The sequence below is a fragment of the Pseudorca crassidens genome, chromosome 1 (assembly GCF_039906515.1).
Source record: "Pseudorca crassidens isolate mPseCra1 chromosome 1, mPseCra1.hap1, whole genome shotgun sequence".
NCBI lineage: Eukaryota > Metazoa > Chordata > Mammalia > Artiodactyla > Delphinidae > Pseudorca > Pseudorca crassidens.
Window position 1 is genome coordinate 136,179,876 of NC_090296.1, and position 144,179 is coordinate 136,324,054.

The 144,179-nt window shown below is 37.1% G+C and overlaps 1 protein-coding gene, 1 long non-coding RNA gene and 1 pseudogene across 2 annotated transcripts; 1 reads left to right on the forward strand and 2 right to left on the reverse strand.

Annotated features, from left to right (window-relative positions):
* The first annotated feature begins 50,584 nt into the window (after positions 1-50,584).
* LOC137219886 (tigger transposable element-derived protein 1-like) lies at positions 50,585-51,163 on the forward strand. Its single transcript, XM_067729155.1, has one exon. It carries the CDS (start codon positions 50,585-50,587, stop codon positions 51,161-51,163), a length of 579 nt encoding a protein of 192 aa, XP_067585256.1.
* A 656-nt stretch (positions 51,164-51,819) lies between these two features.
* LOC137201729 (uncharacterized) lies at positions 51,820-81,740 on the reverse strand. The gene is made up of 3 exons (XR_010932302.1): positions 81,699-81,740; positions 77,343-77,429; positions 51,820-51,841 (listed from the first exon to the last, which is right to left on the reverse strand). It is a non-coding gene; the product is annotated as an uncharacterized lncRNA (long non-coding RNA).
* Positions 69,900-69,997, reverse strand: LOC137207325 (U6 spliceosomal RNA; annotated as a pseudogene).
* Positions 81,741-144,179: the final 62,439 nt, after the last annotated feature.

Below are 144,179 nucleotides of genomic sequence, written 5' to 3' on the forward strand. Positions count from 1 at the left end.
AAATGTACATTGTCCCAACCCACTTTGCCAACTCTTCTTCAGTATTTCTCCACTTACTCCACTTCTGTAATTTTCCACTAAATCTCTCACTTATTTCCTCCTTTTCACCTCCCCATAACCTTTTTAAGTTCTCTCTCTGTTGTCCCTTTAAAAATGTCAGTCACCTTTGTGTTAGTTGAACTAGTGCTCAGTTTATGCTGGATTCTCTCTCCCCTATTGCAGCAGTCTAAATAAAATCTGTCTTGCCACCTTTGGCAAGTGTCCAGGGCTGATTCTTTTTAACAAGTGTTAGACTCCCAGGTCTGCTACTTAGCAGTAAAGTGATCCTTAGAAAATCAGCTTCCCTAAGCCTTCATTTTGTCCACCCATAAAATGAGAATAATTGTGCTTACATCACAAGGATAAATACATTTAGAACAGGCTCTAGCACTTAGTAAGACCATAATAAATAAGCCCATAATAAATACTACCAATTATTACTATTCTATTTCCATGTTTAAGAAACTTCCAAGTCTGAAGGTCAGGGCTATGTTTTCACCTAGCTTCTCTCTTCGCTGCTGAGCTCCTGATCTGCCAAGATACCTAGAGTGTCTTCATGGTTTTCTGTAAATTGTATGTGTCCAAACCACACCCAAAAGTTTCTCCAAAATGTCCTCAAGGCTTTATTTCTTTGCTTGCTTATCTGTTGCTCTCCCAGACCTTTCTCTTTCAATGTTATGGCTGCTTCTTGGTGACTTTTGAATTTCACTGAAGAAGCCACAACTCTGATACAATCTTTGCCCTGAGGTTCTTTAATGCACTGAAAGGGTTCCAATAAAGATTTCATGCCCTTAATCTGACCTTTGCCTTGGCAGTCTTTAATCAGCTGAAAGGTTTACTTGGCATTTGTCCCTTGAAGTCTTGTTAATTCTATCTCCAGAAGCCATCCTATTTTCCAACCTCACAAGTTTTGGAATATCTGCAAACAACCTGTTTCTTTTCATTGCTGCCTGCAAACTGGAAATTTCTTTCTAGAGCTCATCTAATTCTTTTAATATCTTGCCAAATTCTGTTAACAGCAGCTAAGCATTCTGTTTTCCAACTTCTTCTCTTAGTGCAATACATGGAGTCCATCTTTCAAATAAACCAAAGTGGCAGTTTTCCCATATATTTTCCCTTTGCATAATGAATATCTTCCTATTTCTAACCTATGATATTCGTTTCCTCACCTCACTGCCCCGTTGCTAAACTAATGTCACCTACGCTTAGTTTATGTGATGATAGAACCTCATTTTCAGTACCAATTCCTATATTGATCAGAATAAGAAAGGCTGCCCATGGTAATCAACTCCAAATTTCCATAGCTTATCATATAGAAGATGATTTCTTGCTTTCTCAGAGTCCTTGACTCAGAGACTCATGCCGCTTACATTTGGTAGTCTACCTTCTAGAACACACATCTTTCTAGGTCTCTGTAGGAGGGAAGGAAAGATCATGAAGAACTCACACACTCACTTAAAAGCATCTAACTAGACGTGACACTGTTTATTTTTACTCAGCTTATTGACCAGATTCTAGTGGTCCCAACTGGACGTGAAGAGATTCTTGGGAACTGTAGGGAGCAAATGGAGTATCCATATGAGCAATTCTGCTTTGCCCCATCTCCCATTTTACCTCTTTCCCATTCTTCATGATTTGGAGTTGAGAGAGCATTCTTTTAACATACCTTTGTCTTTGGACTTCAAGAGAACAGGGTGGTATCAGAGATGAAAAACCCATGATTTATGAAAGAGGGAAAAATGGTGTCTTCACAATTCCAACCTGGCAGGGAAGAACAGCAGGAGAGATATTTTTCTAAGGGTAACATAAATATATTTAACTGGAGTGGGTTACTGTTCTTGAGTACTGAGTCGATGTCACCAGGGGAGGTTGTTTCAGGAGGGAGGGGGATTGTGTGTGGTTTCATTCATTTATTTGCTTTGTTTTTGCTTTTTATTTTTATTTATTTATTTTAACTAATACCTATCTGGGCCCGATCCTGGAAATCTAGCAATCTCAGGTGAGGCTCAAATTTCAATATTTCTCCAGGTAGTTTGGATGATCAGTATGAGTGAGGGACCACTGGACACAAGTCAACCGAGAATGTGTGAAGTTACCAATAGGGGACCCAGGATAAGGGATGAGGGTTTAAAAATGCTGTCAGGAAAGTAGCAAGATGTTTAAGGAGGCAGAGGATATAACACTTTGTCAGTGAGCAAGCCTAGTCATGAGAAGAAGGAAGATTTCCCTTCACCTGCAGTAGAAGAGAAGGTGGTAAAGAGAAGACATTGTGAAATTCACAGCCCCAGCAGCTTCAGATTCTCCATTTACTGTTCACTTACACAGTCAACATTTATCTATAGCTCCAGTCATCAACCAGGGACTCTGCTAAGGTGCCTCAGATACAGTGCTGGAGAAGGTAGCCATGGCCACTGCCCTCAGGACACTCCTATATGGTGGACATAGAGGTAAGAACACAGTGTGATGTGTGCAGTGATTTTGGAAGAACAGGGAAGGGGCCTGAGTGGATCAAAGGAAGCCTTCTGGGAGAAAGAAAATTCTTTCCAGAGCTTTACATGTGAAATAAGTATCACGGGCCACACTTTTGAATCTTTTCTGCGATAGGTGAGGTATGCAAAACAAACAAACAAACAAAAAAGCTGGACTTGGACCTCTTTGTGCACAAGGTGCTGGAAGGAACACACAGAGGGAAGCAGCACACCTGGAGGCAACACCCCAGTGTCAGATGTGGGACCTGAGCAGGTGACCCTCCTCGCCCCCCTTCCTCAGTTATACAATCACCCTTTTAACACCTGTTTACCTGGCTAGAGCAGCTGGACTCAGGTCTGGCTTAATGACCACTTCTTCCTTCCTCCTCCCACCATTCTTCACCTTCAAAATGAAAAGGAATACTAATACTGATAGAAATAGTAATAATGCTATCAATAGATAGCACTACTAATACTAATAGAGTAAGTTCCCTACATATGAACAAGTTCCATTCTGAGAGCAAGTTCATAAGTCCACTTTGTTTGCAAGACCAACAAAGTTAGCCTAGGTACCCAACTAATACCATTGGCTTATATGGTACCGTACTGTAATAGGTTTATAATACTTTTTGCACAAATAATACACAAAGAGCAAACAAACACAAAATAGGTTTATAATACTTTTCACACAAATAATACATAAAAAACAAACAAACACAAAAAATAAAACATTTTTAGTCTTACAGTACAGTACCTTGAAAAGTACAGTAGTACAGTACAAAAGCTGGCATACAGGGGCTGGCATCAAGTAAACAGGCAAGAAGAGTTACTGACTGGAGGAGGGAGAAGAGGTGGGAGATGGTAGAACTGAAGGGTCGTCAGCAATAGGAGACGGAGGGCAGGCTGCAATGTCACTCATGCCTGACGTTGATGGCACAGGTGCTGGTTCCTTGGTGGAACCAGATGCACCTTTGCATGTGTGAAAGTTCACAGCTTGAAGGTCTGTATGTAGGGGACTCACTGTAGTGTAAATTCATCATATTTATATAACAATCTACCATTTACCCTATACTCTCACAGTCATTATCATCTGAAGTTACCACTGCCTGTTCCCTCTTCTCCTTCGTTCCTCCTTTCCTCCCTCCTTCCTTCCATCCTTCTTTCCTGCTTTCCTTTCTTCCTTCCTTCCCTTAATGTCTTTTCCCACATAGCATTTTGACTGGAGTGAAGGGTACGTAAAATAATAGAGTAAATGAATTAAAATCAAAGAGATAAAATATACAGTGAAAAAGTGATACCAATAACAATATTGGCCATGATGCTCTTATTTATACTCTGGGCAGATTCAAGAGTTGGATTTTGGTTTTCTAGAAGCCAAAGTAAAAAGATACATATTTTCAGATCTATAGTTAATAGAATCCACGAAATTAATAATTACCAGTGCTTTGGAGATTTACAGCTAGTACTGGCACAAATTTCAGACCTGTATTTCCTCCTGGAGGGGGTCTCATAAATAAGACACTGTGCACTGGAGTGAAGAATGTTCAAGGCAACCTCCCAGCAACTTCCCCTGGCAAGAGCAATTCTGGGCTATTTCCTCCAAGATTCCTAGTGCAGGCTATGTTTAACAGAAATTCTTTTGGGGAGGAGAGAAAGATGGTGTGACTTGCCTACCAAGCCTTCCTTGATTTGGGTTGACCTATGGACAGATACAATTTAGAGCTTGGGGAGAGCTGGATAAGCCATGCATTCTGTAAGCATTCCTTGTGGGTTCTCCATAAGTGTCAAACAGCAATGAGCTCGAGATACTCCTGCCTAGTAGCTCACACAAAATTGTTTCTCAAATTTAGTGTCTCCACCTCAAAACCTTGGAATCTTTTCATTAGGAAACAAATTATGTTGAAGGGTCATGAGGTACTCCCTTTCTGTATCCTTACTCCCATTCTTCCCCATTGGCCTTGAGTCTTCCTGCAGGGAAAGCAACGAGTATCACCCTCCTCCCTTGCAACAAGGCTAAAGCTTTGCCTGGGAAATGAATCCAGGTTATTTTACACAGGATGGCGCCTCTGAACTCTGTCAACTCTTCTCTGTATATTGATTTGATGTCCTTGCAGTTTGGGTAGTTTAATGGTGTTTTTAAATAAACATTATTTTCTAATAGTATAAAGAAGAGGCCTCACTGAAATCAATTTGGGTTCAAGGAGGCCCTTTAGACCCCTACTGCTCAGTTAATCAGCTGATCATTGGCACGCAGATGGCAACTGTTCCTTTGCAGTGCAGCCTTTGGCATGGTTCTGGCTTATTGAACCAGTGCCACCTGGAAACATCCTCCATGCCTGAGGATGTTCTCAGAAGAGGAAGAAGCAACTTAAGCACAGATGTTTGGGTGGGAGGTGCTGCAAAGCACTCCTGGTGTCACAGTATCCATCATCACCCATAACCTTCCAGGTCTACAGATAACTTTCCCTGGCACAACCTATATTCAGTCCCTCAACCAGAAAATATATCCCCTGACAACCACTCCAGAGGGCTGTACAAGGAAGCTTTAGTCTTTGTCATCTTTGGGCAGTTCTAAAATAGCACCCTCTTGACCATCCTTTTTGTAACCATTATCTTCAGATGCTGTGGAAGCAGCAAATGCCAGACCACCATGGAACCCCATAGAGAATCCGACCCAGAGGAAGAACCCAGAGCTTGTGCCCTGAACCCAGACTGCCTAGGTTCTGTATAGTGAAGGACTCCACGAGCCAGTCACTTAGCCATTTTGTGCCTCAGCTTCCCAGTTTATCAAACAGAGGGTGGTAACTTTATAGGGCTGTTGAGAGGATTAAATGATTCCATACATATCACTGTTTAAAACAGTGCCTACCACAGTGTACACATGCTTTCTGTTTTTAAGAGCTGTGGTTTGAGCTGCTACAAAGGTTTATAGAGTATGCCAGAGACAACTTTGAGTAGCAGCTGGCTCTCCTTTCCCTTCCCTATGGATATCAAATTAGGGACAGTTCTAGGGAGGCTTAGACTTTCAAACTCAGTAAACAAATGGGAAATAATCATTTCCATTTTTTGTGCTAACCCCCTACCATATACTAAGTGCTTTACATATACAGTCACCTATAGCCTTCCTGGCTCCTTATGAAGTAGGTACTGTCCCATGTATTAATAAAGAGGAAGCTGCCTTTCTCTCGACGGAGTATGATTACCACCCAACACTTAATGACTTTAATATTCATCTCACCCAGGTAGGGTTACTAGTAAAATATTGGATGCCCAATTAAATTGGAATTTGGGATTAAAAAAAAGACATTTTAATACAAGTATATCCCAAGTATTGTGTGGGACATACTTATACTAACAAGGCATTCATTTGTTTACCTGAAATTCAATTTAATTGGATGTCCTGTACTACATCTGGGAACCTAACTACAGGGAACTAATTATCTTCTGGGTGCCAAGCACTGATATTAGCCCTTTATACAGTTTATAACATTGAAATCATTGGACATGAGGCAGATCATGGAAAAGGACAGCTATGGATCAACTTATATACCTCTTTGCCAGCTAGTCTGATCTTTCACCCAGTATTCTGATTGCCAGCATCACTTCTGGCATTAGAGAATTTTGTCATATCACAGCCCATCTTCCACATAATTAGCCTTCAACTGTGCTGGTAAGATTCTTCAATGATGAGCTATAGGCAGGGCTATTTTTTTAAAAATCACTAAAAATAATAACAAGCAGTTTGAAGGAAAGAGAAGAGCCTTGAATTTAGACAAACATAAGATTCAAGTTCAGAGTCTCCCACTGGTTGTCTCTGAGCATCAGTTTCATCATCTGTAAATTTCACATCCTCCCAAGGGTGCTGAGGGATTAAAGAGGAATGTCTGTATAAGCACCTGCCTCAGTGCAGCACAGGGTGAGTGCCCATCAAGGGTCTATTCCCTACTCTTTGTCTTTCCATTTTCTAGTAATAGGTAACAAGTGTGAAGATGTTAAATTCTTCACATAAGTCAATATCTCCAGAAAAAAAACTACTTAGATTATTTCCTATAGTGAGGGCCCCATCAATAAACAGAACTTGGGAAATTTTGTCAGGAACCATCCCAACTGGGCAGAAACTTCAACAGTGGGAGGAGAAAAGGGCAGTTCCCGGAGCAGGCTCACCTTTCATTTGGTGTGTTCATGGGAATTCTTCTCTGGAGTGGAGAAAGCAAGGGAAATTGGAAGAGGTTTTATTCTGGAGGTTTTATTCAGGTGTCTGAAGGAGAGTAGATATGAAAAATGCAACTTGAAGCCTCTTCCGAAGGAAATGCTGAAACTCAAACTACCTCCTTTTGAGATGGGAAAAGTGGGTATGCCAAGTTCTGGCCAAACGGGTTGCTCCAAGATTTCCCCTTTGTGTGTTATTTACAGAATTCATTGCTATACCAAAGGATGGCTTGGTGATGAAATTTGCATGAAAATAGCAAGTAATCCTAGTGGTCCTCCAACCAAACCCTCTGGTGGAGCCACGCTGCTAGGACAGCCATGCTGTGCAAGCAGGAAGAAAGCTCTGGTTAAGCCCAAGTTTGTTTATCCAGAGCCTGTCTGTATGATGTACCCCCTTCAGCAGAGCCAACCTCGCTTTCTAAGGCCAGATGCACTACTGCACACATATCAGCTGGTGCCCTCTTTTTTCGAGGGGCAGCATGAAGGAAATGAATATGAACTTCAGTTTAACTTCCCCCTACAACAGCTGCATAGGCTAAAATTCATTTCTCTACCTCAGCCAGGCTTTGCAGCATCTCCAGCATTATATGAAATTTGCTTGTGAAATAAAGACAAACACAGTCTTGACAGAAATGGTATAAATAATCAATCCTTCATATATTTATATAGAAGTCAGGTGCAGCTCATGGATGATTGCTTTGTACTTTATTTCTTTACTTTTCCAAGCAATTCAGATAGATGTAGTGGGGCAGTTTGGGAATGTCCCCTCACAGATACCTTGAAAAATAATCAACTCTCAATTAGGTCTGGTTAATGTGGAAGGAAAACAGAATGGAAATCTAAGAAGAATCGTTTTCAGAGTAAGTAACAATTGGCATTTTCTCATCCTCATTTGATCAATTTCCCAAGCATCATAATGTGTGTGTATCACATGACAGCTTCACCACTGAAAGTCTTGTAAGAGGAACTGGAAGCTGGAAACGTATTATGAGATAAGCTTCTTGGGGAGGTTTTCAGCCTCCGTGTGCAATCCCCAGACACCAAAATCACTTGGAACCCATTCAAAAAATTTTAACAACATGTGAGGAATGCCAAGTTCCAGAGAGAACGGTGTACATCCCATGCTTGTTGAATACACATCTTCACAGCAATATGGTATTCCACTTATTAATTCTGTTTGCCACAGATGGCTTCATTATGTGTATTTAATTTTAGTGCTTAAGTAAACATACATTAACGGTGTGTGAGGAATACTCAAGATATCCTTAAGCAAAAAACAGAGACTGTATAATGGTGTAGGAGATTTACTCCCTGCTGGGAGTAAATTTAAATTTAAACCGGTTTGCGGGGAATCTCTTCAAAGGCCTTGAGTGTGTGTGTCTCCTTATTTGTGATGAAGTGGAGAGTTTGAGGGGGAAGTAAGATACTAATCAATGAGGCCATAATTTACAACAGCAGTTACAGGGATCCTATTTTTTGCACAATAATTGCCACATGTTGACTGTACAGATGTCCGAACACATGGGAGCACTTCTCTTTCTGAAGACAAATGAAGATTTTCACTTTGTTTGGTAAATGTGTCAAGCTTTATCACTTAGTCATGTGCCATACATTAGGGTGTTTATAAAATTTGGCTTTCTGCACTCTGATTATGTCGTTTTATGATTTCAACAACATGGCAGTGATGAAATCAATATCTTATGGATTCAAGTGTGTCTCAAGTCTCAGGGTAGAGTTTGGGCAGTGCTTCAGAGGTTAAACACAGGAGAGCAAGAAATCCCATCTATGGACATGACGGCCAGAAGAACATGCCAGTGTTCTTGCCTTCTGTGTTCAGGAAAACAGGGACCAGGTAAAATAATCTTGTCCAATAAGCTTGGAATAAATGAGGCCCTGGCCCATCGGATGTCCCAGATTTTTATTGTAGATCGAGACAAAATGCAGCTTCCAAATGCGACAGAATTAAACAGAACATAACTTCCTCTTGTGAGATGCACAGATGAAGAGATCGGTTCTGAGGAGACAGTGAACACTAGCCAAAGATGAGCTCAGAAATAGGATAAAATCTAAGGACAAAATAAATCAAAGGGCAAAATAAAACATTTCAGAAACACACAAATCTTGCCCCTGTTTCAATGTCAAGCCAATGCTCATCCAGGTGGAATAGAACCCATTGTGTTTGAGATGACTTCCTTCTGAGCCAGAAACTAAACTTAATCTGAGTTTCAACGGCTTCTCCAAAATATGTTCAATTCACAAATACGGTGCTTTTAAAAAGAATTAAAATACCATCATTGGTTATGAAGATGTTGACTTATATTAATATTTAGGAAAACTCAAAATAGCCAGAGTAATAGCAGGCTTTCTGCTCTCTCAGCCACTCAAGGAAGGGCAGGGTTCATGGAAATGAGAATGTTCTGAAAATTGCTCTGGATCTTGGATACTTTCATTATCTGCCTTGTCCCAGAAGCATTTAGTTTCATAGAAATTGAATACAATTTTTGTTTAACTTATGGGAAGGAAGTAAAATTCTGTAGAATGGAGAAAAGAATGCTTTCCTGTATTTCATAAGTTTTCAGTATGAATATCTTTTTCTTCAACCAGATGAAAATCCACAAAGGCAGAGGAATCCTTTTGATTTTCTTATATCCCCTTATAATAGTGATAGGCATACAGTTGATACTCTTTGATTATCTATTGGTGGAATAAGTATATCGATTTTGTTAAGCACCGTAGGTGCATTATTTAAGACAGTACCTAGAACGATGTAGGAACACAATATGTTTTTTGAGTGGCTGAATAGCTGAGCTCAGTCCAGGGCAAAGAGTTGTGGCACATTGGAAACTCTGGTGATGGAGGCATATGAGCACTTGTGAGCATACCCCCAGAAACATCTAGGCTCTTGCCCAAAGGCACTTTATTACTAGACCAGAATTTTCTTTAGGTGGCAAAATATGTAGCATCTGATGGCTCCCCGGCTCTAGTTGTTCTCAGTTCAAGGTGATGGTTCAGTCCCTGACACTCAGTTTACCTTAAGTAATCAGTCTACTGAGCACTACTGTTAATGGCAAATAGAAAGTATTTGTGGGAGTTGCAGAAAGTTTGCACCATCCTCCAGAACCCATTCTTTTTTTTTTTTTTTTTTTGCGGTACGCGGGCCTCTCACTGTTATGGCCTCTTCCGTTGCGGAGCACAGGCTCCGGACGCGCAGGCCGGCAGGCCCAGCCACTCCGCGGCATGTGGGATCTTCGCGGACCGGGGCACGAACCCGTGTCCCCTGCAGCGGCAGTCGGACTCTCAACCACTGCGCCACCGGGGAAGCCGCGGATCCTGTTTTTGAAGAGCCGGTTTTACCCTATCAATGTCTCTCTCGCTCGGTAATAATTACCTGGAAAATGCTACCCAATAGCATGGGCACCTTGGTAAGCCTCTGCAAAACTTCAGAAACATTCTTATAAGTTTATGCTTACTGGAAGGTTGATAAGTGGTTCTGGCTTTAGAAAACAGCATTTCCCATTACCTTATAAAAAAGTCAATTTGGAGAAATGGAATTCAAAAACCAAACCAAAAGAATAAGATACAAAGAATGGCTGCATGCTGGAGCATTGTTTAATGCAATGAGGAAAGGATTTTAGGACAATTAACAGTAATGGATTATTCTTAAATATTTGAAAAATGTGTCATTACTGCTAAAGAGAAATTTAATTTTCTTATATATGCACCCCCATGATGTCAAATGAAATATCTTAAGGGTGGTGTAGGTAGCAATCAGTAATTTCCAGGGAAAGAGTCCCAAAAGAAAATAAAAACAATTTCACTAAAATACATTTCAAATAGTGTACGGTAGAAATGGCTGGAACTGAAATGAAAAGACTTTTTAAAATGTATATTCATTTTTTTACCCCCATCCTACATCTATTCTCTATATAGAGAATTTATTTTTTCAAAAGCCGCATACTCAAATACTCAAACAGATAGGCAAAGGCTGCCTTGAGGAGGGCTTGAAGAAAACACCTGCCCTTCTTTCCTGTGGTTCTTCCACAATTTATGGGTGTCTCAGATGATAACAGGGAATTCTTGTTTGGGAGACATAAGTACTCTTGTTCTAAGGTAGTTGCAGGAGTTTTCTGTAGACTCTACTACCACTGCAGAACCCTAGGGAGGATGATGAGACCCCCTGATGTTGGAGAAAAAACAATGATTTATTCTGTTGGATTTTTCTAATCAGAGGCATTCTTTATGAAAGTTTTGAGGAAGGAAGGTTGGTGGAGACAAAGAATTCAGAACTTCCTGTGAATATATATAAGAATAATAAATATTTCTTAGACAAGTATCATATGATATTACTTATACGTGAAATCTAAAAAAAATGACACAAACTTATTTACAAAACAGAAATAGACTATATAGACATAGAAAACAAACTTATGGTTACCAAAGTGGAAAGGGGGAGGAGGAATAAATTAGGGGTTTGGGATTAACAGATATACACACTACTATATATAAAATAGATAACCAACAAGGACCTACTGTATAGCACAGGGAACTATACTCAGTATCTTGTAATAATCTATAATGGAAAAAAATATATATATATGTAATATATAACTGAATCACTTTACTGTATACCTGAAACTAACACAACATTGTAAATCAAGTATACTTAAATTAAAAAAAAAAGAATAATAAATATTTCTTCTTTGTGAACTAAACAGACATCACAAACAAATGAATACATAAACTGTTAAACAACGAAAACCCACTGCCATCCTAACCTTGTCCGTCTAGATACTAGCAGTTTTTCCTGTTAGTGTCTATCATACCAATTCAAGAGATTTATGTGGATCTTATTATGAAACAGTTATATAAGTTGTCCTACCTAAGAGTTTTATCAACCGAGAGGTTCGACTTTTATACTTCAGCATATGCATGGTTCTCACACTGAGACTTTGCTGCAAAGAACTAAAACGCTTGCATTATATTTTTTGCACAATTTGCTTTTTGGTTTCTTAAATTCGGGATAGCCATATAAAATCTCCGTGGAAGCCATAAAGATGTCCCTTTTGGAAGTTGCACCTTTGTGCCTACAGTTGGGGGTGGAGTGTGTATGGTGCAAAGAGCCATCGCTATCTTTTATCAGACAAAGAATGTAAAAAGGTCCAGGAAACATCCCAACACAAAAGCCTGAACTCTCTGACCTCTGGGGCCTGAGGCCTAGACAATCATCCAAGGCTGGATTTTTTCCTGAGAACTGCTGCCAGGCAGATCTGAGAGAGGACAGATATTACATCTTTTAGAAGCAAAGTCTGAGGTCTGAGGATCTAACGGGTTCTAGCTGTACAAAGAGCAGGGTTCAGAGCTCATTGTCAAGGTAGCTGAATAAAGGAAGAGAATCAGCAGTCCAGATCTTAATTCTTTAAAATTTAAAAGCTAATTTTGTGTCTTTTAGTCAATTTCCTGCACAGGAAGGATTTATTAACTGCCTTCTGGTATTAAATGGAGTACTAATGGGTAAGTACAACAATTCAACAGGTGCCAAGGAGATCTATGGAGGCATTATATCAATTTTAATCGTAATGTCCTACAAATACATTTGTACACTGATAGCTGCTTCTCCCCAATCCTCTCCCTCCCACTGAATTTATTTTGGGAATCTATCTCACTCCAAACAAATGGCTGTTATATCATTCTAGAGAACAGAATGCTATAGGATCTTATTTATGAATTCCTTCTATGGAAATGTTATTGCACAGTTTAAGTAACTTGAAGTAGCTGAAGACAATTGTTCAGCATTTAAAAAAATAAGGGTGACCAATGCAATTGAGGGTTTGAATCAGGCTTAGGGAGAAATTCGCTGATCCAGAGCCCAAGATTACCATGCTACACCATGAGTATTTATATAAAATGCACTACAAAATCTTAAAAGAAATGACTTCTCTACAGCAAAAAGATGAATGTTCACTGTTTTACAGACTGCATTCTATTTTTGTTCTTCATCTTTTTGGGTAGAAATTTAGCTGGATTCAGGTGTCAATAAGAACCAAACACATAAAGCCACAAGTTTCATATAAGTTGATGAAAACACGAAGGCCAACAATTAGTGCCACGCTCAATAAACTTGTTTAGATTAAGGTGTTCTCTTACATGGATCAGATGGCACTTAGAAGAAAAAAAGAGAGATTTTCTTTAAGAGTGAATTATTTTTTATACCACACAGCAAGGCTATTTATTATTTCTGCAAAAGGTGTTGCTTTACTGCTGTCCCCACCCTGTACCCCACTCTTGGTCATTTTCCTGTACAAGCCATATAACCCCATCTCCTCCTTCCTAATGGAAAGAAGGATGATCTCAGATGGGAATCACTGGACCTTTGAGTAATCCTATTTTCTTAGAGATTTAGGATGGGAGGAAGTGGATAAGACTTTTATTTGTTTTGGTTGTTCTCCCCAAATTTCTTTAAATGTTAGGATTTACCTCAACTTCCCCTTTTGAACAGTGAACCTTTATTCTTTATTTTAATGAACAAGAAAAATAGCACTGATGATGGAGACTTCATCATTAGGTGAACCTGGAATCTTAAGAACGAGCAGAGAAGAACCTGGGGAAACAGAGGGTCATGGAATTTTTAAATTACGGAAATATTAGGAGTTTGAAAAATAAAGAAATAAAGGCCTATTTTGATTAATGGTCACACCTCCTCTACCAGACCACTATGTAGAGACAGAAATTCACGATGTGGGGAGGACAGAAATGTGGAACAGTTTTTAGGCCACACTGTGCATCCCTGAAGACTTAAAGACTCATTTAAAATTTTTCCTCAAACAAGCATGCTGTATGATCACAGACACTGAAGATGGAAAGCACTTAAAAACATCTTTCATGGCTATGCACACCAGCTCACCGGAAATTACACACAATTTTGCTTGGACCCATTTAGATAGAGTGCAATGATCTCAGTAAACATTCTATTACCTACATCCCTTTTCTCAAATATAGCATCCGCGGATCTTTAATGGTCTTATGTTTGGAGATACCAGTCTAAGCATGAGGTTTTAACTACTGAGAGAAAATTTCTCCTTGTTCTATAATATAGTAGACCAAAATTCTAGAGCTCAAGGTTCTGGAATTAATATTAGTATGAAGGGCTTCTAATTTGTACTAAAGATGTGAAGCACTAATCGGAATTATAAATCTGCCTTATTGACTCAAACTGTACTTTTTTTTTTTTTTTTTTTTTGTGGTATGCGGGCCTCTCACTGTTGTGGCCTCTCCTGTTGTGGAGCACAGGCTCCAGATGCGCAGGCTCAGCGGCCATGGCTCACGGACCTAGCCGCTCCGCGGCATGTGGGATCTTCCCGAACCGGGGCACGAACCTGTGTCAACTGCATTGGCAGGTGGACTCTCAACAACTGCGCCACCAGGGAAGCCCTAAAACTGTACTTTTTTAAAGGAATATTTTGCCTGTGATATCCTCCATAATAATATTTTTGGTGTAAATTTGTAAAATAATATTTAAGTAGATTCATTAAAACCATATCTAACATCAAAATACTGACTGTGGATTGTTCATTTCCCACCTAAGAAAAGCTAAGTTCCAAACCCTAAAATGCTAAAAACCAAACCAAACCAAACAAAAAATATGCCCCAAAACAAGCACACGCACACACAAAAAAGTTAGTCCTCAGTTAGAAAACTTTAAAACTTTTTTTCAAATTTCTAACTAACCAAAGTGAAGAATAGCAAGCTTACAATGGTAATAAATTCAACCAAGTGGGAGGAATTTGAGAAGTAATAGCAGTAGAGTATAAATTACATGCAAGCACACAGACATTGCCACACAGATGTAAATAATCTTGCTTCAAATGGACCATGAAGTTTAAATTACTTTCCACACCAACAATATAAGGCCAAGAAACAACAACAACAACAACAACAACCCCCCCACCACTAACCTTGGTAAAATAATACCATGACCCTCTAAAGAAAAACACAAAAGAAGTGTAGCTGATAATTTAATGGTTGCCCTGGGTTTTCATAAACATGTCACTTGCACCATTAAGAATATCATTTGCTTCTATTTTCCCAGTGCTCAGAAACAAGAGAAGAGTCGATTTTTGGCTGTTCACCTGCATATGTCTCAAATTGTCATCCGTAGGATATAAAATTGTTGTAAGACTTTTACAGTGAGGGCATTAAAATATCAGTGTGTAGCACCCAGTGAAGGCCTTACTATTTTTTTGAATTTTGATCAAAAGAGGTAATCAAAACTTTTTACACGTATTGAACTTTCACAGTATGTAGGTACTCATTTCCATAAAAGAGTAAAAAATTACATTAAAATATTTTTTTAGTTACAAAGGCAATATATAACGATATGAGGAAAATAGAAAATAAAAAAGCTAAAGAAAGAAGAGAGAAAAGCATTCAGCATATAACTTTGTTTCTCATATCAATTTGTGTGTGTGGGGTTGATCTCCTTATACACACATATACTCAAAAACATGTAATCAAGTTGTTCATATTGTTTTGCAACCAGATCTTTAAATTCACATTATAACACGGGTAACTTTTCATGCCATTTAAGATACTTTTTCAATAGTATTTTTTATGTTTGGAAATAGTTCATTATGTGAGTCTATATTGTCTTCAAATAATCTAATATTTCTATAAATCTAAGTTGTTTTCAAACTTTAGTATCATATATATTATTGCAGTTTTTGTCCTTGAATTTATTTTTTAGTGGATATCCCTAATTTTTCCCCATATAAGAAATTCCCCAAAGTGAAATATCTAGATTCAAGACTATTGTCCTCCAGAAGGTCTGTATCTCTTTCTATCACCACACACAACTTACCACTCACTACACTAGTTAATGCCAATCTCAAAAGTGAAAAGTGTAGCAAATTATTGTAATTCACATTTTTTTAACCTGCAAAATTGTATCTACACTGGTAAATGTACTGGCCAATTTTCTATCAAGGTGCTAGCCATCTTATTGATTGTAAGATCATTTCATTTATAAAGGATGTTTATCTTTTGTTGAGTCAAATATTTTGAATATTATACTCAGGTTTGTATTTGCTTTATGTTTGCTTATGGTGATCTTTTAATGCAAAACTTTTTTTTCTGATGTAATAATATCTATCAATCATTATTCCTTTGGTGTCCTGCTCAGAAAGCCCTTTCCCTTGCAGTAATCATAACTGAACCATTTATTGAAGGCTTACATTGTTAACTGAATGAAAATAATTATTCATTTGTTTCTTCTTTACTTTTTCTTCTCTTCATTTAAATTTTAATATATCTGGGATTTATTTTGGTAAATGATATAAAAGAGGAATCTAACTTTATTTTTTGCCCAATGATAGTCCCTCAGTCCAAAAGGATTTACTGAATAATTTAATCTTTCTCATTTGACTTGAAATTCCACCTTTTTCATGTGTATTTTAACAGCCACATGCAAAACAATCAAGTGTCATACATCAAATTCTTCTGTGACTGTAGAAGATATCACTATTAATTTCACCTTTTAAAAATGTAAGTGCATGCTTGTTACTTCTGTGAATTGTATGGTCCCTAGAGAAATTCCATGATATCAATTAGAAAGTTCAATTTTCTTTTATAAACTTAAAGTGGCATCCTCAACTCTCATATAAAATAATGCTGACTAGTATTTTTACTATAAAAATTATAAGTAGAATCAATGGCATAAACTTTCTTCTAGTCATTCCAGGGAGACTCTACCCAGTGAAAATATTGTATGTTTATGTTTCATATCAAGGTATTAAAAAAGCCATAGTACAAATACTACCAGCTTGAATGCAATTTAGAGACCTTATTTTATGTGTGTGAAAATACCGAAATACTTTATCTCAGATGAAGAATTAGCGTTCCTGTCAGGAAAAATTTAAATTAAGACTTCTTGGTTTACAACTTGGCAAAATCTCATCTGAAATCCATTTTTTGAAGCTCTATAAATCAAAGGAGCTTAGCAGAGCACAGTTTTGTTGTTGTAGTTGTATGTGAAAATATTTAGATCTGGACTGGCAGTGTTTCCCAATAGTGCCAAGTAAAAGCAATCATTTATATATTAAGTTCTGAAAAAAAATCAAGGAATATAAATGCAGGGGGAAAAAAAAGAACCTGACTTGCTATTTTTTCCATAAGGGTATGAATGCTAAAAATAAATGATGGGCAGAATCTCTAGAACATAATCGATTACTCTTTTTTAAAAATATAAATATTAAGACAGTGGAAAAAATTTGGTTGAAAACAAATTTAGCTGAGGAAAATATTTAGAATTTTCCTTTTACCACCTTTCTTTTCTAGACAGTAATCATCTATGTTTATTTGGGGGGAGAATAGGGGTTGGTTTTTTGTTTGTTTGTTTACTTAGATAAGAACTGTCTCTAGATATAAGCCTGGTTATATCTGATGTTTTCTGCCCAAGTGTCCTTTTGAAGAGGAGAACAAGAGTAGGCACACGCTTTGGGTGGATGATTACGAGATAACTTTCACATCTGTTTTATCACCAATGGAAAAGCAAAGCTTTCATTTTCCCATTCCCTATTGAATGCAAAGCGGGTTCTGTCATATCAAATTAGAACCACATTAATTTGTGCTATAGTCTAATAAAACCTCTTGGTAAAAGAATTCATGTAATATACTTTCTCAGAAGCCGCATAAGAGGTAAAAAGCAAAAACTGGACCTGCCCACTTGCATTCCTTACCCCAGCTTTTCCCCTTAGAATCTATGATGTGGGGAAGTTATTTAATCTCCCTGAGCCTCAGTTTCCACATCTATAAAAGGAGAATTTAAAATTTTTTTTAAAGATGCCTATTGATAAGGCTGTTGTGAGACTTGAATGTATAAAAGCCTTTGTAACTGAGCCTGGCACCCCCTAGGTGCTAGAAGAGGTAGAATCATTACATTTTAAAACTATACATTCTAATGGTTTTAAGGTTGGCTTTTTTAGTCCTTTGCAGTTTTGAAATTGTCAGCAACACTGTAACCAGATTTTGCTGTTTGATTGGAACAGAAAATAAAAGAGCTTTAAGAAAATGACAGAAGATAAGAAGCCAACCAAAGCCAGAGAGTCATCATGCTCTAGGGTAACTGAAATCAAGTCCTGAATGTGACTTTATGGGTAACAGAAAAATGGAAAATTTTTATATTTTTTTCTTTTCTTAAAATAATACTAAGGAAAAATAAAGCAACCAGGCCATACTTTATTCTTATTTAACCAAAAGATTAGCACAGTGGGTTGCTGGTTTTCTTCTACTTTTTTTTTTTTTTTTTTTAATTTTCCATTAAGCAAGTTCTTTTAAAACAAATTTGAACTTTTCCCATCCCAGTGATTCCCACGGACAGTTGGCAAAGAATCTTGGATTACTTGCAAAACTGGGATTTTTTCCAGACATGAGTAACTTGTTAAAAAGGCACTATTTCCTTAATACTAACAGTAAATAGAGTTCACATCCACATAAATCCTCAGTGGCCCATTGGGGAAAGTTTGTGTGTGTGTGTGTGTATGGAATCTTTTTTTATTCATAAAACTCTTGGCTCTCAGCATGTCTGTTTATATTCCACTTCTTAAAAATAAATACTCACGTTTATGCCAGTTGAGGTTAAAAGGTATCCTTTTTCCAGTTTCCTGCTGTGTGCCAATGATTTTATGATGGATACATTCAGGATACGGGGCTAGAATTCCTGAAGAGTGTTTCTCTTCTATTTATTCTAATTTACACACACACACAAAAATAGGATAAAACCTAATCACCATGTAATTAAAATACATGTTTCCATGAAATTTAATTTTATTGCAAAAGCTCAAATAAATATTTTCAAGACTTACAAGGAAAATTAAATGTTGAATTCTAAATTCAAATAGCAAAGTTGGTTTCCTTTTGTGCACCAGGATGGTGTAAGTTACTGTGGTAATCTTTAGCAGTTACTACTCTGGGTATAAATTATCTCTTATTTATCAGTGGGCAATAATTATAGTACTCTTCCCATTTACAAGATTTTTTGAAGGATATGTACCTTAAAGTTATCCTTTATTAAGATTTGTTTTGTAGATGTTTTTCATGAGACTGGCAGCCATTCAGTGAGATTCTACAAGGCCACACAGTGACACAGCAGTGGGCCAGGGACTAAAACATATGAAGGGCATTTCTCTCCTCCCTCCTTTCACAGTGATGTGTGCATACCAGAATTCTCTCTGATTCTCTTTATCTGGGTGACAAACTCCCCCTGTCTTTGCAATGCTGGACTGGGTATATTTTGATAATAGGCAGTCCCATGAGATATCTTGCATTTCCTGCTTCCGGTCAGATGTTCCACAAGAATAACTTCTCTACATATGTTTTTGCATTTTTGATCACAATCCCAGCTGGAATCAGGAAGTTTGGAGGCAGCATGGAAATGGAAAATAATTGAAAGTCACAGCAGCACTTTTTTGACTTTCAAAAATATTTAATTTTCTGGCATTCCTGAAGGGGGAAAAAAAAAACAAACCTGTATAATCTATTATCTACTTAAATGTATGCTACCATCTCAGTTCTTGATTGAAGATACATTTCTATTTAAAAGAATAAGCGAACAGTTATAAGGGGATAGGAGATTTCCCAAGGTCAGACAGTCGGTCACAGGGAGTTACAGGGCTGGAACTTTTAAAATTGTTAATTGAAGGCTTAATTGAAGCAATATTAGTCATTATCACTAGATACTTCTCATGCCGATAAAACACATACCATCATATAACTTCTCTAATGAATGTATTTAAATAAATTAAATAGAGAAATAGAACAGAAATAAATAGTCTTCTCAAAAGGCTTAAAGATGAATTCTAAACAAGGTTTTGCTATGTCATTCTATAAAACTGTCCTCTGAGCTTCATTTTACTTCTCTGCCAAATGGTATCATAACTTTGCACAGCATGTCTATTAGAATTAATTTAAAATGTGGATCAAGTGCTTAGATGGTGTGTGGCCTCTAAAATTGGCTAAAAAATATAAACCCCTTTGCTGATCCTCTTCCTTTTTTCTGTCCTCCTTTCAGAATGTAAACCCGACAGTCCTTAACAAGATGGGCTCTTCAGAGACACAACTGCATCCTTGGGTCATGCCCTTCACCTAGGCTAGAATCTATTCTATTGGCCAGTAAGATTCAGACTGAAACAGAAATAGGCAAAATGCCAGTTTTACTGTTAATTTGTACTACCACTATTTATATCACTAACATTTTATTAAATTTAAACAAACTGCTTAAGTAAAATAAACAGTAATCCATATATTTACTCCTAAAATTCTGAACAATTCTCCAGCTAGAGACCCTGCCCCATGGCTGTCATTGTGATTCAGGTGGCTGAGCAAACATAATGGAGATGTCCCAAGTCTTCTCTTTCTGGCTCTTTCCTGGGCTCCATTTGAAACTCCAGGAAGAGCTTATTTTTATTGTTTGTTGTGTTCTGCTTTGCTTTTGGTTTGGGGGTTTCTTGTAGAGATTTTTTTTCTATGAAAATTCCAAGGTGTTTTTTTTTTTTTCCTTCTTTCTTTTTTTCTTTGGTATGGAAGATGTAGAATGAAAACCAAAAGTTACTGGGGACCAAGTATAGTCCAGGCTCTTTGCATACCTTACCTTTTAAAAAGGGCCCAATGACATAGGTATTCTTATCTTCTTTTATAATGTGGAAAGGGGACTTAGTGGCAGTTTAGTTGGGTCAATTTCATGATTGCGAAAATGGCAGAGCTTAGTTTCAAATCCAAGCTGTGTGCCTCCAAAGACTGTTCTTTGTTCTTAACTTTCTGTCCTTCTGTGTCCATTAAGGGATGGGATTCTGAGCACCTATCATTAGAGTTTATAGAGAAGAGTTCACCAAGAGTAAAATCTCTCAAGTAGAGCACACTTAGAAATCTGGTTTTAAAATGCAGATCAAATGGTGCTTTAATCAATGCTGAGTTTCTTGAGTGAGATAACCATTTTTGTGATGATGTAGGAGAATGCCCTCTTGTTGGAGATGCCTGATCAAGTGTTAGGTACTCAGGATCTTGCTATATACAGCTTACTGTCAGATGATTCAGCAAAATAACTGATCAATCCAGCTGTAAGGGTACGTAAGTGTTCATTGTATTAGTCAACATTTCCTTGACTTGAATGTTTTCCAAAATAAAAAGTTGGAGAGTATTACTTTTGTGCATTTGGGATACTAGAGAATTCTTAATCCACCATGTGACCTAGGAAATAAACTTTCCTATCTCCAGATTTTCCTATATCTTCATTTGCAATCAATGTGACAATAATAGTTTGTTTTTGTTTTTTTAATTCTAATTTACAGAAGACAGACTAGGCAAGCAGATTTTCCTCTGTTGGTTTTATAAGTTTTAGTGGTTCTGTATATTGACAAAATGGTGTATATAAAAAAAAGTTGTGGCAGGTTTGGGGATTCCCTTGAGCAGTAGTGAAGTAAATGAATGGGGTCCATAGGTATCATTTAAAATGTAGTGACCTGAGCTTGGGGTTCTTGATTCATCATTGTGTTGCTACCCAGGTCTGTATCTGAGCTTAATACATGCTGAATGTTAATTAACTGGGGGACTTCACGGGCCTCTAGGGATTTGGGAGGGGGGTAATCATTCATACTTATGAATGAAAGAGCAGAAAGGAAAAACAGAGATAGCTTAACACAGAGAAGAGGCGTTGGAAAGATGTTGAAAATGTGAACCACACTTAGTTGAGCACCTATGTATCAACTACTATGGGAGATTTTCTTAATTATTCCTTCCAATGACCCCATGAGACAAGAGTTTGTAATACTCCTTTTATAGGATAAGCAGTTGAGATTTCGAGTTTTAGTAAAGACTAGCAGGTGGTGGATTAAAACTCAAGTTATTGGGGTTCATAACCATGGATTGTCTGCTATATACCAGGTAACTGATCCTTGCCAACAAGGAGCATGTTCACTAAGTGTGGGAGACTTTAGTTTCAGAACCCATGCTTTGGGAAGAAGGGAGGACGAGAGAAAGGAGGCAAATATTTATTTGGCACCAACTATCTGCAAAGCATTAGATAAGCATTTATTCTTTCGTTATGTTAGGTCAAGCTCATCAGGATATGATTCCAGAAGTAGAAGACTTGGTCACATGGAGTTCATCATCTGGTTGGGGAAAGATACCTACAATGTTATTCAGATAAAGAACAATGGCACTGGACTGGGAGTCTGGATACCCTAAATCTAGTAGCGTTGTATTCATAAATGACACCACACTTCTATGTTTTATAGTCCTTATTCAACCATTTTACAGACCTAAGGAGCTTAGCAATCATATAGTCATGCCAGGGACATTTTATCAATAAAGCATGCCCAATTAAATTGTATGGAGAATATAATTTTGTGCAGAGCTAATGTCCATCTTAAGCCTCTAGGCAGGTCAAAGAGTTCTTATCTTAAAAACAGGTTAGTGAAATATGGAGTCAAGGCAAGACTAGGCAGGGAAGTAGCAGATCATCTGGTCTTGGGAAGCTAGGATGCACATAGTGTGTCCTTGAGTTGTCTTTTGACCCAATCTCTTTGGATTGAGTGGACAAAACTGGACACTAAATGGGAGAGTTGTGGAATCATGGCCACTGTTTGGAAACCTCCAGGCAGCTCCTAGAAGGAGAATCATCCTCACCGATACTGAAGCCAGAGTAGACAACTGCTATCAGTTTGTACCAAACTGTACCTAGACATGTCACAAGTATATAACACCACATTTTTTGTTATTGAATTTCTTGGCTCCTACTTTCACTATGGCAGGACTTTGCCTTAATTGTTTTAAGAGTGTGTAGCTGAGGTCTATTCTATTTTTTGTAGAAAAAGGGTACTAGAACAGTGGTACCCTGTTTTCATGAAATGAAAAGCCATTTCATAAAAACTGACCCCATGCCAAAACTTCCTCCTCTATATCGGATTGAAAGAGAACTGGGTGGAATATTATGTGGCTAAATAAAAGAATAAGAAAACTCTTTATTACTGATATGAAATTATTTAAATTAGATATTGCTAAAAGTAAAACAATGAGTATAGCATATTTGTATCCATGTAAATATATGTAAGTTATATACACATATACACATATATATTTATTATATATATACACATATATTTATTTTATCTGAATAAAACATCTTTTGAAAGATACACAAGAAACTTACAGGATGACAGATGAATGGCTGGAACACAGGGGTGAAAGAGAGATTTTTCATAATATAAACTGCTGAATTCTGAAGCAAATAAATGTGCTACTTATTCAAAGGATAGATACAATATGTTTGGAGGTGAAATAATGGAAAATGAAATGACTTTATAACTACATGTTCTAAGATATCCGTTACCCTGTCTTGTGCCACTCAAAATTACCTTATGCTATGCTTTGGAAAGCACTTGAAATAATAAATACAAAATAGTTGACAGATTCTGGTACTTCGAAATACTCATTAAATTAATGGTACTTAGCATTACATATAGGTTTGTTTTTTTAAATCTTCCTTTTGAGATACTATGTCCCACACACTCACAAATATTGGGAAGAGGTTTGATAAAGGGGGAGACTGAATATAAACTTAAAAGGATACTTTAGCAAAACATGGCTGTATCTACTAGGTTTCAAGGGCTAGAGCTCAACTGTAATTAATGAAAGAACCATTTTTGTCAAATTAGTGCAGCCACTGTGCATTTTTATCCTCTTGTGCTATCATGATATCCTTTATGCCATCTCAAAACTATTTTTAAACCATGTATTATTAAAAAAAAGGGATCCAACTTGGGCATTCATTAGGTTAAGATGGATGAGAATAAAGCTTTATCCTCAACAGATGCCCCACTTTGGCATAACGGTCTAATTCTATTTAATTTAGTCACTGGCATCCTCGCCTCCTCCTGTCAAAGTGAATCAACCTGAGTGCTAATTTTTGAAGCAAAACCTCTGTGATCATTTCACTCGTGATTTAATCCAGCTCTAACCTCAGGCCTTTCGAGGTTCGAGGTCAATGACCCAGTTTATTCTGCCATCGGCCTCTGTATCAGTAACCATTGTTATTCCTCTCAAGGTTTTTACTACATGCATTATTCCCCGGGTGTGTATTCCCACAGGATTATGCAGGCAGTTAAAGGTGATTTCAGATTGCAACTTGGAGAAACTTGGCAAGAGGTTCTGAAGTCTTCGGTAAACAGAGGGAAAAGCATATTGAGTATAATCTTTGCCTCCATAAGCAGAAACCAACAACTAAGGAACTATTTGACTTTCTCGAATAAGAAGAAACTCAATCACTGGCATCCATGCCAGTCACCAAAGAGTTTTACAAAGAAATGCTGGGGCTTCTATACGCAATATAAAATCTATAAAGAAAATAAAGTTATGGGTAGTATGCTAAATGTTCTTAGAGATGAATGAACATACATGAGCTCAAATCTGGGGACCTTATTTCACTTTTTTTTTTTTTTTAACAACTAGTACATTTTAGTCTCCTTCATCCATAGCAGTTAATACATTTTGTGAATTTCCCTTTATGTTTTAAATAATTTTCCCTTCCCTGGTGTCCCACCAGCACGTCTGCAGGGAGCAGCATGCGCATTGGAGAAGCTCTCCTTAAGTAAAGGAGAAATCCCAGGGATGTGCAGCTCCACACAGGAATCGCTGCTCAAGGGCTTCACCTGTCCCAGGAGGAGTTAAACTGGGTTTCTGTGTCAAAGATGCTGAATGAAATCGGGGGTGGAATTGTTAAAATTGGAAATGACCTATTTAACGATATGCGCATTCCCATGATTGGTATAAATCGGTCCAACTTTCTAATTCTCTCATCAGAATTAATTTATCATACACTTTGATGCAGGCAGGCTTCTTAGCGATTTGTTAAAGGAAAAAGAATCTGTATCGTTACTCTTTATAATTCTTTATAATCTTTATGATTTCTCATTCTCACTCTTAATAATAAGAGCACAAAGATGGCTTAAATCCCCCTGAAGCTTGGGGGAAGAAAAAATAATGGAATGGGAGTTGCTAAGAGAAATCATAGAAAAGAGCTTGCACACTGTAACAATTTATTTTGGCTCTCCATCACAGATCAGAAATAGAATGCATAGTTACCTGATAATTACAATATTATGTCAGACTGTACTTTATTTCCCAAATTTCATTGCTGTGTGTGAATAATTTGATTTTTCATAAAATTAAATACTTGGAAAAATCACCTAACAACTTCTATTTCACCCTTCCTAAATCATTCAGTCATCAGCTATAAATCTAAGGAAAATCCCAGAAGTTATTACTAAGGAAGGTTAAACAGTATTCCCCACATGTAATGAATATGCTTTTATTAATGAGACATGAGTATATTTTGGTATCCACTTATTTATTCTCTAAAGAGAATATTTTGAAATGCCCTGAAAACAAAAATGTATAGTTTAGGCAGAGTTTAACTGGGCAAAATCAGATTGGAAGGACTGTAATGTATCCCAATCAGTTATGTTACCACGAGATGTAGATTTTTCAATTAGAGGCCCGTAACATCTATTCAGACAGATTTTGCATTTAGAACTTTAAAAAATATATCTTAAATTTTGCATTTGGCTATGGACAAATAAGTGTTTTAGGTAACATTTCATCACAGTTGACATGAACTTCACATAGTTCTGCTTTTCTTTTTTTAACCAAATAATATTTTGTTTTTAGAAAATTGCATTACTTTCTTTTTGTTTTTGTTTTTTTTTGGATATGTGACCTTTAAGAAAAGGTTGTGCTGTATATTTCAGCATTGAGAAAATTGCATTAACAGTAAAATAATATTCTTACTGCCAAATGTACAAGTATTCACTAACAGTAATCTTGGTCTCCAAGGCCCAGAGCAGTGCTTCATCATGTTAGCATGGCGGCCTTGACAGAAATCTTCCCTGAAATCCATCCTCCTCTCTGTCATTCACAGCTTTCTGATTCAAACCAGCTTGGCACCCACATAGTCTGGCTGACCCGTTGCCCCAAAGCCTGACGTCCCCAGAGTTGGCAAGCGATTTCTTCAGGGACCTTCTGTCCTGGGCTGACTGGCAGCTCTGACCACTGGGGCTGGTGTCCATGACATTTTTGGACAAAAAGTGGGGAACTTAAGAAATGTAATCCTGTGTCTTGGTGTATAAATAATACTAATATGCTTAATATACATTTACATTGTTTTACAAAGAGTTTATAGCTAATACATGAAATAAAAGTATATTTTTCTAAAAGATGTATTGTTTGGGAAAAATGTTATTGTTATTTTTTATGGATTTTTTTGTCAAGTTGCTGAGAAGCTCATGTAAATGTTGATGATCCCCATATGCCTAAAATTAGACTTGTTTTACAAAACTAATATTCAATGGCTTAAAGGAAGATATAAATAGATTATTTCTGAGTCCTAAATAGAATTATTCTATCTAAACCAATGAAGAAAAGAATGATGAACAATCATGCTATTTTGTATAATTTTCATTGGTAACCAAAGAATTCAAGTAAAAACATTTAAGGTGGCAACTTTGATATTTTTCTCAAAATTCAGACAGCTGCAATGCTCGTGTATGTGTGTGTGTGTATGTGTATGTGTGTCTGTGTGTGTGTCTGTGTGTCTGTGCATGTATGTTCTTATTTCCCTTCCCTGTACAGCCCCATCTATGACTGGGGTGTCAAATCCATGGCAAGTTCATTTCTGGGCAAGTTCTCCCAAATTATATGATGTGAATTGATGTCCACTAGGATTTAGAACAGACCCTGACTGAAGTTCTTAGACTGAATTTGTCTACAATTGTTAGGATAAAAGGCCAGTTCAAACCCATTAATTAGTCTAATTCATCTCAATCTACTTAATTTTATACCTTTTAGGGAATACAGCCATGTGGGATATATTTGGAAAAAGTAATGCTGTGGAAATACAGAAATACAACCATTCCCTGGAAAACAATTACTACGAAGCTATGTTCTATTTTTTTTTTTTTAAGATTTAGAATTTTAGACAGTTTTGTAAATGAATTCTTGGTGGTGACAGAATAACTTTATGTGAAACAGCATTGGGTAGATTATCCTGTGGGCGCTGAACAAAAATATTAAAATCAGTTGGAGGAGTCACATGATTTTGTTAAAACCTATGGCAGGCTGGGATTCTGGAAAATAATTTGTCTTCCATAAAGGCTTTCTTCCCAGTAGAGTAGTTCCATACAAGTATTAAATCTCAAAACAAATTAGTTCATGCCTATCACTTGAAATTTTTACAATTTAGACATTTAAATATCAGAGTTCGACTTAATGGTATGAACAGGTTGTAGAGATTTGTTAATTTGAAATTCCATTTGGTAACAGATGCAATAACTTGTCTGGCATTAAAACTGAGTTTAAGGTAATCACTGCACTTGCTCTTTTGTTCTAAGTGCTTTACAATCCTTAATTCACATAAAACATCTGTGAAATTTAGTTAGGAGTGTGGTGAGTAAAATTTAATCCCTGTTTTATACCAGCATGTTCTGAAACATGCTTACGTATGTTTCAATCTTCCTGTGTGAAAAATCCATGTGGGAATCAAAAGGAAATTGTTTTACTGATATTCTAAACCTTTGGGGCAATAGAAGATTAATGCACTAACAGAATTAAGACTACGCCAAGCTGAAGACTCTTTCCTTCTTTGATTTTGACACCAATTAGAGGAACAACTGTAGAAGCAAATGAAGATTCGAGGATCATTTTGGTGGCCAGATATGTCTTTGCTAAAGTGAAAGCAGTTGGTTTCTTTTTTATGTCATTGATTAAATAGAGGCAAAGTGGATTAAGTTATTTTGCTGAGGACATCACTGTTAGGTAGAAATGGTGCATATGTGCCACATATGCTACCACTGGCACCTCTTACATCCAATGCAGACAACACTGAACAACCTTGTTATTTTCTGAGAGCCTGGGAGCAGCCTCAGACCCCTTCTCAGAACTGTGTTTCTGGCACCCATTAGCAGATGAGCAGAGTTACATACCAGCAGGAACTTTTCTAAGTTACTAAGAGTAAGAGATAAAGTGTAAGCCTTGGAAATGGTTTCCAGTGTGGATATAACATAAAGAATACCACTAATAAAGCCACCAAAGAATTTAACATGGAAGATGTTTACTGTAAATCTCATCTCCCCAGGTAGTAATCTGGAAATATTTATCTAGCACCTTCTATGTGGAAAGTACCATGCTATATAGACACTATGACACACACACATGCACACACAAACACTGTATCTTTATTTCTGTGCCACCTCATTTCACAAAGGATTTGTGATTGTTCATAAGTATTTTACATATAGGTCTATATTTATGTATACATATATATATATGTGTGTGTGTAAATACAGGATATAAACAAATGATGGAGGGACTCCTGTTAAAGAAAAAAGTAGATAATGGAAAAAGTTAGAACAGGATAAAATTACCAAACAAGGTATACCTTCTACAAGGTGTTGTAAAGTTGACGGAAGTAAATCAAAATTTTGCCTTCCGGCTTACTTCTCAGTGATGAAAGCAAAGAAGGAAACATATTCAGTTATAAAGACTTACTGGATAATAGATCATATGTTAAAATCAAACAAGAGAGGTTTTCCAGATATTGAGATGACAGGAAAATTTTTCCCATGGATTTTCACTTAGAGAACCTTGTACTGTTTGATGAATGGGAAGCTTGCCAACATCCATCCAATAATTAAAATATTCAGATGGATGTGAAAATTCTTCTAACAGTCCTTGAAGTAGACCAGTGACCTAACACCCATGTAAAATACAGTAAAAGGAAGTCTATGAAGAGGTAAAATATTGCAGGAAAAAATGTAGCCCTCTTATGATCTTTCATTTACTAAGAGTAGAATTTAGAAAACTGATGTTCAGATCAAACTACATAGAGATGATCATTCTGGTGGGCAGGAGGAGATGGTGGTGAGTGAAATCCAGAGGGTGGGGAATACATGCTCCCATTCCCAATAGAGAGAACTGTCGTCTTTGATCTGTGTTACACATGAGCCTTGTGAGTATTGCAACTCACATTTACATATCTGATATGGATAAAAGAGCAGAGAGCCTGAAGGTAGTAATCTTTAGCAAGAATCTGGGGTGCAGATATATGTGGAGCTAATTAAAGGAGATTAATAATGCTTTGATAACTGATTCTGGGCAGCAAGATATGAAAGTCCTTTTGTCATATGGCAGATGTTTTTCCCCACCTCAACCCAGAGGAACCAGAGTCTTCCTTAGGAACTCTTCCGGGTCTGTTCTAGATGGGAAATTTGTGTGCAATGCCTCCAAGTTCTTCTCTGCATAATAGTGTTTTCCAGGAAGCATTAATTTTAAAGGATGATATAAAAACTTCATGATCAAATAAGTTTGGGAATCAATGGAAAAAACAAAGTTCAACAAGTTATCTTCTTGCAGGACTTCTCAAAGCCTTTACTAGGCTTGTGTAAACTGCAAATTTCCAAGAACAATAAGGTTTTCTGATGCTGGTTAAATTATGGGCCACTCTTTTCACAAAATGTTTCAGTGACATAACTTTCTAGAACAGTCATAGCACAACTCAATAAGTTTTTTTTTTTTTTTTTTCCCATACGCGGGCCTCTCACTGTTGTGGCCTCTCCCGTTGCGGAGCACAGGCTCCAGACGCGCAGGCTCAGCGGCCATGGCTCACAGGCCTAGCCGCTCTGTGACATGTGGGATCTTCCCGGACAGGGGCATGAACCCGTGTCCCCTGCATCGGCAGGCGGACTCTCAACCACTGCGCCACCAGGGAAGCCCCTCAATAAGTATTTTAATCTAGAACATTATTTTAGTCGACATTGCCAACTTTAGCACAACGTTTGCAAGGTTTATCTACATTGTAGCATGTATCAGTACTTCATTCCTTTTTTATGCTCAAATAATATTCCATTGTTTAAACATATCACATTCATTTGTCTAGTCATCAGCTGAAGGACTTCTGGGTTGTTTCTACCTTTTGGTTATTAGGAATAATTCTCCTATGGACATTCATGTACAAATGTTCATGTGAACATATGTTTTCATTGTTCTTGGGTACATACCTAGTTGTAGATTTCTGAGTCAAGGGTAACTCATGTTTAACCTTTTAAGAAACTGCCAGATTGTTTTCCAAATTGGGGACACCATTTTACATTCCCATCAGGAACATGCATGTGTGTTCTAATTTGTCCACATCCTGAACAACTCTTGTTACTCTCTGACTTTTCAATTATACCATCTTAGTGGGTGTGAAATAATATCTTAATTGTGTTTTGATTTGCATTGCCTTAATCACTAATGATGTTAAGCATCTTTTCATGTATTTATTGGCCATTTGTATAAATGACAATAGTATAAATTGGAGAGTGGGGCTACTTGCATTTTTGACAGTATCAATTTACATGTTCCTTCAAATTAAAATGTAGTTCTATTTTAAAAGGGAAAATCAAACTTATTGTTTCTAAATCAGAATATTTACATTTTACTTGAAAGGGGGAATGTATTCCATGGAAATAATCTAATAGAAAAATGACCACATAATAGGGTTTGAACTTGTTCCTAACATAAAGAAAACTAATAAGATTTTACTTAAGCCCTGCCTTATATTTTGGCTTTAAGCAAAACTTGACACCAAGTAAAGATTCACAGAGTGTTTGATTAGCTTTTCCTTCTCAAAGCAACATAATTAGTTTTAGGAAAAAATAATATAATAAAGACAAGTACTGTCTGACCAATCTTTCCATTTCATTTTTCTCTGCTTCTCATATTCTGCCAGCCCTAGGGATAGAGGTTGTTTTTTGGAATCTTGAGCAGGAAGAAACTAAGGAGATGATAAGAGGATAAATGAATGTTAGATTCAGTGTTTCATGCCTCAAAAATGTCTTATTTTATTTAAAAATGGTAGAAGAAGTGAAAAGATCTCAGTCAAGATATGTGATCCTCTGAAGAACTTTTCAATTCCTAGATCATATGCTTGACTCTAGATTATACAACTTACAACACAGGGTAGAACAATACACAAGATCAATAGGAAAATTTCATTTGAACCATAGTTTTGCTATCCCATTTTACATGGGAAATTATGTCTCATATTTCAGCCTGTTCACAGTATCAAAATAAACTTACTGTTCTAGAGGTCAGGACTGCTCATTAGTACAAGACAATCACATACAAAGAGATAGGGTAAGGGGAAGGTGGGCTTCAGAGATTCAGTCAATGAGCATGAAATCTACAAAATTGAATTCCCAAGATCATGGGAAGGAATCCTAGGGAAATTTAAAGACATCTTGTAAAGACTAAGTTTGCTCTCTTTACATCCTTAATTATAACCTTCATTAGGGCATTGTCAGCTTCTCAAATAGAGATGTACAGATAATAGTGATATTATAACTGTGAAATCGTGGCCTTTCTAATATCATATAGTAGAGAGAGAGAGTCAGAGCTACTAACTAACCAAGTACATGGGCAAGTGATCTAAATTTCATTCTCTGTTTCCTCATCTTTAAAGAGGGAGAAGAGCACACACTTTCTATCTCCACCACAGAGAGTTTATGAAAACCAAATGAGATGATGAATGTGAAAACACTTTGAAAACCATAAAGCCATATTATTAATATTAATACTATTATTACACAGTTCAGTCACATTTTAGACTTCTAGCTGCTCACTGGTAATCATTATGAAGAAGAGAAGGCTGAAACCACGGCCAAATTAAGATTCAAGATTAACCTGTGAATCCTTCTCTTCTACCAGATATCCCTGGTAATTGAAAGTTGATATATGATTCCATTTGTAAAAATGGAAGAGACACTCTGACACTGACTTACTGAGTTTTCAGTAAAATAAATGTACCTTTGACAGGTGTAAAATAATGAGACCTGGGAATGGGGGCTGAGTGAGGAAAGCTCCAACTTAGGTGGCTGAAGTTTACATACAGGCAAAGTGGTGATACTGTCGTGTGACAAATAAACACAGAGTGCAGTAAAATATTTCCTTCCCCAGACTTCTCGATTTCTCTAACCCTTTGTTTTTACCCACATATTCCTGAGACTTGCCAAATCCCACTGGTATAAAAGGAGGCTGCTGTAAAGAGTAGAGACTACTGACTCTGTATTTTCTCCTGGTGTCAAGGTCTCAACTAAAAGGGCAAAAGAGAAACTCCAAGAGAGGTCGAAGAAATGTCACTGCTGGTAAACAGTCTTAATGAATGCATGGATTTAAAACCTTATTTATGCTGAGATTTATTTAGTATGTGCACTGCACTTGGAGTCTAAACCCTGGAACAAACTGTTTCTTCATTGGTTTAATAACTTCAAGGCCCTTGCTACTTCTAAAAGGTAAAGAGTGGCTTCATTCACTTACAATTCAGAGTCACGCTCCTCAGGCTTGAATAAAGTGGTAATAATAAAACACCAACACAAACACAGGCAGATCATTGAGTAAGTGGCTTTTCGCTTTGCTTTAGCCCAGTGAGGTTGAAAAATCGTTCCCAGTGAAGCCTGGCCAAAACAAAATATCTCTCCCAGTGGCCCATTAGATGCCTTCTTTCTTAAAATAACATACCTTAGGTTATATACCTTCAGGGAATTTACACACCTGTCCACCCAGATTAAGATGTTTTACACTGGTATTCTATCTGCCAACAGATACTATTTTTTTCCCAAGGATGCCCTCAGAAGGACTCTTTTACCAAATCCAGGCCATGAGTATTTTCTGCATAGTAAACCACTGAACAGCCAAACGAAGTCCTTAGATTGCCAAATGGGAAGAGAGAGAGAGAAAAAATAAAACAAAAACTTTTCTTTAGATGACATACATGCTGAAGTAAACTATGTTGACCTTTAACCCAGAAAGTGGCAAAAGAGGCTCAGACATTGGGAATATGACTCTTCCCTTTTCGTTTGTCTTCAGTGTTTTCTATTGTTAGCAGCATTATGCTGAAGATGGTGGATTTCAGCAGTGGATTTGTGCTGTATGGGTTGGAGACCTCGATGTTCCTCTAGGTCATTGGAGACTGCCAGTCTTCAACAAAGTGCAGTCAAGTCTGTTCCCCATCACAGCAGTTCTGGTTTTATATGCTGTATGTAGTGCACCTCAATTTTAAGCTTTCCTTGAGAAAAATAAATCTCCATTGCTTGAAAATAAAGATTGAAATTCTTTTTTGTAGTCCAAAACACTGCTTTGTTAATTTTTCTGTGCCCAGCCCCTAGCCCAATGACAAGCATTTATTGAGCCCATAAATGGTGTTCCACCAGTTTGTTTAGAAATATTGGTTGTCTCCAAAGTCACCAGGTAAAGCAGATGGGAGTCCAGGTTCTATGTCATGTTCATGGTCTTCAAGGTCATTGTCTGGTCATGTCATTGGGTGGGATAGTGAGAAGGACTAGCAGCAGATACTGTCAGGTGGGAGGTGGCAAGGTTGCCAGAGTTAGCAAATATTTGGCATGTACTTATGCTAAAAAGGTATTTGTTGTTTTTCTGAAATTCAAATTCTACTGGATCTCATATATTTTATCTGGCAGCCCTCTATGGTGGGGAAGTTGTAAGGCAGTGGTTCCCAACATTTTTGGCATCAGTGTTTCGTGGAAGGCAATTTTTCCATGGACAGGGCGGGGGGATCGCTCAGGCAATAATGCGAGTGAGGGGGAGAGATGGGGGGTGACAGATGAAGCTTCCCTCACTCACCCGCCACTCACCTCCTGCTGTGTGGCCCAGTTCCTAACAGGCCGTAGACCAGTACTTGTCTGCAGCCCGAGGGTTGGGGACCCCTGTTGGAAGGGATGAAGTTTGTTTGAAAATAGTGAATTTGTGAATTTGCTTGAATATTTGGTGAAAAAATGGGTTTGTTTTGTATAGACTACATTTTAAAGAACATGCAAGGTAAAGAAGACTAAAATGGTAATTGGAAGGCATAACAAATTGTCAGGAAAACTTGTTTAAGGTTTTACTTGTGAAGACTGGAAACAATAATATGTTTGATGCAGAGCTGGCCAAAGCATATGCTTAGAGCACTAGCAAAACAGGGAAGAGATAAAGGTCAGCTTTACAAATCTTATCAAGAATTTTGCAGTCAGAAAATCTATCAAGGTAGGAGTTTTTTGAATTTTAGGAGATTATATGCATCTAATCATTATATATTAATATGTATAATCTCTTAAATGTAATATATAACTAATATAATTATATTAACTATAATAATAAAACTAGTATTATATGTAATACATTTTATTATATATTAATATATAATTTCCAAAATATAATTCATAACTAATATAATTATACTGATTATAATAATATATAAATAATAGTAGATTTATATATGTACATACATAAAATAATATTTTACTTTGAATTTCATTTGAAAATACAGGAAAGTTTAATTTGGACACACACTACCACCACCACTACCATCACCACTTCATTTTTGTTTCTTTTCCTGGGAAGACTGCAACTGCCGATTCCAAGGTGTAAACAGGCACCAGTGCCTGTTCTCAGACCTTCTTTGCTATTCTTATGCTTTAAAACTATTTGAAGCCTCTCACTGCAGCACACATTGGGTGGGACTCCTTACTTCTAAAGCGTCATGGCCTTCCGATCCCACTCCATCCAAAACTTCATTTTTCCCAGACCTCCCTATCTCATCTAAACTGGGCAGAAATACATCTTAGATTAAACTCATCAACTTTAAAGGATGAATGTATCAACACATAACTCTCTCGGGTAAATTTGCATTTTTAGTTTGAAGTTTGAACTAATCAAACCAAGAATTCTAGATCTAGTTATTTGAGTACTTGTGGATTGGAGAGCTTCTTCCTCTTCTCAATTTAAACAGGAAAAGAACTTTACACACCAAAGTGTACATAAAAGCAGTTTAAGAGTACCTACTTGCTACACAACTAAATGTTCTGGTTAAAATTGGCCCTTTTGTTATTATCTACATGTGTCAAGAATTGAAATATGGGTAATTTTGGTGGTATATTCCACTATTAAACTTGAAAATAGCCAATTTGATAGCTCTGTCTCTTGTTAATAAGGCCAAAGAAAAATCTTGAAACTTCCCAAGCTTCAATTTAAATTTTTTTGGCATTTTCTTTTTGTTCTAAGGAGAAAAAAAATAGAATGAGGTCAAGTTGAACATTTCAGTATCAACATTTCAGTGATCTAATCACTGATCTTACTATGCTTTTCACACAGAGAAGCATAATGAGTGTGTATTATACACACACAAACACAGGCCATTTAATCCATTTGTTGCATTTTAAAATTGTATCCTTTGTGGAGGCATCCAGGTTATAATTAAATCATTATTCATTATAATATACTCTTAAAATATAAAAGCAACAACATTTAACAAGTAAGAGCAAGCCCCCAAACCAATGCATTTTATTTTATGTTTTCATTTGGCAGGCTCTATCTTGTACAACTTCCCTACAGTTTAAGTTTTACCTCCTGACCTATGATATAATAAAGGGTGTCTATCTGAACCTTTTAGAAGAGTGAGAAGGGGGCAGTGTGGGAAGGGGTTATTTTCAAGACAATGCATCTGATTTGTTTATATACAAACTGCAGGAATATGTGACTTTGGTTAAAATATATGCAGATTAAAAAAAAAAGACTTATCAAAACTCTTTGGCTTGTTTTTTAAGCTGCTTTTAGGAAAAACAAACATGCACCTCAACCTTCAGAGTGTTTTACTAATATTTCACATTTTTCCTAAACTTGACCAAGCTTCATCTTCCTTGTTTAATACTACTAATATTTACAGATTTTAAGTTGTTTTAATTGAAACTTAACTTTGTCTATTTCTCTATTTTACCATAAACCTGTGGTTTTCAGCATCCATGGTGACTCATACCAGTTCAAGTTTCCTAATGAGAGCTTTCTGATAATCTGTAAACCTTTATTTCTCTATATAAATTATGGATAAATTCTAAAACTATTGAGTTCAAACTAATATATATATATATGTATATATATATATGTATATATATATATAGAGAGAGAGGAAGGTTTATATACAGATATGTAAAAGCTAAGCAATCTTAACACTAACTAGAATGGTATATTAGTTATCTATTATCATGTAACAAATTATCACAAACTTAATGATTTCAAGCAACCTTGATTGTGGTCATTCACTGGTGTATGCATAGTAAATATATTTGTATGATAACAACAACAAAGTGACTCACATAAAAATATATAAATAACACATATTTTTATCCCACAACTTCTGTGAGTCAGGTGCTTAGACATGGCTTATCTGCGTGGGTCCTCTATTTCAGTGTATCTTACTAAGTTGTAATCAAGGGTCAGCTGGGGCTGGCATCTCATCTGAAAGCCCTACTTCAGAGAAATGAGTACCTTCTTAGTTCACTCAGATTATTGGCAGATATATACACTAATGTGTATAAAATAGATACTCAATAAGAACCTGACATATAAAAAATAAATAAAATTAAATTTAAAAATTAAAAAAAGAAATATTGGCAGCATTCAGATTCTGGAGAGCTGTTTGACTGATGTCCTCACTTCCTTGCCACAGGGGATTAGGGGCTTCTACAATATGACTGCTTACTTTATTAAAGAACGCAAATCCAGAAGGCAACAGAGTCTGATAGCAAAAAGAATGTTCCATCTTTTGTAATCTAAGCACAGACATGAAATCATATCACATTTGCAGTATTGGATTCGTTAGGAACCATCACTAGCCCAGGCCACTCTTGAGGGGAGAGAATTATGCAAGGAGGAGGTGAATCTCGGAGGTAAGAATGAATTATTGGGGACCATCTTGCTGTCAGCCCACTACAAATGGGGATGCACAAAATGGTAGAGTGAAGTTGTGTCTCATCTCTGATCATGTCAGTAAATCTCATTTTAATGTAATTGTTTACCAAATATTAATTAAAATATTACTCATATATATTATCTTGAGATTTGCTTAGCTGGAATTTTTACTTTAGAATCAACACAGATCCTATGGCAAGGTTTGAATTACTAATCCCATTTCCTCACCCAGCACAAAACAATGATATTTTTCAGACTACCTTGCAGTTAGTTATATGACTGATTCCAGCCAATGGAATGTTGGCAGAAGTGATGTATGACTCTTATTCCTAAACATACAGCTCCTCTTTTCCTTCCATGAAAGCACAAGATGGAAGGACCCGGGGTTCCTGGGTTATTGCTCAAAGGAGAGCTCTCAAGAGGCCTGTAACTTGGCAGAAACAGAATATGACTTGAGGTACCAATTAATCTTTATTGTGTTAAGCCATCCTTGTTTACCCTGATTCATATAGGTCCCAGATGCAACAGTAGTGATTGTCATGCACCAATAGCAGACCAAACAGGGCACCCATATCTCTACATTAATGATACTGATATCCAATGTTTATTGAATGCTTAGATGTGATAGGTTCTGTCTGAATCATTTACATACATTGAACCATTACATACTCACAAAATGTGAGGTCAGTGATATTATCCCATCTTTATGATGGGAAGAACACACTAAATGAGAATCACTCTTGGTTGAGCAATACATATGTTTGGAAAATGCACTTTTATAAACTGTTTGAAGTTATGAGTGAACTTCCAAGTAAATTATGGTTACTAATACACTCTGCATAAAGAAGAAGACAAAGAATTTGAAACACAGAGTGAAAAGCTCAGAACAGAATAAATAAGAGGGCAGAGACACATGAGTTGACAGTGACAGAAATGAAAGTGGTAGGACATTTCCTTCACCTTCCCTAAGAAATATTCAATAATTTTTACATTTCTCATCAGTGTTGTATATGTATGTGTGTATGGGTAAGTGTGTTTGTGTAGAAGTAGATTTTATTAGGAGACCTCTTAGAACATGAAAAGGGTAACTGCTAAGGTCAGGCCCCAACTGTATATATGAATAAAGTGAAGCCCAGAAATCCTAACTGATTAGTCAAAGGGCATGTAGCCATTACTGGTCTGCAGAGCCATATTTCCAAATATAAATCCTGATCTGTTGAGCTCCAAGACCCCTCTCTTAACCAATATAGTACACTGTGTCTCTGTCTCTCTTTCCAGAAAAACTGTCCTTTATGACTAGGAGGAAAATTTTAAGAGAGAAGTACAAATAAAATAGAGAAGAAACCAAGAAATATGATTTAATTCTAGGATCAGTATAGAAGTTGGAATAATCAGAGATTAAAATGAGAAAGATAGGTAAGAGAGATAAGGACCACCACTGAAGTAGTGGTCCGGAAAAGAGAAGAGAGATTTTGGAGACAGAGTGAAAATGGCATGATAGGCCTTGGTAGTCATTTGGCTCTTTGTGTTGAGGAAGAGGGATAAATCGAAGATGACCTTGAGGCTTTTAATTCTTGTGTTAAGAAAGATATAGTGAAAATTAATTAAGGTTAAAAAAAAACAAATTACATTTTCATTCAATGAACGTCAAACATTTATTGAGCTCTAATACAAAGAAATGTGTTTGACATTGTGAAGGGTGTGATAAGGAATAAGGCAGGGCCCCTAGAAAGAGAGAGTGATGTTGTGATTTTGTGTTTGAATTTAAGATACTTCAAGAAATTTAGGGAAAATACTGAGAGGTGCTAGTTTCGTTGTCTTCTACATAAAAGTGCAGATTAAAGTAGTAGAAAAATAGGGGCTTCCCTGGTGGCGCAGTGGTTGAGAGTCCGTCTGCCGATGTAGGGGACGTGGGTTTGTGCCCCAGTCCGGGAAGATCCCACATGCCGCGGAGCGACTGGGCCCGTGAGCCATGGCCGCTGAGCCTGCGCGTCTGGAGCCTGTGTTCCGCAACGGGAAAGGCCACAACAGTGAGAGGCCCGCGTACTGCAAAAAAAAAAAAAAAGTAGTAGAAAAATAATATTTCCAAGGATAGAAATACCAGCTACTACTACTTCCTCTTAAAATACAGGCTATCTGCTATACAAAAAGCTTTGGCCTAGGAAAAAAATACCTGAGTTATTTTTTATTCTCTGTCCCTAGAAAGTTTTTATGACCTTGAAAAATTGGATTAACATGTATAAAAAGTGATACACCCTGATCACAGTAACTCAGAGATATAAACCCTAATCTATGCATTTAAAATATGTCCTCACGATTCGCCATGATAGAAGAAGAGGAAGCTGGTGGTTCAAACAGCTTAATTAAATCGTGTAGTTTGCAAGTGACAAACGGTTCTACTCAATTTTACTCACATTTCATTGGCTAGAACTAGCTATATGGCAGCTTCACTTCAAGGGGGCTGGAAAACGTTTACTTTCATGTAGCTGGCCTTAGGGGAAAACTGAATGGTTGTGAACATAAATAGAACAGGATGCCATACTTACTTAAGAGTTAAAAAGTAGAATAAGTCTTCCTTCCCTGTTTGAAAGTTTTCTTGGTTCTAAATGAAGTTTTATTGATATCTCTGAAACAATTCACTTTTATCTCCTAAAAGTCTCACCCTTTCCCCCATCTGATCCATTAGAACATATCTTGGAAAGCAAAGCCTGCATCAGAATATGGTATTACATGACATTGTAACCTTTTTCCCCTCCAGAAAACCACCCTTTATGAATAAAACATGGGTGACCTTTAAAAACTTAGCAGTTGTACTAGGTGATTGCATATTAACAAGCTTTTTGAAGAAATAGGACAGGCACTGTATGTTTCAGTTAAGGATAGGTAATAGAACATTCAAATAGTGTACTATTTTATTCAATACAAGGAAAGGCAACAACTATTTTACAAGGTCTGCTTACACTTCCCTGAGTGTAATTGTATGTGACTTCCCACTTAACTGTACTTTTACTTTTACATTGAAGATGCACATGGAAGTAACAAGTCTTCCTGTCTACTTGATTTTCTCCATTTTTGGCTAAATATCTTTGAAAATGTTGAGGTTTTTTAAGTAGAGAGCAAAGTAAGGCAGAATTCCTTACAATGGAATTGAATCTTCTGACTTCCAGACACAAATCCTCAGATTTCCCAGTACCTGGCATATAGAAGGTACTCAATACATAATTACTGAATGGGAAGGGTATTCTTAAAGGGTGAAGTAGATGAAGGTAAAAGGAGCTTGCTAGAGAATTCTATCTGTTATGAGGAAATATTTAATCAAATCATAAGAAAGAGTTTTAGGTTGGATTCACAGGGAGAAATATCTGGAAGGGAGTGAATGATACAAGGAAGATGGAATCAACTCACAATTAACATACAGTTAGGAAGAGGCCTCTGCTCAAGGATTTGTGTTCCTAATTCAGTTGTTTAGGAAAATTATATTCAAGCTAAGTTCTCCAGAGTTCTAGAGTTCTGAAGGAGTACCTCAACAGGCACTAAAATGGAACAAGAAGGAATTTTCATTCAGGGAAGCTCAGCATTTGTCTGTTAATAAAAGAGACACTCAATGTAAGATTTCAATTATGAAAAGTTCCATTGCTAAGAAAAAAATCTGACAACTGTCTTTCAGCATATGATGATTCAGGCACAACTGGGTGCACTGGTTTCAATCAACAGAATGAGATGGAGGTACAAAGATATGTGCCTTTTTCCCCATCAGTCATCTTCCCACCTTCCCTCAAAAACCTTCAAAGGTGGGTTTGGTTAACAGCAGTGACATCCTGGGAGCCAGAGGTTTAATGCCTTATTCTGGCACTAAGAGATATACCAGTGAGCTTGGAGGTTCCGTGTGACCCCCAACTTCCCATAAAGAGCAAAGCATGGAAGTTGAGAAATGTCCTGACACTGTCAGAATTACTTGAAAACAGCTCTGTGTAAGTTGTATTACACAGGTCACAGTTTTACTTGTTCTGCTACAGTGTCAGGTTGTAAAGCTCTCTAGGAGACACTGGTTGCACCACAGCCAAATTTCCCGCCTCTCCGTTCCTCACATTTCAGTCTAGTTGTACTTGGCCAGACACAGTTACCAGTCACTTTGGGCAAGTTGTTTGAGCTCTCGCCATTTCAGTGACTTTATATAAGGAATGTACCTACTAGTCTGTTTACCTTGAGAAGATCAACTGGGATCCTATTTGAAGAGCTAGTTTGAAAAGCAAAATATATAGAATTAACCACGTTTCTGTTGCTTTTGTTAAGCTAATCAAATATCTGATATATAATCTCTGACAATAATCAATACTTTTACATTTGGGGAGATTTTGTCAGTTTAATTGGGGCTTTTAAAACTTGTAGATCCCCTATATGAGATACATTAACAGTGTAGCTTTAAAAAATTACAAACTCAAGCAGTGATTTCTTTAAATGGTGAGGAATAAGGCTGGGAAAAGTTTTAAAACCACTTTAATTAATAAGAGACTACCCCTACTTTGCAACTCATGATTTTGCCAACACATAGTTCAAGATTTTCTTTGGGAAATGTACATATTTCTCAATCACTTGCTTATGTGGACATCAATAGGGTAAATACTGTACAACATTTGCAGTAGGAATAAGGGATGCTTCTGGTCCAGCTGGGCGAGAAGATGGTGTCATCAGGACACTGACCATTTCACCTAGTCTCACACTCAAGAATGTTCTGAGGACTGTTTCTCGCAGTAGGTGAGCAGGAAGTGACAGAACTAGTGCTAAGAAAATTTGGGGAAAATGCCAAGAGAGGAAAGGCCCTTTCTGAGAATGAGAGCTCTGAGTGCCTCCAGGAGAAAGACAGGTTCCTATTGGACAGAGTGTTCTCTTGGTAGCAGAGCATCCTTGATAGGGGCTTGAGGGCTTTTGTACTCCTTTGCAGAGTAAGGTATATGCTTTACCTGTATAAAAACAAACTGGTACCACTGCCTGCATCTACTGGTTATTATAGTGTTCTGTATTGACTAGTCCTTTTGTGGCAACTGCTCAATGTTTAAGAAATACCAAGTGAAAATGAGCTTTAGATTCTATAGAATCCTAAAAAAATAATTAATACAGATTCATAATTATTTAGTATATAGAATTATTCAATGTAGATACAGATTATTAAGCCAATAGAAAATGAAAAATGAATAACTCATAAAATATTTGTTCAATTTTTGCAGTGCTCCATAGATCTAGTTACATACTTAAACATTGACATCTGGGTCTCCTTTCAAAGCTGTAAGATCCTCAAATGATAAAACATTACTTTTCAATTTTATCCTGTACTTATAACAATTCTTATAGTAACTGGGAATTAATATTTATTGAAAACTCTGGAATATTTATATATATGTATTTCTGAATATTTTTGACATTTCTTAGATCATCAGCTATCCTCAACAACTGCAATGGAATAGAACTGATTACATTTCAGCAGTTATCAATATATCCCATGAGGAATTTTACCATAAAGAGATTTCTTAAATTATTTAAAACTGAAGAATTGATTGAAATGATTCCATCTGTGGAGTACTCCTTTAATTCAAGTATATTGGTAACTTGTTCCTTTTAATCTACGGGAGTAAACTAGGCAGTTTCATTTAACCTACAATTATGGCAATAAGGCTCATAACTTTGCTTTGCTTTGCTGGGCAGGCTTGGATAAGATTGCCTCTAGGTGGCTTGATGCTGTTTCATCTTTTTACTACTATATGTGCTGCCTCTCCAGAGAGCTGGGGTTAGATATATCCAAGCAACAAAAAGACAAAATCACTTACATTTGTCATTTTAGCATTTAGGCTCCTAGGATTGTCTAAAGGATTCCTGATATATAAAATAAAGACATCTCCTTGCAGGAGGGAGTCAAGGAATGTTTGCATGGCACTTCCCCTAATGTATGCAGCATTCACAGCAGTTCACTCCCAGAGCCAATGTGGGGAGGAAGGGAAAGAACACTGCACAAGGCCCACTTGAGGAGTTTTCTCCAATGTGTCATTAAGGTGTTTCAGAGCATCTGTGTGGCTGCCATATGAACTGGATGGGAACACAAAGTAATCAATTTCAGTTGAGAGCACTAATTTATCACCTTGCCATCTTTTATTGCAAGGTAGAGAATCTCAATCCCTTATTCTCTTGCTTTCTCTCTCTCTTTCACACACACACACACACACCTATCCCTCACACATACTGACAAACTCTTACACTCAACCCAACTTTTTTTTTTTTTTTTGGTTTCATATCAAGCTGCCAAATCAAAAGTTTATAATTCTTTTTGCCTTTAGTTAGCTTGGATTTGGGGTTGCGAGGATAGTTGCTTCATTGTCACTTTTATTTCATTTATTGGAGGTCTTTTACATTATCTTCTTCTGACTCCTAAATTAAGTTCAAGTATTTACAATATTAAGGTAACGTTGCTTACCAATATTCGTTCTCTGTCAATAAGTAAGCAAAATATTTAGCTTCTTAGAGCTAAAATCCCAATCTGAGGGAACAATTTAATACAGTGGCTCAAATCTTAATTCCCAGAGTCAATCTGGCTATAAAAGTCAAATTAGGGCTTCCCTGGTGGCGCAGTGGTTGAGAGTCCGCCTGCCGATGCAGAGGACGCGGACTTGTGCCCCAGTCTGTGAGGATCCCGCGTGCCATGGAGCTGCTAGGCCCGTGAGCCATGGCCGCTGAGCCTGCGCGTCTGGAGCCTGTGCTCCTCAACGGGAGAGGCCACAACAGTGAGAGACCCGCGTACCGCAAAAAAAAAAAAAAAAAGTCAAATTATCAAAATGGAAATTCAAGCCCTCCATGCACTTAAGAGGAAGCACAGCCTGAAAGGTGGCAAGACCATCGTCCTTTTGCTGTTACTAACCCAGCCAGAGTGTCTCACCATGGCCTCTACCTGCAAGTTCTGCAGGGTGTCTGGCATGGCAAGTCCAAGGCAAGATCCCTTAACGGACATAGAACAGAATAGCCCAGGGAAGAACACGAGGAGATGGCAATCATCCTCCAAAAATAGATTTTGCAGGTCTTAAAAGTCCTCAAAGCAATGTTGAATTATTTTTCTCAATATTGGAAGTTCAGATTTCTAAGGAGACTAGAAAAATACCTGGGATGTTTTATCCAGCCCTTATTTTAACATTTTTTTTAGTCAAATTTAGATTCAGCTTTGCTATTCTGGCCACCTAATTTTTTCATTAAACCATTAAATCTCATTATTTGCAATAAATATCTTCAGAGTGTATTTTTTTCTGGAAGTCTGGCATTTGTGTGTGTTATTTATATTACAATATGTGGTACCTCCCCCCACCAAAAAAAATAAATCTCGTTTGGCCACTGGGGCTAAAGTTCATCTGTCCACCACAGATGTGTTTTCCTTCAGAATCCTTACAAGTTCTCAGTGTTTATTTCATAAACTCTAAAATCCCACCACAAACATTTTTTTTTCCTCCTTTAACTCCTAATATATTTTTTCGACAAACCCTGATGTTCTCTCTGTTACTCCCAATATTTCTCCCCAGACCCCAATTTCCTAACCAAAGCACATTACTGATCTGATGCTTTCAACAGCCTGGTAGCACATCAATAAACTAAAGATTATTGTGCTTTGTCAGGTTTTATTTTGTAACATTATGGGAAATTCTCTGTTGTCTTGGATGAGTGCATAAACTCTGATTGCTTGACAATTAACAGAGCTAGTAATAGAAAAGGCAATGCAATTTACCTTCGTACAAGGGATCTCAGTTAACAAAAATTAAACTATTGAACTCTCCTCTCCAAGGAAAGGGATGTTGCCTCATTATATTAAAAAGAAAAACAGATTGCAGTGGCAAGTGGGCCTTCAGTCTGGCTGGGGGAATTTATTGTTAAGATTATGTGCTTTTCTGACATGCATACAAAATTATGGCTTTTAAACTGGACCAAACTCTCTCTTCATTAAATAAGTATTTCTCCCCTTTGGTACTATAACTCAAAGAGAGCCTTCTAGATAAATAATGTCGAGGGGGAGTATCTAAGTGTGCTCCGTGGTTTGGATGTTGAGGATGTGTCCCTTATCTACAGGGCTGGAGCACAGCTCTTCTTTCTCTATCTCTTCCTCTCTCTGCATCTCTGTCTTTCTGTATCACAGCACTAAAGAAGAAAATATACAGTGTAATTAAATACAGAGCCATCACGCTAAAAGGAAGGAACTCCCACAGAGCAGAGCGCTGGGTTTTACAGACTCCCACGGAGACCATATGAAGCTTGCATTCAAAATGGCATCTGCAGCTTTGAGCCTGCCTTCTGCCCTTTCTGAGATTCTGCTTAGTTCAAAGAAATACTGTGTTTGAACACAGACATCCAGATAACTCCATAAAGTCACAAGGGAAGTTGAGGCTTTGTTTCCTTCTTCCTTGGGAATTTCAACCTCTAAAATCTCTCCTTCTCTCTTTATGAGTTCTTACATGCCCTTCTAGTGTTCCCAAATTGGATGTCTAAAATTGTGAGAGAATGGTGAACAACTTAAGCTTTAAGCTATGTGAAAGATGAGCAACTGTTGGGCTCTAGAAGAGACTGTTACCGTTATTGTTACCATAGAAGACACACAAAATTACAAGACCTGTTTCTGCCTACAAGAAGTTTATGGTCCTGGTGTCAGCAAATGATAGCCTGTGGGCCAAATTCAGCCTGCCACCTGTTTTTGCATGGTCTGCGAGCTAAGAATAGTTTTATATTTTTACATGGTTGAAAAAAATTCAAAACAAGACTGTTTTACGTCATGTGAAAATTGCATAACGTTCGAACGTCAGTGTTAGTAAAGTTTTATTGGAACACACCCATTCCCATTCATTTACATAGGGTTACTTTCACCCTACAATAACAGTGTTCAGTAGTTGCAACAGAGACAACTGCCGCATCTAAAATATTTATGGAAAGTGTCTGCAACCTCTGTTATGAGCTCATTGGACAGCCACTTTGAATAACCAGCAAATAATGAGTGAGCCAAGAAATAGAGCCTATCAACAATTGGTAAATGGGAACCTTGTGGAAAATTGCATATTAACATAGGAAGACATATATTACTGATGATGGTTTTTCTTGAAGAAGCTCTCAAGAAGTAAAAACGGACAAGAGCAAACACTAAAAGGCAGTAAGCTTTGAAGGGATATAGGGTAGTGAGTAGGCTATTTCAGGTTGGGAAGTCACAGGGAGCAGAGGCAGGATCTGACTTGGCCAGAGGGAGGCTGCAAGAAGAGATGTTTGTGAAATACAATGAGGGTGATGAGTCTAGGTTGTTTAAAATATCACAGGTAAATGAATTGTCTTCTATTCTGATTTAGATATTTAGGAATCAAAGAAGAATCTCGAGAAGAGAAAATGTGAAATTTAAAAGTAAAATCAAGACCAAGGTAAGAAAGGCTAAGAAATGAAAGATCGGTACTCCATGTCATTGAAACAATTAATTCTGCTTCAAAAGGTGGGAAATGACTGACAAATAAAGAAGTATTATGAAACAACAATATGATTTATTGACAATATAAGGTAAGAAGATGATAATATTCTAAAGTAACAACCATAGAGTCATACCCACCATGTTTCATATTTCATTTGGGTCATTTTTTGTAACTGTTCTTTAATAGAATGAGATGCCTGCTGTAACCTTAATTACATGGTTAATTCCAAATGATTATCTGCTAAAATCACAGTGTGTGAGAAAAATTCAATGTGCGGTTTTACATATGGTCATTTCAACCTTAAATTAAAACACAGGATGCAAGGGGTTAAGAACATTATGAGCTGTTTGCTAGTGCCGGCCTCCATACTATGGAACATTGGTGGAAGATTATTTAAAATGTGATAGGCTTTGGGATTTAATTAGAAAGTAATGTAAAAGAAAATGCTTAATTATAAAATTATAATACAGTTACATTAAATTTGACTTGTCATGTAATTCGAATATTTTTGTCTTGTTTTCTTTCTGTATAGGGGTTTGGACAACTTCAGTGGCTACCTTGCTTTTTATTTACCATCCATTTACTCCACAGGATGCTGTTTGACCTTATTGATGATATTATTGCATTATTTTAAAATAGTTTCCTCTTTCCTTTATGGCTCTGGTATAAGGGGTGCAAAAAAGAATATAAAGATTTTTTTGCCAGGTGTTTAAGATGGCTTGCATAATTCAGGAGAAGTAACAGAAGTTATAAAAGCAGTGTCAGGCAGCACTCAACCATGACACAGTTGAAGGACTGGAGAGTTTTGTCTAAAAGACAGCACAACTAGTTAAATATGTGAAATTCAGTTGTATGGACACTGAATATTATATATTTGTAAGTGTGTGTATCATGGTGAAGAGTTCATCTTTCTACAACAGTAGAAATGTAAGTGTGACTTCAGTGCTCATTTTATTACTTGTTAAACATTTATTGAGCACATACTCTGTTCTCAAAACTGTGTCAAGCTTTAGGGACATAGAGGCGAATGAGACAGAAGTTGACTACAGCCTAGAAAGGAATACAGGCAAAGAAACAGATGATTAAATATAGAGTGATATGTGCACTGTTAAAAAAAATATGCAGTGGATATTGAGAAGAAGTCTCCTAACCAAGACATGGGTAGAGGTCAATGCAAAGGCTTGTGGATGAGGAAAGGGGATATCTCACCACCCTTTTCCCATCTCCAATTCCACTTTCTTCTCCTTCTTCTCCTTCTTCTTCTTCTTCTTCTTCTTCTTCTTCTTCTTCTTCTTCTTCTTCTTCTTCTTCTTCTTCTTCTTCTTCTTCTTCTTCTTCTTCTTCTTCTTCTTCTTCTTCTTCTTCTTCTTCTTCTTCTTCTTCTTCTTCTTCTTCTTCTTCTTCTTCTTCTTCTTCTTCTTCTTCTTCTTCTTCTTCTTCTTCTTCTTCTTCTTCTTCTCCTTCTCCTTCTTCTCCTTCTTCTCCTCCTCCTTCTCCTCCTCCTCCTCCTCCTCCTCCTCCTCCTCCTCCTCCCCCTCCCCCTCCTCCTCCTCCTCCTCCTCCTCCTCCTCCTCCTCCTCCTTCTCCTTCTCCTTCTCCTTCTCCTTCTCCTCTTCTTCTTCTTCTTCTTCTTCCTTTCTCTCTGATAAAATACAGTTGTGAAAACAGTGATGTCATTAAGGTAGTTGGAAATTTTAGTACCATTCTTGGAGATTTATAAAAGTACTTGAAACTGGGATCTACTCCCATAAACAAAGACGAATGCATTTAAAAAATGAACATTCACCTGTGAAAAAATATTTAAAATCATTGCAGACTTTTTGTAAAGAATAGAGAGTAAATACAGCTTTTCAATATCTAAAAATACCCTTTTGTCTCACTTTCACAAATATTTAGCTGTGATAATTTCTGTAAAAAAAAAAAGTTTTCACTTGGTTTCTAATCCACTAATACAATCCAGTGTGACCTGGTTAATGTCAGTTCAATGGCCATATATGAACAGTGAGCTTTGAGGCCATTTAATAGTTCCCAAAGATAGATAATGATGCATGTTATGGATTTGTGCATTGGGGTTTAAAATTGCCCTGTGCTGCCCTGAGCCTTCTTACACATACAAATAGTACAAAGATTTTAAGATGGGGGGTGTTGGGCTCGACTATTGAAAGGCTTTTCTCTTCTCATGAAGAACAAACCTCTATCAGATGTGTTGAAATCTCCTACTTGACCCTTGTCTAACCTTCAGCCCAAAATGCACAAAGTAAGATAGAGCTAATCCCAGAAAGCAGGTTTAAACAAACAAGCCAACAGTTGACAATGCCTATGAGAGGCTGATTTTCTTACTTTGTTCACATGCAAGTTGTTTAGGAAAACAAGAAGCCTATGACTCTAAGGTAAGTTACAAAGCTCTTGTTGGGAAGTTGTAAGACTCACAGCAGCTATTCGAACACTGGTGTCCAAAATATCTGGTTTCCTGCTGTGTAACTTTTCCAGAGTGAGACTGCATGATTCTGCAGACCTCATGGATTTTCATAATATATTGATATAAGAGTTTTAAAATTCCTGCAACAATATCTTACTTAATTAAAACTTAAAGTAACCCCATTTATTTAATTGGATATTTTTTAATGGTTTGATATTTTAAAAAATAACAGTGGCTGTTATTCTGTGAAGCTAACCAACAGCTCCTCTTCATTTAAGCTCCTTTTTTATTAAAGCTGGAGATTTCTAGTGTAGGTAAAGAAAGAAAAATGTGAAACATTTCCTGGTCAGGATGAGCTTTTCATTAATACTAAAATTTAGATGATATTTATACTGTTAACAAAATATGTAGGAAACTGGATATTCTGATTACATTTGAGAGATAGTAAATAAAAATTGTAAAAATTAATTGCAAAATTATCCATTAGCTGTACAATAGAGATACTTTGGATACTGTATATATTTGGATATAAACCAATATATTGCCTTGACTGGCTAATGAAATCTATAGGTGCTTTCACCATAAAAAATTCCATAAATTAATAATGCACTCATACACACTTATACCAAGTTTTGAACACACCAAATCCTTTTGACTTTAGAATTAGTTTTATCTGTATGTGTTTATCTATGTGTGTGTGTGGTTCATTTATTTCCCCCATGGCCCAGACATGGAAAAGACACAGCAAAGAGCCTGGAGCTCTTTGAGGATGTGAATGGAAGACATGAGACCATCAAGGTGCTTTTGATAAATATCAGGGAGGCTGAGGGTGTGAAGTGAGAAAGACACACACCAAAGGAAGAGCCCAGGAAACCACCAAATTGCAGGATCCATGACTCCCAACATCTCATTCATATTCTCTAGAAAACAAACGTAGAAACGGGACTGGGAGTGCTGATCTCAATTAGGGGCTGAATTGAAACTAGACCACAGGGTCTCTAACTCCTAATATAGCCCTTCTATTGCATGAAGAAGCTATATTCCCACTTAAAAATCTGATCCATAGTGACTTTAGCCCACCTTAACAACTAAGGATATACTCAAAGTTTGCTGTTGATCTGATTGTCATGCCTTTGTAAGTGATCTGCTTTTTTCTTCACCCTTGAGATTGTGCAAAGTTTACATAAAATGCATGGGTGTGGACTTCATTAAATGTATCCTAATTAGTACTTAGAAGGACTTTTTAATACTTGAATTATTTCCCTTTTCTGGAAATTTCTCATTTTTTATCTCTTTGAATATTGAGTTTCCAGTATTCTCTCTAGTTTCTACTGCTGGGACTCCTCTTAAATGTACATTAGACTTTCTGTTTCTATTCTCAAAGACTCTTAGTCTCTCATCCATAATTTCTATCACTTTATGTCTCTGTGATATTTTTCTTTCTACCCTCCAATTTAAAAATTTTCTTTTCTACAGTGTCTAATCTCCTGTCCCAACCATCTTTTGAGGTTTCTCCTCTTACAAGGGCTTGATAAAAACATCCACTCTTATAAGAATGTGTGTGTGTGTGTGTGTGTGTCTGTGTGTGTTGTATTTGATTGTGTGCTAAGCATTTGAAACAGTCTTTGTGGTATACTAGACTTTTTTGGTTTGCATTCTCTTCACCTTTGTCCATTCACTTTGTTTCCTTTCTGCACTTATTCACATAACCCTTAAAAATTATTTTTACTTATACAAATTGACTCTTTCCAACTAAGGTACAGGCATACCTTATTTTATTGAACTTTGCTTTATTATGCTTGCAAATAATTTCATTTTTTACAAATTGAAGATTTGTGGCAACCCTAATCCAGCAAGTTTATCAGCACCATTTTTCCAACAGCAATTGCTCAATTTGTGTCTCTGTGTCACATTTTAGGAATTCTTACAATCATCCAAACTTTTTCTTTATTGTTATATTTGTTATGATGATCTGAAATCAGTGATCTTTGATATTACTATTGTAATTGTATGGGGGCACCATGAACTGCACCCATGTAAGACTTCAAACTTAATTAATAAATGTTGTGTGTGATCTGACTGCTCCATCAACTAGACATTCCTCCATCTCTCCCTGTACCTTGAAACACAACAGTATTGAAATTAGGCCTATTAATAACCCTACAATGGCATCTAAGTGTTCAAATGAAAAGAAAATTTGCATGCCTCTTACTTTAAATCAAAAGTTAGAAATCATTAAGTTTAGTGAGGAAGGCATGTTGAAAGCTGGGATACACCAAAAGCAAGGCTTCTTGTACCAAACTGTTAGCCAAGTTGTGAATGTAAAGGAAAAGTTCTTGAAGAAAATTAAGAGTGCTACTCCAGTGAAAACACTAATGATAAGAAAGCAAAATAGCCTTATTGTTGATATGGAGACAATTAGAGAGGTCTGGATAAAAGAACAAACCAGCCACAACATCCCCTTAAGCCAAAGCCTACTCCAGAGCAAGGCTGTAATTCTCTTCAATTCTTTGAAGGCTGAGAGAGGTGAGGAAGCTACAGGAGGAAAGTGTGAAGCTCGCAGAGGTTTGTTCATAAGGTGTCAGGAAAAATACCGTCACTATAACATGAAAGTACAAGGTGAAGCAGCAACTGCTGATATAGAAGATGCAGCAACTTATCTAGAAGTTCTAACTAAGATCATTAATGAAGGTGGCTTCTCTAAACAACAGATTTTCAGTGTAGAAGAAACAACCTTACTTTGAAAGAAGATGTGATTTAGGTCTTTCATAGCTAGAGAGGAGAAGTCTATGCCTGGCTTTAAAGCTTCAAAAGACAGGCTGACTCTTGTCAGTCACTCTGGTGACTTTAAATTGAAGTCAAGTCTCATTTACTATTCTGAAAATCCTAGGGCCCTTAAGTATTATGCTAAATTTACTCTAAATTTATGCTCTATAAGTGGAAACCTGGACACTAGCACATATGTTTACAATATGGTTTACTGAACATTTTAAGCCCATTCCTGAGATATACTGTTCAGAAAAAAGATTCCTTTCAAAATATTACTGCTCATTGATGATGCACTCTTAGTCATCCAAGGTCTCTGATGGAGATGTAGAGTGAAATTAATGTTGTCGTTTCATACCTGTTAACACAAGATCCATTTGCAACCTATGGATCAAGGAGTGATTTTGACTTTCAAGTCTTATTATTTAAGAAATACAGTTTTTAAGGCTGTGACAGCCACAGTGATTCCTCTGATGGATCTGGGCAAAGAAAATCGAAAACTTTCTGAGAAGGACTCACCATCCTAGATGCCATTAAGAACATTCATGATTCATGGGAAGAGGTCAAAATATCAACATTCACAGGAATTTGGGAGAAGTTGATTCCAACCCTCATAGATAACGTTGAAGGTTTCCAGACATCAATGGAGGAAATAACTGCAGATGTGGTGGAAATAGCAAAAGAACTGGAATTAGAAGAAGTGATTGAATTGCTAAAATCTTACGATAAAATTTTAACAGATGAGGAGTTGTTTCTTACTGCATGAGCAAAGGAAGTTGTTTCTTGAGATGGAAACTACTCCTAGTGAATATGCTATGAAGATTGTTGAAATGACAAAAAATGATTTAGAATATTACATAAACTTAGTTGATAAAGCAGCAGCATGGTTGAGAGGATTGACTCCAATATTGAAAGAAGTTACACTGTGAGGGAAATATTATTAAACAGCATTGCATGCTGCAGAGAAATAATTCATGAAAGGAAGAGTCAGTCTATGTGGCAAACTTCATTGTCCTCTTATTTTAAGGAATTTCCAAGCCACCCCAACCTTTAGCAACCACCACCCTGATCAGTCTGCAGCCATCAACAATGAGGCAAAACCCTCCACCATAAAATGATTATGACTTGCTCAGGCTCAGCTGATGATTAATATTTTTATCAATAAAATATTTTAAGCAAGGTACATATATTTTTTAGACATGCTAATATTACACACTTAATAGACTACAATATAGTGTAAACCTAACTTTTATAGGCACTGGGAAAACAAAAAATATGTGTGACTCACTTTGTTTTTGTAGTCTGAACCTACAATATCTCTGAAGTATGTCTGTAAGCACTACTTTTTTTGAAGCATTCCAATGAATTGTGGAATGTTGAATCTGAAAAGAACCAGTATCATCTTCTTATCTGATATTTCCCGCTAAAGATCTATGGATTGGTGAGGCCAATTTGTACTGCTTTGTAACCATTCTCTCATCTGACTACTCCTCTTGGAAATTTATAGCTCAGTCACTCTTATTCTGTGCTTTTTCCCTTCTCACCCCCAACTTGGGATTTTGGTAGTGCATTTAGTTCATAAGTACATAGTATAGTTGAGTTTCTCGATTTGTAGGTGAGGACAGCACATTTCAAAATATTCTGTTGACTTAAGTTCATGCTGGTAGCAGGTTGACATGGGACTAAAACTTGGTTATTTGTCTCCCAGCCCCTTCTCTTGCCAATAACTGCTCTCTATCATATGTGTGATATCCAAGTGTTATGCTAAATAGCACTTCAAGCCTTTTGGGAAAATATCAGAGGGAGTTCAGAGTAAACTATTTTTCCTGTGTAAATCACCAGTTGAGAAAACACTATTTGTAGCTATATGGTACTCTCATGAAATGTAGTTCTAACAATTACAGATTTGATGTTAGCTAACTCTAAGTCTGAATTGGTTTTCTCCCAATATGTATAATATTCTGAACTGGCGGAAAATATTTAAGTGTATGTCTTTAACATTTTTTTATTCCAAAAATTCTTATTAATTTAATTATTTATTAAACAACTGTTATGTGTTAGTGTCTGTCTTACTCTGGGTTCACCAGGAGGAAAAGCCTTAGACAACAGCTTGTGTGCTACTTCTCTGTTAGGGAGTAAATTCCAGGAAAGCAAAAGGGAGGGAAAAAGAGAGCAGGGAAGGGAAAAAGCAAGAGCCCATCTGAGGTTTCTTACTGAGCCAGTTACCACATTATAACAGATCTTGCATAACCACTTTCCAAGAGATCATATAAATGGCTGTGCCTCGTGATAGTCCATTCTGAAGGAGGAAGGAATAAGATGTTATCCACTTGCTCTGGTCTCCTATTTGTCCAAGCCTTGCCACAAAGAGGGCTAATTCACTTGCCTTCTGGACTGCACATGCCTCAGCCTCAATCACGAAGCCTTGGAAAAGGATGAGTAAAAAAACAGGTGCTGTAGTGCTGTGCCTCTGTAATGCTGAGTGGAGTCCTCATAGAACTGGTCTTCCCAGTGTTAGCTGGGATGAATAAGTAGTCAAAGTCCCTAGACATAGGAGAGACTGATAGGAGCTGTTACCTGTGCTAAGAAAACCATGATAAGTGTTTTCTCCTTCCAAGAAGGGTAATGATTCAATATGAGTACCACAACTAACAGCAAAAAACTACAATTGCTGTGCAAGTTCCACAACGGTGATGTTGTGAGACCAAATATGAGGGCAAATTAATGCAGTCTATTGAAAGGAGAGAAAGTAATATCTCAGCTAATGTCTAAAGGTAGAATAGGAGTTATCTAGTCAAAAAGAAATAGATAGAGGGAAGAGAGTTTTAGGGTGAGGAAACAGAATGTACAAAATTACAGGGAAGAGGGATCATAATTTGGGGGAAATGTAAAGAATACAATAGGTTTGTCCAAAATGTGTGGACTGCATGTGTAGTAATGACAAATTTTCTACTTGTAAGCAAATTTATTGATTGCAAAAGAGGTATACAAAAGCATTTTGTAGAGCTAACCTCTATGGATGTTATCTGTGAGAGAAAGAAAGCAGCTGTATTTGAATGAGGGAAAGAGTACAGCTTACTGTCTAACCATCTAGTCCCCATCAAATATTCTTATTATAATATAATAACCATAATTAATAAGAATGATAGACAACCATTTGTATTTGCAATGAAAGATTAATTGTTACTAATTTTCTTTTGGTATTGCCACTATTGAATTAATCATACCCTTGATGAATTACTGAAACACATTGTTATACTATTGTAAGTGTCCCCATTTGTTGCAACTGCTTAAGATTGTTTTTATTATGAAGTGTTATAGTCTTGTAATGGTAAAATTAAACAACTGATAGAGATGGGGAAAAGATAATTTGTCTGTCTATTTCTTTAAAACTGCATCTTTTCTTTTGCATGTATGTATGTGTACATGTAAAGTATGTATACATGTATTATTGTGTTTCTTGATAGAAGACCAATTGATTTTTTTCAGAAATCCTCAAGCAAAGCAGGCAGAAAAAAGGAACAGAATTTTTTCTCCCCAATTTCGGTGGATTGAAGCCAGGAAAGTAATGACAATTTAATGTGCTTCATCATGTCACTTAGAAATATAAAACCCATTGATGTGAAAAAAGAAGGAATCTCTCATGTAAGTTTAGGAAATTAGAAAGTGCCTGTTCCTTAGTCATTGAAATCTTACTGGTTGGTTTGGTTATTTGCTGTTTAGCATAGAAATTCAATGTGACAACTTCAAGTAGTTTAGAAATTTGGTGTAAGTATCCTGTTCTAGAAGTGATTTGTTCAGTTCATTTATTCCTACAATGCTGCTAAATGAATTTTACACAACAAACTCATTTCAGTGATTTTCAATTCTCTAAATGACCCCTAAATTCCTTATTATGAGGATTGTAACATAACTTCATGAAATGGACATCGCCTTCCTCTATGGGTGAAATGCGATATGGTTGAAAAAATATTAAGAACTAATGTCATGCTTTGCCGATCAACTTTGGTAACCATCTCAAAACAGTGGTAATTTTTTCATTGTTGATTACGAATTTGGGAAAGTAACTTGATCTTTTGTTCATCCACTGGGTATTAATTCATACCAAGCAGCATGATTATATTAGTGAAAATTCCATAAGCCCCAGCGTATCTTTCTACAGCAGCAAACACACTGTGGCCATTATGGCCAAAATTGTGAGTTTCCTTGGCTGATGCTAGCATACTGTCTGATGACATCAGGGTCTTTTAGCATTCCTATGGTTACAAATTGACAGCATTTTATTTTTTTATTATTTTATTTATTTATAAATTTATTTATTTATATTTGGCTGTGTTGGGTCTTCGTTGCTGCGTGCAGTCTTTCTCTAGTTGCTGCTAGCAAGGGCTACTCTTGGTTGCAGTGCGTGGGCTTCTCAGTGCGGTGGCTTCTCTTGTTGCGGAACATGGGCTCTAGGCACACGGGCTTTGGTAGTTGTGGCACTTGGGCTCAGTGGTTATGGCTCATGAGTTTAGTTGCTCTGCAGCATGTGGAATCTTCCTGGACCAGGGCTCAAACCCGTGTCCCCTGTATTGGTAGGCAGATTCTTAACCACTGAGTCACCAGGGAAGTCCACAAATTGACAGCATTTTGATGGCATGTAGGAACAAGATAGCTCTGCCAATATTATTTTCCTATATTCAGAAGAACGGTATGTTAGCACAGCTCATCGTTGTATGGATTTACATGGAAAATGAATTCTATCTTGTCCATTGGAATATAATGACATAATTCTGAGCTAGATGAAAAACATAGGAATTGTGTAATTGGAGATCAAAATATGATGGTTATTAGGTTGGGCTGGGGAGTACTGCTTTAGGTCTGGTAGCTAAGTAGCTTTTCCCATGTAGTACTCTTGAATTCAATTTACCACCCTGTGACAGACAGCCCTGGAAAACAGGGCATTCCCGCTAACGGGCAAGTTGGCTTCTTTGCTAAGCCAACTGCAAGATTAAGAGACTACATCCTTTGAGGACAGACAGGAAAGCAGCTAAACCACGTGGTCTCAGTTCATCCTTCCAAATCCATCCACCATATATCTGCTCCACCCCTGGGGAGGAGGGATTGAGGGAGAGGACTGGATAGTTTTGTCACTGGGGCTGCCCTCCTCAGGAAACCTTAAGACAGGGATAGAACCCTTCTCCCCTCCCACCAACACCCAGGAGGTCAGACAAGGCTGCCTTGAAGACTTTCTGTACCTTTTATAAACCATCCCATGCTATGCTACTATGACCGAGGACAAGATGCATGAGTTGCTGGCCATTCAGGCAGTGCAGTTCTGAACACCCTGCCCTGGAATTCCAGAAACGCTAAAAAGCTTATCCCTTTTCACCCACTTCAGTCAATGGCTCCCTGTTGCCCTCAGGATAAAGTCAAAACCTGTAGGCATGAAATCCAGTGCTTTCTGGCACCTGGACTACTGAACCTCACCTACCTGTGTCTTCTGTTCCCACCTGTACTCTAACCTCCAGACTCAATGGATAATTCACAGGTCGATGTACAGGCCACACTGTGTTTCTAGGGAAGCTTTGCAAAAATGGCTTCCTCTGTTTGTAGGACATATATTAAGTTAACCTTAAATATGCATTCCAACACACAGTAGGTGCAGACAAATACTGTTTGATTCCACTTATACAAGGTACCTAGAATAGTCAAATTCATAAAGTCAGAAAGTAAATTGGTAGATGACAGGGACGGGGGGGCAGTGGGGAGGGAGATTGGGGAGTTAGTGTTTAATGGAGACAAAGTTTCATTTTAGGAAGGTGAAAAATTCGGGAGATGGATGATGGTGAGAGTTGCACAACAATGTGAATGTACTTAGCACCACTGAAATGTACAGTTAAATATGGTTAAAATAGTATGTTTTATATTATGTGACTTTTATCACAATAATTTTTTTTTTAATTTAAAAAAATGGCTTCCTCAGTCTCAAATGCTATCACTGCCATTATGATGCCCATTTTGTAGATGAGGAATCTGATATTTGGATACATGTATTGGATATATGTACTGTCTTGCGGAAAACCCTGAGCGAACTTTTTGGCCAACCCAGTATTACCCATGGTCATACGGTAAGTACTAATGAGAATTAAACCCATTTGTATCACTCCAGAAACTACGCTATCTCTGGGCTACAGTCTCTAAATTTAAATCAGCTCTAACATGTTCTGGAACAGCAGGCACTTAATAAATATTTGCTTCCCCAAATCACTGAAATAGAAATTTGTGTTCATTTTAGTGATTTACAAATAGATGATTAATCCATTCTCATTTTCCATATTTCAAATTTGATGCAAACATAAATAATAGTTCACTTTAATTTTCTACTAGTATTGAAGTTTGGGTAACTTTGGTCATATTCCAGATTGTCTGAATAGTAATGGAAACATCCCACATTTTCTAGGAATTAGATGCCAACTATGAGAAACTGGTATTAACTTAAATATTCACAAGATTTAAATATACTTGATCTACTTTCTCTTAACATCTAGACATTTTAGAAAATATGTTTTTTTAAGTGTATCAAGAGCACCTGTATTGTCTCAAAGAATTCCACTCCATATAATTTAAATAATAAAACCACTAGGAAAATGGAAACTGATAAAGCTAATTAAATAGAGCTAATCAGTGACATTGCATTTTTAAAACAAAACATTATTTCATTTATTTTTAATATAAAATCACATTTTTATTGTGAAAAATTTGGAAAATACTTAAAAGTACCCAAGAAAAATTATCCACAACCATATTACTTACAGATGATTTTGGTATCAATCTTTAAAATTTATTAACTTTATTTATTTATTTAGCTTTTATTTCATCATTGCTATCATTCAGCATAGAATTTTGAATTCTGCTTTATCATTTGCCAATTTATCATGTATAGTTTCCCTAAAAACTAAAAACAATTCATTAACACATTTTTTTTTTTTTTTTTTTTGCGGTACACGGGCCTCTCACTGTTGTGGCCTCTCCTGCCGCGGAGCACAGGCTCCGGACGCGCAGGCTCAGCGGCCATGGCCCACGGGCCCAGCCGCTCCGCGGCATGTGGGATCCTCCCGGACCGGGGCACGAACCCCTGTCCCCTGCATTGGCAGGCAGACTCTCAACCACTGTGCCACCAGGGAAGCCCCAAATTTAATTTATCATTCCACTATGAGATTGTTTCATAATTTACTAACCATTTCCCTGTGAGATTTTTCATACCCAGATTTTTGCCACTATAAATAACATGATGTTGATCACTATGGGACTTCAGGCATGAAACTATTTCTTTGCTTTAGGTAACTTGCTTGGTTTAAAGGAAGTATTTTAAAAGTGTTCTAAAACTTGAATTACTAGTACAGTGGGCATGATACTTTAGACACTTCTGATACAGATTATCAATTTGCTTTATAAAAAAAAAGCATATGTCATTTGACACTCATACTAGTTACCTGTCTCCTTTAGTCTCTGTGTTTTTTTAAGTCTAGAATTAACAACAACAACAAAACACTCATTAGGGAAGCTCCAATGTGCCATCTTGTAGAGAAGTTACAATTAAACTGGTTTCTACACATGGTCCTTAGTCCATGCATCCTCTCCTCTCCTCATCATATTACCTTTGCTTTGGTTTCAAAGCTGGGCTAAGGGAGTGCTTGGCATGAATCTCTCTGTGGATATGTTCCTAAGTCAGATAAAACTTTGCTGGCCTTGTGAAAGCATCAAGCGTGGAAGGAATGGAAGGAGAATTACATGACACATGTTGTCCACAATATCATTCTTCATCTTCTCTCTCTTTCTTTCATGATTTCCTGCTCTACATACTTCCAAGTTCCAAACTCTATCTATAGCCATTGCCATAATCCTTCAGGAGCAGAGAAACTAATTTAAAAAAAGTAAAAAAGATAGGTGTGGTAAGGTGTGTTATAGAGTGGTGTGTATGTTAGTTTGTGTTTGTATATATGTGTGTGGAATGGTGTGTGTGTGTGTGTGTGTGTGTGTGTGCGTGTCTGAAGGAGTGAGTATGAGAGATATGGAATTTCTGGGAAAGAGGTGGAAATGGGAGAGAAAGAAAAAAAAAAGACAAGGGATAAGGCACGTACAGTATTTAACCTGAAGATAAAGGGTGTGATCACTTGGAAACTAGTTTAAATGTAGAATTTGACTGCAGTAGGTCTAATGCAACAATACTAGTTATTCCATTTGTCTTTCCATAAAGTCTTCTCTCCAAATAGATTCTATTTTTGAGGAGAGTCATTTAACCGAGTTTGTATAATTATCTGTGCAGTAAAAACAGAAAGATATGGCTGTTTGAAGATTTTGGCAGAAAAGTTATAAAAGTAGAGCTGTAAAATTATGAAAATGTAGCTTAGGAGATTTCTGTTACCTTGAACTATGAAATAAACTTAAGGTCCCCTTGAATTTAGTATCTCAAAGGACAGTCTGTCATCACTAACTTTTTGTTGTAAATTTTAAAAGAATTGTATTTCTAGTTGACTGTACATTTTTATTTTTCTTAATCTCACTTAGAATCATAATACTTTGGAAGTTAGCTGCATTCATAATACATGTGAACAACTTCAAGTCACCAAAGCATTTCTGTGGCTTTCAGGCATGGCTGAAATCTATCTGATATTTCAAAACCTGGATGTTCATGCCCTGAGCTGTTTTTGTTCAGAACCCCTGTCTCAGTGCACTGCATTCTGCATTGTTTTCTGAGTCTTAAGTTGCTTCTGTATTATAGTTTGCTTTCATACCACCTAAAATATTACATTTTATTTTTAACCCCTAAAATAAGTGATAATTAGAGTGTGGGTCCACCTGTGGTTTCAAAGGAAAATTACAGTTTAAATATATAAAATAAATACAAAAAAATCACATATTGTAAGATCACACACACATACACAGCAACTTATGAGGCAATTTATTTCTGTTTCTTAACAGGGACAAGAACTTTACTATAGTCTGAATAACCTTAAATGTACCACACATTTTAGAGGATTTTGTGGGTTATATTTCTTGGAAAAAGTGGGTATTCTTATAAAGCTGTAGAATTAGCTTTAAAGACTTAAACATAAATACATCTCTGATCCTATTTATGTATTCTTATTTCCTGCCACTGGTAAATCTCAGTGATGTAGAGATGGTAGATCTCATCTCTCATTTCTGAAATAGAAAATTAGACCTTCATGATCTGTTCACTATGTCATCTTTGTTTTTTATTGTTTTTGCTTTCTCATGAGTTTAAAGTAAATTATTGTTCCAAGAAGTGAATATTTTAAAATTTTGCCAGAATATCTGTGTCTGAGACATAAGGGTAATGTGATCTTTATACTTGGTTGTAGAAGTGGAATGCTCACTGTGTAATTCTTATAATACGGATGAATGGTTTGACAAAATAGTCACAGGTAAAATGGACATTATACTGTCTATGCTGAACTCACAAAAAATACTAAAATGTTTGTAGTTAATAAGGCTAATACTACTTAAGCTAGGACTAATAAGGCTAATTGACCACATATTGTCTGAAAATTAATTTTCTTTCCATTAAGGAGCAGGCAGGGTATGGGGCAGACATCACAAAACTCCTTAGTATGGCACAGAAGGCTTTCATCAGTAAATCCTATTCTAACTTTGAATATCACCTCCAATCACTCCCTCCTATGTGCCCCTAGACAAGGAACGGTGTTTTCCCCCAGGTGATATAGGTTTATGCTCTTTTCTTTGTCCTTGCTTGACACTTCTCTCCCTGCATTAAAAATTCTTCCTCCAAATTCCTCCGTTTCTTTAGAGATCTAACTCAGAATTTGGCTGGATCTCCTCTAAGCAATCAGTGGTTCCATCCTTTGTGATGCCAATAGCACTTATCTACTATATCATAAACATTTGTTTACAGTTCAATGAAACTCAAAAGACATTCAAGGAGGGGCTTATAACAACAACAGAAAAAATCATAATGTTTAATTCTTCCTTCTAATACCTAACATGAGGTCTGGAAGATAATTGCTAATTAATATATAAATGTTAGCTGAATGAATGATGAATGAATGAATGACCTTGTATCAACCATAGTTACTCTGAAAGATTATTATAATGGCACCAACAATGAGATAACTAATATAAATTCACTAGTTTTAGAAAGCCCAGAAGCTTAGGCTTTGTAGAGATGATGGTTGTATTGCCTGTTTCATTGTATCATATTAGCAATTATGTGTTACATTCCACAGAAGACCAGGCTTTTATTTATAATTATATCTTTTCCGTAAAAGGTAAATCAATTATGAAGGTGAAAAGTATGATGATGTTGAGGAAATAAGGGAAATCCTAAATAGTTGGAATACTCAAACCATAGAAAATCATGCAAAAGAAGTCTGAGTATGTAGATTAGTCAACAGACTTAGTGCCTCAAATTTGAGTTGGAATGAAAAGTGAATTGAGAAAAAAAATTAAGTAGACTCAGTTGAAAAGTGGACATAAGTCTTCATGATACAATTCCAAACATCTTTCATCGCTATTCATTTTTATCTTAAAAAACATGTTAGTAGCATTTAGTCCCAAGTTTCCAAGCCTTGCACTCCTCCTTCGCTATTATGTTATCAGCTGGAAGGGAAAACTGGCCACGAAACTGTTATGTTAAGCACTTTTCCACAGGAACTTATTGCTTTAATAAGTTGGGAAAATGTTCTTAAGGAAAAAAAAAAAATAGTCATTGAAGATTCATTAGAAAGAAAAAAAAAAAAAACCTACTTGATTCTCCATAGAATTTACACTTGCCTTACCATGGAATGCAGCACATACCCTGAAGTCTCACCAATGGGTACGAATAAAATAGCTACTTATCTCTGGAAAGAGAATTTTTTGTTCACAGGCACAGCAAGGTGAGACGAGAATACATATAATCACCGTGTGTACACCCGGCAGTTATTCCAGTGTCCCATTGGATGAGGGAATCCAAGATAAACAATGCCTCATGCAGGTAAGCGTGCAATAAATATTTTTTGAAAGTGTAAATGAACATTAGAAAACACATGAATGCTCTTTGATGACTGTATTTCCACCCCTCTGTCACCACCACCCCGGTGTTGATCAAATTCTCACCTAATATGACTTTATGGGAAAGAAATAAAAATCCATCTCCAAGAGGATTTGCATATCAGTGTAATCTGCTGCCTTAGACCCTCTTTAGAAGCGAATGTTTTATTCTAATAGTCTTACATATTTTAACCAATTCTGAAAGCCATATGCAAAAATACAGTAAACGTGCTTTATGACCTCAATGAAAAGATATGGATCTTTTCTCTGCCAAGATTTTTTTTTCTAGTTAACCTTATTGGTTAAAGCTTGTATTTTTAAAAAACAAACAGAAAAAACGTATGTGAGAAGACAGATCAGCTTCTGGTTAAAAAAATAATACTATGAGTATCATTTAAAAAAAAATACTCTGAGTCATGTGGGTACTCCATGAAAGGGAAAGGGGATGATTCACTTTCCCAACAGTGAGCGTTTCTCTGGGTTTCCTGCTTTCCCACCACCTCCCTCCACTGTCCCATAAAACCCCACCCTTAGCAAAAGCCAAAAGCTCGGCAATTTTTCCTACTTAGACTACAAAGTTTAGATACTTTCACATGAGGTTGTTTTAAAGTCTCAGCTCGATGTGGACAGAAAGGGCAGGAACAGGAGAGAGAATGGACCTCCATCCAGATTCCATCTGTGACTAAAACCCAATAACATTCTTAGGTTCAAAGCAATCACCCACTCACCCAATGGTCTCTCTGGATAATTGAAAATGGCTTAAGCATGTACATAGGGGTTTAAAGAGCCACTCAAAATGACTGAGAAGTAGGCTGTCCACAGAGGAGCTGTGTCATTCCGTTGACAAATAAGCATGGGCCGAGCAGGCAACGGGTTTCCCAGGGGCTCACAGTCTGGGAGAGAGGAAACATGGGTGAGTGTGGGAATAATAAGAGCATGGAACATCCTCTTCACTCCTACTATTATATAAATGTTGTATTTGTTAGGCTAGCTCCCTCCCTGACCACCCTCCAAGCAGTTCATAGACAATAAAAGACCAGGAATCCCTGAAGAGTGGTAAAATGCTGACATGATTTAAGAAGGAAGACTCTGATAAGAAGATAAAAATCTAATAAACAGAGTCTAGAGAACCTTGGTGCGTCTCAGGCGCTCGGCCAGGGTAAGCAAAACCCTCCCAAGGAAAACAAAAGGAGCCTTAATCGTAAGGACATTCCACTCACAGACCATCTGAAGGAGAAAGTTAAGGCCATGACCTCTGCAGGCTGCAGTTATGAGCACTCTGACAAGAAAATATTTGATTTGGTTCAAGAGGCAAAATCAGTCACTGGACTTTTTAATATCTTTTTTTCTTCAAGAAAACAAAAAAATCATGTATTTTGTATGTGCTTGAGAGAGAGTTCTGTATATGTGGTAAATATTTCTCCCACCTCTGTAGTTTTTCTATTTAACTTGGTCTTAATTTCTTCTTGGATTTTAATCAACCCCAGGAAAAGGTGGATTCACAGACCCATTGATTTCCCTTTTTTAAAACACAAAGCTCCCGAAGTCTAATCTTAAATTTCGCAAGTGAATCTGCAAATATGTAAAGACGTACATTCTCTACCAGAACCAGGATGAGAGTGTCATAAAGCTGTGAGTTTATTGCTGAAGATTTAGGAAATTCTCAAACAATTCATCTGCATCTTTGAAATCTAGAACAGAGAATTGCATAGAAAAGTGATGAAATGCTACCTAGCTCCCAGCGTAACTCAAAACAAGACCTTTAAACTGGTTAAAAATCTGAGCAATTTTGCCGCACCATTGATAAAACATGTATAATAAGAAATATTTATGTAGTGATGTATGTACTTGGTATTTAGAGAAAATAAGTAGAATTAGAAAGGAGAAATGTTTTATGGAGATTTTGAAGGCCTCTTTCAGGACGTTTATAAGCACTTCGATGCTTGCAGACACTCGTTCAGGATTAGCTTAATTTTAAGATCCATGGCTTTCTTTTTCACTGATACAGAAGAGAACTGCATTTGTGCTCATCAGACATAACTAGTTTATTTTTTAATACTTACTTTTTTCTCCCCAAGGGGAAGAAAAATGGGACAGAGGTATAAATGGGCATGATCTAGAGGGAAATAGGGAAGAAATGAGATGAGGAGGGAAGAAATGAGATGAGGAAGGCAGAAGTGAGAACAAATAACCTATGGTAGAATGAACTGACTGTGAGAAATGAAAGAAAGACAAAAGAACAGGCTGAGTTCCTCTTTCCCATCCACCGGGCAGGTATTTGGGAAGCAAGACTGGGTCAAAGCCTTGAGAATTATCCAAAACACTTAGGGCTCAGGAGATTTTCACGGACATTTGTTGATCAAAGTTTCAACAGAGAGATGGGTGCGCAGGGACACTGGTTAGGGAAGGGAACATGTAAGAGCAAAGCCTTGGGTTATGTAGCAGATGAAAGCCTGATTTACAATTATTCCCTGTTCTATTTTTCTTAGAACCCTAGATAGTGGAGTAAATTTTCTTGTGGGCATATTTAATTTTAGAATTTTAGAGCTCTAAGTGTTGCTGCCATGAGGAAACAGCGGGCCTACTGGCTCATGCAGTTACTTTCCTATATGGCAAAATTTTGTTCTTTAAACCAAACTTTTTTTTTCATAAGAGCAAACATATTTAAGGCAGGTAATTTTTTTTTTTTTCATGACCCTACAGATTTCAAACTGAAGATTCAACAACTGAGATACAACAACTATGTAATCAGCTTAGGACATTAGCTAAGAAATTGTTTCCTTTGGACTTTTGGAATATTTAGTTTATCTACATTGATCTATTAAACCGGAACTCTTTATTTGGTATAGACATATAGAAGTATAGACGTAACTGCAAGAGGCCAGGCTTTAATATCATACCCTCATTAAGCATGAAAACAGAAGGTCAAAATTGCCTATGAAACTTGTTACAAACTCTACAATTAGAATAAAGAAAACTCAATTATATGCAGTTAAACAACTCTGAACCCTGACATCAGCAATATGTTAGTGTGCTTGTTGTTATTCAGATTTAGATATTTTATACTTGGGTTTGCATTAATTAATGCTATCCTTCTGGATAATAACAATTAGGTTAAAGAACTATGTAACCACAATTTGCTGTTTGGACAACCCATTTTATTAAGAAAGTGTATTAAAAGCATGGACTTTGGAGTCAGGCAGCCAGGGATCAAATCCTGGCACCATTATGTAGCAGCTCTATGACCTTGAGCAAATGATTTAACCTCTGTGAGAATTAATTATCTCATTTATAAAATGGGGTAAAATGATATTTATCTCAAAGGGAAGTTATAAGAATTAAATGGGTTAATGTAAAGAATTTAAAACAGTATCTAGTACAGCGTAAAAATTAGCTTTTTTTTTTTTAATTTATAAAAGTAGTAGGTGCGTGTCAAAATTTTGTAAGATGCAGAAATGTATTTCAAAAAGAAAAACATGATATCTTAATCCTAACAGCTGGGGATGATCACTCTCTTTTTAGTTCTTATTCTCTGTGTTTGTTTTTTACAAGATTGAAATTAAGTACATGCATGCTTTTATTTATCTCTTTTATTCTCTTTCTTATTAAATATCATAGATAGGTAGATACAGATAGATATCTAATATTCTCTCATATGGACATACCAAAGTTTAGTTGATCAAATCCTCTGGATTTGGATGTTTTATCAATGCCATGATAAATAATGCTACCTTATTAGCATTATTAATAATGCTAATTAGATTTTTGTACAATCTCCTTCCTTCTTTTCCTATATACTTTGGGTAATTAAAAATAAATACTGCATTACTATGTGGAGGATGCCAACACAAAAGAGAATTGTCATTAAATAGTTTCAAGTTTGAAATCAGGAACACAGCAGAAATTGAAGCCCTTGAGGTCTCCATTCAAATTTAGGAGGACCAAGATATCTGTCCCTTCCTCCCCATCTCTCCCTCAATACTCAACCCTCTGGATTTCCTGAAATTCACCAAATAAATTTTTGAAAATCTAGTTTAGAAAGATTTGTACACATCAGCAAATAGATGCTTAATTAAAAGCTAATATGAGCAGTTCAATTTGATAACAAAAAATGAAGAAAGTAGATATCTCAATTGAATAAGCAATTTTAGGCTTATTTGGATGCTCATTAGTGCCACCTAAGAGTGTGAACTAAATGGATGGAGTCTACCCCTCAACCTACTTTTGATGTATGGTATGGATGTACATAGGTGTTGTGTAATGACTTCTGGGCTGAGATGGGTTCCATACTGTTCAATGTCATGAAACATTATGGATCATAAAAAATTCTACCATCTCTACTTGAGATTAGGCATATTTGTAATATTGCATCTCAATTTGAAGATTTCAAACCTTTTAACTTAAGACTTCTTCCTAACTCCCGGCATGAAACTGTGATTTCTCAAGCAGGGTAGCCATCATTATAGTTTCAAGGAAGCTGAACACTAAGTATTTCAGGCCAATATGGGTGAATTTTAATTTCAAAAAATATACAAAATATTCATGAATGCATCCTTAGCAGTCATTTTAGTTACAAGAGTCACTTCCTGTTAAACGTGTTTAGTATTTTAAGTGAAATTTGTTTTTCTGGGTTGTTTTTCAAATTCAGGAAATATGGATTTTATCTACAAAATAATAAAGTTTATTAAAAACCCTTTTTTGGTAAAGAAAAATATTAAGAATAAAAATCTCAAATAATATTTTTATAGAGACTAACAAAAAAATAAAATGCAATAATAGATGTAAAAAGCAAAATAGAGTGTTTGATGGATTATCCCGTTCCTAACGTTTAGATCAAATACATTTCGTAACCACAATGTGTTCGTATTATCATTTTAATGAACCACTTATTACTTGACAATCTTTGAATATCAAGAAATGCCTTGGGAAGGAAAATTTTATAAACGGGTCTGAAAAAGTAAGCACTTTTCGAACACCGTTTAAAACATTCTTTTGTTTTTTATTGTTCACTTTTGTAAAGCAATGAGAGAAAAGATATAGATACTTTTCTATTTTATTTTAAAAGTTATGATTGCTTATTATGACATAAAAATTTACCAAAATATCTCTAATCTTTACCCTTATTTCAATTTCTAATATTTCACCTCTTTGAAGGTGACAAAAGTTAAACGTTTGGTCATTCATTTATTCATAGTGTGATAAAACGTAAACATATATATATATAATTATATGTAAATTTATATATAAACTTATAAATACAAAACAGAATCATGTCATACATTTTTATAATTTGTTTTTCAAAATTATAAATATATTAACTGTATATTATTTACAGTTTTAATTTTTGTTATTATTTTTAATTTATAAGTGAATGAGGACTTTTTTTTCACAACTTGTTATGATAACAGGTTGAAAAGTAAAAATTTCAATGAAATAGTTTGGAGAATTCTTTGGAGGAAGTTTGATATTAAAGTGTCAATAAATAATTGTCTATGTTCGATGAATGATAGTCTCTTAATTGTGTTCTACATAGGTAAACAAAATTTGCCCAACCATTTGCCATCAAAGATTATGTGTTGGTGCTGTCTGATTCCACAACTGTCTATTTTGCTTTGGCCAAAACCATATAGAAAATATTGTATTGCCATGAAGAACGTCTAGAAGCAACTACTTAATACTGTGCAAGACAAATTCTTGAGAAATCAATTTGTACAGAATTTGGAAAGAATCTGAGAGAAACATGGGTTGCCTCAGTTATGTAGGCCACTTTTACCCCAAGCAGCGTTAATATATTTCTCAGGCTGCTGTCCAAATGATATGTGGCCTGTGATGTGGAAAAAATGCCTTGAAGGTAATGGTCCTTATTCAAGTGGAAGCTGAAGGCTCTTATTCCTTTCTCTTGATCTCCTTATTTCTTCTTCTCATCATATCCCAAGGATCATGAGCCTTCTCTAATTGCACTGTGTTCCCGTGATCCACCATCATTTGCAAGTAGAATGAGCCTCCTGGGACAGAACAAAGATCGTAACTTGTTGCTACTTTTTTCCTTCCAAAGTGGTAATGCCATTGTGTCTGTTGATGATTAATCAAAATTCTCCTCCTTTCCTTTTCTTTACAAATAGTCTCAAAGGACTACTTTGTGAAAAACTGAGACATGCGTTTGTTTTTTTTTTTTTTCTGGTAACCAGTGAGAAGATATAGGTCTTGGCAGAGATATAGAAGAAAACAAAACTCCTTGGCCCAAGGGGAAAAAAAAATGGAAGAGGGAAAGGGGGAAATGAGATGATTTAAAAGTAAATCTAAAGACAGAATAGGCTTGATTCCAAGTAAATAATCAGATTGACCTATAACACATCAGATGCCAAAGACATTCATGCTCTGTATGAAGTCTTTACATCAGAACCCCATGGAAAAGAAATTTACATGAATGCCCTCCTTCCCCTCCACGTGGCACATACAGAAGTCTAGAAACCAATTTATGCCTTTGCTTCCTTCTCCTTTTCCCCCCACCTTACAAGTATGTATTTTAGTCCAGGACGAAGTCAGAGCCAGTTATTGTACACAAATCATCTCCTGGCTGAAGTTTTTGGTGGCAGCCAAGAGAGGAGAAGGAAAAAAAAAATTAGAAAAATTTCAATTTCAGAACCATTATTATTTTCATTAATCATAAGAGGTGCTGTCACCCCTGTCCTTATTCTTTAGAAGGAGATCTATTATACGGTCCATTTAGTCCAAGCCATATTACCTCATATGTTTTCCTGGCTGACCAAATAAGACTTAAGAGATAAAACAATTTACTGTTCATTATGATCCGTGTCACTGGAATCAATCTATTAACCTACATTAACTGGATATGTGACGATATTTCACGTACATGCTTCCTCAGTTTCAAGAAAAGGCAAGGAAATGGGGAGGGGGCAGCAAGAGTGAGGGAAAAGGAGAGGAAAGGAAATCAGAGCCCATAAAGTGCAGCAGACGTATAATTTGCCAAGCGAATACAACTTCATTTTCCAGTGCCCACTGCTGTGCCCTCCACATCTTCATGCAGCCCCTGACCTGTAAAGAAGTCTAACAAATTGGCTTCTATTGTGGAGCCAAAAGGTGCCATCAAAGAAGGGACGGTTCGCTGGTCCTAAAGTATGATGGGAAATCTCAGGCTTGAATAAAGAGCTACTGCTTTATGAAGTTAACCCATTGAGGTTAAAAGCAAGCAGGAAGCCCCAGCCCATGGGGCAGTAACACCCAGAGGAGAGAATCTCTCCAGCCTTCTTATTTAAACACAGGGAAGGGAGAACCAGGTGAAACGAGAGCCACACAAAGTTAAAATAAAAAGCAGCATCATTATAAGCAATAAAAAATTCCCCTGCTGCATCTCTGGGTAGCCCCTCTGTTTCATTCTCTCTCTATCTCTGTCTCTGTTTCTTTCTCTCTCTCCACAGTTGAGGGATCATAAACATCTCAAGGACAGGAAATGAATCAATGGGTGTTTTGAGTTTTTTTTCTTTCTTTCTTTTCTTCATAGATATTTGCATTAATTATGACAATTTTCTGGCAGGTAGTAATATATTTTTTTTATTAAAAAATTTTATTGGAGTATAGTTGATTTACAATGTTGTGTTAGTTTCAAGTGTACAGCAAAGTTATTCAGTTATACATGCATTCAAAAATATGGAACGCTTCACGAATTTGCGTATCATACTTGCAGGGGCCATGCTAATCTTTTTTTTTTTTTTTTTTTTGACATCTTCATTGGAGTATAATTGCTTTACAATGGTGTGTCAGTTTCTGCTTTATAACAAAGTGAATCAGTTATACATATACATATGTTCCCATATCTCTTCCCTCTTGCGTCTCCCTCCCTCCCACCCTCCCCATCCCACCCCTCTAGGTGGTCACAAAGCACCCAGCTGATCTCCCTGTGCTATGCAGCTGCTTCCCACTAGCTATCTATTTTACGTTTGGTAGTGTATATATGTCCATGCCTCTCTCTCGCTTTGTCACAGCTTACCCTTCCCCATCCCCATATCCACAAGTCCATTCTCTAGTAGGTCTATGTCTTTATTCCTGTCTTATCCCTAGGTTCTTCATGACATTTTTTTTTCTTAAATTCCATATATATGTGTTAGCATACGGTATTTGTCTTTCTCTTTCTGACTTACTTCACTCTGTATGACAGGCTCTAGGTCCATTCACCTCATTACAAATAGCTCAATTTCATTTCTTTTTATGGCTGAGTAATATTCCATTGTATATATGTGCCACATCTTCTTTATCCATTCATCTGATGATGGACACTTAGGATGTTTCCATCTCTGGGCTATTGTAAATAGAGCTGCAGTGAACATTTTGGTACATGACTCTTTTTGAATTATGGTTTTCTCAGGGTATATGCCCAGTAGTGGGATTGCTGAGTCTTATGGTAGTTCTATCTGTAGTTTAAGGAACCTCCATACTGTTCTCCATAGTGGCTGTACAAATTTGCATTCCCACCAGCAGTGCAAGAGTGTTCCCTTTTCTCCACACCCTCTCCAGCATTTATTGTTTCTAGAGTTTTTAATGATGGCCATTCTGACTGGTATGAGATGATATCTCATTGCAGTTTTGATTTGTATTTCTCTAATGACTAATGATGTTGAGCATTCTTTTATGTGTTTGTTGGCAGACTGTATATCTTCTTTGGAGAAATGTCTATTTAGGTCTTCTGCCCATTTTTGGATTGGGTTGTTTGCTTTTGTATTATTGAGCTGCATGAGCTGCTTCTAAATTTTGAAGATTAATCCTTTGTCAGTTGCTTAATTTGCAAATATTTTCTCCCATTCTGAGGGTTGTCTTTTGGTCTTGTTTAAGTTTTCCTTAGCTGTGCAAAAGCTTTTAAGTTTCATTAGGTCCCATTTGTTTATTTTGTTTTTATTTCCATTTCTCTAGGAGGTGGGTCAGAAAGGATCTTGCTGTGATTTATGTCATAGAGTGTTCTGCCTATGTTTTCCTCTAAGAGTTTGATAGTTTCTGGCCTTACTTTTAGGTCTTTAATCCATTTTGAGCTTATTTTTGTGTATGCTGTTAGGGAGTGATCTAATCTCATACTTTTACATGTACCTGTCCAGTTTACCAGCACCACTTATTGAATAGGCTCTCCTTTCTCCACTGTACATTCCTGCCTCCTTTATCAGGGTAAGGTGACCATATGTGCGTGGGTTTATCTCTGGGCTTTCTATCCTGTTCCATTGATGTATCTTTCTGTTTTTGTGCCAGTACCATACTGTCTTGATTACTGTAGCTTTGTAGTATAGTCTGAGTTCAGGGAGCCTGATTCCTCCAGCTGCGTTTTTCGTTCTCAAGATTGCTTTGGCTATTTGGGGTCTTTAGTTTCCATACAAATTGTGAAATTTTTTGTTCTAGTTCTGTGAAAAATGCCAGTGGTAGTTTGATAGGGATTGCATTGAATCTGTAGATTTCTTTGGGTAGTAGAGTCATTTTCACAATGTTGATTCTTCCAATCCAAGAACATTGCATATCTCTCCATCTGTTTGTATAATCTTTAATTTCTTTCATCAGTGTCTTATAATTTTCTGCATACAGGTCTTTTGTCTCCTTAGGTAGGATTCTTCCTAGATATTTATTCTTTTTGTTGCAGTGGTAAATGGGAGTGTTTTCTTGATTTCACTTTCAGATTTTTCATCATTAGTGTATAGGAATGCCAGAGATTTCTGTGCATTACTTTTGTATCCTGCTACTTTACCAAATTCATTGATTAGCTCTAGTAGTTTTCTGGTAGCATCTTTAGGATTCTCTATGTATAGTATCATGTCATCTGCAAACAGTGACAGCTTTACTTCCTCTTTTCAGATTTGGATTCCTTTTATTTCCTTTTCTACTCTGATTGCTGGGGCTAAAACTTCCAAAACTATGTTGAATAAGAGTGGTGAGAGTGGGCAACCTTGTCTTGTTCCTGATCTTAGTGGAAATGTTTTCAGTTTTTCACCATTGAGGACGATGTTTGCTATGGGTTTGTCATATATGGCCTTTATTACGTTGAGGAAAGTTCCCTCTATGCCTACTTTCTGCAGGGTTTTTTTAATCATAAATGCTTGTTGAATTTTGTCGAAAGCTTTCTCTGCATCTATTGAGATGACCATATGGTTTTTCTCCTTCAACTTGTTAATATGGTGTATCACATTGATTGATTTGCGTATATTGAAGAATCTTTGCATTCCTGGAATGAACCCCACTTGATCTTAGTGTATGATACTTTTAATGTGATGTTGGATCCTGTTTGCTTGTATTTTGTTGAGGATTTTTGCATCTATGTTCATCAGTGATATTGGCCTGTAGTTTTCTTTCTTTGTGACCTCCTTTTCTGGTTTTGGTATGAGGGTGATGGTGGCCTCGTAGAATGATTTTGGGAGTATTCCTCCCTCTGCTATATTTTGGAAGAGTTTGAGAAGGATAGGTGTTAGCTCTTCTCTAATTGTTTGATAGAATTCACCTGTGAAGCCATCTTCTCCTGGATTTTTGTTTGTTGGAAGATTTTTAATCACAGTTTCAATTTCAGTGCTTGTGATTGGTCTTTTCATATTTTCTATTTCTTCCTGATTCAGTCTTTGCAGGTTGTGCATTTCTAAGAATTTGTCCATTTCTTCCAGGTTGTCCATTTTATTGGCATAGAGTTGCTTGTAGTAATATCTCATGATCTTTTGTATTTCTGCAGTGTCAGTTGTTACTTCTCCTTTTTCATTTCTAATTCTATTGATTTGAATCTTCTCCCTTTTTTTCTTGATGAGTCTGGCTAATGGTTTATCAATTTTGTTTATCTTCTCAAAGAACCATCTTTTAGTTTTATTGATCTTTGCTATCATTTCCTTCATTTCTTTTTCATTTATTTCTGATCTGATTTTTATTATTTCTATCCTTCTGCTAACTTTGGGGTTTTTTTGTTCTTCTTTCTCTAATTGCTTTAGGTGCAAGGTTAGGTTGTTTATTCGAGATGTTTCCTCTTTCTTAAGGTAGGATTGTATTACTATAAACTTCCCTCATAGAACTGTTTTGCTGCATCCCATAGGTTTTGGGTCATCATGTCTCCATTGTCATTTGTTTCTAGGTATTTTTTTTTTATTTCCTCTTTGATTTCTTCAGTGATCACTTCATTATTAAGTAGTGTATTGTTTAGCCTCCATGTCTTTGTATTTTTTACAGATCTTTTCCTGTAATTGATATCTAGTCTCATAGCATTGTGGTCGGAAAAGATACTTGATACAATTTCAATTTTCTTAAATTTACCAGGTCTTGATTTGTGACCCAAGATATGATCTATCCTGGAGAATGTTCCATGAGCCCTTGAGAAAAATGTGTATTCTGTTGTTTTTGGAAGGAATGTCCTATAAATATCAATTAAGTCCATCTTGTTTAATGTATCATTTAAAGCTTGTGTTTCCTTATTTATTTTCATTTTGGATGATCTGTCCATTGGTGAAAGGGGGTGTTAAGGTCCCCTACTATGAATGTGTTAGTGTCGATTTCCCCTTTTATGGCTGTTAGTAGTTGCCTTATGTATTGAGGTGCTCCTGTGCTGCGCGCATAAATATTTACAATTGTTATATCTTCTTCTTGGATCAATCTCTTGATCATTATGTAGTGTCCTTCTTTGTCTCTTCTAATAGTCTTTATTTTAAAACCTATTTTGTCTGATATGAGAATTGCTACTCCAGCTTTCTTTTGGTTTCCATTTGCATGGAATATCTTTTTCCATCCCCTTACTTTCAGTCTGTATGTCTCTAGGTCTGAAGTGGGTCTCTTGTAGACAGCATATATATGGGTCTTGTTTTTGTATCCATTCAGTCATTCTGTGTCTTTTGGTGGTATCATTTAGTCCATTTACATTTAAGGTGATTATTGATATGTATGTTCTTATACCCATTTTCTTAATTTTTTTGGGTTCGTTATTGTAGGTCTTTTCCTTCTCTTGTGTTTCTTGCCTAGAGAAGTGCCTTTAGCATTTGTTGTAAAGCTGGTTTGGTGGTGCTGAACTCTATCAGCTTTTGCTTGTCTGTAAAGGTTTTAATTTCTCCATCAAATCTGAATGAGATCCTTGCTGGGTAGAGTAATCTTGGTTGCAGGTTTTTCTCCTTCATCACTTTAAATATGTCCTGCCAGTCCCTTCTGGATTGCAGTTTCTGCTGAAAGATCAGCTTTTAACCTTATGCGGATTCCCTTGTGTGTTATTTGTTGTTTTTCCCTTGCTGCTTTTAATATGTTTTCTTTGTATTTAATTTTTGACAGTTTGATTAATATGTGTCTTGGCGTATTTCTCCTCAGATTTATCATGTATGGGACTCCCTGTGATTCCTGAACTTGATTAACTGTTTCCTTTCCCATATTAGGGAAGTTTTCAACTATAATCTCTTCAAATATTTTCTCAGTCCCTTTCTTTTTCTCTTCTTCTTCTGGAACCCTTATGATTTGAGTGTTGGTGCATTTAATGTTGTCCCAGAGGTCTCTGAGACTGTCCTTAGTTCTTTTCATTCTTTTTTCTTTATTCTGCTCTGTAGTACTTATTTCCACTATTTTATCTTCCAGGTCACTTATCCGTTCTTCTGCCTCAGTTATTCTGCTATTGATCACATCTAGAGTATTTTTAATTTCATTTATTGTGTTGTTCACCATTGCTTGTTTCATCTTTAGTTCTTCTAGGTCCTTGTTAAATGTTTCTTGCATTTTGCCTATTCTATTTCCAAGATTTTGGATTATGTTTACTATCATTATTCTGAATTCTTTTTCAGGTAGACTGCCTATTTCCTCTTCATTTGTTAGGTCTGGTGGGTTTTTATCTTGCTCCTTCATCTGCAGTGTGTTTTTCTGTCTTCTCATTTTGCTTATCTTACTGTGTTTGGGGTCTCCTTTTTGCAGGCTGCAGGATCGTAGTTCCCGTTGTTTTTGGTGTCTGTCCCCAGTGGCTAAAGTTGGTTCAGTGGGTTGTGTGGGCTTCCTCGTGGAGGGGACTAGTGCCCTGTGTTCTGGTGGATGAAGTTGGATCTTGTCTTTCTGGTGGGCAGGTCAACGTCTGGTGGTGTGTTTTGGGGTGTCTGTGGACTTATTATTATTTTAGGCAGCCTCTCTGCTAATGGGTGGGGTTGTGTTCCTGTCTTGCTAGTTGTTTGGCATAGGGTGTCCAGCACTGTAGCTTGCTGGTCATTGAGTGAAGCTGGGTGCTGGTGTTGAGATGGAGCTCTCTGGGAGATTTTCACCATTTGATATTATGTGGAGCTGGGAGGTCTCTTGTGGACCAGTGTCCTGAAGTTGGCTCTCCCATCTCAGAGGTACAGCACTGACTCCTGGCTGCAGCACCAAGAGCCTTTCATCCACACGGCTCAGAATAAAAAGGAGAAAAATTAGAAAGAAAGAAAGAAGAAAGAAGAAAGAAAGAAAGAAAGAAAGAAAGAAAGAAAGAAAGAAAGAAAGAAAGAAAGAAAGAAAGACGGGAGGGAGGGAGGAAGGAAAGAAAGAAAGAAAGAAGATAAAATAAAATAAAGTAAGATAAAATAAAGTTACTAAAATAAAAAACAATTATTAAGAAAAAAAATTTAAGAAAAACAAACAAAAAAAAGGACGGATAGAACCCTCGGACAAATGGTGGAAGCAAAGCTATACAGACAAAATCTCACACAGAAGCATACACATACACACTCACAAAAAGAGGAAAAGGGGAAATAATAATAAATCTTGCTCTCAGAGTCCACCTCCTCAATTTGGGATGATTCGTTGTCTATTCATGTATTCCACAGATGCAGGGTACATCAAGTTGATTGTGAAGCTTTAATCCTTGCTTCTGAGGCTGCTGGGAGAGATTTCCCTTTCTCTTCTTTGTTCTCACAGCTCCCGGGGCTCAGCTTTGGATTTGACCCCGCCTCTGCGTGTAGGTCACCGGAGGGTGTTTGTTCTTCGCTCAGACAGGACGGGGTTAAAGGAGCAGCTGACTTGGGGGCTCCGGCTCACTCAGGCCGTGGGGAGGGAGGAGTACAGAGTGCGGGGTGAGCCTGCGGCCGCAGAGGCCAGCGTGATGTTGCAACAGCCTGAGGCAAGCCATGCGTTCTCCTGGGGAAGTTGTCCCTGGATCCCGCAACCCTGGCATTGGCGGGCTGCACATGCTCCCCGGAAGGGGAGTGTGGATAGTGACCTGTGCTCACACACAGGCTTCTTGGTGGTGGCAGCAGCAGCCTTAGTGTCTCATGCCCGTCTCTGGGGTCCACGATTTTAGCCACGGCTCGCACCTGTCTCTGGAGCTCCTTTAAGTAGCGCTCTTAATCCCCTCTCCTCACACACCAGGAAACAAAGAGAGAAGAAAAAGTCTCTTGCCTCTTCGGCAGGTCCAGACTTTTCCCTGGACTCCCTCCCGGCCAGCCGTTGTGCACTAACCCCCTGCAGTCTGTGTTCATGCTGCCAACCCCGGTCCTCTCCCTGCACTTTGACCAAAGCCCGAGCCTCAGCTCCCAGCCCCGCCCACCCCGGCGGGTGAGCAGACAAGCCTCTCGAGCTGGTGAGTGCCGGCCGGCACCGATCTTCTGTGCGGAAATCTCCCCGCTTTGCCCCCCGCACCCCTGTTGCTGTGCTCTCCTCCGCGGCTCCAAAGCTTTCCCCTTCCACCACCCACAGTCTCCGCCCGCGAAGGGGCTTCCTAGTGTGTGGAAACCTTTCCTCTTTCACAGCTCCCTCCCACTGGTGCAGGTCCCGTCCCTATCCTTTTGTCTCTGTTTATTCTTTTTTCTTTTGCCCTACCCAGGTACGTGGGTACTTTCTTGTCTTTTGGGAGGTCTGAGGTCTTCTGCCAGCATTCAGTAGGTGTTCTGTAGGAGTTGGTCCACGTGTAGATGTATTTCTGGTGTATCTGCGGGGAGGAAGATGATCTCCAAGTCTTACTCTTCCGCCATCTTCCCCTCGTCCCCCCTAAGAGGATTTCTTTCTGGGTTCTTTTGTCCTTAGCTCTTTCCAAATTCAGCTGGGAATTTATTTTGGTCTTTTGATATGGAAAATCTTATTAAATGTTTTAGAACCATGCATAGAAAGAGGCATAGAAATGCTTGTGTTCCCAAGAGCCACGGAGAGGACACTGACCTTGAGGGATGAAAACCTTGATGCAGAACGCCGCGACACGATGATGGAGTTACTGGAAGTGCTCCAATGGGTGGTCTAGATGCATCCCTGTACAGAAATATGGCTTTAGAGTAGGCAGTAGAGAAGTTAAGATAGGAGATCCCTAGAAAGTGCATCCAGCCTCCCATTTATTCTGTATTTGCAACTGCTTGTTAAAGGTTCATCTGGGCATTTGCTTGCATGGTGTAAATTTCCCTCTGAGACTCTAGAGCCCAGTCCTTGGCTACCCAGCCCATGGGCAGATTCCTCCATGCCCAGTGCACTAATCCAGATCAACCAAGTCACCAAGGAGTTGAACATTGTAAACTCACAGCCAGCATAGGTGGTGCCCAATGTGGGTGAAATAAATACCTGTTTCCATTGTGGGATGGACGGAAAAAACTGCAGACTGTATTCATTCCCATTTCATGGGTGATTTTCCCACTAATTACCCTGAGAAGGTGAGGGATAGAAGTACAGAACTCTGTTCCTCATTCAACCTTTTCAGTCCCAGGAAGAAGGAAAAACACCCGTTCGATCACTGCCTGTTCCGTAGCTCAGGGTACAATTGGGGGTGGGGCTGTAGGTGAGGGGATAGGAGTGGGATGCATTTCTTGGCAGCTGCAGCTGAGTCATTGCTTACTGATCTATCCTGTTCTCAAGAGCAGGAAGTGGAAGGCAGTTGGCCTTATTGGTAAACCATATCATTTCTAACTAGTAAAATAACTAGGATCACAGAGACATTACTCACACACATGAAGAATGCTGAAGAGCTGTGGAGTTACTTTGTGTGCTGGTGACATCATTATACTGCTCATGGGTTTTCATGGGTGTAACCCAGGCCAAGCCAGTGAAGTCATAATTCTTTTGGTTCATATCAACAGAACTGTTTTTATAAAGATCATGAGGCCATTCTTTTGCTTAAAGATACACATGCAGTCCCTTCCTCCTTTCTCCAAAAGTACCAAGAGAAAAAAAAGTAAACAAAGCTAACAGCAGAAGCATCTTTATAATCTCCATTTCTCCACAAAGTTGTTGAAATGAGAAAAGATAGCATGAACTATATTTCAACACAAATGAAACTTCTCGTTTTCAAACTTTTCAATGACTTTAAACATTTTATGTCAAAGTTTAGAGTGTTTTTCTTCATTATCTTCATTTTCTCTCTCTCTCTCTCTCTTCATTCTCCCTGCACTGAAAGTAGGGGATACAACCTTGACTCTTTGTACTTGCAATGCAAGAGAGAGAGAGAGAAAGAGAGAGAGAGAGAGCAAGAGAGAGCAGGCATTCTACAAGTGTTTATGGAACACATGGGGATGTCAAGCCCTTCCAGAAATAAGTGAAGGGAGAAGTGGTTACCATTTTGTCTCCTGACAAGAACTCATCAGGGTTTGACTTGACTTTGATAACCATCTCCATTTGGGTTTTGTCTGGAGCTTTGCTTGACTCATCTTCCTTCCTTCTAGTACCTTTCTCTCTGAGTCAGTATGTACTAAGACCAAAGCTTATGGGAAGGGGAAGACTGAAGCATTTGAGTCCACTTCAGATGTTGTGTCCATAAGATGGGAGTCCATAGTCATGATAGTATTTTAAATAATTTTGTCCTTTCATTTTATGGGCTTGTTATACTTAGAAAAAACAAACTCAGAAAAATAGATTAAAATAAATACATTCATTCAACACATATTTATTGAGTGCCTAGTTTATGACATGTTCCAGGCATGAGAGATATAGTAGTGAACAAGGCAAAGTCCCTGCCTTCCCAGAGTTATTATTTAGGGGGGGTAAGGAGACAATAACAAAGAGATAAGTGCACAGTAAGCCAGATGGTGATGAGAGAGCTATAGAGGAAAATAAAGCAAAGGAAGGAGGATATAGAGTACAACTAGGTATATAGGAGGAAAGGAGGGGTGCAACTTACATTGATTTCCTTTACTAATATCTATTGCTGGACAATGGAACATCATAAAACTATTGGCTAAAAAAATGGGTTATTTCTCATGATTCTGTAACTTGACTGGCCTCAGCTATGCAGTTCTCAATTGGGATCTTCACGCAGTTGTATTCATTTGGCAACCAGAATTGGAATCATCCAAAGCATTGTATGAGCTCCATGTTGTTCAAGATACTTTCTTCACTCTTTACATCCCTGGGCTATTAGAGGGTTCACCCAGGCATCTCTCTGCCTCCACATGACTTTTCCATGTGGCTCTCCTGGGCTTCCTCACAGAATAGTGGGCTCAGATAATCAGGCTCCCTATATGTTAGCCAGCTTCCTTACAACAATTATTGTAAGAAATCCAGATGAAAGCTGCCAAGTTTCTTATGATCTTGTCTTGAAAGACATGAAGCATCACTTCCCCCACATTCTATTGGTCAAAAGCAAGTCACGGGGCCCCTCAGATGAAAAGGAAGAGGAATATACAAAGCATGAATAATAGAAGGTATTGTTCCTTGGGGGGCCATCTTTGGAGACCAGCTGGCACAATTAATAAAGGGATGGCCTCACTGAGGAAGTGATATCTGAGAAAAGCTCTAAGGGAAATGAAGGAGCAGGCCATGTGATGTCTGCAGGAAGAGATTTCCAAGCTGGGTGAACAACATGTATTCATGATGGCAGGAGTATTTGTGATGTAGCTAGTAAAACAAGGAAGCCAGTGTGGCTGGAGTAAAGTAAGATTCGTGGAAAGAATTAAGTCAGAAAAAAAAAAAAAATTAAGTCAGAGAGGGAGTGAGAGGAGATAAAAATGGGAAGCCTTAGAGGCTATCGTAAGGACTTTGGATTTTATTTTGAGTTATGTAAGAAGCCAATTGATGATTTTAAGCAGAAGAATGATGTGATCAGCTTCCTAGCTAAGGCACGAATCTCCTGAAAATTGTTTACCTTCTCTTGGCTTTAGATTCGCTCTCTGTAAACTGAGGGGCGGAGCCAGATAAATGATTTCAAACAGAGATCAATAGTCCATCTCAAGAGGGAGGGGGAGGGTCCCACAGGCCCTCCTTGTTTCAACCTGAGAAGCATGGTTTGCTTCTGTTTCGACTATTGGACTTCTGTGTAAGGTTTTGTTTAAAGAGGGATTTTTGCCATTAAAATACATTTGAAAAATCCGCTAGGCTAGATGAACTCTAAATTCCTTTCGGCTTGAAACTTCTCTGAGTCTGTTACTAAGCACTCCAAATATGGGCACATTGAACAGAAGAGAAAATGTACATCAAACCGTGGGGGCGGAGGCTTTGACTTATGTTCAAAAGTAGAAGTAATAGTTAAAGTTTCTCCTGAGAATCCCCAGGCTGTCTTACCCCTGGACACCCTCCCTCTGTGTATTTTTGTTTACCTCTCACTGTGAAGAGGGGGAAAGGTTGGCAAGTGGAAGAGAAAAGATAAAATGCTAGTGTAATCAAGACCAAACCTTAATTTTTGGAAGCTGGGAAAAGTGCACCCTGGGAGGTTTCAAGCAGTTTCTGTCTTCTGGTTGAGACTGGAATTTGCCTTTCAGACAGATCCTCTATTTGTAATGGGAGAGGCCCCTTTGATGAGACTTTTCAATTTACCTTTTGTTCCTTGGGGAAACTTCAGTGCTTCAAAACTTGTTAGTAAATAAATCAAAGGTTCTGATAAAGCTGTGTCCCAGCAGAAGCCCAAGTGCATCATCACCTCCAGTAACAGTTGTGATTTCTAGGGTGTGGGATCTCCATACCCTTAGGATTTTAGCAAAATGCTCGAAAAAGTCTGATCAAGTCTCCAACATGAGGTGGGAAATTCAGGAAAAGAGTATGCATACCTTCCCATAGGCCATAGAGGAGATAAGCTGTACCCAGGGAACTCTTAACTCAGAGGGGTCATCAGTAGAGAGCAAGCTCTGTGAATGAAAGAAAGGGCCGCCATGTTCACAGTTGCATCCTCAGCCTTAGCGGGTCCCAGAGAGCACACGTTACCTGCCTGCTTACCAAAAACTGGAAAGTGGTGGAAAGGGGAGGAGGGGGGAGTGGAAAGGTCTCAGGACATGCTGAGGCAGTCAGTCACAGGGGAGCTTGCAGAAGGAGCAAGGAACAAATGGAGGGGAGTTAACATCCAGCAATTACGTAGGTAGCTTTGTGCAATAAAATACTGGGCACCATGGGTGGGCAATCTTATTCTGTAGTCATTGGCTGATAAGCCCAATGATACATCTGTTCCAGGAGATTGCCTGAGAAAAGAGTCAATCTTGGATGCAAAACTACAAAAACATCCAGCCAACAGAACTCCAAATGGACAATGTAACTGCTCTTAGATCCTAGCCCGACGTTGTATGTTCTAGCCTAGGAGACAGGGAAAAAGCTCTAGTAGTGATATCTTACTGGCTTATTTCCCTTATGTGTTGACATGTTCTTTGTGTTCCATCAATGGCTCTCTTGCATTAGAGTCCATCTAGTTCCTCAAATGAAGTCTGTTGGAGAAAAAACTCTTCCTCTTGCTTCTGTTTTCCCTGTTCTTCTTCCTTGTCCCTTCACCACACCAAAATCCTCCCTAGACTCAAACACAGTAATTAAACAATAATTTGGCAATCTGTAAGGAAAAAAGAGAAATCAGTTGATGTCTTAGCTCAATGCCTGGAACATAGTAATCAGTTAACATATGAGAATTGTTATTTTGTCACTATCTGTTATTTTGTCACTATTTTGTCACTATTTTGTCACATTATTTGTCACTATTGTTATTGTTATTGTTATTAATATTAATATCTGTCTCCCTCTAGCCAAAGTCTAGATCAGCACTGTCCAGGAGAACTTTCTACAAATGATGGAAATGTTCTGTATCTGCGCTATCCCTTATGTGGCCACTAGCCACCTGTGGCTCTCAAGTACTTAAGACATGGCTAGTTCAAATGAGAAACACAATTTTTAATTTTATTTAATTTACATGAATTTAAATGAAAAAAATCCACAACAGTACAGGTCTAGATCCATCTTTCAGGGCTGAGGGTTGGGACATCCTTATTCTTTAAACCTGTAGTTACAGAACTTGCATCAGAACAACCTGGACTTGTTCATACACAGACTTCTGGGCTCCAATCCTAGAGTTTCTGCTTTAGAATGTGTAGGATATAGCCTGAGAATTTGCATTTTAACAAGTAATACTGGGGTTGCTGCTCCAGGGACCTGACTTTGAGAACCACTGCTTTAGAGCCATCCAGCTTCTCCATTCTGGGTGCACATGGGAACCACATGGGGGGCTGATGCCCAGGCTCTGCCCCAGAAACACAGAACCAGAATTTTTAAAACTCCAGGTAATTTCTTTGTCTAGAATAAATTAATTAATTCTTAAATCATTTATATCTTAAACAATTAATAAAAATTCTTAAATCAGGAGACATGTGGAATTAGGTCAGTGCTTCTCAAACTATTATGTGCTTATGAATCACCTGGAGATCTTGAGAAAAAGCAGAGACTAATTTCCTAGGTCTGGGATGAGACCCAAGTGTAAGCATTTCTAACAAGCTCCCAGATCTTGCTGATGCTGTTGGTCCGAGGCCCACACTTTAGCAAGGGATTAGGTGATCCCTGTGGTTGATTCTAATCTTTAAATTCTGCGATTTCTAGAACTGGGCAGGATATCTGAATCCTGACATGCCCACCGGAGTCTAGCGCTGCTGGAGGAACACTGGGAAAGCAGCAAACAGAGTGATGACAAGACCTGTGAGTCCAGGGAAGGAGGAGAGAAAAGTGGCTTACTCAAGACAGCTGGGTCCTGGCTGTGAGGCTGCCAACTGTGAATGATGCTGGCGAGCTCCTTCCTCCAAGCAGGAGGGGGGCAGAAAGAGTCAGACTATTGCTATCAATATCCTATTAGGCCCCATGCAGAGTTCAAAGTCTATAAAACATCTCTACTGGTTTCCAGCCACAGGAAAAGAGAGCTGGAGACCAGACCACTCTATAGTTAAACAGGACAGTTCCAGGCTCAGAACTGTCAAGTTGTCCAGTGTTCATATCCTTTAAATGAAGAAAGAAAACCAGACATTGAAGGCTCTATTACATGATTGGATAATAACCAAGGGGCAGTACAGTACTTGTAACGTCAAATAAAAAGAACACTTAATGTTTCTTTTTCTCATTTCAGGTCAAAGGTGAGTTACAATTGAGGCTTCAGACTTAAACAGTTAGATAGTGAGGTAAAGAGAAAAAGAGAATGTGCCAATTCACCAAGGATAGTCCCAGGAAAGACTTTTTATCAACATTTGGTGTTTTTTCATGGGAAGGGATGAACATAAGAATAATTCAATTTTTTTTTTTCCTTTGCAAATCTGAATTTTCTTTGTAAAGTACTTGCCACTGGGTGTCCTGAAATCATATCATCAAACAAAAAGTGTTTATTTCCATACAATTTTGGTCCATCGCCATGAACGGATATATATTCAATAAGGATGATTACCTGGTTGTCCCTATACCTTTTCTTTCTGCAAATGATGGAAATGTTCTATATCTGTGCTATTCCTTAAGTGGTCACTAGCCACCCGTGGCTCTCAAGTACTTAAAACGTGGCTAGTTCAAATGAGAAACACAATTTTTCATTTTATTTAATTTACGTGAATTTAAACAACAAAAGAAGAAGATGAGAAAAAGTAAAATCATCCAAATCAAACCACCTCTTTTGAAGTTTAAGTAGACAACCAACTAGGCTGAACCAGGAGCTATTATAAATAAGTATTCAGCAGTGTAAAACCTTTTAATTCTCTTTGTCTCTGTCTCTGTCTCTCTGTTTCTCTCTCTCTCTCTCACACACATACACACACACACACACACACACACACACAGAGTTACCTACAGAGTTGATTTTATAATCTGTAGGTAGACCTACAAATCTAGGAGGTCCAAACAGAAGTAGGACCAGGAGACCAAATAGACCCAAGAGACCAAATAGAAGGGAAAAAGCACAGGAATGCAAAGAGTGTTTTAAAGAGTGAACCTGACTAGTTTTACAGCAATGTTGTTTTTCGCTGAATTTGGAATTTCAGATGAGAACATTTCTCTCTTGTCTCCAATAAAAATGACTCTATTTGTTCTTTTTCAGGTACCCCCCCCAAGGGTCCTGTCCCAGAAAATGAATAATGATGCTTTATTTTTCATAGTACCTTTTCCCAAGAAGTTCATAATGCTTGAGAAAACTGATCTCATAAATCTTTAAAATGCCCTTGAGAGGTAGAAGACAAACTTCTCACCCCCATTATACAGGTGAGGAAACTGAGGTGTACTGAGTGAACTTATAATGATAGAGCTTGAAAGAAACTGATCTTATCTTTCCTAAATAAATCCGCCGAGTGCACGCATGCCTTCTTTGATAATGTGTCATATGTGCCAATATCTACGGGCATGAAGTACTCATTTCAAGGGTTCCAGAAAATGTCTCCAGTTTTCTTAAGTACATTATACTAACCAAAACTAAAGTATCTCCATAGTGGAGATGCAGATTGCTCTAAATAACTGCATATCAATGTGTATGTAGGCATACTGCTACTGTATGTATAATGGGTATTGTTTTGGATTATTAAATTTACCTGAAAACAGTTTTAATGCATTTTAAAAGATAAGAACCTACTCAAATCTGTTGGTCTTAGGAGTGAGCTGAATTTTCTCTTGCCAGATCTCTCTTTGGATACCCTGACATGACAAGTTGCAGATGTTAGCATATTCAGGGCCATACAGTGATGGAACTGAGACCTCAGTGACTGATCAGTGGTTTCTACCCTTACATCTGTCACCCTGACCTTCAACTCCAACTGCTGCTGCATTCAAATGCATGCTGGAAACAGGTGCAAGCCTCACTGAAAAGTGGGAGCTCTTAGCAGGAATACCATGGGCATGTCCCCCAGCATTATCCCCCCTCTTTCTTTCGTACAGCATTTTAAATAGTAGAGAACTTAACACTTGGACTTGGACTTCTGATGGTTGGGCTTAAAGCATGGCGATTGGCTTGAACATGAATATCAATGATTAACTTATGACACTCCATGGGTCAACCCTTCAGCATTTTAAAGCAATGTAATGAATAAACTCTTCTTACTGCTGGAGGGAAGAAGAATTAAGCTCCTGGTGACTACTACCTTGTCAGGAGAAAGGTAGCTTAGGATGCCTTAGTGTAGTGACACCACAGATCATTACAAAGAATTTGAAGGACACTGGATAAACAGAGGTGAATTTAAATGGTATAGATTTCTCAGATGCTTGAGCATTTAAAGATTCATCTTTTCTCCCACATCCACTACAAAAACATTGAGAAGATACCTACACAATCAGCCAGCAAAATATTATTTATTCCTTCATGCATCTTTTACTCTTTTTACCAGATGAATACTATCTAGTCATATCCATTTTACTTTGACATATTTTGTTAGGGGAAACCATTTCTGCCCTATACAAAGAAGGAAACTTACCTTCCCCCTTCCCTCTCAGTTTGGGTGTCCCTCACCTCAGGGTGAACACTTCTGACTCAGGAACTCACCACTTCATAAGGAAACCCACTCCACTTCAACTGCTGGAAAGTTCTATGTTGTTTGGAGCCCAAATCTCCTTCCCTGTCATTTTTACTCACTTGTCCCAGTTTACTTCTTCTAGACCAATCAAGTTTCTTCTCTCTTTCAAGCATTTAAAAGAAGCAATGATGCTTCCCCCACAACCCATCTATTTTCAAATGTTTCAATGGCCATTTTTTATTACTTTTCTTTGAGTCAATTCTATGGTATGTTAAGCATTAATATAAGGGGAAAAAAAGGGCAGCCCTTTTTAATTAAATATAGAGTTAACTCAACAACTTAGACTCACACACTATTCTTCAGGAAGATCACAGAGGAATACCATGGCTGTTGGAAAAGGACATCTAAACTCCTTATAGCTAAGGAAGATGAAACGAATATTTCCAGCAGGGTTGGGGCTAGAGATGGCTCAGGCTTAAAAGGACATAGGATAACAGAGACTGAATTTAAACAACACTGGAGAATAAAATGAATGTGGGAAAAAAAAAAGATAATTATGTCCTACAACAATGACCCTGGCTATGAAGCAAAATTAGCATAGTCCTTTCTAATTTAAACGTGTTGAAAGTGGTTGAGCATGACAGCAGAAAATTACAAGGTTTACGACACAGGCTTTGGTTAAAGTGATGGCAATCGGATTATTGTAGCTTTTTTCTGCTGGTAGCAATGATTATAAAGTTACCTATATATATTAACTGTTTAATGCTAGTTGAGGTTTTACTTTGCTGGCAAGTACAGAGCCATTCCATACTTCAAGTGGGTTTTGTATGTTTTGTTTTTACTTAGTTTAATTTTGGTTAGTTTTAATTCATCACTTATAGGTTCAGCTGCTTTTTGGTGTCCAGTACTTGTTTCTTTCCTGCCTTCCACTCTTTCTAGTTCCCTTCTTTTCTTCCTTCTTTCCTTCCCTCTTTTCTTCTTTCCTTGTTTTCATCTTTGGATCCAAGATGAAAATGAGGAAGTCTTAGAAATGGAGGTGCTTACAAAGATTTTTTTCAATTTTGCCCACGTTCTCACAGAAAGGATCTCATACCAACGTCTTAACTTCCAACTTAACTATACTTTTATTTCCAAACAAAAGTCCACTGAGCTGCATAACCATCTATAGTTCACTCTACAGCACAGTTTTCTTAACTGTTGTGTCTATCACATTGACCCATTTATTTACTTGCCACTTTCTCATGCTTCTTCACATTATTTTTATGTAGGAGAATTCATAAGGTCAATACTTTGTGCATTACCCACTCTCCCATATAATCAAATAGAATATACCTTTATTTAATTAACTTTACTTCCTGATTTGAGGAAAAATGACTATTTTATGTGCAGGTAAAGTCAATAAATAGGCTCACGTTAAAAAAAAAAGAACAATAATCAACAGTTAAAGGTTAGGTGTCGGTCGAAACAACTTAATTAATAAAATATTTAACCCAGGATTTCTTAACCTTGGCACTATTAACATTTTGGTCCAGATAATTTTCAGTCGTGGGGTTCTGTCCTAGGCACTGCAGTAGCATGCCTGGCCCTTACCCAGTGGATACCAGGACAAACACCCCCTGTCCCCAGTTGTGGCAACCACAATGTCTCCAGACATTGTCAGATATCCTGGGGAGACGGAATCACCTCCAGTGGAAAACCACTTATTTAACCCAATCAAAAAATCTTCAATTGTGAGGAACAGAAATAACATACTAGTCTTAATGGGATTAGTTTGTTTGCTACATAATGCCAATTACTGGCAATAGAAACTTATAATGGTCTAAACCAAGTAGAAAAATTGTGTTAGGCTACTAGCACCACAGGTAGGAAATAGCAGTAATTTAAATAAGATAGAAGTTTACTTTTCTATTATGCTAAAGAAGTCTGGAAGGTGGCCCTTCAGTTGCTGGTTTGGGGTACCACGTTACTGACAGAAACCTGGGGTCCATACCTGTCCTTTTGCTTGATCATCCCTAAAGATTGACTTTCATCATACAGCTTCCAGGTTCGTGGGTTATCAAGCCAGCCTGGAAGCAAGAGCAGGAACTGGTAGTGTAAAAAGGAGCAAAGAAACTTTCCAAGAAACCCCACATCTACCTGGAGGCTGGAAGGAAGGCTAAAACAGGTATTTTTCAGATGAATTACTGTCATTACTTTGATAATAAGAAAGAAGAAAGGAGATTGTATTTTGTGTTCACAGCTAGCAATATTTCCCATTTATTTATTCTTTTATATTCAGACAAATATTTCTTAAACATTGACCATGTGACAGAAACTCTGCTAGGCATTGGAAATAAAATAGAGTGAACTTTGCTGTCTGGGAGCATATAATTTACAGGGATATGCAAGTATTCTGTGATAAATTAAGCAATTATTTAAAAAATTTCAACTGTTACAAATGCTACAAAAACACAGAAGATGCTCTGAGTCTCTTAAATGTAAAATGGGTTTTTCTGTTTCTTCAGATCATACAAGTGGTTTGGCATGTAGTATGTGCTCAATAAACCTTTGGGGCCAGATGTAGAGCCTGATCTGGATCAAACACATGTAAATTCATGTGAATTTATAAAATCAAAATAATAGTGTAGCTATACAAGTCAAAGTCAATCAATGTCCTTTATACTATAGTTTCACAGATTGTTACTTTAAACCCAGGTTGCAAAATATACTATCTTAAGTAAAGTCCCACAGAAATTCTATCCCCCTATTAAGTGAATTCACCTCCACTGATATTTGCACCAGAAGGTCAACTATTCAAACATTTTATTAAGTTATTTCTGCAGTAAATTAACATGATTTTTCCCCAAAATCTACAACTTGGGTGACTCCAAAAACAAACTAGTCTCAACTGTTCCTCCAGAATCTTGGTTTTATAACTCTTTTTTTTTTTTTTGCATGTATATCTTGCTTCATATGTAAATAAGCTCTCTCTGGTGGATGTACAATTTAAAGTTGTTTTAGAGGAATCTAGAAATCAATGCATTTAGGGAGTAAACAAATTAATTTCAACCATATTAACCTTAAATATTACTCTGATTTGTGCAGCACTGAAGCTTACCCACATTCATACACAAACTCATCCAGAGACACATAAATAAGAGACTGTCAAAAATATCTCCATTATTATCCAGTATCATCCAGTCAGTTCAGAAAACAATAACAACTGAAATATGTCTGCACTAGAAGACACCTTCCTTTTATTGCCTTAAAAGATATTTCTCTGTGGCTTTATTTTGCTACAAGAGAGCAATGGGCAATCTCAGAAATTTTCTATTTCTTTTGTGAAACTAAACTAACCAGCTCTCTTACAGGGATTGTATAAGTAAACCTCCACTCTCAGATTTTGTTTTTCTACCACTACTCAAAAACCATTAAAAGAAAAATCTTAAAGACTGTTACGTTTCCTAACATCATCGTCATTTTGTGATTTAATCTGTAGATGTTAAATTGGTAACAAAGCTCATCTCCTCCCAATAAACAAAAACAGCCAAATGTATTTTAGCTCCAAATCACAGCATAACTTAAAGACCCAATATATCTGCTTACTATTTAGGGTTAGAAATAAATGTGTCTTATGGACATTAAAATTTATTCACATTTGACCAGTCTGAACAATCAACAACCTGAAGATATTTAGAAAATTACACGTGTAGTTCATCAAAAATACATAATTAGTAGTTAGGCAAGTGCAGCAATTGGAAGCACAATTTTTAATAATGAAATGAGGAATAACTGGTTGAAGTTTGTTATGAAAGTTATGTATATCCTTGAGGGGCTAAAGCATTGATATAAATATTCACATCCACTGAATCTAACATGTTTCTGCCTGTACTGTTTAGATAATCGAGGCAAAATCTGGTGGAATGTTTTATTGTTATGTTATTTGCATTATCTGAATGGTCTCCTGGCAGAATGTAATCTATACTATTAGTGCCAATAGTGGAATAAACTGGAAAAGGGTTATCAGCCAGCATTGAACAGGTAATGTTTGTATTTCTATTAACTCTTTCTGCATTTCCTAGGGTTTGCCACTGAAGACCATGGAGGTCAAAATTCAGGTCCAAATCCAGAGTGGAAGGGGAGAGAAAGCCAATTCATGGGAGCAGGGTAAGAGTGGGCCATACTTGTTAGAATGGTCCTTTTGAAGAAAAACATTATTTGGATTTTAAGTGAGTTTGCCTAAAAAGGGGTTTAAGATCTATGGGTTGATCTTTTAAAAGCATTGTCATGTTTCCTTCTTTGAATTCTTGAGATTGCTCACCAACCCTCCATTTTTCTTTCAAGGACACTTTTAAGCCATTTCATCCCAATGTAATTTGAACATTTAATTATTTTGAAAATACTGAAAAATTTAAACATTTGATATGATTTGAGTTTATTTTTCAAGATGTTAACCTAGGTTTTATTTAATACACTTCATATTTTAGGAAGGTTTAGCTTTACAGAATTATGATGAAGATAGTATAGAGAGTTCTCGTTACCTCACATTCAGTTTTTCCTATTTTTAACACCTTACATTTGTATGGTACATTTGTCACAATTAATGAACCAATATTAATCCATTTTTATTAACTAAAGTCTACACTTTATTCGTATTTCCCCATTTTTTTCCTTAATGTCCTTGTTCTGCTGTAGGACCCCATCTAGGACACCACATGACATTCAGTTGTCATGTCTCTACCTGTTTCTTCTGGCTGGGACCGCTTTTCAGATTTTCCTTGCTTTTGAAGACCTTGAAAGTTTTGGAGACTATAAGTCAGGTATTTTGTAGAATTTTCCTCAGTTAGGATTTGTTTCATGCTTTTTTTTCTTATAACTAAACTGGGGTTATGTGGTTTTTCGAGGAAGGACACAGAGGTTGCGTGCCATTCTCATAACATCATATCCAGGGTACATACTATCAACATGACTTATCACTGTTGATATTGACCTTGATCACATGGCTGACATAGTGTTTGTCAAGCCTCTCTACTGTAAAGTTACTCATTTTCTACCCTTTCCATACTGTGCTTACAGAAGGAAGTCACTATGTATAGCCCACACCTACGGATGAGGAGTTAAGTTCCCCCACTTGAGGGCAAAGTAGCTACATAAATTTTGTGAAATTCTTCTGCATGGGAGATTTGTCTAATTCTCTCCCATCTGTTTCTTTATTCAATAACTTATTCAGGGCTTCCCTGGTGGCGCAGCAGTTGAGAGTCCCCCTGCCAATGCAGGGGACACGGGTTCTTGCCCCGGTCCGGGAAGATCCCACATGCCGTGGAGCGGCTGGGCCCGTGAGCCATGGCTGCTGAGCCTGCGTGTCTGGAGCCTGTGCTCCGCAATGGGAGAGGCCACAACAGTGAAAGGCCCACGTACTGCAAAAAAAAAAAAAAAAAAAAAACTTATTTATATCAGTTAGTATAGGCTCATGGATATTCATTTTATACTTTGAGTTATAATTCAGTATTACTTTATATATCTTGTTGGTCAAATTGTTCCAGCTTTGGCCACTGGGTGCTCTTTCCACTGACTCTTGTGTCCCTTTGCCACAATGTGTTTGTTTTCTTTTTTTTTTTTGAATACTTCCTTTCTAGCACTTGAGGCTCACTGTGGAATCAACCATTTCTCCAAGGAGCCCTGGTTCCCTTTATTGGAAAATGGTATTAAAAACCAAGATCTGGGTGCTACGTCCTAGTGTTTTTGAAATGTTGCCTTGTATATTACTATAGAATAAATGCTTAATGCAGCCTAACTAGAGCAGATATTCTTAAAAGAAATTAATCATTATTAATGATTGCCTTCTGCATCTTATCCTAATATTTGTTTAAGCAACTATGTTGTGTAATATTGTAGTAAATTTTCTAGATAAGAGACTCTGTTTTGCCTATCATTTTTGTCTTCTTGTTAAAAATATCTTTACTTTCATAAAAACAATGGGAGGAGTTGGGACAGGGGTGAATTAAAACCCCACAGTATGGAAGCAGCATAATGAAAACAGGTTCATGTTTGCGGCAAGGCAAGGGTTTCCTCACAATATATTTATTCGTCTTTTATAACAAATTCTTCAGAAGATGAGTGTTCCAACATCTCACATGGATGGTATTCTAAAATGAGAAAATAACTACATTTTAAGAGGCATATAGAAGTAGTACCACATATTTCTCTAAGAATACACACATATTCATACATGAATATATTAAATAATACATTCAGCAAATATCCATGGGCCTCCTGTGGATAATTTACAGATCGTGTGTGTGTGTGTGTGTGTGTGTGTGTGTGTGTGTGTGTGCACGCATATGCACATATACACATACACACGCAGTTTGGAGAATCACAAGTCTGTGATCTCTGTTTTTCTTACTATTCATTTTGTCACTGATTTTATGCATGTGCTCATTTACGTTGCTTAGGGGGAGAAAAAGCTGTACATAAATACAGATTATCTTTTAGAGCACCCCAGGGTTAGTTTCATTTTCCCTTCTTCTTTTTATGAAGAAAAAGAAAGGAAACATAAACCGGCGCTCTTAAAGAAGAAAATGCATGAAATGAAACAAGTAAGCTTTCAAAAAATACGCAAAACACAACAGGCAGACCTCCAGCTTAGTGGGAGGGCTGGGGGTAAAATATGTGCTGTGTACTCGTGCCCAGTATATCTTCAGCACTTAAAAATAGATAAAAGTGGTCTTGAAAGTGAATGAAGTTGACTCTCAAAAAGTGAGTTTTAGATGTTGAATATTTAATTCACTGATAAAAGGGACCTGATTTCCTGCACACGGCTGCCATAAATAAAAAAAAGCACATCTTAAAAGAGAAGCAATGAGCAGAAACTGACCTTTCTGTGAGCAAGCAGATGAGAGAAGGTATTTGGCTAATCCCAGCTCTCTCTGATTGGTCAGACAGCACCGTGTTGAAAATGTCTCCATCTGGGCTAATCTGCTCTCAGTTGGATGAGCTGAGGCCTTCAGAGTTAACCTGACATTTAACAATAATTACCCTTTCGAATGACCCCGGCCCAATCGCCTGATCTCTTAGAAATCTCTTTTTTTGTGTGTGCTCCCAAACCCCTTGACTTTTGTGTTAGAGATATGGAAAAAAAAAAAAAAAAAAGATGAGACGATAGAGCTTGTGCGTGTAAACATCCAGAAGTGTGTGGTCATGTGTATTATACCTATACATTATATATAAAGACATATAATACCATAGATGGTAACTATACAATAACAACTGGTAATGGGGCCTCATTTAATGGCTCCATTTTACTGCTCTGAATTCTATAATTTATCAATGCCTTGTGGTATTAAAAAGAAAACAGGAATAACATCAATTAAAGTGGGACAGAATTAGTTTACTGGTTATTTTATGAAAGTCAAAGTTCCAATCTGGCCTTGCTCAAGCACTTGTGTGTCCCTTATCAGACACCAGGAGAAATGGTGCATGAAAAGAGGTTCAGATAGAAAAACCAAGTTCAGGGGTCATGAAGGCTAACTGTGGATGAAATGTGGCCATTTCTTTTTACCTGAGGCTGGCTTCATCTTTTCTTAGAAAGGTCATTGTGATAAAACAAAAACACATCTTGGAAAGAAAATCCATTCTGGGGTTTTATTTGTTTAAAAAAAGAAAAAAGCCTTTACCAGTTTAGACCTGCATTTTCCCAGAGCTTTCTTAACGAAGGCCATTGTAAGACAAGCAGTTTCTAACACTAACATTTAGTAAGGAGCTTCCCTCAGGCTGAAGGTTTGAATTGGATAGCCATCCAAAAGTTCAAGCACTTCTCCTAACCTTGTCCACAGTATCAGACCTGGTTGGCTTGGCAAAAGTGGTCTGGAACTCCTGTAAGCACAATTTCTTTAAACCTGTATGTTGTTTGCTTTTTTGAGCCCACTTTAAATACCAAAAGAATAATTGTTTACGAATATTTCTTCCCACCTCTTCTATAACTAACACAGAAGAAATCAAATGTGGAAATACACATAGGCATAATATATGTACATAAGAAACCATATCAGTGTATTTCATTCTGAGCTGGTCCTTCAGGTGTATACAAGACAGTTGGGGAGAGCAGGCACACAGCTTGGTCTAATGCATACTTGCCAGTTCCATATATACCCTCCAAGTTTCTCAAGCCCACTTCTTTATAATTTGGAGGATTCTTTCCTTGAAATAATCCTCAGACCCTCTTATCACCCTGCCTACTTACTTTCCAGGGTTTGAATTCACTTGCCAGATTCTTTTCATTCATAGCTCAAATCTTAGCTATGGTCACTACCAGCCAACCTCACGGGGCTGTTGCCATGGCCTTAGCTTCATTAGAAGCACCACTGTACAGCTGACTGGATAAACAGAGGACATGTCAGGATTCTGAAGGCTACAGAATATGCCACCCCAAAATATGTCCTTTGATATATTGATTAGTTTAAGCTGTAGCCACCTGAAAAAAGCCAATGCAAAGACAGGCTTTCTCTTAACTCCCTTCTCTACCTATGGACAGATTCTCCAAAAGGAACTCAATTGTCATAAATCCCATCCCTGACGTTTCACCAACCAGGGAGAATTGACTCCTTACAGGGGAAGAGACTGGAAATCCATGTCACACCCAGACACACTTTGTCACAAACTATCATACCTCCCATCTATTCTTCTAAGGGCCCATCCATCTTTCCTAAAAGTCATTTACTCTCCCCTAAGAGACCCCTCTCCTCTTTCCCGACAAGATAGTGTTTAACTCTGAATTCTTTGTGTTATTTTTCCTGGGTATCTCCCATGTGTACATGAAGTATACATGCTACTAAACTTCTGCTTGCTTTTCTATTGTTAGTCTGGCTTTTATAACAGGGGTCTCAGCTGAGAACTCAAAAGGGTAAAGGGAAAATTATTTTTTCTCCCCTACAATTCCATTCTTAGCAATAATCTGACTCTGTAGCATTAGAATCAAGAAGATTGAAAGACTTTTTCTCTATATCTCTTCCCTCGTCTCTCTTCAAAATAGATAGATAGACAGACAGATAAATAGATAGATAGGTAAAATAATAATGATAAGCACTACTTACTTTTTTCTCAAGTCTGGCCTCCCCAAACATTGCAAACCCTCAGTAAAGTGGACTTTATCTTTTTTCAACTATTAACCAATCATTAATCTTGTAACAGGAATGCTTTTGCGTAAAATTGTACCTAACAGTGTTTCTTTGGCATGCTCAGAACCTTCATTATCTCAAAGTTTGACTTGAAAACAAATCCTGTTAGTTGAGTATGAGATGCTGGCAGACTTCACTGGCTATACTGTAACAACTGGATGATTTCCAAAATGAAAAAGATATTCGATAAGTTTGCTTTATCATACAAGTCCTCAAATTCCCCACCTCCTTAATAATAATAAAACGTACATACGGTTATTATCTTTACAATAAAGTCTTCTTTTGAGAACATTTTAAATATTTTTTCATTTATAAAATTTAATTATATTAATAAATTCATTAATTAAAATTAATTAATTAAAAGAATTTAATTGCATTTTATTAAAACTTTAAAAATTAATTAAAACTAATTTATCTTGCAAATTGGAGAAAGGTTGGAAAATTGAAAAGTTGAAGGAAGGACAAAATTCATTTAGTTGCTACATTCCTTTTTCTTTTCCTAAAAATGGCAATGAGTAGTAATAGAAAAATCATATCAACTTTCACTAGAAATTGACAAAAAAGCCAGACCAGATTTTCTTCATAGATCATCTCATTTAATTCCCCAAACAATCCTATTCAGTAGGTATTATTGGTTTTGATTTTTAGATTTAAATATAAAAAACACATTTAGAGAAGTTATGGAATTTGTTTAAGGCAGAGTTTCTCAACCTCAACCCTATTGACATTTTGAGCTAAATAATTCTTTGTTGAAGGGGCTGTCCTGTGCATGTGGATGTGTAGCAGCATCTCAAGCCCACTAAATGCCAGAAGCACTCCCTCCCAGTTGTGACAATCAAAATGTCTCTAGGCATTGCCAAAGGTCCCTGTGCAGCAAAATCATCTCCAGTTAAGAACAACTGACTCAAGATCCTACTCCTAGTGAGTGATAAAAGCCTAGGAATAAAAGCCAATTCTATCTCTCTTCATAGTTGTGATCTTATTCCAAATGTAGTTTACATTTTGTTTTTCTTACTTTTTTTTTTTTTTTTTTTTTGCCGTACGCGGGCCTCTCACCGTTGTGGCCTCTCCCACCGCAGAGCACAGGCTCCGGACGCACAGGCTCAGCGGCCATGGCTCACGGGCCCAGCCGCTCCACAGCATGTGGGATCTTCCCGGACTGGGGCACGAACCCGTGTCCTCTGCATCGGCAAGCGGACTCTCAACCACTGCGCCACCAGGGAAGCCCTGTTTTTCTTACTTAACATGTGTTGTACTTGGATTAACCATTTCTCTTTCATTCAGCATTCTTTTTTGGGTAATACTAATAATGTCTTAATGATTATCTTTACATGTAATCTTGTTTTCTTCTATGTTTATGATTTCCCTTATGCTGTATTTCTCAAGCTGAAATCTCTGAGTCATAATGAATTTTGTAAGACTTCTGACATAAATTGCCATATTAGTTGAGCCAACTTATAATCCAAACAGCATTGGATCAAAGCATCTTGTCTCGCCCCTGCCCTACCATGTTTATTTGGGGTTTGTAACTGCTGATCTTAAAATCATGTGGTTCTTAAACATCCAAAATAGGTTAAAATTCCCCTTGAGAAATAAAAGCACATGTGTTATCATTAGTGTCATCAATGTAGTAAGTATTTTAAGTAGAACACAGCCATTAATCCTAACTATATTTAGCCTACTAATCCTTATTGGAGTTCCTTACCCTTCTGAATCCCTCTGCCCACCCACAATTTCCCAGGAGAAGTGCTAGCCCATGGAAAAAATTTTATTAACACTTCTGAAATGAGTCATTTTCTTCTGTATTGTGATGGAAACCATGAATATCAGTTCTTTCCCTTGGACCCCAATTCCTCCCCAAGAGCTAGACATCTGCAATTCAATCAGAGAAAGAATAGTAAAGGAAGTATATCTTATACATTTGCTAGATTCAAGGTACAGTGCTTTACCTAAATTATCTCATTTAATTTGCATGGAAAGTATTTGAATTTTGCAGATGAGGACACTGAGATTTAATATTAGTTATTTATACAAGTTCACAAGCTAGAAAGTGGTAACACTGATATTTTAAAGCAAACCTCTGCTGTTTGGACATCTACCAGATTGATAGACCTCAAAGATATTTCCCCTGAGAAAAGTTTTAATGCTCATGGATACCCCAAAGATATTTCTACAACCAGCAGTATTGGCCCCATCTGAGACCTTGACAGAAATGCAAATCTAAACATCTGGGAATGGGATCCAGCAATCCCTTTAACAAGTCCTCCAAAGGAAGGTGATACACGCTCCAGTTTGAGAACGACTGCTCTTCCAAAAACCTTTCCCCCTCTACAGTAATGGCTGCACCTGAATGCATTACAAGTAAGGACAAGGTACGTTTACCTTTTTGGTGCATTATACAAAAAAAAAAAAAATGTGTCAAATGTCAGAAGGGTTTTCTGCTTTTACCCTGACCTTACAAATTATCTATGTTTTTTATTTCTCCAGTTTTCCCCTTTACCCTTTACCCTATTTGGAGTTTATCATCAGACTTCTTATACCTCATTTTACATCTTTCCCTATTATTAAGCCTGATTTCTACAAGACTCTTACCTGGGAGAGGCTGAAAAGAATGATGTGTAAGGGCCAACAATTCTAATTTTATTATTTTCATTAAGGCATTCAATCCTTTTATTGAAATTATCATCGTCAATTGTGGTGACCTGTCATTTCCTTTGCGAGTTATTCTAAATGGTTTTAGAACCACCATATGGGCTGATAGCATGGCTGAACTTGTTTTGCCTCAGTTGACTACCTTTCCCAAACTGGACTGGAGTTTCCAAAAAGAGATCTCTTCACACCACTGCATTTTCCACTTTCACAGTCAATTAGCAATGGCTGCCAATGTTGGGCAGGGCAGAAGATTTGGAGCATTGCCCTTGAGAAAATGCCATGATGAGATATTGCCATAGAAACATACGTCATCAAAGGTCATAAGATAACAGAGGCATTCTTATTTAGGCAAAAGCCTATGCTCAAAGGTATAAAAATTGCTTACATATCTTTACCATGGGCTTTAGCAACTAGGCTAAGGAAAATGCAACAAACAATAAAACCTGGAAATATTTGCGATTAGGAAATTAATTCAGCATAAGCCATGAAGTCAGCATTCATAAATTCATTTCATTCTTGTCACACATTTCAAGCTGGGTCTCTTAATCATTCATCACAAACCATCTATGAGGTTATTGACAGGTCAAAAGTGTGGCCTTTCTTTCAGAGTATTTTAGGGTCTTACCTCACTCTTCAGGGCTCCTTGGAGATTCCCCAACAGGCCATAAGCGATTCTTCCTGCACAATACCCAGCCACAATCTATACAGCAAAAACATGTCTGTTATTGACTCATCTCTACCATGCTATTTTCTCCATATTAATTAGATCACACTAGAATGCCTATCAGTAAACTGCAGAAGTAGAAATGGCCCCTTTTAAAGCTATGGAGCCCAGAAAGAACTCCTTGTTAAATTCTTCTGAAATTAGCACTCATCTATTCAGAAGAAACTTACCTGCATTCATTCCTTCTATCTACACCCCTCCCAATGCTTTATTTTTTTAAGTCACCCAGACCTTGTCTTTCCGGTAATGTCATAATCAGCAGGCTGAAAGCAAGGTTGCTGATAATTGTTCTTTATGTTGCTCTTTGTTTAGTATCTGATTCAATACATCTGTGTGGACACCATTTCATCACCTTAGTAACAGAGGTGAAAAAAAATCAATGGCAATCAGATTACCTTGTTAACAGAAAGGCTAAAGGGCCAGTGTGTTAAGTTCACGGTGTATCACCTTTCATTTAAAACATTTCACTTTTTTTATTATTTATCTTTATTATTATTTATAGCACCGAGTCCAGAGCGTTTCCAAACACAGAGTGTGGCCTTGCATTTGTCTTCTGCAGAGACAAGCATTTCTGCCACATCACCGACTGGGTTGGGGACCCCTCGTGCAGACCCAGTGGAAAGCCTGCAGAGTCCACTGCTGCCATTTCTCACAAAGTGTTTTGGAAGAGTCCCAAAGGACTATGATTGCCAAGCTGATCTGGTGATCTGCATTGTCGTACAATATTGTATCTATTGTTGTGTTTGTTATTTACTGTTGGTTCTTAGTAAGATCACTGTTATTATCCACAGAAGCAATGTGCCCCAAGCTACGTAAGGGACATTATAATGTGCCCAAAGAACAAAAGCTCTCAACAGGGAACTTCCAGATAAAAGACGTGATATGGGACGGCACAGGCCAAAACAATAGAGATGGATGCAGAGTAGTTGTACACAGAGAGTTAGGTGATTATTGCATGAGGAAGAGCTTTGAAGAACAGGTGGGCATGGAGGAGGGTTTTGAAAGCGGAGAAGGATGATATGTTATTGCAAACATGTTATTGTTTGAGCTTAGTGGGTGATTCAACAATATTTTTGAAAAACCAACGTGTTATTGGACCTAAAATTCAAAGACTCACTGAAAGACATAAAAGGCATGTAGGCAAAAGGACAGTTTTATTGCCCTTGATTTCAAGACCAAATGTTATGGGAAGTGACCACTGCTTACCCTCCATTATAACGCAATGGCCAAATGTCAGCTGCCTGTGCTCAATTAAGAGACTTGCAAGTGTCCACATGGGTACCTTAAACTAGAACTTGTGTCTCTGCATTTTGGGGGAATACTTGGAGGTTTTTTAGAAACCCCTGGAAACATGGACTTGGCCTGAGTTTCAGGAGGTGAGGCCTTGGAGTGAGCAACCCTGGAAGTTGGTATGGATGGGGAGTTGACTCCACTTCTGGGCTATCTGTTTTTAGAAAAGCAAATTAAACTCAGATCATAATGTAAGGTCATCATAAATGTTCCAATTTCAGACTGAATTCAGCAGATCATGTCCACTGTAGCTGCAGGTTGGCTGCAAGGTCAACAGGCGGGCAGAAGTATTAATTGCTCTCAGAGAGCCATGAGATTTAGAAACTTCATTCCATTGACTCTTCATAAGATTCTCAACAAAGTTTGCACCCCTTTGCACTTGGAAATTGGAAGCTCAGGTCATGTAAATTGTAAGTGGTGGAGTATGAGTGTGAACTCAAGTTTGTTTGACTTAGGCTATTTGTTCCACTCATTGTTGGTGCTTAGAGTATGGTCCCAGGACTGACAGCATCCCCTGGGAACTTGTTAGAAATGCACACTCCTATATGGGAGGATTTGCACAAGTATGCATAAATTAGCCTCACCTTGTCAGGGAGCTACACTCTCCCCAACAGGCTTTCTAGGTCACCCCATTTCTACTGAACCAGAATCACTGGGTATGAGGTCTAACACCCTGTTCTAATAAGACCTCTAGCTGATTCTGATCACACTAAAGTTTGAGAACCACACATGCCAGCTCAGCAGGTCCCACAGTCTTCAGCATCTCTCTGAGATCCTGGTGACCAAACCAGGAGTACAGCACAGAGTGGAGGACCTGACAAGAATACTCTCCAATGTCACTAGGACAAGGCCAGAGCAAGTTGGATTCCTTAGGAGAAGATACTGATATCATGCTGCTAAGCATAGTTCTTTATTATACGATGCAACATAATAAAGTCCTGGGCAAATCAGATTAACTAGGAGAGACAATCTAAGGCAACCAATGGTGTTTATCTCAGATGATAAAAAGCTATTCCTTCTCAAGACAGCTATTGCCCAGCCCTACGTTTTCAGATTTCTAAAGGGACTTTTATATACCAAATTCTAAATTCTCGAAGATTTTTTAATCAATTTATTTATTTTTATTTTAAAGATAAGTCTTGCAATTATTGGCCAGGGCACATGGAAAGTGTCAGAGGTCAAAAGGAGACATGATAAAGAAATGAAGTGGGTGACCCCCGGACTGGATCTTGATCCAGGGAAGGACCTGAAAAAAATTGCACTTTCTTTTTTTAATTTTTTTTTAAATTTAATTTTTACTTTATATTAAAGTATAGTTGATTTACAATGTTCTGTTAGTTTTAGATGTACAGCAAAGTGACTCAGTTATACATATACATATATACATCTTTTTCAGATTCTTCTCCCATATAGGTTATTACAGAATATTGAGTCGAGTTCTCTGTGCTTTACAGTAGGTCCTTGTTGATTATCTATTTTATATATAGTAGTGTGTATATGTTAATCCCAAACTCCTAATTTATCCTTCCCCCCAACTTTTCCCCTTTGGTAACCATAGGTTTGTTTTGGAAGTGTGTGAATCTGTTTCTGTTTTGTAAATAAATTCATTTGTATCTTTTTTTTAGATTCCACATATAAGTGATATCATATGATATTTGTCTTTCTCTGTTTGACCTACTTCACTTAGTATGATAATCTCTCAAATTGCCCCATCGTTAGCCTCTTCAGGATAGATCTTTGAGTCCTTTTGACCTAACTACAGTAGTCATGGATCATTTTCTTGCTTTCTGGTAAACCAACTTTGTTTTCTTTTGTCGCATATATATTTCTTCTCTATCTTTGCTACTTTTGTAAGTTAACTTTGATAATGGTTTTAATTTCCATTTTTCTGGAATTTTACTGTGAAACATTTGTACTATAAGTAAACAACACACATAAAAATACATTCTAAACCAACAACTATTTTCAGGCATCGTTTTGGCAATATATATTAAAAAATGTTTGTAAAACATTCAGACCCTTTGGCAGAAAACATATATTTCTGAGAGTCTATCCTGAGGAACTACCTACGAATTTGGATAAAACTTGTGTGAACAACACAATGGTATTATTTAAAAAAAAACAGTGACAAAAACAAAAACTGATGCCTGCAATCTTAAATCCAACAAAATGGGATGAATAAAGTAAATATCATGCAGCATTTAAATATGTAATTAGGAAAACAATTTATCATTTTTGAAAACGTGCTTGTATAATTAAATATGAAAAAAGTACAACATGAAGTTGTATATAGACTAAGATTGCAATTATAAAATATATATGCCTATGATAAAACATATTTCAGATGATAAACACAAATGAATAGTGATTGTGTTGATGAGTTAATGGTCCAATAAAAAAAATCTTGGCTTCTCAAAGTGTCTGTAATGATGTCATATTAATTTTATAATACAAAAAATTACTTAAACCATTCAAAATGGCCCTGGTATCAGAATGATTGGACTATATTGATCATCTCTTAATTATAATTGCTTACCACTTCATTTGGTATAATATGTGAACATTATTTGAATTAAAAGCAAAACAAATCAACTCTAAGCTCTTTGAGAAGCACTTTTGCTTTGCTCTGCTAGTTCCCTCTCATAGTTGCCTTTCTTCTGAGCAGCTCAGTCACTGAAAGGCACTTACATGGCTCTCAATAGGCACCATTGTTTGACTCCATTGTCTGGGACAACTGTTGCCAGAAAGCAAGGGCTATTATTGGCTTCAGATTCTGTCTATTGGTTTAATACAACTGCATATTAGAGACTGAATAAAATGGAACATAGTTGTACTTTGCATTGATGTTTGTTAGATATATACAGATAGAGATAAATGCAGAGCTAGATCTAAAACCCATTGAGACCATCAATCTTGATATTCAAACTTCTTTCCAGGCAACTGAATTTATGTCCCAAATCCAGACCACATTAATTATATACATTTAGTCAGTTATAAAAATTTGGATTCTAAGTCCCAGGTGCCTTTTATTTTGTATCTCAAATATGGGTTGAACTTTATGTTAATGAAAGTATGACCACTGAATCTTGGAACTTTATAGCTACACTGTCCAATCTAGCCTCGCCAATCATACCTGTGGATGGAAGAGAAAAATACTGGGTCCCTGGCAGGAAAATGTGAGTGTGAAGCTTGTTTGGATACTCATGTTGGGTGCCCTTGACCATGTCTGATTACCCTATTTCTTCATGTAAAAAAAATGGGTCATAAAGCCTTGCCCATTTTGTGTGCTCATTTGAAATCATAGTGAGGAAAGCACTCTAAAAATTATGAGCGACAGATATAAGGAGACACTTTTCTTACTGAATTCAGGAAGACGGAATATTGTTTTTAGTTTTTCCACTGCTTTTTTCCCCCCTGGTTGCTTTTTCTCTATTTTTTCTCTTTTGTTAATATTTTAGTACTATGCCACTCTTTTTAGGGTTTCTGAGGGGCAGGAAGGGGAATCCATAGGAATTCTATGACCCCAATTTACCTTCTAGATTCAACAAAATACTCACAATTAGAAGAGAACACAAAAAGGCTGTGTTTCATGTTTATGAGCTTACAAACTATGATGTCTTCTACATGCTTGAAGAGTCATGTCTGCCTTCATAGCCAAGAGTTTACACCCATCTTCATGTATGTGTTATAACATACATCTTTCATTGATCAAGAAAAATGACAAAATCTTGTCAGATTTTATATGTACTGCCACTGCCAATATCTCACTTATTTGTCCCTTTTCTGAGCTTTGACAGTGTGCTGCATTCATTCCTCACCCAGAAAACTTACCACCTGTGCTGAAACAACCCACAGTTTTACTTCTTATCTTTTTGAGTTCCTTGAAAGCAAGGAGTTTTATTTATTTATTTATTTTTCAAGTATACAATGCCAGGACCAGCATGATTTCCAACTAATTTTAAGCACTTGAGGAATATTTGTGCCAAGGAGACAGTTTACCAAATTGATTGGAATGAGAAGTGTTGGATATAAATTAGAGATTGGGGGAGAGGAGAGAAGGCCTTAACTGAGTGGTTAAGTTCTTCAGAATTTATCCCAAAGCAATAAATATTTACTGAGGTTTGTGTGAGGTGTGTTTTAAGAAAACTAATCAGGAGGAAAGCAGTACAAGTCCTGGAAAAGGAAAGAAGTCAGGAGATATTGTGCAATTAATAGGGGCCTCAACTGCAGCTATCAATACAGAAATAAAAATTCAGGGGAAGAGAAAAGAGACGTTACCAAAAATATATAAAAATACCACTGTGGTTCCATCTTTAGTCATTTTTTCTTCAGGTGCTATGGTAAGATTTCAAAGGCTAAGACTACTTTGCTGACTTTTGTTGCACTAGATCTAGTCTAAGTTCTAGGGGTCTTGATGAACTAGATAAAAATATGTGGTAAATGGGTTTATTCTTTAGAGGACAGAGCTAGTTAAATGAGAAATCCATATCAGTGATATGGATGCCCCCTCAATAACCATATGTATCAGACTAGTTTGGTGTTGATCCAAATGATACCATTTTAATGAAATGAATTGGATATGCACTTTGGTATTTTTTTAACTGAAAATGTATTATAGCAAAGATTCATCAACATTTGTACTTTATGTATATTAACCAAAAGTACTTAGAATGTTCATTTAGAAAAATAAATAAATAGCTAGATTAATTAATTAATTAAAGTCTCAAAGGAAAAACAAGCTACAGTAGAAGAAAAAAGGAGGCAAATGACTGACTAAATTCAACAGGGTCTTCATTTTTCATTCATTGATGTATATTTAAGTATCCTTCTCTTTTAACTAAATTTAAGATTGAATCACGTGTAACTACCAGGAAACTCTTCATCATAGAATCCCACCACTGGAGTCATTTCAATTAATTAAGTGTTGCAGAGGTTAGTAACGCTTTTAGGCTGCAGAATGAAATTGTTGCATGAAGCGGCAAGTTCCTCATGTGTTATCCCTCTCTTCATCTGGATTATGGCAGGCAGAAATTGAATTTTGTCAATAGATTTTTTTTTTTTTTTTTTTTTTTTGTCAATAGATTTTTAAAAAGCCTTATCCCTGGAATGACTTCAAACACAAATCCAATGACTTGTGAAAAAAAGGAAGACAAAATAAATAGGGCTTCCCTGGTGGCGCAGTGGTTGAGAGTCCGCCTGCCGATGCAGGGGACACGGGTTCGTGCCCCGGTCTGGGAAGATCCCACATGCCACGGAGCGGTTGGGCCCGTGAGCCATGGTCGCTGAGTCTGCACGTCCGGAGCCTGTGCTCTGCAACAGCAGAGGCCACAGAAGTGAGAAGTCCATGTACTGCAAAAAAAAAAAAATATATATATATATAATCGCATATAATCAAAAGTAATTCACTCCCAATTGGGAGGTTTTCACAACTTTCTGAAATGTGGTTAAATTCAAAAAGTATCATTATAAATTTCCCCATCTTTCTAAAGTTATAAAATACTGAAGAAATTCAGTTTCTTGTTTGAGCCACAGTACCTAATATAAAAGAGAATTAAAGACAAAATAAGAAAAACAACCTCAAATAATCAATAAATATATATTTTATTCATATGAGAAGTCCGGCACTGTATTAGTTGAGTCAAGAATAGTAGGAAGACTATGACCTTGCGCTCAAGTAGTTTATAATCTTTTTCATTATTCAAGATGAGTACATAGCCAACACTTAAAAATAAAAGGAGAATGTAATAAAGCAACAACTTACATAGTGGGAGAGAGGAGGATATTAAAGAGATGAGACAAGACAATTAAAATTATTCAATGCTTACTTTGTAGCACACCTGTACTAAAAATTTTAGTTAAATTTTTGTCATTATTTTTTCTACCAAAGAAGTAATAATAAAAATATTTTTTTGTTTTATTTGTTAAAGTTGAAAAAACACATATAAGGATAACAGAAAAGAAAATCTCCTGTAAATTTACTATCTATTAACCATCATTAAAATTTTAACTTTTAGCATTTCCTCCAGAATTTTCTATGACAATGACATATCAATATGTGTCAATAATATCATATAAGCAATTTAACCACATTTTTTGCTCAACAATATCGTGGGGACTATTCCATGTCATTAAAATTTTTTTCTCTAATATTATTATAAATCTCTAAACCATTCTACTTTATAGATATGTCATGATTTAACTAAGCTACTAGGTACCCTTAAATTATATCATTTAATTCTAGCAATTTCTAATTTTAAAAGTAACTTTCCCACCTCGTGCATCTATAATACTATATTTATTTGCTATATTAAATTACTATTTTGTATATATATATTACTATAGGAATTATAAAAAATTAACATTGTTTCAGAAATATGAAGAAACATGAAGGGTTGTCATGCCTCACATGACTCTAAATTCCTAAAAGATGGCACCTGCATGCTAGTCATCCTCTTAGGTAGTATGATGCATGTAGTAGAAGCAGCAGATATTTATATTGGATCACATAACTTTATATCAAGTACATATATGCTCTCCTTTGTGAATGCACACAGAGAATAAATGCAGAAGGGACTGTCTTAATCGTATTAACTTGTCAACTGGGTAAGTAATAAGAAAAGTAGGGAATTAGACCTAGATAAGTAAGAATTTTACTCTTGAAGGTAAAGAAAGCAAATGACAAGGAAAGAAAAGATAAATTGGTTTAAACACATGGAAATTAAAGACAGAACATTGTACAGGAAGTCCCCTACATATGAACCTTCAAGTTGCAAACTTTCAAAGATATGAATGTGCACTCGCATGTCCCATCATGTAAAGTTAGTTCACGTGTCTGGAGTACATTGTCACGTGTGTGCATCTTCTACAAGTGGTTGTGATTTTGTGTGCTTTATTGTACAGTACTGTATAGAGTACAGTAGTACAGTGTCTTTATTTCAAGCCCAGGATGTCCGGAAGAAAGTGTAAAAGCAGCAGTAATGAGAAAAAAGCAGAGGCCCAGAGAAAGGACAAAGAGCAACAAGAGGAAGAAGTAACTGAAGAACCGAAGAGATTCATGTTGCAGGAAATGGCAAGGGAAGTTTCTTTATATGAAGAGGCACTGTTAGTTTTTGAGGCACAGGACCCAAACATAGAATGGTACACAGAGGTTGCAGCAGCAGTTCAGAACTCGATCCAGTGCTACCATGTCATTTATGATGAGAAAAAAAGAGCTACTACCTATACATCACTGGATGGTTTTGTCAAGAGGGTAGATAGAGTTGAAGAAACCAGAAACCTGTGCCAAGAAACCAGAACCTGTGCCATCAACGTCAGGTGTGAGTGAAATTGCAGCTTGCCCTCCATCTCCTGTTGCTGACGATCCTTCACCTCTACCATCTCCCGCCTCCTCTCGCTTCTCCAGTCAGTAACTCTTCCTGCCTGTTCACTCAGTGCCAGTCCCTCTATGCCAGCTGTTGTACCGTACTACTGTACCTTTCAAGGTACTGTACTGTAAGATTAAAAATGTTTTCTTTATTTTTTGTTTGTTTGTTTTTTATGTATTATTTGTGTGAAAAGTACAAACCTATTACAGTACAGTACTATATAGCTGATTGTGTTAGTTGGGTACCTAGGCTAAATTTTGTTGGACTTACTAATAAATTGGACTTATGAATGCGCTCTGGGAATGCAGCTCATTCATATGTATGGGACTTGCAGTATTTGATGGAATTCCATAAAAGAAGGTGGTGGTATAATTAAAGCAAGAGAAAAGAAGAGAGATAATGGGGCAATTGTATCTAAAGAGGATCATTAGTATGAGTTATGCTAGCAGGAAGGTAAGAGAAGACTTTTGCTTCTAACCAAGAGAAAATAACAGGAAACAGATTTACTTTCTAGCCTGAAACACCCCAAAAATCCAGACAAAAGAGAAAAAAAAAACAATGGTTTCCATGATATTGGATGTCAGACAGAAGAAAAATAATGACTAAGAGATAGGAAACAAAATAGTGCGTCCTTCTAATAACTCAGCTTACTGCATTGAGGGAGTTCTCAGGCTGTGGTATGCTAGGGGATAGACAGGCAGAGCATGGCTGACTTTCTGAGCTGAGGACAAAGTGATGAAGGTCTGGAGATACTTATGTGTAGAGAGTTCACAGGATAGGAACTATAATGTAGAGAGCTAAGCAAAAAAAATTCCAGGGATCTGTGGAGGGCTCCCATTGAGCATTTAGCAGAATACTGATCAGCATATGTGTGAGGAAACTACCCAATGCTAGGGAAAGAACCACCTGAAAAGATTAGAGGAAACAGTATCCAACATAACACAGTGTTGGAAATAGTTCTTGCTTCATACTGTCAGGCTGGAAAACTGCCTAATTCATTAATTATTAGATAGAGTACTTAGAAGAGTCTTGACTCAGTAGTCAGGAATAATTGGCCCTAGACCATTCTCTGGCCTTGGCTGACAGATATGAAAAGGAAGACATAAAAAGGTCAAACTGTATCCAAGTAACTTAACTACATCCTAGAACAGAGCTCAAGAATATTTACAGGAATACAAAATTACCCAGCACCAAACAAGGTAAAATGTCTGGCATTTAATCAAAGATTACAAGGAATGCAAGCAAGCTGGAGAATAGGAACCATTTTCATGAGAAAAATCAGTCAATTAAAACCAATCCAGAACTGACATGGATTTGAGAATTTTCAGACATACACATTAAAACAATTATTCTTAAATTATAATTAAATATACTATAATGTAAATTAAATATAACAATTTTAATGAAAACAATTATGCGTATTCTATATGTTCAAATCATAAGTATTAAAATAGATATATTAAAAAAAAACCCAAATCGGGCTTCCCTGGTGGCACAGTGGTTGGGATTCCGCCTGCCGACGCAGGGGACGCGGGTTCGTGCCCCGGTCTGGGAAGATCCCATATGCCGCGGAGCGGCTGGGCCCGTGAGCCATGGCCGCTGAGCCTGCGCGTCTGGATGACTGTGCTCTGCAACTGGAGAGGCTACAACAGTGAAAGGCCCGCATACCGCAAAAAAAAAAAAAAAAACCCAAATCTAAATTCTAAAGAATAATTCTGCAATGTCTGAGATAAAATACACATTGGATGGGTGTCTTAATTTGGGCTGCTATAACAAATTACCATAGATTAGGTGGCTTATACAGTATATATTTATTTCTCACAGTTCTAGAGGCTGGCAAGACTGAAATCAAAGTGCCAGCAGATTCAGTGCCTGGTGAGGACCCTCTTTCTCATTTGCAGACATCAATCTTCTGGCTGTATCCTCACACGATGGAACTAGAACTCTGGTCTCTTTTTATAAGGGCAGTAATCCCATTGTGAGATTAGTGCCACCAGCACGACCTTATTTAAATCTAATTACCTCCCAGAGACCCCACTTCCTAATACCATCACTTTGGGGGTTAGGGTTTCAACTTATAAATGTTGGACATCATTCAGTCCATAGAAGTGAAATTAACTGCATATTAGACATTGTAGAGGAAAAAATTAGCAAATTTTAATACATGCAATAGAAACACTCCAAAATAAAACACACAGAGAAAAATGATTTTCAAAATTAAAAAAAGAAATGCTTTTATTTGATAGACCTAGAGTAGTTTCTGTCTGCTTGCTAAGACTTTCATCACAGAGGCAAGAAAAAAGTGTCCTTGAGCTTTCTGTCTCTGAGTATAACAGCAAAAATTGAATAGGGTAATACAGAAATTACAAAAACATTGTGAGGTGGGGGAAAATTTTGCAATGAGGAAATAACTGAAAAGATCCTCTTCATACCAGAAAATGAATCTAAAATCTTCATTTAAAAAAAGGGCCAGTGAGCTGAATGACAGCTCCAAGTGGCCCAATGTACATGTGATTAGAGTCCCTGAAGGAGATGAGGAAATAAAATTAAAAATATTTCAGTAAATAATGACCAGCAATTTTCCAAATTTGATGAAAACTGTAAACTCACAAATCCAAAACATTCAATAAAACCCATAGACAAGAAACATGAAGAAAAGTACATCAAGTCACTTAGTAATAATCAAATTTTTCAAAACCAATGATATAAGGAAAGTCTTAAAAGCAGCCAGAGGTTTAAAAAAAGAAAAAAAAAGAAAGAAAGAAAAATAAAATGTTATGTAGTTACATACAAAGGAGCAAAGATAAGGTTGACAACAGAGTTCTTTTGTAATAATGCAAGTAAGAGTATGGCTGTGGTGGGGGGTTGGAACCTATCAATATTAAATTGTATACACATGGAAATTATACTTGCAAAAAATAATGTGAACAAAAGACAATCAAGAGCAGAAAAGCTGAAACACTTAAAGGAAGTCCTTCAGTGATTTATGCCTGGGTCAAATCTATAAAGGTGAGTAAGTCATAACAGAGAGATCAACAAAATTGAAAGAAAAGTTTAGTGTTACAGTTCTCTTAGAAATGAGGGGCACAATGTGCCATGCAGGGCCACAGGAGGAGGCCCCACTGTCAGTCAGGAGGCAGAAAGGAGCAACTGAAAAGCCTAGGGTCAGACCCTTTATTGTGTTTCTATAGGAAAGGTGAGGCAGAACAGGGCAAACATCTTAGGATTCACTAGTTTGAACAATTCTGCCAGGCCTTGGGGCATAGGGGCTGTTGCTGGTGATCTGGTGCCTGGCCCTGGGTTGATTTAGGGGAGGAGAAAGAGCTGTTTGGTATGTGCATTAGAAAAGGAGGTAAATGGAGATATATGGACTCAAGATTTGTTGGTTTGCATATGAAAGGCAGACTCACCACCTATAGTAATTAGCAAGGCCTGTGAGCGGCAGGCTTTTCCCTGCCAGCAAGCCCCCTGCAACAATGATGTCAAAATATCATGAAATATAGAAAATTTTTAAATATAATGAACACTGTTGGTCCTCTGATATTTTTATATCATGATAAGGGCTCTTTGGGTTGATAATAATGGAGAAATTTAGAGACTAGTGTTGCCCTAAACAGCATAGAAAACATTTTATTATGAACATAGAAAGGAAAAATACAAGTGGAAGAATAAAAAGTCCTTATAGCCATCCCATAACTAAACTTTCCATTTATCGGGCCTTAGCCAGGAAAATAGATTTGGAATTTTTGCCTCTAACAATATTTTGGTGGATTTGGAAAGTGTGTTAGAAATATACTTAGGTTAAGGTGGCAGGTCTGGCAAGTTATGTTCTTGAAGGATATGAATTGATAAATTAGTGAAATATATGTAAAGATTAGTGAAATTTGCATGTAACAAAGGAGAAGGAGGGGGTTATGGTTGGAAATGCAGGACAGGAGGTCATGGTGGAGAGCAGTAGGAAAGGGCACTGGGGAATGAGTGGACTTCTCCCAGGAGGTTGAGGGCTTGCCTGATATGAGGCAGATACCTCCTGGGGAAAGCAATAATCTCCATTAATTTTTAGAATAGTACAGACAGTAGTAACCTCTACCAGACTTTCCTTTAGACTTGGGAGTGTAGGGTGTACATTTTCGCAGAGAACAAGGCGTACCCAGGATTATCGGCTAAGGAGATATCAAGCTCAGAAATATAACAGAATCCTAAATATCAAAGGAAGAAAAGCAAAAATGTCCTGTGTCCAATTTGTGCCTTAGAAGAGGCGGCTGATGAGTATCTCTGAGACAGCTGTTTTAGCATCCAGGATGAAGTGCAGAGGATAGAGTCATCCCCAGTGGTGAGATCTTGGGTTGGGATGATGTCATCTGAAGCAATGTCATCGCCAGTGGTGAGCTTTTAGTCCAGGGAGATTACATTTGGGATGTGGGACTACAGTATTAATTTTTAAGTAGATAGTCACTTGGGTTGATGTGGGTCACAGCCTTTGCCATGCTTATTTGAAACAATAGCTTATTTGGAAAGTTTGGAACTCCAGATGTAAACTAATGAAACACCCACACCAGGAGTAAGAAGACCAGCAGTCATACCAGAATGGTATTTAGAAGCACTTGATGGGGGCTTTGTTTTAGTTTTTTGGTGGAAGTTTAGTTGCAAATGGGTCCTATATCAAATGAGCAGCTGCTTGGCCCATGGGACAATCTATGGCTAATGGGTCCCAGCAGAGTATGTGCTGGAATTTTAAAAGGAGTTTTTGAGGAGTCTCTCTGTTTTGAATGCTTTTTCCAAGAGCCTAGCATTGTGTATTTTGAAAAGTGAAATGTGGGTCTTGGTTACGACCAGTAATGTCAATAACCCTGAAGGGAATAAGAAGTGTCCTGACAAGGCCTTGTATTGTGACCTTAGAATACATAGAGACATGTGTGGATTTGCTTTATATTTTGGGAATCTGTGAGGCAAGATTCACAGAGTTTTCCCTTGAAAGGGACAATTTTTAGGTAATGGCCCAATAGTTTATAAGAAATGTGAAGATGGGGCCATTTTTTGGCCAGGGCATCAAGTATGAAAATGACGGCCTGAACCTGATCAAGTGTGTTGACCTCTGGGTCCCACCCTTTATCAGGGATATCTGGGCTAAGTAAGGGAAAACAGCAACATTTCACTGTCCTCCATCACAAGCAATGGCTAATAGTGCCAACTGCATAGTCTAAGAACTCCAACGGCTCCATTAATCCCAAGGGGTTTCTCTGGTAGCCAAGGAGTCTGGTGGGGGGGTGAGCTCCTCCAGCACCATGGCATCTGGCAAGGGACTGAGGACAGTGGAAGCCACCTGCTCCTACAGGTGGAATATGCCAGAGGACACACAAGTTGTTCCATCCTATCTTGAGGGGGCCTTGATAGCCATTTCAAGCTTGTGGGGTACACTTTCCATGATCCAAGTCATAATGGGCAACTGAATATGGAGGGTCATAGGCTCAGAGTCTGTGAGGGCTTCCATCTCCAGGAGAGCCCAGTGTGAAGCCAGCAATTATTTTAATGGTGCATAGCATGAAGCCAAGAGGGGTAGTTTCTTGTATCAGAAGCCCTTCAGCAACTAATGGCTATCATAGGTGGTTCAGAGACTTCAGGAGGCCTGAGAAGAGAAGAGAGAGAAAACGTTTGTGACGTTGGATTAGAAATTATTTCTTAGGAATGACAAAAAAAGCATGATCCATAAAGAAGACAAAAAAGATAATTTAACTTCATCAAAATTCACAATTTCTGTTCTTACAAATACACTTTTAAGAAATTAAAAAGATGAGCCACAGACTAGTAAAAGACTTATTTCTAAAATATAAAAAGAATTTTCAAGGTTCGAAATATAAACAACTGGTTAAAAAATGAGCAAAAGAGGTGAACCAACACTTCAAAGAAAATATATAGATGGCAAATGAGCATATTAAGTATTTGACATCACTAGTCATTAGGAATATAAAATTAAAACAATGAAATACCACAACATACCAAATCAAATGCCTAAAATCAGGGGGCAAAAGCAGTTGATCATATGAAGTGTCTGTGGGGATATGGAGGAACTGGAACTCTTATATATTCCTGCTGGGAGTATAAAATGGTACAACCACTTTGGAAACCAGTTACGTTTTCTTCAAAAGTTGAATATTCATCTACCATATGATCTAGCCATTCCATTCCTAGGTGTTTACCCAAGAGAAATAAAGGTAAAAGTCCATAAAAAGGCCTCTTTACAAATGCTCATAACATCTTTATTTGTATTAGGCCAAATGTGGAAACAACCCAAATGCCTATAGATATGGAATTACATAAATAAATTTTAGTGTGTCCATAAAATGTATTAGGGCTTCCCTGGTTGCGCAGTGGTTGAGAGTCCGCCTGCCGATGCAGGGGACACGGGTTCGTGCCCCGGTCCGGGAAGATCCCACATGCCGCGGAGCGGCTGGGCCCGTGAGCCGTGGCCGCTGAGCCTGCGCGTCCGGAGCCTGGGCTCCGCAACGGTAGAGGCCACAACAGTGAGAGGCCCGCGTACCGCAAAAAAAAAAAAAAAAATGTATTAGTACTCGGCAATAAAAAGGAATGAACTATTGACACATGCAACAACCTCAAAGTAATTGTTCTGAGTGAACTAATCCAGAGAAAAGGGGACACATATTGAACGATTTTATTGATATAATTCCCTAGAAAATGTAAATTAACCTATAATGACATAAAACAAATCAGTGGTTGCTTGAGGATGGGGGTACAAGTAAACTTTTGGGGATGATTGGATATATTTACTACCTTGACTGTGGTGATGGTTTCACAGATATATATGTATATCAAAATGTATCAAAATTTGCATTTAATTATGGGCATTTTATATCTCAATAAAGCAGTTTTTAAAAATGATAATTTTAGAAAGATGTATGAAGCAATAACTTTATTGGTCTTAGGATGAAATCCAAAGTCTGACAATCTGCCCCCCCATCAAAAAAAGAGTGGAGAGATTACCAGTTAAGTATTTTATGTCAGGAAAAAAATGTGCTGCTATTGATGGTAGATAGATAGGTAGATAGATAGATAGATAGGAAACTGTATAGTTACAACACTTGAGCAGTCTTCCTTCTTAGCTGCAGTATTTAGCCATCACAGTAAACTGAATCATATGGAAAGGTCCTCATTTTACGTGGGAGTCAATGCCAAGGTGGAGAGGGTCAATAGCCCTCCCCAAGGCTGTGAGGCTGCAGAAAGGTCAGTATCTGAGACCTTTTGCATTATTCCTTCTGTCTGTGATACAACTGGAAAGGGCTGGAAAGGGCTGAGGGGGAATTCCTCCTCTCCCACACTGTTATGCCCAGAGCTTTGTCACTCCCTAAAGACACTTCACAGCAGACCCATATTTCTCATTTAACCCATGTACAGACTTAATCACAGCTATCTAGGATGGTAACACGAATGGGTGGAAAGTTCAGAATGTTCTCAGCATATGATGCAGCAACTCTGCAGGGAGATTTTAGTTCATTTTGTGGCACTTCTGCTGCTCTAACAAGATATACAATAGCACTGAACTACTCATCGGATGATTTCCAGGAAAAAGCACTTTGTGGATCTATTAGGAAGCCACGGGGTTAATGCCTAATGCTTCTGTATGCGGGGGTTTGGGCCTGGCAGTTTCCCATTCTGGCCAGGCTCTAAGGGAAAGAATAAGGCTTTTAGTTTGGGAAAGAAGTAGGAAGAAACAGTTATAAAATTTCATAATGGGAAATAGTGTTACTCTTATCTCATTAAACTCCCAAAACTTTTATCACTGAACATCACTCTTGACTTTGAAAAGCAAGACTAAGACTTTAAGTCAAAGATTAAACCAAAAAAAAAAAAAAAAAAGTTGTAGAGCAGAGAAAATGTCTCTAAAAATTTAAACCGTTGGATACTAAAAAGAAGGAAGAGCAAAATTATGAGTTCACTGTGGTTAATTGTATTGATTTGGTGTGTCTGAATACAATAGTTAACTGTAAGAAAAACTGTCTGAAAGCTCAAGAAATATTTTTGGTTGAATTTCTCTCTCTCTCCCCTTGCCTCCATCCATTTTTTTTAGCAGCTAAAACAGTGACACTTAGAGGTAATCTAAAAGAGAAAGTGGTAGCCTAACACAGAATTCTAGAGGAGTCAGATGAATAACAATAAAAAATTTGGAATGTATTTAATTTTTAACAAGCAGGGTATCACTTAATTGTCAAAATTTGAAAATACCAGAAATTTTACCCACACTCTTAATATTATTAAATTGTCAAGTTAAAAGACAGAGAAAATGTTTTTGTCCATTTACGATAAGAAGAGAGTTTTGGAGACACTTAGCATTCTTAGTACAGAGGTGAGGGCACAAAGGATATTTTGCATATATAAACAAATTACATACTCATCAAATGCAATTTTGATGAATAAATATTTCTACAAGTATCTAAGACAGGTCCTTCTGGATGATGTCAATGGGTCTTCAAGTACATTTTTCATCTCAGGTTGTAGCACCAAGAGGCATTTTCTTGGTCATTCTAGTAACTTCCATGATTATATCACTAAAATCTAGAAATACATCTTTGACTCCATTTTAGTAAAACAATGAGGAGCTACCATTATCTATGATTTTATCTAACTCCTCTTGAATATTTATATATTCATTATCTTATACCATTATTATAGTCCCTAGGGTTCAAAAAATGCACTTGCTTATAAATGATTAAACTAATATGGTAAGCTCTTTAATTTAGGATCTCATTTAATTCTCACAATAGCTGTGTGGTAAGTACTCTTACCATTCTCTTTCTACAGATAAATCTGAGGCATTGGCAAGATAAGTACATTTCTCAGGGTTACAAAGCTAGTTGGTACTAGAATCATGTCATGAATTCAGATGTTATGACTGTAATAGTCTGCATGCTTAATTATTACCCTGTGTTTCAGAGATGATCTCTCAGGACTGGTTTTCTGAGATTTGAGGAAAAGTTATATATTGATCTTATATATCATTATAATGTTATGGAAAAAAAGGTCCTCACTGTAAATAATCAAAAATGATTCACATATTGACTCTACCAATAAGTACATTTGTTTTCAGGCATGAATCTGGTTTTGAAAAAAATCCAGTTATTTTTTTCTATTTTCATCTCCACAAAAACATAATTATAAATTATCATCATCATCATCACCCTCATGACTTTGTTTAGAACTTTTAAATTTATTTATGATGAACCCTGTAGAATGAACTGTAACTATACTCCTTTGTCCAGTGGTGGGCTTTAAATTTAAATAAAACTTTCAATAGAACAAATTTATATATAATGCTGTTGCTGAAATTAACAGAGATGAACACAAAGAAATAGTTGGAAGGTGTCATTGGTGGGGTAACTTTGTTGATAAAAATGTCACTATTATATAAATAAAAAAGACTTCTCTTTGTCTTCAGGTCTTACCTTTTACTGTTTGTCTTCAGGTCTTACCTTTTCCCGTTACACAATGATATCCTCTTACTGGTGGAATGTTGAAACTCAGCAAAGCTCTGTGTGTGGTTCAACAGCTCCTAAAACTATTTACTTAAAGTAACAATACTTTCCACTGTGCATTGTAAATGAAGGACTGAAATGAATGTACTACCATTGCATTTAATTGGAAGATTTAGGCAGGCAGGCAAGAAAATCCCCTAACCAGAAATAGTGACATGTGGGCTAGTGTTCTAGCCACTAGTAATTGCTTAATGGTATAGAGAATCCCAGTGAAAAGCCCACAAGATAGTCTTACTATTAGTGTAAACCAAATTCAAAGCTTTGGTTTGCTTGCTTGGGTATTATGTGCACTTACGAGATTAGATTAATAATAGTCCAAACGGGTTCTGTTATGGCAAGTACAATCTTAATGTTTCATGGCTTTAACCATATTATTTCAGCAAGTGCCAGGTCTTAAATGAACCGCATTATTACAGCCTAAGTGACTTTGAATGAATTCAGTCCCTTAGCAGAGAATGTTTCTCTCTCCTTCTAATTCCCCTATTTTGTCTGTGGTCCTATAACCCTACCCCCACATTCAGAACTTTGAGTCTCCCTGTATTCTGCTCTTCCCTGGAAAGGCTAGGGCTTGTCCAGTTCTCAGCACTCCCATGGCTTCGTTTATATCAACTCTTCTATCCATTTCCACAGTTTTGGATGTGCTCTAAACCTAGTCATTTTACTCCTGATGGAGACTAGAAGCATGCTGGTTGGCACTAAGACACTCTAAAGTCTTCTGTCACAAATTGTAATATTTCTTCAACTTTGGGACTTAAAAATCTTGGAGACTCAAGACCTCTTACATTAGATTGTAACTCATCAACTTCTCTGAACAGTTAATGTCGTGTTTGCCGTCACATGCTTTGTTAACCCACCTCTCCTTTCCCATTGATCCATACCTGTTATGATTGCACTATAAACTTATCCAGACCTGAAATCCAAGTGTCCTTTTTGAAGTTTGCCTTCATGCCCCAGCCAGTCACTTGAGTCCCACGCGAAGTTCCTTCACACCCATCTGCCTTTTCATGCCCACTGTGTTCATATCACATCAAGCCTGCACCACTTTACACCTATATGGTGATAGTCGTTTCTGGAAAGGCCTTTCAGACTCAACTCTCTTTTTTTTTTTTTTTGAATTTTATTTTATTTATGTTTTTCTTATACAGCAGGTTCTTAATTAGTTATCTATTTTATCAGATGCATCTCTTATCTCTTAATTGCATACTGCTGCCAGTCCAAACTTCCTCAATAAAAAAAAGAAAAGAAAACCATGATTTTAAAGCATTCACGTTTAACAGCACTTTCTCACACTATTTTTTTTTTTTTTTTTTCATTTTTTGCGGTACGCGGGCCTCTCACAGTTGTGGCCTCTCCCGTTGCAGAGCACAGGCTCCAGTCACGCAGGCTCAGTGGCCATGGCTCACGGGCCCAGCCGTTCTGCAGCATGTGGGATCTTCCCGGACTAGGGCACGAACCCGTGTCCCCTGCATTGGCAGGCGGACTCTCAACCACTGCGCTACCAGGGAAGCCCTCACATTATTTTTATAATGCATGTTTTCCCACCTGCAAAGTATGCATAAGAGAATCTGAGAGCCACAAGTGGGGTAGGCTTGTTTGGAAAGTCAAGGGGAAGCATATGAACCAGACCTTGGGGCCAGTGCAGACTCTCTCAGTTCTACCATTAGCCACCTCCATCTCTTGAGTTCCCTTCTTAGAAGCAGAATAGCCATGTTAAGGAGGCACTATGTAAGATTTCTTTAACTATTTTGTTGCAAGCCACAGCTAAAAAAAGTCTCATGCATGTAAAAAGATAAAGTTCAAAACGACTGTCTAGAAACCAGGAGCTGTTCAAATAAGTTATAGTCTATTACTGAATCATGTGTAGTATGCTTTCAAGGATGATTTACTGCTATGAGGAAATGTTCATGATATAATGTGTTAAAAATGAAATTAATTGTAGTTGTCATATTAGTACTGAGCCTTTACTGATCACTCAGCCCTTTACCTACGTTCCTTTTTTTAAAGATTCACAGCCAAAGCAAGATATAAAACTGTTTAAAACTGAACATTTTTTGACTTGTGTGCTTTCAAAATTTTGTAAATGAGAACTATATTACTTTATTTATTGGAAAACTATTATTTCAAAAAGCTAAATATTAATCCAAGTCCAAACATGATTAGGCATCTCATTTATATCTTGTCATTGCAACCTTGCAATTACCATTAATGGATTATTAATTGCACCCTGTTATCACATGTGCCATCTACTAGAATATATAGCCCTTATTAAAACATAAGTTTCTTGAGGGAAGAGCTGTGTTTGTGTTTCATTGCAGTGTTGGGCACTATAGGCCTTCCAGGAACATCCAGAGGGACAAATGATATTGGGTTTTGATGGTAGGAAAAGGCTGTGTTTTCTAAATTTTCCCTGATGTATAAACACATAGGTAGCAAGAAAAAAAAAAAAAAGCTATTTTTTTTTTTTTTAAAAGCAGCCTTGATAGTTTCTAGTAAGAAATATAAAGAAAAAAACAGTCAAATAAGTCAAATGTCCCCATAAGGTTATTACTCTCATTAACAATGTTGATAGTAATTTACAACATAAAAGAACTTGTGCATAATTTAAAAACTCAAAACAACCAAAGAAATAAAAGACTCTCTCTCAACAAACGCCACCAAAACCCAAATGCCACTACTGTATGTAATTTCTTGTGGTTTCTTTCAGAAAATATAAACATTCATGCTCGTACTAAGTTCCAGAATATATGGGGTTATATTTATACATAATAGTGTAAAACAAATATATATGAAATATATATGCATATGTTTATATGTATACCTAATGAAAAATATCATATAAGTAGAAGAAATTATATTACATAAATCATGGTGCATTGGATTTTTTTAACTTAATATATCTAGGGCCTCTCTCTATCCATAATTTGACACTTTTCTATTGACAGATACTTTACTGTTGTCAAAATTATTTTTAAAAAACATTTTAAAAATTATTTTTTAATCTTTTCAAAAACAAAAAGGTTACATATGTATAACACACATAAATTGCATATTGAAGATTATATGTATGTATATATTTACATGCATGTATGTGTGTGTGTGTAACTAAAAAAGTATTTATTTTGAATTTAGAGATGCATCAGTAAATTTGTCTCCAGAAAGTTTGGAGGAGGTGGTAGTTTGCCTCCAAACTCTCTAGTTCTGGGGAGAAACCAACCTCGGCATTTATTTCATCAAAGAGATGAAAAATGGTAGCCTGTTCTCATTTTGAATTGCAATTTTTAAAACTGTAAGTAAAACTGAGAGACTAAGTATATATGGTTGGTTCTTTGTATATATTTCTCTGTAAATTGCCAGGTTTCTATTTTTTAATCGATTTGTTTGAGCTTTTATTAATGAAAAAATAGGCCTTTGTCCAATGATGAAACACATTATTTCCTAGATTGGCTTTGATATATATAGCCTTTTAAAAATTGTGGTATTTGTTTTTGCTGTTGTTATCCAGAATACTTTTAGTCAAGTATATCTACCTTATCTCATAATATTGTTTTGTTTATTAGAAAGAATTACCCACTCCAAGATGAAAACCAAATTTACCCATGCTTTCTTCTAAGTGGTTTATTTAATGATTGATGAATCCTAATTTAGAAACTTTTAAATCTTATTTGTATATATATGTATATATGTGTGTATATATTTATTTATTTATCTGGTATATAGAAAGTAAGTTCCAGAATCCTAGTTTTGTTTATCTTTTTGTTTTTGCTTTTCCATATAATTATGCAGTCTCTTCCTTCCCACTCCCTCCACCCACAGCCCCAACCCTCAACACTCCACATATCCTCCCCTGAGATATATAATTTGAGGGCTGGATTTTCTGTAGCCTGAGAATTGGAGATGAAATCTCTACGTAACCTTGGTTGCTGCACCTGGTATCTGCCCTCTCTGCTTGTTAAAGGTCCAATATCAAGGTCGGTGTCTCAATGTTGTATCTTCCTCTAGTAGGAGAGACACAGTATAGGGTCCTGAAGAAACATTTGCATCAGAGAAAACATGGATTATTCACTTTCCTCTGAAGTTTTCACTCCTCATAAATCCAAGAGATGAAATTCGGCTTCTCCCTTAACCGTGAAGAGGGCTGGAAGGAACAGCCCCAGAGTCTGCTACAATGCATCTCTGTATGAAGCTCCATAGGGCATCCTGGTACCAGAGGACGCTGAGCAGCCTGGGAAGCTTTGGTGCTTCCTAAAATGTCTCCTGCCCCCTTCACTTACTGATGTGGATTTTTGGGTGCTTCTGGCCACCAGCCCTTTCCACAGTGTGAGTGCTGCTGATGGAATTTTGTCATTCCTTATTTGTTTTCATTATTCTCCTGTGGCGACGTTGGAGGGTGGGAGTGGGAAGCATTTGAGATCTGGTTTTACTCCTCTATCTTAAATAACAGGAAGTTCAAACTATTGTAATCATTTAAAAATCATCCACTGTCATGGGAAAATGGCTAAAATAAATAGCCCACAATCACTTCTGTAAAGAAAATGGTGTCTCTTGAGAAAAGATCATTAAAATCCAAGAAAATGTTCAAAAGGAGATTTCGATCAATGTTATTAATTGATCCATACTAATATAGAAGAACCATTTCTTATTTAAATCTTCTTCGGAAGCAACAATTCTTATCAAGTTCTTCAAAAGGCACTTAAACTTGAAAGGATATAACATTAATCCTTTTTGCTCCTGCTTCCTATCACTGCAGAAACAAAATTAAAAAATTATGAATCTAGAATATTAATATAACAATGGAATCCATGTATTTTCCCCCCATGGCAATTCAACAGCTGTTCTATGGGAACCAAAATTCTTTACCATTGAAACAATACGGGAAATTCATAATTCTGAGCACAATTCAGATCACTGCTTTGCCTATGAGTTTTCAGGCTCAAATCTGATTTTAAATGTAGGTGAAAAGGCTTTAAACAAATGTCACAGAATTGTATTGCTCTAGGAATGATTGCCAACATTAAATATCCAAGCCTTTTCATAACCCAGTCAGATTCAACTAATCATTGCTGGAATTCTCTTCTTTCCCAATTTTTCAAAATCCTTGATTTTTCTTCACATTTAGAACAGCTACATTTTCACAAATTTGTTCTTAAAAAACAAAACAAACAAACAAAAAAACCAGAACCAGACACATGAATCTCTGTCCCACATTTGGGTTATGACTCTTACTAGAAGCTTCATGTTTTTCACTCATACAAGGTCTATGGAAGATTCCCTCCAGGACAAATTTTCTTTTGCACCTCCAAAGATAAAAGCCTCCTACCAGGAGGATAAAATTTGCCTCACACTTTCAAAATGTGATATCCAAGTTCTTTACTTGTGCACCATTCCAGTTAACTGGAGTCAAATCCACCAAGCAGAATCACCACCAGCGACCTTGCCTGCCATTTAGAAAATCACTTCCTAAACCACAGAGGGTTAATTTGGAGCACACCTTTCCATACAAGGGTTTGTTTCTATTTCTGAAGAGTCCAAGGTGGTGATAACCAGGGCGATATCTTTTCTGACACCGACACTTCTGCTATAAAAAAAAATAATAATAACAAAAAAACAGGTTTTTTTTTTTTTTCCCTCCCAAACCTCCATATAACGTCCCAAACTACAGCCCTGGGCCTGTGGGTTCCTTGGAAGCTACCAGATTGTACAATGTACTATCACAGAATGTCATCTGAGAGCCCTGCTCCAGTCACATCAAATAAGTAATCTGGCATGAAGAAAAGTTAACTGAATTAGTGGCCAATTGGGACACTTGGTGACCTATTCTTTAGGAACTAAGTCCTCTGAACTTTCCCATTCGCCTTTGCCTTCATACTTTAATAGGGACTGAATCCCCATTAACAATTGAGTGGCGACAATGAGTGCCATCAGGAAAAGGAAATTCAATTTTCGTGGGGGATGACAGCCTTACCTTTTCGCGCTTAATTGGCCGTATTGTCTCCAAAAGTTAATTGGTTACTTAGTCCAGGTAGTTAGTAAAATGTTTAGCTGCGTCAAAAAGCTCAGGCTCCCACTGTTAATGGGGCATGAAATGGAATGTTTGATACTGCAAATAAAATCAGTGATATTCAAGGATGTTATGGTAGGTAATGCGTTGAAACTGCCATTTAATGGGTCCTGGAAGATTAGGGTAGTGTCAGCCGGAACCGCCCGGTCTCTTTTCTGACATTGTTAGTTGCCTCTTCATTTACTTAACGGCTGTCTGCACTGATTACATAGGCATAAAACTCCCTACAAAAAAACAACAGAGACACGCTCTATTAGCAGTCCAATTAGAACTATTTGCATATTACAGTTCATTTCTGCTTAAGTGAATCCCTAATACAACTTTAGGAAAAAAAAAATTCTATTGTGTCATTTGAAAGAAAGAGAAAAGAAAAGACTTAAAGGTGATCTCTCTCTTCCTTTCTTTTTCTCACTTTATCTTTTTTTCCTTTTCTCTCTCTCTCCCCTCCACATCATATATTTATTATCTACCTTGGGTAGAAAAGGAGAAAATAAAAACTTTAAACGAGATAATTTTGTGGATATTTGTGAAGATGAGGGCATCCTTGTGACCATTTACTCCTACAAAAATCCAGAGTGGTTCATGCCACTGCTCTACTTCATTTAGAGAAATAAGTCTACTTTTGAGGGATGTTTCTAGTTTGTTTTAGGTCAGCTATTTCTTTGATTTTTCAAGCAAAGTAGTTAACATCTGTAACAACGTCTCTGGTGAGTCAGAGCCCTCTGTGTGGTGTTGGGATCACTTACCTACACAATCAAGGAGAGCAGAAACGGGGTTCTGGTGTCTGCCTCTGCACCTCTAAAGGCGCTAACCATATACATTTGGTGGATGTTCAACTGCTCATGATATTAACACATGAAACGGAGTCCTTTTTACACAGGCAAAGGTAGTGATTAGTCTGGCTGAAGCAAGACTGTAGAGACCTTACTTTGTCAGACGTGTCTCTGATTCTCCAAAACATAATCCTTAGAAATAACATCACTTGATGGCTATTTATAAAGGCATTAGGAATGTTTTATTTATATCATTATTAATATGAATAATGATGGTAAGATAGAAATCAGAGGGCTTTCTATTGAGGTTGGAAAGGAATACATCACTAGCATAGGTTGTGATAAACATGAATGAATTAAAAGTGGCATGCTTTCTTAAGCTGATGCTGTAAGAATGCATGAAGTGCTTTAAAGAGAGCAAGTGCAGTTTATATGAAATGTTTTCAAGATGCTCCATAGACATTCACGTCATTCCCAAGTATCCTTGAGTCCTGTGAGTTAACAGGAGACAGAGAGATTATAGAGATAATTCTCGGGTGGCCAAGGCAACTGTTTATTGGAAAGGGGAAATGCGCCTACTACACCTGGGGACAAAGAAGACAGTGAGTGGGGACTGGGTGTGACAGTGGGTCCAGTGCTTGTGGGAAAAGGCCGCCTGGACAGGAGGAAAAATGAAGATGCCAGGTTAGGAAGTTTCAAGGCACTCAGTCACCACCATTGATCCCCACTGATGGCTTTGCAATCTCCTGCTGAACATTTTATTTGGAATGAATAAATAGGTCCTTCAAGTAAATAAATGCAGGCAGCACAGGGCTGGAAACCACCCCCCAAAGCATCTGGACTCGACAGCAGAGGAGCAAAGAGCCCGAGAGGGACAGAACATTTTCATTTGGGGGAATTATTGTAACCATGAACTTCATGAGGCTGGCATGCCCCTCTTTAGATAAAGCCCTGGGTCCCATCCCTGGCTTCAATGCATGCCCTTGAATTTTCCTAGGCCTAAGACCAATGTAGACCCCAACATCTGATCACTGATTGGTCCCCTCATCCTGAACAGATTCAAAGATGACACGTGTGAATGGGGATGAATTGCAGCCATTTGACTGATACTGGGAGTAGTTTCCTAAAAGAGCCCAGGGATACTGTTGATGTCCACACACCAACATAAATACCGTCAGAGTGTTTTCAAAGCCTCCACCACCCAATTCTCTTTTTACCTGCAGCCCTAATTTCACAGGTCATCCCACCCACCTCCGCAATTGTCCGGATTTGCCCATCGATGGAGAAGTTCAGGGCTTGATCACAACAAACAGGGGAACAAGGAGGGGGAATATTGAAGGTGATGAAAACCTATTCAAGAAATACCAGCAATTTCTAAGGGATCTTCTTTCTTTTTCATGTCTCATCCATTATTTTAAGTGTAACACATCCACAATTGTACGAAAACGCGGAACGGAAAGACAGCAACAACAGTAACAGCCAGGCAACCTCAGAGCAGTGTAAACAAACCAAACAAAAAAGCCTTTCAGAGGGGAAGGTAAAATCCTTGATCTGTCATTTTCAATTCTTTTCAGCCCATGAGTGGAGACGCAGTGTGAAATGTGTTGGTGCTGGCTGCCATAGGTATTGTTTTGATGCCCTGTTGGGTCCTTTGTGCCCTCCCTTCTGCTTTTCTCCAGCTCTCATTAACACAGCCACCAGATGAGCACCGTCAGAGGCAGAGGCTGACATGCCGGCCCATTGCCTTGGTGCAAGGCCCTGCCAGTGGTGGCGGGACTGTGCCAGGGATGGTGAGCGAGGCAGCACGCAGACACGCCCTTTTCCCCCGAAAGCAGTCTTGCACCCCGCCAGGAAAACAGCTCTCAGGAAAAGCACTGCCTGCTAGTAAAATGGACTCAATCAGTAAACAGTGATTAAGGCTCTGGCTCCGCTGACTGTTGTTGCCACTTCAGGCACATGGCTGTTTCTCCCTACACGCACACACACACGTGCGCACACACACGCACACAAAGAAACCAAGGGGAAAAAAAACTCAGTACGGCCAAAGCTGAGCTCTAGTGGGAGTGGAGTGAGAAGTTAGGGAGAGAGAAAGATTCATGTTCCTTGAAGGTGATGTGCTTTCTTTTCCTGAAAAATAAAATGAATATTTTAGGATCTTAATTTCCCTCACTTTTATTTTTCTTTTTGGACGTGTGATGAGAATTGCTTTCCTAAATAAAATATCAAGCCATGAATATAAACAGGAGTTTGTTCAATTCAACATCCACACCTTATTTGTCTGGTTCAATAATACGCATAATGTAATCCCAGTTCCTCAAATAGGTGGGATAATTCAGAAGCCGCATAACAAACCTTGAGGTGTGCTGTTTAGCAGAAGTATGACATTTCATCTAGTTGCCTTCTTAAGCCAGAAGAATAAATTCCACATGCACAAGTATACATTCATATCAATCCATTTATTTACAGATAGATACTATATATATATATACACACACATACTATATATAAGATCTTTCTATCCTGTTTTTTAATCTTTTTACAACACTGTAACCAAAATAATTGAAAATATATTTGGTTTTCATTTATAAAAAGACAACAAAATATTTTTACATGGGGAATACTCATTGTACCTGTGCTTTGAACCAAAGAGAGAAAGCTAACTGGAACTCTAGAATACAGGAGTATAATTCAAAAACACTCCTGGGCTTCCCTGGTGGTGCAGTGGTTGGGAGTCCGCCTGCTGATGCAGGGGACACGGGTTCATGCCCCGGTCCAGGAAGATCCCACATGCCGCGGAGCAGCTGGGCCGGTGAGCCATGGCCGCTGAGCCTGCGCGTCCGGAGTCTGTGCTCCGCAACGGGAGGGGCCGCAACAGTGAGAGGCCCGCGTACCGCAAAAAAAAAAACCCCAAAAAACAAAAAAAAACAAAACACTCTTGACAACTTGGAGAAATGGTCAGAAACAAGCAGAATGAAGTCTTCTGAATGCAGGGTCACACATCACAGAAGAAAAAGCGATAAACTCCACAAATATAGAATCTAGGGCTCATAGTCACTGACAAGCTGACCATGAATCAGAAATATGAATCTGGGTAGGCTGGTGGATTCATGAGGAGTTACTGCACTCTGGCCAGCCTCTGGAGGAGACTGTATCTAGCCCTAGACCACCCAACTGGGTGTGTCACTCTTAACCTGGTTCAGAGTGGGATGGTTCAAGTTTACTTGTGAAGAGTCAAGGAAGTAGGAGTTTTTAATCCAAAGGAAAAAATAAAACACCTCAAAGACTTAATGTTTTCACATAGGTATATGATAATCCTCAAAGGAAATTACCAAATATTTGCATAGATTCTCTCCCAAATGTCTCTAAAAACAGGAGTTTTATTAATAACAACTCAAATTCTTTTTGGAGGAATTGTCAAAATCAGTGGTGCATAGTATCCTCACATTTGTGGTCCCTACAGCAGTGCTTACATTGTTCAGAGATGGCTCTGAGTGCTGGAAACCAGACAGGCTAGGGGAAGAGGAAATAAAGAGGTGAAAAAGCCCAAAATGGGAAAAAAAGAGAAAAAGAAGAGTTTAAGTGTATTTATGGATAGTCCACCCTATTATACTCAGGAGGTGATGTAGGCAGTGGTGATACGAGTGAATGCAGGGATCTTGATTTATTTGATCAAGAATTGTTAGTGTGATGCAATGATGATAGTAATAGCAATTATAATAATAGGAAGAAGAAGAGGGAGGACGGAGTGGAGAAGGGAGAGGGAGGAAGGAGGAGGGGAAATAATATTCATAAAAATGTTAAATATTTTCTCAGTCATTAACAATCATTGGTATCCATTTTGGTCAATGAGGAAACTGAGTCCTAGGAAAGTGTTTAATTAACTTACTAACTCACTGCCTCTAGGGATTTTTGACAAGCATTTAATCACTTCCCTGTTAACAACAGAAGTATTAAGAAAATTCTGTAAACGTAGGCAAATCTCTGAACCATTATAAAGTTTATTGCTTCCAAGTCAAAAGTGTGTTTGTGTCTGTTGGAAGCGATGGTTAGAGCATTAATAATTATGGAAGCACTTGGAGCTGGTGAGGCCAACGTTTGACAGCAGCAATTGCTTTGAGCTTTTATGCGAGCATGTATGTGCGGGACTGGCTATGGTGTTGTCTGGACCCAGTGAAAATTGAAATCACAGGGCTTGACTGAGGACCTGGAAGTCCCCTGCCTGAGGTCACAGTAACCTAATACATGAAGAAGGCCCCACTCCCACCCCTACCTCCAATGGATTGCAACCTTCATGCGGGGGGGGGGGGGGGGGGGGCAGGGCGGGGGGGCGGGGGAGGGGCGCACTCAGTGTCTGGAGTGTTCCCTGATGATCTGCCCACTGAATGAACTCTCCTGTGGCTAGAACAGGGGTGAGCACCTATCCTGACCCTCCCCAAACCTGAACCAAGGCACCATTGGGGGGCAAGGTGGAATGCTATGCTGTGGAAGGGAGCTGCTCTGGTCACAGCTCAGGAAACTGGCTGTGTGTGTGTCTGTGTGTGCGTGTGTACACGTGTGTGGTGGGGGGGGCAGAGAGAGAGAGAGGGAGATGGTATGGTAACATTTCTAGAGAATGTTAATAATATTTTTATATTTACATAAAATAAACATTGCAGAATTGTCTCAAGTAAATACTACCCTGAAAATTAGCCACCTTTTTGAACTATGAACTATTTCCAACAATACTCACAATAGTTCAAGGCTGCCTCTTATCAGCCTTAGGAAGCCAGTTTACAGTCTTATTACTGAAAGTCATTGCTTTCTTTTACATACAATAATAGTATTATGTGTAGTATATTATATGTATATAGTATACATTTGTCATATTATGCATAGTGTATATTATATTTATAAATGTGTATATGTATGTATTTATTTTATTCAAGAAAATAAAGTAGATTATATCAGTTCTGGCTTCTAATTCCCCCAAAACTGCCTTTCTAGGAAGTGGCATCTCCATTGGTCTCTGTACTAATATACAAACCCACTACACAGCCATTATTAGGGAGAATGTATCTCATTAAGATTATATTTTTCAGAAACTGGTAAATAAGTTTGAAACTATCATAAGGTGATAATATAATGGAGTAAAATAGACTCCAACACCTCTTTACTCCCATTTGCTTTTGCATTTATTCATGGATAATTGCTGACGTAACTCATTGTTTATAAGGTTTTAAAAATATTTTAGGAAGCATTTTGTTTTTGAGAATTCCTTTTGGAGATCTAGAATTCCATCACAAATTTAGTGAAGACACCATTGGCAAATATGTTTATCTTAATGCTGTTTACAACCAATAGGATAATCTCAGTTCTGCAAATGATCAATGGAAGTAGATTGAGAAGATTTTTTCCATCTTGCTAAACTTCCTCCTCTCTCAAAGTGTAGGTATGATCAGGGGTGGGGATGGCATTACTCTGCCATGTAATTTGCATAGGGCCCCAATCCAAGTAAAAACAGGGTGTTTGCTATGTAAACTTAGCTTCAAAACAAGACTCCTTCTAATGATTTTTACTCTAATTCCCTCCCATATAGACATTTGGAGTTGTCACTGTTCGGCAACCCTATCAACAACTTCTAATGTTAAGAGAATCACCTGTATTGATACAGAATGAAAAGGACACCAGACCATTTACTAGGCTTTCTAAGTAACACCCTTCCCCCCACATATCAAAAGAACCCACTTGGGATGATCCCTTCTCTAAATGCCCCTTTACCCTCAAACTCAGTCTAACACACCAGCCACTTAATATCAGCCTATCCTTCCCCATCCAACCACAAATTAACCCAGTCTGAGTCCTTCCTTTGGATTAAGGAGCTATCTTCAAAAAGTACTTGCTGACTGTCAACATCATTAAGGAGACAGTATATTTTAGTGGAAATGAAACAGGGAGGAAGGGGACAGGGGACAACCTTTAAAAGAATGACATAGCCATTGAAGATATGACATAACTGGTTAAAACTGATTAGGCCCAAGATAGTGCAAGCTTTGACTTCCAGTAGACATTGAGCCTCATTATACACTCATTGTAATGTATTAGCTAAATGACACACCCACAGATGCCATGACAGTTCTGAAACTGACCATAAAATTGGGTGGTGGCCCAATTCTTGGAAATCCTCACCTCTTCTCTAAAATAGTTGAAATAATCTTCCCACTCATTAGCCTATGAAATTACCCAGCCCATAAAAACTAACCATCCAGTATTTTGGGGCCTCTTGCCTTCTGAGATGGCCCACACTTTGTCTGTAGAGAGTGTTTCTTCCATAGCCACTTTCACTTTCCGAGATGACCCCATGCCCTGGGGCCGCTCTCACCTTTTGAGTTGGACTACATTCTGTCTATGGAATGTGTATCTCTAAATAAATTCACTTCTCATCTATCACTTTGCACCTCACTGAATTATTTCTGCAACGTGACATAAACAGCCTGAGCTTCATTAAGTCTTGAGACCAGGTGTGTGATTTCATTTAAAAGACAGTGGATTCAAGTCCCAGTCTGAGTTGTGTGGTTTCAGCAAGAGGGTGAACATTGAAATGATTCAGATGCTGATTCTAATCCTATTAGCTGAGTGACTTTAGAGAACTAGATTGATTTTCCCAAAGTTCAGATTCATTAACCAAATATAGAAGTGATAGCAGTAAATGAGATAACCTTGTAAATTACAGAGTGACATATACATTTGGTTACTATGTATTAATATGTATGTAACTTCAAATGAAATAGTGTTATGTTTTTTGTGTGATCAAAAACCTAAGGAAGGGCTTCCCTGATGGCACAGTGGTTGGGAGTCCGCCTGCCGATGCAGGGGACACGGGTTCGCGCCCCGGTCCGGGAGGATCCTGCGTGCCACGGAGCGGCTGGGCCCGTGAGCCATGGCCACTGGGCCTGCGCTTCCGGAGCCTGTGCTCTGCAACGGGCGGGCAAGGTCACAGCAGTGAGAGGCCCATATACCGCAAAAAAAATAAACCTAAGGAAATGGAGAAGGCCAGTATATATATATTTTAATTTAAGATGTGATTCAGAGAAAGAGGAAGTCAAAACCAAGTGGAGCATTCCAGGTTAAGTTGTGGACAACTAAGGTGTAATCCACCTTAAGGACACCTTAAACCCAGAGAAGAGAGAAAGTAAATAGAAATTGAAATGGAAAAGAAAGATTGGCTACTTCCCAATTGGTCTAAGACCAACTTAATCCATGCTCCTAAATTATCCCACTCTACAGACTGTCGTATAGGGGCTCATTGTTCCTTGATGGGCAGAGTCAGTGTTGTTTAAACCCAAGATGAATCAGCTCCATTAGAGAAAAGTGATCAGAAATAATTTTATTTCCTATACCTGTATCTCTGTTTATAAGAAGATGTAATTCCTAGGAGAAAGCGTTGGTGAACAAGAATTCTTCTAGTGTGGTTGTGGCCTTTAATCAGAATAGCAGTTTGAAACTGAAGCAGATAGTTTCAGAGTGAAATGCAAATCAAATACATGAATATACCCACATACATTCACACACTGTTTTCATCATTGATTAACCAGCCACGTGACATTTTCAGTAAGAGAAATAATTGGCAGTTTTAGCAAACAAAAAATTGATCCCATTACTCAGGATAGAATTTTCTACCTTTTTCAAAAGAGGTGCTTGTTAAAGAGGTCAGTTCCTTTTTTTTTTCTTTCAGGGTCATGCATATGTAAGTAAGCACAGCTATTATGTGTCATCTATGAAAATGGACGGGTGAGCCATAAACACAAACATTCAGATGCAGCCAGGTCTCCAGCATTCCTGTTCACCAATTACAGTAATGCTGATGACATATCTAGTTTAATGCACATGGCATTAAAGTAGTCCCCCTTTTCTAGGAAAATCTAATTACACCAAACCCAAGCACTCAATCAAACCTGTTATTCTGTGGCTAAACAGCTTGGCATTAATGCAATTTGAGGAGATCCAGGCCGTGACTGGAAACGTCATGTATTAACAATATCTAATGGGGGCTCCCGTAGGTAAATGAATATGCTAACAAGCAAGATCACTGCTAAATCTAATATCTTTAAGCTGTTTAATTCCAAACAGTCCCTTAATAAATCAATTGACCGGGAGAGCTGATGCCCCTATCAATTATTCAAGAAAGCAAATAAATATTTTAGATGATTTGATAGGAAGGCTAGTCCTGTTCTTATAGAAAGCTTTGCATTTCATTAGCCTCTTGCTAAAAGTTTTATAATGAGCAGAACACAGGTGGCATCCCACTGAAGAAATGGGAATGGTAGAAGTAAGAGATTGGAGATCAAGACTTCCTTCATCTTTTCATTATTCCATTATCCAGACTTCTCTTTTGTAATGTGAAAATTGGAGTCAAGTCCCCCAAAGAATTATCATTCTCTGCAATCACAAAGGAAATTAAAATGATCAAAAGTATGTCATATTGCAAGGGTCTTAATTGTAATTCCTATTGGAAATGCAATTATCAGATACCAATATCACAGATATAATTTATGCAGTTCCACATCCAAATAGCCCTTCACCAAATATTTAATATTATCAATTCCATTTTCCAGAAGAAGAAACTGAGCTCCCCTAATCATTTATAAAGTGCTGATTAGGTCACCTGTGTTTGAAAGTAGACACTTTTTTTTTCAGCTTTAGAGACCATTATTCATATTGAAAGCATACATTCCTATTTAACATGATATCTGTCTCATGAATAATCTTTATTCTGGCTTCTGATCTTTTTTTACCAGAAAAAAAAAAAGAAAGAAAAGAAAATGGCATTAAGTGATTGACATCATTTTCTTCATTGTGCATGTGAATGTAAATGTGCTTCAAATGAACTTATTAGAGAAAGATTAGAGGGAAAAAAATGAATGAAACCAAGTTACCGACCCCTGGGGTAGTGGACAGGAAGAGGGTCACCCTATAGCCTCTTGTTTTATATTGTGGGTGTGGTGACCCAGATGTTACTGGAAATATTTGAAAACTGCTTATGTCTTAAATAAGTATTTACATATTATCTGTGAAAAGAAAGAATTTGCCTATTTTTTCTTAAGCATTGGAATTGATCAAACAACTATTTGATCAAATTTTGTGTGTGGGCCATAAAACTAAAATGGCGTGTCATTTCTTAACAGCATTTTACAGTTTACAAATGTAAAATCCTGGTTAAATTACTGTAAGCCTTATTATTATGAGAAGTACTGTAAAAGAGAAAAAGAATTCAGATTATCTGAAAAATAAAACTTAATTGTCAGGTTTGAATATAAAAACAGTTGATGACTATTTTTCTAAATGGAAAGATCCATATAAAAATCACTGAATGAGGATTTTCTGTGCAGGCAGTTATACTCTACAAAATACTCAATGAGCTATGAAAGAGACATCTCAGCTACGGAAAATCATAATTTAAATGTTAGGTTTGTTCATTTTCAGCTTCGTGGATCAATAGAGTAAATCCTTTATATTATTCTGTAAGTAAAAGCTGGTCATGTTTAAAATCAGATTTCGGTATCTCCATTTATAAGGAATATCTTCTCAGGGAGCTATTTAATTAAGTGTTTATTTGTTTAGTATTCTAAACCCCACCAGAATCATGAGCGATTTGAATAAGATGGCAGACTGAGCACACGAGGAAATATTCCCATCCTGTTCTGTCCCGAATAACTATTAACCACACAAAATAAATATTAAAAAAATTAACTCCACCTTAAAAAAGGGAAACATATTACATCAGAAATTAAAAAGAAATCTCAAAGATGAAAGGCATGTGAAATTGGAATTAGGAAGATGAGAACCAGAAATCTATCAGGAAACCACTATAGAAGGTGGCATATCTCCTGGGTTACTCCAAAAAGAGATGGCAGAAGGGACATCCCATGGAGTAATGCTTTGGTTACCACATCAGGAGGATTCAGGGAACCAAGCCCACTCCAATCTTTCTGAAGCCATCGAGAAACAGAGTATGAGGACACCCAGACTGAAAGAAGACCCATACTCAGAACACGAAGCATTCAATACTAGTGTTTTCTCCTCATCAGGCAACTCATGCTATGTGTGTCTACACCATTACTGGAGGAAAGCCTCTGTAATTAGATACATAAGTGTGTGCACATATCCAAGAAACACACACAGCTGAGCAAAGACAAGGATACCTACCACCACAAAGTATACTTTGGGAAACGGAGAGTTAATAGAGCAACTAGATCAATGTATTAAAATAAGCACAATTAAAATCCTAAAAGATATGTAAGAAGCTATGTAATCCACTAAAAAAAAATTAAAGATTTTGGAAATGAAAATTCAAATCATAAAATTATTATTATTACCAATAATACTGATAATTATAATAATACAATTTTGATTCAATGAGCAAATAGCAGAATAAGCACAAATGAAGATCACATTTAGTGACCTGGAAGGTTGTCTAATATTTACATAGGCCCCCATAAGAATATTCAACTAGGAATTGATCTTACACTAACTATTGTTAAAGACTAGCTTGAGACATGTGGTGCTTCAGAGTAGCTGTTGAAGACACAAATAAATCATCCCTCCTCTCCTCTAGAATCCACAAATTTTATTCTCAGATTAAAGTAAACCATCAGATCACAAGAACAAAACCATCTTAATTTTCCAGAGCAATGCCTTCTCTGAGTTGAGATTTAACATTATGCTCTCAGCTTTCACTGAAGGATATTATAAGAAACGCCATTTTAAAGAATTTTCCATGCTTTTGGAAGTTCAAAGTTGAAGATATTGCCCACTATATTACTTAATGTCCTTTAGATGAAGATTTATATGATACTTTTTGTGCTAGACATTTAGCGCCAAAAAAATAAATGTTTTCTCAGGTGATTTCCTTTATAATGGTAATAAGAAATCTGTATGTCAACATGCATCCCTTTTACTTTGTGTGCAGGAAATCCCTAGCTAAATTTATTATTAACTAAATGATTCCAGATATATGAACATATATTTTTTATGTTCTTAATAATGTTTAAATCTGTTTTGTTATCTTTGGACTTTTAGAGAAATAGGATAATTAATTTTTTTTAAATGCTTGATATTTTAAGGTACCTAAAATTTTGTCAAAGCTTATGATAGTATAAAATAAGTTGGATAGAGTTCCATAATTCATCTAGCAGAATCTCCTCTAAGTGATTTATTAGGGGCCTACAGGACATTAGATTGCATTCTGGTTTATTAGAATCAAGGCAACCCATCCTAACTTCCAGTTACTCTCAACACTGGTCAAATCTTACTCTCACACTCCACAGCTCTTGCAGACTTTTTCATCTCTCCTCTAGCATCTGTACCACCCCAGCTTCTTTCTCATTTACAGAAGATATCTCCACATCTTCTTCAGAAAAATGAGCTTTACAAAGAAATGTCTTCTTTTCCTCATTACCAATTACTAAGTAAGCTCACTTATATTTTGTATTCCTATCTTTTCATGGATTGGGTTTAAAGGGAAGGAAATCTGGAGGACGATGTGAAATTTGATTGGATTTTTACTTTATTATATTTTTCCAGCAGAAATCTGTAAGGAAATAAAGGCCTTGAACAATGTTATAAACCAATTAGACTTAACAGACATATATAGACATATACAGACATATACACTTGATCCAAAGAGAGCAAAATACATCACTTTCTCAAGTGCACATGGAACATTCTACACTATAGACCATAGTTTAGGCCACAAAACAGATCTTAATAAATTTAAAGAGATTGCTATCATACAGTGTATCTTTTTTAATCACAATGGAATGAAACTAGAAAGCAATAGAAAAGGAAAACTGGACAATTCACAAATATGTGATAAGAGAAGGAAACATTTCTCAATGATAACAAAAGGAAAGTGGGAAGGATACGGATGGAAAATGTAGGTGAGTTTACATAATCAGCAATTGGGAAAAGAGGACACCTGTTGAACATAGAGTGTAGAATCCTCAAACTATTATTGTAGAATTGTCTGTTTCTCCCTTCAATTCTGCCAATGTTTGCTTCATATCTTTTGGGGCTCTGTGCATATATGCTTGTACTTGATATATCTTCATAATGACTTGACCCTTTTATCATTATGTAATTTTCCTCTTTGTCTCTTAGAATAGTTTTTTGCTCAGAGTCTATTTTGTCTGATATTAGTATAGCCACCACAGCTCTCTTCTTGTTACTATTTGCCTGGAAAAGTCTTTTCCACCCTTTCACTTTTATCCCTTTTGTGTCTTTAGATCTAAAATGAGTCACTTTTAAACCACGTGTCATTGGATCTTGTTTTGTTTTTTAATCCGTTCTACCAATTTCTGCCTTTTGAGTGGAGAGTTTAATCCATTTACATTTAAATTATATAAGAGAGGACATACTTCTGCCTCTTTATTTGTTTTCTGTATGTTTTATAGCTTTTTTTTTGTCCCTTTTACTCCATTACTGCTTTCTTTTGTGTTTAGTTGTTTTTTTGTAATGGCTTGTGTAGATTCCCTTCCCATTGTTTTCTTGTGTGTATATATTCTATAGATATTTTCTTTGTGGTTTTGTCTTTTATTTTCTATATTAAATAAAAAGAGGAGTTACAAACCAGAGTTATAATAATACTTGTTTTTATATTGACCCATATAACTATTTTATCAGAGATTTTTATATCTTCATAAAGCTTTGAGTTACTGTTTGGACTCATTTCATTTTGACCTGAAGAACTCCCTTTAGAATTTTTTTTTTTTTTTGGCTCTAATGAAACAGTTTTTAATATCAAAATCTAGTGACAGAATATTTTTCACCCATCCTGCTATGTACTTGAAGCAGCACACAAGTGTAATTTTACTGGTCTGTTCCATTTCTTTTTATTTTATTAATTAATTTGTATTGGAGTATAATTGATTTACAATATTATGTTAGCTTCTACTGCACAGCAAAAGGAATCATCCATACCTATACGTATATCCCCTCCCTTTTGGATTCCCCTTCCATTTAGGACACCATAGTGCATTAAGTAGAGTTCCCTGTGCTATACAGTATGTTCCCATCATTTGTCTATTTTATACATAGTATCGATAGTGTATATGTGTCAATCCCAATCTCCCAATTCCTCCTACCCGACCCCTTTCCCTCTTGGTATCCATACATTTGTTCTCTATGTTTGTGTTTCTATTTTTGTTTTGCAAATAAGGTCATCTATACCTTTTTTCTAGATTCCACATATATGCATTAATATACAATATTTGTTTTTCTCTTTCTGACTTACTTCATTCTGTAGGGCAGATTTAAGTGGTAGTAAATTCCCTGTGATTTTTGTTTATCACAAAATATCTTAGGTTTCCTCTCATTTTTGCAAGCCTGTTTTGTTGGATATAGTATGTGATGAGTCACTCTTTTCTTGTTGCTTTATATATATATATATATATATATATATATATATAATCTTTGTCTTTTGACAGTTTGACTATAATGTTTCTCTGTGTCTAGTAAGTTGATCCTACTTGTAGTTCATTGAGCTTCTTAGATTTGTAGATTCATGCATTTCATCAGGTTTGGTAAGCTTTCAGACATTATTTTTTCAAATAATATTTCTGTCATTTCCTCTTCTATTCCTGGGACTTCCATAGTGCCTATGTTGGCCTACTTGATGATGCCTCAAAATCATGTTGATGATGATTCTTTTACTTTCCAATCCTCAGACTTGATAATTTCAGTTCTATCTTCAAGTTCACTGATTCTCTCTTCTGATTTGCTCAAATCTGCTGTTGAAACTCTAGTAAATTTTTCATTTTAGTTATTGTCTTCTTCAGCTCCAGAATTTTTACTTGGCTATTTTTTAATAATTTCTAACTCTTTATTGGTATTCTCATTTCATTTGTATATTGTTTTTTCTCATTTCCTTTAGTTCCTTGACTATATTTTTCATTAACTATTTGAACATATTTTAACAGTTATTTAAAAATCTTTGTCTAGTGATTCTAACATCTGAAATTCTTTGGAGACAGGCTCTGTCAATTAATTTTGTGCCTTTGAATGGGCCATGTTTTCCTGTTTCTTTGTATACCTGTGATTTTTTGTTGAAAATTGAGCATTTGACAAGTATAATGTGGCAACTCTGGAAATCAGATCTCTGCCTTCCTCAGAAATTGCTGTTTTTGTTTTGTGTGTGCATGTGTGTGTGTGTATGTGTGTTTGCTTGATTGTTGAAGGCTGTAGTAGTCTATTTGTTTGACACTTTTCCAAATTATTTTTTCAAAGACCATTTCATGTTCTATATGATCACTAAAGTCTCTGTTTTATTGTCTTATGTTCAGCTAATGGTTTGATAGAAATTTCCTTGAATGCCAGGATCTCTTCCAGTCTTTGCAGATTGACTGTTCTGGGGCACTCCATCAATGCTTTTTTAGGCCTGCTCTAAATCTAGGGTTCAGCCCAAGGTGAAAGCTTAGGTCTTCACAGGACTTTTTTGAGTAAGCATCTTGCCTGGATATGTGTTCAGCCTTCTAAGTTCCTTTTTTAAACATGGTTGCTTTTGAATGTTTTAATTTTCCTAATTTCACTCCAGCTTCTCCTTCCAGCTTTAGATAGATGGTTATTGTATAGTCCATTCATAATCCCTTGCTCCAGGGGTCTGTAAGTCTGTTGTCACTTTGTAGTTTTTACAAATAATGCCTGCTGTTTTCCTGCCTGAATTCTGAATTAGGCAAATTAGAGATGAGCACCTCATGTTAGTCTTTTAGCTATCCCCCAAACAGATTAGAACAGATGTCCACAATTACTTGCATATAAGATCTATGTTGCTCCCTCTTGTTCAAGGGAGGGAACTGGGAACCAGTTTGCTACCACCTCAAAATCAGGACTACTACTGTGACAGGGAGAGAGTAGGGGCAAGGATGAATTAGAATGCCACAAAATTTTCCTACAATTTAAAGATGACTTTTTCTTGATTGGCTGTTAACTTGGTTGTTCTAAGCCTGTGATTATTTTATAGAGTTTTGACAACGTTGGTGCAGAATTTTTTTTTTTTTAATGTTTCTTTTGGGGGAACAAAAGCTTGGAGATTCCTAGTGTACCACTTTGTTTCCTATATGCATTTTTAAGCTGGCACATTGCTGAAAGCCTTAGACGTGTGGGTGAATAAAGCAGAATACTAAATTAAATGAAATAAAAAACAAGTTATAATAGCTTAAAAATGTTATCAGATTTAAAAACAAAACCACTAAACTAAAGGATTTTTCTCATGCTAAAACTAAACAACATAGAGACTGACAGTCTTTCTCACTGACATGGCCTGCATGTTTTTATACAAGGAAATTTTTCCATTTCTGTAATAAAAAATATTAGGAATAGAAAGAAACATGGACAACTAAGAGTATATGAAGTTTGTTGAAAAGTAAAGGTTTACTCAGTCATAATTTTTTTTCAGATATTTCTAAGACTCTAATCAGCAACTTATGCTTAGGTACTATTTTCAGTAGATGCTCCAAGCAGATTATATTAAAGTTAAGTGAAAATAGTCCATTTCAAGAAATTAGGTTTATCTTCAGAAAAGACAAGGAGGATTTAATACCAGTTCATTCCTCAGCAGAATTTAGAGGTAATATCCATAACTGAAAACTGTGCTGGTCATGAACATGTTATGCCATGAAACTGCAGATGGATTTCTGTTAAATATAAAGTGACCAGTCACAGGAGAGACAGAGTGAGAGACAGAGAGAGGGAGGGAGAGAGGGAAAGGTTCCATGGGGAAGATACAGCATCAGGTCTGCAGTATAACTTAAAGACTGGGCTTTCTCAACAAATGACTCATATAACTACAGTATTATAATTTACTAGCCTTGTGATCTTGGTTAAGAGATTTTAAGTCTTTAAGCCCATTTTTTTCTTTTTTAAAATTAAGTTAAATACTATATGTCTGAGATAATGCACACATAAAAATTCCCCCCAAATTATGAAATGTTCAATAAGTGTTAATCCAACAATAGCATTTGGATTCAAGAGTCCATAACAAGTGCAATATTTTATTGTACCTCATAAGCAATGGCAGAGTGTCTCCTTTCATTAAAATGAATTCATCTAAACTTGATGAATGTAAAAGTTTGATTCTCCTCAGCTGCAAAGAGAAGGTTGCAGTGTTGTCCTGGTGTGGCTGATGGACTGAAGAGAATGGATGCCTTGGTGCTTCTGAATGAGTCATTTGTTTATTGTCATGTGTTTAGATGCACTAGGAAGCTTCTCTACAAGCCCTACATGTTTGTAAGTTTCATCTTCTTAATTTAAGTTCATTTTAGGTATCAATACAGCTATCTAATTTCTGATACCCTTATGTTTATGACATCAGCAGATTATATTAATGTGTCCTTTACCTTCTTACAAGTTATCAATGAAAACATGACAAAATAGCTATGTATAGAGAGTCCTATGTCATGCCACAAGTACACCCCTCCCCAATGAATATGTCATTTCACGTATATTTACAATGACATCGTGGCATATTAATAAAAGTTACATTGGTTAAAGTTTATGTAATTTGGTTTATAACATTTAACCCTTTTAAGCATTACAAAGAGCTTGAAAATTAAGTATCTGTCCCCATTTTGCTAATAAGGAAACTGTGTCATAGAGAGGTTCACAAATTTCCCTAAGATCACTCAGAGATCTCCCTCTTCAATAACCCAACAGGATGTGCTGTCAGCAGCAGATTATTACTAACCATCATGAAGGTTGAATCAGATGATAACTTACAGAACAAATGAAGCTTCATGCCCTTTAGAGAATTACTTTCCTTTTCTTACACTCTACACTTTTGATTGATCATTGTATTTTGGAAATTATTAAAAAAACCAAAGCAATTTTATATAATAGTCAAAAATCAAAGTATGGAGAATATCCTTATCTATTGACATGAGTTCAGTTTTCCACCATTTACCATTTAAGATGACTTTCTGACATTGAGAGATTTGTGCAGTGGATTCTGGAAACACTGTACAAAATCATTAAGTATTCCTTTCATATTTCATTGTAGATACACAGAGGCTCACTAAGCCCCATTGAATTTAAAACCTGATGATAATTTTTTCATAAGTGTTGTAGATGCCATACAGATATTATTTTTATTAATAGTATTTTAGAAATAATTTCCAAGTGAAATCTGAAGAAGCATGGGAAAGAGATGTGCAAAAGTGAATATATTTTAACTGGTGCCTCATTTCAGACATCGATTGGGCCTCAGAGGGGATGAGTTAGTTGTTTATCTACACATGCTTTTCTTCCCTTTTCATTAATTTAATTTAATTTCATTTATATATAACATGAGAGTAGCATTCCCCTGCAGTATGCCCACTCCATTTGTAAACTGAATTGAAGTCATCATCCCTTCTTTAATGGCTGTGAAAGACTGAGAAATTAATAGCTCTCTCGCGAATTAGTAAATTATATTTTTCCAAAGAGAGAAAAGTACCTCATAAAAATAAGTGACTAGAGTCACTTTTATTTTTATAACAAGTCTTTTTATGCTATAGTTTTAAACACCCTTTTACAATAACATCTTACATTTATATAGTGCTTTAAAATTTTCAAGGCACTAGCATGCACATTATCCTACTTTATCTTCACAACAACGTTCAGACTTAAGTAGGGAAGAGCTAAGAGGAGGCCTGTGTTGCAGACTCAAGTGGGCTGATGGGCCAGGCCTAGATCTCCCGGCTGCTAGTCTGGAATGTTCTGTGTTGTTCCCATTTGTGAGGAAAAGGCAGATAGAAGAAGCACTAATGGAAAATGAGTTTATTACTAGAATGTGTATTCAATAATGAAATATATATATAATATTTTTACTTTATTATATATATTATTTTATTATGCTTATTTATATTTTATCATATATATTTGTATTATATATGTTATAATATATTTATAATAATACAATTATAAATATAACTATAAATATATATATAAAATTATCAAATATACTGTGTTCACTATAATAAAATATGTAAAAGTAAGTCCTTAAGAATATTTTTGCTTGAATATTTTGCTTGAGGAAAATAATGTATACTTTATATTTTAAAACCTTAGTACACACACACACACACACACACACACACAAATATGCACATTTCTTAATAGTAAGAAGAATGAATCCATCTTCTGATTTGAATTAGTTCAAAATTTTAGTTCAAAATGTTAAACTTTTATGCTGTTTATTTTAAAATAATATTTTACTTTTATAATGAAAAAGGAAAGAAAACACTAGTCTGCCTTTAGTTTTTCTTCTTATTTATTTAAAAACAATTTGTTAACATCTTTATTGGAGTATAATTGCTTTACAATGTGTTAGTTTCTGCTTTATAACAAAGTGAATCAGCTATACATAAACATATATCCCCATATCTCTTCCCTCTGTGTCTCCCTCCCACACTCCCAATCACACGCCTCTAGGTGGACATAAAGCACAGGGCTGAACTCCCTGTGCTATGTGGCTGCTTCCCACTAGCTATCTATTTACATTTGGTAATGTATATATGTCCATGCCACTCTCTCACTTCATCCCAGCTTATACTTCCCCCTCCCCCGTCCACAAGTCTATTCTCTACGTCTGCGTCTTTATTCCTGTCCGGCCCCTAGGTTCTTCAGAACCATTTTTCTTTTTTTTTTAGATTCCATGTGTATGTGTTAGCGTACGGTATTTGTTTTTCTCTTTCTGACTTACTTCACTTTGTGTGACAGTCTCTAGGTCCATCCACCTCAAGACAAGTAACTCAATATGGTTTCTTTTTATGGTTGAGTAATATTCCATTGTATATATGTGCCACATCTTCTTTATCCATTCATCTGTCAATGGACACTTAGGTTGCTTCCATGTCCTGGCTATTGTAAATAGAGCTGTAATGAACATTGTGGTACATGACTCTTTTTCTTTTTTTTTTTTTTGGCGGTACGTGGGCCTCTCACTGTTGTGGCCTCTCCCGTTGTGGAGCACAGGCTCTGGACGCGCAGGCTTAGCGGCCATGGCTCATGGGCCTAGCCGCTCCATGGCATGTGAGATCTTCCCAGACCGGGGCATGAACCCATGTCCCCTGCATCGGCAGGTGGACTCTCAACCACTGTGCCACCAGAGAAGCCCCATGACTCTTTTTGAATTACGGTTTCCTCAGGGTATATGCCCAGTAGTGGGATTGCTGGGTTGTATGATAGTTCTATTTTTAGTTTTCTAAGGAACCTCCATACTGTTCTCCATAGTATTAATTTACATTCCCACCAACAGTGCAAGAGAGTTCCCTTTTCTCCACACCCTCTCCAGCATTTATTGTTTGTAGATTTTTTGATGATGGACATTCTGATCAGTGTGAGGTGATACCTCATTGTACATTTGATTTGCATTTCTCTAATGATTAGAGATGTTGATCATCCTTTCATGTGTTTGTTGGCAATCTATATATCTTCTTTGAAGAAATGTCTATTTAGATCTTCTGCCCATTTTTGGATTATGTTGTTTCATTTTTGATATTGAGCTGCATTAGCTGCCTGTACATTTTGGAGATTAATCCTTTGCCAGTTGCTTCGTTTGCAAATATTTTCTCCCATTCTGAGGGTTGTCTTTTTGCCTTGTTTATGATTTCCTTTGCTGTGCAAAACTTTTAAGTTTCATTAGGTCCCATTTGTATATTTTTGTTTTTATTTCCATTTTTCTAGGAGGTGGGTCAAAAAGGATCTTGCTGTGATGTATGTCACAGAGTGTTCTATGTTTTCCTCTAAGAGTTTTATAGTGTATTGCCTTACATTAAGGTCTCTAATCCATTTTGAGTTTATTTTTCTGTATGGTGTTAGGAAGTGTTCTAATTTCATTCTTTTACATGTAGTTGTCCAGTTTTCTCAACACCACTTATAGAAGAGGCTGTCTTTTCTCTATTCTATATTCTTGTCTCCTTTATTTAAGATAAGGTGACCATATGTTCATGGGTTTATCTCTGGGTTTTCTATCCTGTTCCATTGATCTATATTTCTGGTTTTGTGCCAGTACCATACTGTTTGATTACTGTAGATTTGTAGTATAGTCTGAAGTCAGGGAGGCTGATTCCTCCAGCTCCATTTTTGTTTCTCAAGATTGCTTTGGCTATTTGGAGCCTTTTGTGTTTCCATCCAAATTGTGAATTTTTTTGTTCTAGTTCTGTGAACAATGCCATTGGTAGTTTGATAGGTATTGCATTCAATCTGTAGATTGCTTTGGGTAGAATAGTCATTTGCACAATGTTGATTATTCCAATCCAAGAACATGGTATATCTCTCCATCTGTTTGTACCATCTTTAATTTCTTTCATCAGTATCTTACAGTTTTCTGCATACAGGTCTTTTGTCTCCTTAGGTAGTTTTATTCCTAGGTATTTTATTTTTTTGTTGTTGCAGTGGTAAGTGGGAGTGTTCCCTTAATTTCTCTTTCAGATTTTTCATCAGTAGTGTATAGGAACACAAGGATTTCAGTGCATTAATTTTGTATCCTGCTACTTTACCAAATCCATTGATTAGCTCTAGTAGTTTTCTGGTGGCATCCTTAGGATTTTCTATGTAGAGTATCATATTATCTATAAACAGTGACAGTTTTAATACTTCTTCTCCAATTTATATTCCTTTTATTTCTTTTTCTTCTCTGATTGCTGTGGCTAAAACTTCCAAAGCTATGTTGAATAATACTGGTGAGAGTGGGCAGCCTTGTCTTGTACCTGATCTTAGTGGAAATGGTTTCAGTTTTTCACCATTGAGAGTGATGTTGGCTGTGGTTTTGTCATGTATGGCCTTTATTATGTTGAGGTAAGT

Coding starts and splice junctions, on each gene's coding strand:
- LOC137219886 (XM_067729155.1), top strand. CDS start 50,585: ATGGCATCTAAGTGTTCAAATGAAAAGAAAATTTGCATGCCTCTTACT.